Source organism: Typha latifolia, chromosome 6 (assembly GCF_019914945.1).
Source record: "Typha latifolia isolate L0001 chromosome 6, TyphaL0001v2, whole genome shotgun sequence".
In the NCBI taxonomy this organism is placed as follows: Eukaryota; Viridiplantae; Streptophyta; class Magnoliopsida; order Poales; family Typhaceae; genus Typha; species Typha latifolia.
This window is the reverse complement of record NC_133091.1, coordinates 974,234-1,089,660: the sequence shown is the minus strand read 5'-3', so window position 1 is coordinate 1,089,660 and position 115,427 is coordinate 974,234. Positions and strand designations below refer to the sequence as shown.

The 115,427-nt window shown below is 38.4% G+C and overlaps 21 protein-coding genes and 2 non-coding genes across 33 annotated transcripts; 10 read left to right on the top strand and 13 right to left on the bottom strand.

Annotated features, from left to right (window-relative positions):
- Positions 1–1,721: 1,721 nt before the first annotated feature.
- On the top strand, positions 1,722–8,456 carry LOC140790717 (uncharacterized). Of its 3 annotated transcripts, none has more exons than XM_073140922.1 (12): positions 1,722–2,007; positions 2,288–2,375; positions 3,118–3,417; positions 4,394–4,552; positions 5,154–5,294; positions 5,391–5,447; positions 5,906–6,044; positions 6,447–6,551; positions 6,670–6,890; positions 7,744–7,785; positions 7,867–7,936; positions 8,184–8,456. In XM_073140922.1, exons 1-12 carry the CDS (start codon positions 1,889–1,891, stop codon positions 8,201–8,203), a joined length of 1,461 nt encoding a protein of 486 aa, XP_072997023.1. In that variant the 5' UTR covers positions 1,722–1,888; the 3' UTR covers positions 8,204–8,456. The 3 variants fall into 3 exon arrangements, with proteins under 3 accessions (XP_072997023.1, XP_072997022.1, XP_072997021.1); XM_073140921.1 differs by having other exon boundaries at positions 8,018–8,456; XM_073140920.1 differs by having other exon boundaries at positions 7,867–8,456.
- Positions 8,457–9,270: 814 nt separating this feature from the next.
- Positions 9,271–12,184, top strand: LOC140791006 (cinnamoyl-CoA reductase CAD2). Its single transcript, XM_073141348.1, has 6 exons — positions 9,271–9,548; positions 9,703–9,875; positions 10,110–10,295; positions 10,383–10,545; positions 11,465–11,651; positions 11,837–12,184. Exons 1-6 carry the CDS (start codon positions 9,440–9,442, stop codon positions 11,979–11,981), a joined length of 963 nt encoding a protein of 320 aa, XP_072997449.1. The 5' UTR covers positions 9,271–9,439; the 3' UTR covers positions 11,982–12,184.
- A 435-nt stretch (positions 12,185–12,619) lies between these two features.
- Positions 12,620–16,578, bottom strand: LOC140790525 (protein TIC 56, chloroplastic). 2 transcript variants are annotated; one of them, XM_073140642.1, is made up of 6 exons: positions 15,763–16,578; positions 14,843–15,040; positions 14,306–14,588; positions 13,565–13,727; positions 12,963–13,183; positions 12,620–12,871 (listed from the first exon to the last, which is right to left on the bottom strand). In XM_073140642.1, the coding sequence occupies exons 1-5, from the start codon at positions 16,028–16,030 to the stop codon at positions 12,977–12,979; spliced, it is 1,119 nt and encodes a 372-aa protein (XP_072996743.1). In that variant the 5' UTR covers positions 16,031–16,578; the 3' UTR covers positions 12,620–12,871; positions 12,963–12,976. The 2 variants fall into 2 exon arrangements, with proteins under 2 accessions (XP_072996743.1, XP_072996742.1); XM_073140641.1 differs by having other exon boundaries at positions 12,970–13,183.
- Positions 16,579–19,917: 3,339 nt separating this feature from the next.
- Positions 19,918–20,900, bottom strand: LOC140790524 (protein LIGHT-DEPENDENT SHORT HYPOCOTYLS 6-like). The gene has a single exon (XM_073140640.1). The coding sequence runs from the start codon at positions 20,622–20,624 to the stop codon at positions 20,094–20,096; it is 531 nt and encodes a 176-aa protein (XP_072996741.1). The 5' UTR covers positions 20,625–20,900; the 3' UTR covers positions 19,918–20,093.
- Positions 20,901–29,251: 8,351 nt separating this feature from the next.
- TRNAG-UCC (transfer RNA glycine (anticodon UCC)) lies at positions 29,252–29,323 on the top strand. The gene has a single exon. It is a non-coding gene; the product is annotated as a tRNA-Gly (tRNA).
- Positions 29,324–31,316: 1,993 nt separating this feature from the next.
- On the top strand, positions 31,317–36,155 carry LOC140790763 (protein MALE DISCOVERER 2-like). 2 transcript variants are annotated; one of them, XM_073141006.1, is made up of 9 exons: positions 31,317–31,795; positions 31,897–32,032; positions 32,942–33,013; positions 33,965–34,108; positions 34,196–34,315; positions 34,465–34,796; positions 34,875–35,065; positions 35,148–35,280; positions 35,368–36,155. In XM_073141006.1, the coding sequence occupies exons 1-9, from the start codon at positions 31,702–31,704 to the stop codon at positions 35,943–35,945; spliced, it is 1,800 nt and encodes a 599-aa protein (XP_072997107.1). In that variant the 5' UTR covers positions 31,317–31,701; the 3' UTR covers positions 35,946–36,155. The 2 variants fall into 2 exon arrangements, with proteins under 2 accessions (XP_072997107.1, XP_072997108.1); XM_073141007.1 differs by having other exon boundaries at positions 31,430–31,795; positions 34,004–34,108.
- A 438-nt stretch (positions 36,156–36,593) lies between these two features.
- Positions 36,594–39,627, bottom strand: LOC140790762 (uncharacterized). Of its 2 annotated transcripts, none has more exons than XM_073141004.1 (6): positions 39,461–39,627; positions 39,214–39,358; positions 38,982–39,139; positions 38,531–38,615; positions 38,373–38,451; positions 36,594–38,281 (listed from the first exon to the last, which is right to left on the bottom strand). In XM_073141004.1, the coding sequence occupies exons 1-6, from the start codon at positions 39,550–39,552 to the stop codon at positions 37,017–37,019; spliced, it is 1,824 nt and encodes a 607-aa protein (XP_072997105.1). In that variant the 5' UTR covers positions 39,553–39,627; the 3' UTR covers positions 36,594–37,016. The 2 variants fall into 2 exon arrangements, with proteins under 2 accessions (XP_072997105.1, XP_072997106.1); XM_073141005.1 differs by having other exon boundaries at positions 38,373–38,445.
- Positions 39,628–39,784: 157 nt separating this feature from the next.
- LOC140791289 (uncharacterized) lies at positions 39,785–44,741 on the top strand. Its single transcript, XM_073141780.1, has 4 exons — positions 39,785–40,340; positions 41,715–42,200; positions 43,554–44,069; positions 44,166–44,741. Exons 1-4 carry the CDS (start codon positions 39,840–39,842, stop codon positions 44,244–44,246), a joined length of 1,584 nt encoding a protein of 527 aa, XP_072997881.1. The 5' UTR covers positions 39,785–39,839; the 3' UTR covers positions 44,247–44,741.
- A 2,999-nt stretch (positions 44,742–47,740) lies between these two features.
- Positions 47,741–49,750, top strand: LOC140790145 (uncharacterized). Its single transcript, XM_073140087.1, has 5 exons — positions 47,741–48,239; positions 48,324–48,400; positions 48,510–48,546; positions 48,636–48,750; positions 48,874–49,750. Exons 1-5 carry the CDS (start codon positions 47,981–47,983, stop codon positions 49,412–49,414), a joined length of 1,029 nt encoding a protein of 342 aa, XP_072996188.1. The 5' UTR covers positions 47,741–47,980; the 3' UTR covers positions 49,415–49,750.
- A 1,428-nt stretch (positions 49,751–51,178) lies between these two features.
- LOC140790475 (GDSL esterase/lipase At2g40250-like) lies at positions 51,179–52,487 on the bottom strand. Its single transcript, XM_073140589.1, has 3 exons — positions 51,870–52,487; positions 51,447–51,774; positions 51,179–51,372 (listed from the first exon to the last, which is right to left on the bottom strand). Exons 1-3 carry the CDS (start codon positions 52,485–52,487, stop codon positions 51,179–51,181), a joined length of 1,140 nt encoding a protein of 379 aa, XP_072996690.1.
- Positions 52,488–52,865: 378 nt separating this feature from the next.
- LOC140790474 (U-box domain-containing protein 1-like) lies at positions 52,866–54,833 on the bottom strand. Its single transcript, XM_073140588.1, has one exon. The coding sequence runs from the start codon at positions 54,831–54,833 to the stop codon at positions 52,896–52,898; it is 1,938 nt and encodes a 645-aa protein (XP_072996689.1). The 3' UTR covers positions 52,866–52,895.
- Positions 54,834–55,271: 438 nt separating this feature from the next.
- On the bottom strand, positions 55,272–57,342 carry LOC140791365 (uncharacterized). Its single transcript, XM_073141901.1, has 4 exons — positions 57,093–57,342; positions 56,843–56,933; positions 55,678–55,804; positions 55,272–55,578 (listed from the first exon to the last, which is right to left on the bottom strand). The coding sequence occupies exons 1-4, from the start codon at positions 57,335–57,337 to the stop codon at positions 55,424–55,426; spliced, it is 618 nt and encodes a 205-aa protein (XP_072998002.1). The 5' UTR covers positions 57,338–57,342; the 3' UTR covers positions 55,272–55,423.
- Positions 57,343–61,010: 3,668 nt separating this feature from the next.
- Positions 61,011–64,148, top strand: LOC140791135 (ammonium transporter 3 member 2-like). Its single transcript, XM_073141540.1, has 3 exons — positions 61,011–61,813; positions 62,651–62,936; positions 63,202–64,148. Exons 1-3 carry the CDS (start codon positions 61,154–61,156, stop codon positions 63,687–63,689), a joined length of 1,434 nt encoding a protein of 477 aa, XP_072997641.1. The 5' UTR covers positions 61,011–61,153; the 3' UTR covers positions 63,690–64,148.
- Positions 62,442–65,695, bottom strand: LOC140791136 (BAG family molecular chaperone regulator 4-like). 3 transcript variants are annotated; one of them, XR_012109528.1, is made up of 5 exons: positions 65,397–65,695; positions 64,703–64,959; positions 64,436–64,582; positions 63,052–64,052; positions 62,442–62,943 (listed from the first exon to the last, which is right to left on the bottom strand). XR_012109528.1 is itself a non-coding variant. In XM_073141541.1 (4 exons), the coding sequence occupies exons 1-4, from the start codon at positions 65,530–65,532 to the stop codon at positions 63,855–63,857; spliced, it is 738 nt and encodes a 245-aa protein (XP_072997642.1). In that variant the 5' UTR covers positions 65,533–65,695; the 3' UTR covers positions 62,442–63,854. The 3 variants fall into 3 exon arrangements, 1 of the variants encoding a protein (XP_072997642.1); XR_012109529.1 differs by having other exon boundaries at positions 63,186–64,052; XM_073141541.1 differs by having other exon boundaries at positions 62,442–64,052.
- A 2,039-nt stretch (positions 65,696–67,734) lies between these two features.
- Positions 67,735–68,520, top strand: LOC140790473 (probable N-acetyltransferase HLS1-like). Its single transcript, XM_073140587.1, has one exon. The coding sequence runs from the start codon at positions 67,735–67,737 to the stop codon at positions 68,518–68,520; it is 786 nt and encodes a 261-aa protein (XP_072996688.1).
- Positions 68,521–69,122: 602 nt separating this feature from the next.
- On the bottom strand, positions 69,123–72,669 carry LOC140791447 (cytochrome b5 domain-containing protein RLF). Of its 4 annotated transcripts, none has more exons than XR_012109573.1 (7): positions 72,535–72,669; positions 71,793–71,907; positions 70,946–71,126; positions 70,734–70,874; positions 70,307–70,441; positions 69,564–69,643; positions 69,123–69,396 (listed from the first exon to the last, which is right to left on the bottom strand). XR_012109573.1 is itself a non-coding variant. In XM_073142022.1 (7 exons), the coding sequence occupies exons 2-7, from the start codon at positions 71,823–71,825 to the stop codon at positions 69,323–69,325; spliced, it is 615 nt and encodes a 204-aa protein (XP_072998123.1). In that variant the 5' UTR covers positions 71,826–71,907; positions 72,535–72,669; the 3' UTR covers positions 69,123–69,322. The 4 variants fall into 4 exon arrangements, 3 of the variants coding, with proteins under 3 accessions (XP_072998123.1, XP_072998124.1, XP_072998125.1); XM_073142022.1 differs by having other exon boundaries at positions 69,564–69,614; XM_073142023.1 differs by having other exon boundaries at positions 69,564–69,614; positions 70,961–71,126.
- Positions 72,670–72,814: 145 nt separating this feature from the next.
- Positions 72,815–75,212, top strand: LOC140790812 (large ribosomal subunit protein eL31). Its single transcript, XM_073141091.1, has 2 exons — positions 72,815–72,976; positions 74,748–75,212. Exons 1-2 carry the CDS (start codon positions 72,891–72,893, stop codon positions 75,025–75,027), a joined length of 366 nt encoding a protein of 121 aa, XP_072997192.1. The 5' UTR covers positions 72,815–72,890; the 3' UTR covers positions 75,028–75,212.
- A 4,030-nt stretch (positions 75,213–79,242) lies between these two features.
- On the bottom strand, positions 79,243–79,314 carry TRNAH-GUG (transfer RNA histidin (anticodon GUG)). The gene has a single exon. It is a non-coding gene; the product is annotated as a tRNA-His (tRNA).
- A 940-nt stretch (positions 79,315–80,254) lies between these two features.
- On the bottom strand, positions 80,255–93,060 carry LOC140790251 (clathrin heavy chain 2-like). Its single transcript, XM_073140240.1, has 30 exons — positions 92,804–93,060; positions 92,464–92,668; positions 92,233–92,321; positions 92,049–92,127; positions 91,797–91,924; positions 88,851–88,949; positions 88,639–88,747; positions 88,304–88,383; positions 87,992–88,219; positions 87,840–87,905; positions 87,287–87,403; positions 86,521–86,718; positions 86,292–86,408; positions 86,099–86,158; positions 85,777–85,863; positions 85,578–85,661; positions 85,364–85,498; positions 85,220–85,282; positions 85,043–85,147; positions 84,856–84,968; positions 84,515–84,767; positions 84,225–84,361; positions 83,866–84,144; positions 82,758–83,760; positions 82,172–82,657; positions 81,845–82,015; positions 81,582–81,767; positions 81,083–81,205; positions 80,875–80,985; positions 80,255–80,782 (listed from the first exon to the last, which is right to left on the bottom strand). Exons 1-30 carry the CDS (start codon positions 92,846–92,848, stop codon positions 80,615–80,617), a joined length of 5,124 nt encoding a protein of 1,707 aa, XP_072996341.1. The 5' UTR covers positions 92,849–93,060; the 3' UTR covers positions 80,255–80,614.
- A 1,021-nt stretch (positions 93,061–94,081) lies between these two features.
- LOC140790252 (xylan O-acetyltransferase 1-like) lies at positions 94,082–96,494 on the bottom strand. The gene is made up of 5 exons (XM_073140241.1): positions 95,916–96,494; positions 95,656–95,827; positions 95,327–95,526; positions 95,021–95,176; positions 94,082–94,641 (listed from the first exon to the last, which is right to left on the bottom strand). Exons 1-5 carry the CDS (start codon positions 96,386–96,388, stop codon positions 94,290–94,292), a joined length of 1,353 nt encoding a protein of 450 aa, XP_072996342.1. The 5' UTR covers positions 96,389–96,494; the 3' UTR covers positions 94,082–94,289.
- Positions 96,495–100,832: 4,338 nt separating this feature from the next.
- LOC140790052 (uncharacterized) lies at positions 100,833–104,931 on the bottom strand. The gene is made up of 3 exons (XM_073139962.1): positions 104,007–104,931; positions 101,381–101,454; positions 100,833–101,278 (listed from the first exon to the last, which is right to left on the bottom strand). The coding sequence occupies exons 1-3, from the start codon at positions 104,781–104,783 to the stop codon at positions 101,152–101,154; spliced, it is 978 nt and encodes a 325-aa protein (XP_072996063.1). The 5' UTR covers positions 104,784–104,931; the 3' UTR covers positions 100,833–101,151.
- Positions 104,932–105,159: 228 nt separating this feature from the next.
- Positions 105,160–108,618, bottom strand: LOC140790250 (internal alternative NAD(P)H-ubiquinone oxidoreductase A1, mitochondrial-like). The gene is made up of 8 exons (XM_073140239.1): positions 108,054–108,618; positions 107,589–107,808; positions 107,216–107,376; positions 107,020–107,085; positions 106,504–106,667; positions 106,189–106,303; positions 105,558–105,737; positions 105,160–105,480 (listed from the first exon to the last, which is right to left on the bottom strand). Exons 1-8 carry the CDS (start codon positions 108,492–108,494, stop codon positions 105,328–105,330), a joined length of 1,500 nt encoding a protein of 499 aa, XP_072996340.1. The 5' UTR covers positions 108,495–108,618; the 3' UTR covers positions 105,160–105,327.
- A 957-nt stretch (positions 108,619–109,575) lies between these two features.
- Positions 109,576–115,002, top strand: LOC140790249 (uncharacterized). Its single transcript, XM_073140238.1, has 2 exons — positions 109,576–111,927; positions 114,677–115,002. Exons 1-2 carry the CDS (start codon positions 110,386–110,388, stop codon positions 114,893–114,895), a joined length of 1,761 nt encoding a protein of 586 aa, XP_072996339.1. The 5' UTR covers positions 109,576–110,385; the 3' UTR covers positions 114,896–115,002.
- The last annotated feature ends 425 nt before the right edge of the window (positions 115,003–115,427 follow it).

Sequence of the window (115,427 nt, the reverse complement as noted above, 5' to 3'; positions counted from 1 at the left end):
GAAAGAACGGAGAGGAATAATATAATATATTATTTTTTTCCTCTAAATAATTCTTAATTACAGTTTCTTTTTTGGTCTATTTTCTAGGAAAATTCGTAGATATTCATTATGTTTCAAAAAATTGATTACAATTTGATATTTAGAATATGTAAAAGGGAGAAAAGGCAATCACCCTAGTACAAGCCCACACTAGGCAGATACATAACGATAATAAAAAAAATGGTACAAGTACATAACAAAATAAACACTCTGTAAGTACATAACAAAATAAACACTCGGTTATAAAAAAAAATGGAGGAATATTGGAAACAAACCGGATTCTTGGCCAACGTTAGCAGCACTATACAAAAGCATAAAAATAGTCATATAAGAAAGAACGCAAGAATTAGTAGATTGACAACCTACAGCTTCGTTAAACTCACAGATCACAACTACAACTCACATTCACAACGACAAAATAGAGGAAATAAACTCTTTAGCGGTTTGGTCCATGGCGACGGGCAATGAAAAGAGAGGCAGTTAGTGATGTCGCGAGGTAGACAACATATGACGATGAAGATATGAGACGATGATAAGCCAATGAATCAAATGGTAAATTGTACTGTTGGAATGGGTAGGAAACAATATTTGGTTACATATAACAGAGGATAATGAAAGAAGCCAAGTTAGGCTTATGGCAATTCACAACATTGAAGGAAGATTATGGCAATTGGGACCAGCCAAACCAAGCCACAAAAAGACGCAAGGGCAATAGAGCCTAGGCTCCATCTCTGATTTGCCACTCTATGGATCCAACCTCTATCGATGTGGTGGAGGAGGAGAGTGATTGGAGTGATTGGTAGGGCTAGCAGTCGCGACGGTAGCAGCTAAAAAATGATATAAGTAAATGGATGGAGCCAATAGAGATAAAGAAAGGGAGTCGCAACCAGAAGATGGTGGAAAGTGAAGATGGAGAGAAGGAAGAGATTAGATAAAAGATAGAGCAAAATAAGAAGCCTCTCCCATCCCATAGCCTAAGCTAGAGGAGGGAGAATACCATTCACAATATGAAAAAAGAAGCACTCTAAAAAAATAAATCCTAGTAAAGAACTCTACTAGTGCCGGCTGCAAAAGTTATATATTTCTCTAAATTATAGTTGGTTGAATAGCTAGATCTTTTTGATAATGAAATGGTTGTTCAGGTAAAATTGCTAAATTTGATTGTTATAACATCATTAAAAATTTATTTCTCCATATATGATTAATAGCATAACATGAGAACAGATTAAAAAAGAAGCAACAAAAAGGTAAACACCAGCAAGAAGGCATCTGAATCAGAGATTAGAGGGTCACAAATGACGCAAGAAGAATATTTTTCTTTATAATTTTATGACAACTACCTAAGTTCCGAATTTATTGCAAAGAATCTCCTGTCTTTTAACTATTTGCAAATCAGCTCCTTCTATGCAAAATTTTAAAATGTATTGTCTAATTTTATGCAAAGTTTTATTTATTTTTGACGACATAATGACCCTTTAAACTGTGTATAACCTATATTTGGAAGATATTATATAGGTCGAGACTACTATTCTTATTTTAAAGAGAAATAAAAGAGAAAGTTTAAAAATAAGTAATTATTTAAATTCTTTTATTTAAAACCGAGCAAGAGAAATTAGATAGTTGAGATATTAAAGTGTTAAACAAAGTTACAAAATAGCCCATGCCAATATGAACTATATTTCGATGGGTCTATTTGCAAAAAAGCTCGAAGAGAAAAAGAAGGAGAGAGAGCATTTTCAATAGTCTCGGCCACGAGACAAAACCGAACAAAATGTTCTCGCTTTCTTGAGACCATTCACTGGAATCCGTATTCCTCTCTCTCCGTCTCAGAGTTCAGAGAAGCAAAGCAATGGCGATCGCCACCATCTACTCATTCCTCATACTTTTCCTATCCGCTTCTCTCCTTCCTTCGTTTCCTTCGGCTGACGACTCGTTCGATGTGCGGCGGCATCTTTCCACCGTCACAAGGTATTCTTCTACTCTTTACTAATCTCGATCTCGATCGCTTATGTTCGATCTGCTTCGTTCATATAAAGTTTTCGTAGTTTATGAGTTTTATCGTTATGGAGCATATGATTTGTCACTGCAAGTCAGACTCTTTCAACTTTTTAGGTCGGGTTCACTATTGAACATCCAACAAATTGGCAAAAGTTTCAGTCAATTCTACTGTCTGTCTTCTTCTGTTGATTACTAGTATATTTTGATCTATAATATTCGTATATTACTTGTCTTCTCTATTATTGTGCAGATATGATGCTGGTAAAGGTGCTGGGAATGACGCCTTTTTATCTTCTTCTGTACCAAATGGATGTAGGGCGATCCACTTAAATCTTGTGGTAGAATTTCGAGCCAAATTATTCTTTTTTGTTGATTGTTCCACTTTGATATGACTTGCTTAAAATGATTGCTTGTCTCTAAAAATTTGCGGCCCTCTACCTACTGCATAGCTAAAGCTATAAACTATAATTTGAAGGTGAAGAAAAGGGAGTAGATCCCTTAGTGTATCGGAGATCTAAATATGGTGCCCTAGCTTGTTTTTGGTACACTGTTCCCGGTTTTTCTTTGAAATGACATCGTTATCTGCAATTTGTGATCAGCCCAATGACAGTTTTTGGCCTTAGTTTGAGAAGTTTGAGGAATTTTCTCTTGTCCCCTCTTCTTAATGGTGTAATTATTAAGCATGAGAAATCCATTCAATGTAACATTTCTGCTGCTCAGCAAGTTTTGAATCTTTCCTTATGTTATGAACTGAGAATCCTTGAAGGTTCCAAGGTATGAATTCATTTGCATAATGTGTTATTACTAATTCTTCCTATATTTCAGTTCATTTTAGATTTGTCCAGATGCAATTAAGTTCCTATCTGCCTTAAACCAATTATGTATCGATGATGTTCTGCTTGTTTTCTTTTATTTTAAAAGAAAAGCTTTAGTGTTTCTTTAAGCAGATGGAATCCTTATTCTTTTGAGGCATTTTTAATATTATCTTTTAGCATTATCTGTGATGGTTTTATCTTTTAAGTATCTTTTTCTGATTGGAAGTATAATTGTTGAATTTTGATAAGACTCTCTGCATAACAGGCAAGGCATGGAACCCGTTCTCCCACCAAGAAACGCATCAAAGAATTGGATAGGTTGGAAATTCGTTTGGGTGCTCTTTTAAAAGAAGCAAAACAAGAGTCAGATAAAAGTTCTCTGCAGAAAAGTCCACCATGGTTAGAAGGATGGGAGTCACCTTGGAAAGGCAGGGAGAAAGGTGGTGAACTAGTCAGCAAAGGGGAGGATGAGTTATACGATCTTGCTATTAGAGTGAGGGAAAGGTTTCCAGAAATATTTCATGAGGAGTATCACCCTGAAATCTTTACTATAAGGGCGACCCAGGTTAGCATCATCTAGCCTGTTCTCTTGTCCTTTTATTACTCAGTAACTTGATGATGATTCCATGTCTATTTGCATAACTATGGTTTTTTATGGCACACAGCAAATGGAACCTCAAGAATTTAAACAACATTTGTGCTTGATGCAAGTCACTGTATTAATAGAATCGAATGGGACATGTTTTTGGCAGATTTTGAATGATTCCAAAATATTAAATTACTTTAGGTATCTCTATATTTACCTTTTGTCGATAAGTTTCATTGAATGCCTATTCCTGGAAGGCTTTATGTGGTATGGTGTTTTCTGATTTGTGGGGCCTCCTGAATCGCTAAAGGATATTTGATGGATTTAGTCAATTTGGGTATCTTTCCTCCTTTTCCCTTTATCTGTTTATACCTTCCTTGGGAAGTGGACGATGCATGAAAGACTAGCATTTTTTTCCTTTTCCTTTTAGATCTGATATGAATTAATATTTGTGAGGAATTTTCATGTGTATGTTGACATAGAGATATTTATAAATTCAGATATACTAATGGCACAACCGCACAAGTTTGTTGTAGTGTATCTCTGTGCACTTTAAGTTTCAGCAGAAGAGGTGACTAGCAAGAAAGAGTTTATTTTATGTGAATACATATAAAGATAATGGAGTCTTGTTTTGTATTGCAAACACCACTTTCAACTAGTGTTTACCTTCAGTACAGATGTCTACAAGACCAGAGCTATGAGGTGAAGTATAACCTGAAGAGGAATTGTCATTTACCATCCTAGAATATAAACTTAGTTCTAGTCGAATGCTATTGGTTTTTTTGTTCATATCTTACTAGTCATTCATGGTCTCTTTGAAGAGGCGAATTGGTGTGAACTATTGGAGAATTTTTCATTAAATGTCATTGTTACATGATCATGATTCTTGCTTAATTGTTTCTTTTCCTCTGCCTATTGATGATGTGACAGATACCTAATATTTGTGGTTATGCAGGTTCCTCGAGCGTCAGCTAGTGCTGTAGCATTTGGTTTTGGGCTATTTCATGGAAAAGGAAGCCTTGGACCAGGAAAACATCGCGCGTTTTCTGTGATCAGCGAGAGTCGTGCAAGTGATATATGTCTGCGATTTTTTGATACTTGTGCAACATACAAGGTATGATAATTGTTTACAATTCTCTCTAACAATTCATATTTGGAGATTTCTTTTTTTTTTTAAATCGATGAAATGTATAACGTGTGATCTGACTGGTTAATATAGTAAATTTGAAAGGTAATCATCCATTGGGGTAGTTTTCTATCACAGTTGCTAATACAGTAATTAGTAACAGGTTTTTGCACCATTTTGAAGTACGGCCCTTACGTCGGAAGAAGTGCTCGATACACTTTACAGTTTACTACACAGATAGGGATCTGGTCAATAGAAAGAATTAGGCACTTCCTTCCTTAGTTCATGCTCTCTATAATCATTCCTTATATACTCGTAACTGAAGGAGTTCAAGTGTTTATACTGTTTGGCCATTTCAACTTTCAACTAATAATATAGAAATCCAATGAGTTGAGTTGGGATATTTCTGATATTGTCCATATAAGTTGTCTTATAGAATTTATAATATACAATATTTACATGCATGTAAGTCTGACCCTTTACAGTTTCCATGCTTACTAAGATGCCCAATTGCATACCTAACTTCTGTAATTTATATTGAGTTTTAGTACAGAAAGAGTTGTTGCTTATATTTCACATGACCTTTCAGGCATACAGAGAAAGTCAAGAGCCTGCTGTTGATAAACACAAAGAACCAATTTTAGATGAAGTTACCTCTTCACTGATCTCCCGTCACCACCTTAATTTCACAAGGCAGGATGTTGCTTCCCTTTGGTTTCTGTGCAAGCAGGTAATTGCTTGTTCAGTGTAACAATACTTATATTTAACCCACTTTGAGAATGCAAAGAATTTTCTTTCATATGCTAACTATTTTCCTAAAATGTAGGAAGCATCTTTGTTGGATATTACACATCAAGCTTGTGGCCTTTTCAATGAAACTGAGGTATGCGATTTTTAATAAATTTTAGACTATTTGAGATCAATTCTATCTGGCTAACTCAAGGTAGATGGGTTAACTTAGCGTTTTGATTTTGTCGAGATGGCTAAGTGTAGTTAGGCTTCTCTAAGCTGACATGGTGATATTTCCTCTTCTTTATCTACACAACTTTTGCCTCATTAATGAGGAACTAGCTAACCCTGGCATTTACTGTTCCAAACTGGTTGCTTTATGGATTTGCATTGTTCCTGTTATCAGTTTTTATAGCTACAGCTAATAAAAAGGTATTCAATTTCTTGAACTCATGTTCTCTACTACTTGTTTAAGAACTTCTTGAGATAGTTGGCAACATTTATTCTTTTTTATGCTGTTGTTTTAACTATTAACTATTCAAATATCGCAAAGCCGTTCATGACCCAAATCATTCTTGATACTTGTAAATTGTGATTTTTCTTCATGGTCAGGTCTCTTTACTTGAGTGGACCGATGATTTGGAGGTTTTTCTTCTTAAAGGTTATGGTAAAGCAATAAATTACCTCATGGGCATACCACTACTCCAAGATATTGTCCAGGCAATGGAGCAAGCGATCATAGCTAAAGAAGGTACTTTATAGTTTAAAGTTTAAACTCCCTGATGCTGAAATTTTATAAGTTAATTAATCCATAGTGGTTCATGCATGTTACCCTGAAATTAATTTGAGCTAATTGCTAGGAAGCCTAGGGTACCAGTTAATAAGGCTTCCTAGATATAAGTCAGTAATGAATCGTGGATATTTCTGTTTGCATGCTGTTACCATTGTTGTACCTCCCTATAGATACGTCTGCCAGCCTTTTCATGTGGTTGAGAGGAAATGGCAGCTGGCTCCTAGATGGACATGTGATGTAAAAAAAGACACTCTACGCATGAATCCTCCTCCTCTGCAGTTAGCCTCAGAAGTCAGAATGACCTTGTCAGTTTTCATATTGACTTTTGTTTCTGTTATTATGATATTATTGAATTTGCAGAAAATTGGGCCCCTCGAACTTTTGAGAAAGCAAGGCTCCGGTTTGCGCATGCAGAAACAGTTGTGCCTCTCACCTGTCTGCTTGGGCTTTTTCTCGAAGGATCTGGTGACTTTGTTAACATTTCTGATATAGATTAGTGCTACATGTACTTTAGTGTTAACAAATTATCCATGTGGGATCTTACTCTACTCATAGACTTCTAATTACTTTCTGTTGTATTCAGAATTTGAACAGATACAAAGTGAGCAACCACTTCATCTACCTCCAAAGCCACCTCAGAAGAGAAATTGGATGGGCAGTATTGTTGCACCTTTTGCTGGAAATAATATATTGGCTTTGTTTCACTGTCCGTTAGATGGGTCTGATGGTGCCACAATGTCTAGAGGGAAAAATAGCACATACTATGTGCAAGTTCTACACAATGAAATTCCAGTTCCAATGCCAGTAAGATTAATCACTATAACAGATTGCCTTTATATAACTACTTTATTCTATCAATTGTTTTAACTATCTTGCATGCAGTTATCAAATTAACAACACTGTGAGAAGTAGATTTATCTTTGGATATTCTGGATACAGAATCTTGTGTAACATTGATAAATTACAGCTTCCGTTTAATCTCATTCAGCATCCAGTTACCAACCTTTAGGCTGTAGCTGTGTGCAGCTTGTTAATCTAATTATATTATACCATCAATCATGCTTCTTGATTGAGATGTAATGATGTCTTAGCAATAGATGTAAGAAATAAATTGGTATACATAGAAGAATTCTAGATGAAGAGGTTTTATGTGAAGACAATGCTATATAGGACAACTGTTTGTGATTTTCTTATTCCGTTCTTTTTTCTCCTACCATCCAAAGTAAGCTTTCTTATTGTCTGTATGGTGTTGATTTCTCTCACTTATTGTTGACATTCCTTAATGCTCCATATAGTTTTGCCGTTCTGTTTGCAAAACCACAATTTTTGACAGGAAGTCTCATTTATTGCTGTTTGCAACATGCTTTTCTTTTTTGAGAACTATCAAACCTATCTCTGACATTTTTTTAGTTGTGTTTGGCTATGGATGTGGGTATTTCATTAGTGCTATACGCCGTGGTTTGGTGATGGATTGTTGTTATGCCACATGTGATAGTCACCAGATTCTTTTTATGTTGATTGCAATCAAGTGGTTCGATTAGAGGTTCTACTAAACTAGGAGGAAATAATCATTAGAGAATGCAGAATCTTTCTCATTTTTAGTGACGTGGCTTACTCGTTCCTCTGATTGTGAATCTTTATGCGAATTTATCTCCAGGGTTGTGGCGGCAGTGATTTCTGTCCATTTGAGGTTTTCAAGGTACAAACTTATGGATTATTCTTCTCAGATATGCATCACAGAATGTAGCTTTTACTAAAGGAGCCTTCTGAAAATATGCAGGAACAAATTGTTAATCCCCATCTAAAGCATGACTATCATAAAGTGTGCAATGCAAAGCTGGAACTTCCAGGTGCGAATCTAGATGTGCTCAAACCTTGTTCTGTTGCTTGTAAGTTGTTGAATTTATTTCGTGGACTTTTCTTGCAAAAAGGATCCGGTGCACATCCTCAGTACCAGAAGACTGAGTTGTAATCCTACATTATTCATCTGTTTGAACTGCACGAGTATCTCTGCATGAAAGAATTCTCACTTCCTGGAGATTTCCACAACTTCTCTGTTTCCAATTATTCTCACAAGCGATTTCCTGGCTGTTACAGGAAGCATAGAGGCTATCTAACAGCTAGCTATTTTGATTGGCTAGATCGATCAGCTAGAGCTCAAGTTTCTTAAATAGTCTGCAGTTATTTTCTTTTTTTAGGGTGGGAGAAATTTTACAGAGATCATGCTGTGGGAAGTCATTTAAAAGAGGTTTACTATTCCTGCTTACATTTTGTTCCTAGTTGGGGACAATTAACTGGCTACTACTGTGCTTTGTATATACTCTCAGTCTGGGATTCCTGAAATAATTTGACTTTTTTTGAGACTTTCAACTATAGTCTGGACAAAAATAATAATTAAACTTTCTTTATCTTTTGATTTGGAGATAAATTTGATGAGAAAGCAACAGGCTAAATATTATTCAAACGCTTCAAAGTATACATCAAATCGAATGGCAGCAAATTCTTATATTCGGAACATATATGTGAAAATATTCTATTTTGGAACATTATGAGAAAAACATGTACCAATGTCTATTTTATGCTATTATGTTTCTATACTCCATAATTTAAATACACTAAGTAATTCGTCCACAAAATAATTATTATGGTAATATTATAAGTTTGCAATTAATTCTAGATGGAACTCAATAAAGTTTTATTTGGATTGAATTCAATTAATTATATTTAGAAATAAATTCTGCTGTTTGAAAGTAATGAAATTGAAATAAAACCTATCTAAATTATGTTCATTTTAGAAATAATGTAATCGACGTCCCAAAATTTTGTAATCGATGTCGCAAGAAATAATGTAATCGATGTCCCAAAATTTTGTTGAATGCTTATAAGAAGCTGACCAGCTTCCCCCCCTAACTTTCAGTTTGAGAGGAATTTAATTTTGAATTTTATATTAAGAGTACTGAGGTTTCATGATATAATAACGTATTTAGATTATTCCATATTAATATATTCGTTATCGTGGAAAAATACTATAATCCTGATTTGATTAAAATTAATATGGTACACAAAATTGGTTAGTTGAGTGATTCAATATACCAGATAACATATCTTTTGGTGGCTTAATACGATAAAGATAAAAAAAAAATTATGATAATAAAAGGATCTGAGATGACCCTCTCTTGTCTATAAATATAATTTATATATCGTATCAGGTGAAATAGAGGAGAGAAAAGAAGCACAGTAATTCTTAGCTTCGCATTGATCAAAACATCATAATCCATTAACTTCATATACTACGCCAGGCTTAGCTCTGTTCTAGAGAGAGAGAGAGAAGGAGATAAGAGTTTTAGAGAGAGATGGAAAGAAGCGTCTGCGTCACCGGCGGCAGTGGCTTCATCGGATCGTGGCTCGTCAGCCTCCTCCTCGAACGCGGCTACACCGTCCACGCCACCGTCAAGGATCTCGGTATTCCCTCCCACCCGTCCGATCAAAATACAACGGCTGCGCTGCGCTGCGCCGATCTCACCTCCATCTCCGAGCACTCCCTCGCACGGAATTCCCTCTTTACCTGCTTAGATTTAAAGGATATCTTCGTAATTTCGTCTCTCCTCGCTCGCAGGCGACCCGACCGAGACGGAGCACCTGCGAGGGCTCGACGGCGCGGCGAGTCGGCTCCACCTCTTCGCGATCGACCTCCTCGACTACGCCTCGCTCCTCGCCGCGATACGTGGCACCGCCGGCGTCTTCCACCTAGCGTCACCCTGCACCGTCGATGAGGTCCGAGATCCCGTGGTAATTTTCAGATCCGATCCGTCTTTGCAAATTAAGCTTTTTTTTTAATGCTGAAATATCCTTTCTAATTTCCCTTTTCTACTTCGACGTGGAGAACGTTCTTGTAAAAAAGATGGAATATTCCGAGTATTTTTCAAATGAGTAGAAAGGAAGAGTTTGTTCTAATAAGTGTAAAATGTAGGTCTCAAATTTGCAAAATAGCCCTCCCCTCACAATTCTCTGTTACCGGAACAGGGAGAGTTACTGGATCCGGCGGTGAAGGGGACGCTAAACGTGCTCCGCGCGGCGAAGGAGAGCGGGGTGAAGCGGGTGGTGGTGACGTCATCGATCTCGGCCATCATCCCGAGCCGGAGTTGGCCGGCAGACGTGGCGAAAGACGAGAGCTGTTGGACCGACGTGGAGTACTGCAAGCAGCACGGGGTAATAAACCGAAGCTTTTCCCATAATTTTGGAACTCAAGTTGTTGGTTAACTGTGATTGCCGAGGCACTCCTGGTGTTGTTCTTAGGTGTGGTATCCGGCTTCCAAGACCTTGGCGGAGAAGGCGGCGTGGGAGTTTGCCAAGGAGAACGGATTGGATGTGGTGGTGATCAATCCGGGCACGGTTTTGGGTCCGATAATTCCGCCTGCCGTCAACGCCAGCATGGCAATGGTTGTTCATCTTCTTGAAGGTCTGTTAAAATGTCTTCATTTCAAATTTTTAATGTCCTTCTTTATGGTGTGCAGGATTAATCCTTTGTTTATTTCACATTATAAAGTTGTAGACTTTAGAAGATTCGATTAAAACACTGCTGTGCTCGCAAACACTTCACAAACATTCTATAACATGTGATAGATATGCCATCTTATCAACCATTAATATTTTTTTCTCTCAATATAGTAATCGTGGTTATCAATACACAGGATGACTACGGATCATCACTTTTTGTAGAATTTACTCCTTGCTGTATTACTTTATCATATTTAAAGTAGTTTAATTTTCATACCAAGGCAGTCTTTTAGAACACTGACTGCTGTTCATATGATTCTGTGAGTTCGATTCTTTGTAAACTATTTATCTATTCTAATGAAATGCAATAACTGAGAACTAGCCTTCAGTTTTTCTTATTATGAGAACACTAGTTTATCTACTCCATGTGCTTCTTTTATGTCGTAAGAGATAATAGTTTCCTAAAAGCTTCTCAAAAGCATCCTATACATTAATTTGCTTTGCAACTGCTAGTTGATGTTAAACTCGCAGATGTGTCGAGTACTCAAATGTCAAAATCTCTACCGTTTGACGAATAGTAAGCTAGAGGAATTGCTCTTCTTCTGAATTGTTGTCTATGAATAGCCCACTGGCAAACATAGGTGGAGCTACATACTGAATACTAACTATCACTAAACAATATCTGAGGATTCAGTTATCTAGCAATATCATAGTTGGATTTATGTCGTCCTCATTTAACAGTCTATAGAATCATATTTGCCACTATATCTGCTCTCTCCCAGTTATACATTAGGTTCATTGCTAGAAGAAAATGTTGGGGAATCCTTAATTTATTTCAATAGCTATAAGGGTTTTAGACAAATAACATGTCTGGTCTACAGGTAGCACGGAAGAGTACCCGGATTTTTACATGGGAGCAGTCCATGTCAAAGACGTCGCACTGGCTCATATTGTACTATATGAAAACCAGTCAGCATCTGGAAGGCACTTGTGCGTCGAGAGCATCGCTCATTGGAGTGATTTTGCATCCAAAGTAGCAGAACTTTACCCTGGATACAAAGTACCAAGGTATGTATGAGCTGATTCTCTCAAAAACATAATGCCATCAGAAGTTATTGGTTTCTAATAAATACGATGAGAAAACAGCAATTATCTATAGAGTGATTTTCTTATATTAGATCTGTGAATTTTACAGCTTTCCGAGCAATTATCTATAGAGTGATTTTCTTATATTAGATCTGTGAATTTTACAGCTTTCCGAAAGATACCACACCTGGGTTACTGAGAGTCCAAAATGCAGCAAAGAAACTGATTGAACTGGGTGTCGAGTTCAGCCCCGTGGAGAGAATTATCAAGGACGCAGTGGAGAGTCTTAAGAACAAGGGCTACATCTCCTGAAAGGTTTCTGCATGAAGGTGGCATATTGAATCTTTCGTTCACCATAAACTGGATTTCTTTCCTTGTAAGTACATGAGATTTAGTTGCCTCTCACGGATGGTTCTTGTTAGTGTGATGTTTCTGCATGCTGCAGTGCATATACTTTCTGTAGTTGATGAATTATTTTGCCATATATTCTCTTTAGTTGATGAATTATTTTGCCATATATTCTCTTCTGTTGATGAATTATCTTGCCACAGGATAATATAATGTATGTTAAGCTATGTAGCAACTTGCGTCTTGATTCAGAAATATTGAGTTGATAACTGACGGACAGCAAAGATTGGCTTCCCGATAAAAGGGCCTTGTTTTCGCGCATAAGCTCCCTGCTATCCGATTCCTATGCCTCTATTAAGTGATAAAACATCAAAATATTCCCAAAACTTTTTTCATTTTCAAGTTTATTCAGGATAATCATCACCGCTTACGTTATCCATCTAACCAAACAGAGATGATATCATACTCGGCGACAGTAACACCCCTCTTCTTTTAAGAGGGGTCCCAAGTTTTTGGGTTGATAAAGTTTGTTAACATACAGACACAATTGGACTAAAATTGCACCATCACCGTGGCCTTTTATGCTGATCTCAATGGCCAACTTCTTTGCAATAAACTTTGAGCAAAAGTTTCATTAAGAAACGCGATTTTACAAATGGTACTTCTCTGGCTACAAACATTGGTCCAAACATCAATAGGAAGTGCTAAACAAAAAACTCTTAATGAATAGATGAGTGGCAAAGTCATTCTCTATGTAAGACATAAATTTGGCAGATACCAGCTCCATCTAGAGAAGCCACGGTACACTCTTCCTTTCCGTTGTACTATAAACAAGTCTCCACCTCTCCAATCACCTGCATATATACAGATTGGCACATGATATAGATGATAAGAAATTCTAAAAATATAAAGGAGATGAGAGAATCATGATTTATGAGGTTAAACATTGCACCCAGCCATCAGTTTCTGTCGGTTGATGCACGCCGGCCATAAATGGCAGCCTCAGCCTCAGCCCTTTTCTCAGCTTCTCTTTTTTCCTTTCGCCGTGCATCCCTTGCAGACGAATCAGCTCGGACTTTCTGCATCACTGAATTGAAGCCTGGGATTGTCCGATCCAACTTATTGTACACTCTGTAGCTCAGGTTGTAAAAGATTCTAAACATCCTCTGTTCAAAGACAAAAACAGTGAGACCTCAATAAAAAGAGTTCCTCAGTCTTCTTTTGTAAGTAAGGAACTGATCCAGAAAGCTCAAACCAACTTCCTAAAGCCAGGAGCCCCGTCCACTAAACTAAGGCTTCTAGCTTTGACTACTTGAGCAAGGCTAGCATGACTTCTTCAAGATCAATATAAATGCATTTTGAAGTTTTGGTTAATAGCCAACAAAACAGGAACTTGATTTCTTCTAGATTAGCCTTACCAAAATAACATTAAGAAATTTTATGCTGGTTACAAGAACCCTTTTGCTAATAATTGAATAATGAGCATGCATAGGAGATTCATTATAAACATTATTGGATAGTGAACAACTTTTCTGGAATGAAACTACCTTTACATCATTGTTCCAATGTCTAATATATGGTGGACCTGTTGTGTAGGAACCAAGAGGCTCACGGTACCACTCCCCATCATATGTTATTTGATCCATGGCTTGTTCAACGCTTAGGACCTCCCATGGCCTTAAACCCGGAATAATTTTTGCAAGACGATATCTGCCATGAAAGAGCAATATAGTTTATCATCAAATTATAAAAAGCAAATATCTAACTAATGCAAATAGTTGAATTTTAATTTAGTCAAAAATAAAGAAAGGCTAATACTAAGCAGAAAATACCAGCACACATTAGATCAAGCCAAATATCTAAAGGATCTATCAGCTAGAGTATGAACTCATGTGATACTAAGTTTTAGCCACCATTAAGAATAAGGAGCTCTGCACTCACCTTCTACAATAGATAGAAACTATAGTATGATTCTGAACTTGCTTAACTTGGCTTCAAATATTGTGGTTATGATAGTTTATTATGGAGTCAATCCACCAGAAGGTGGTCTCGCAAAGAAAAAGAAGGATAAAGAATTGCAAGAAAATGAAGGCAGGCAAGCATTGCAGACACCAGAATGCACGAAGCCCCTACCTTACAAAATTGTTCCAACACAAAACTACAGCCTCAACCCGTGAACATCAGATTAAGGAACAAGTCAAATCTATATGCTAATAAGCTTACAGCTAGTTAGGCATGTAATGATGCAAAAAGGATGGAAATGCAGAAGTCACAGTTGAACATAAGACCTCAGCTCTTTGGGAACATATTTATTGGGCATGTGGTCTCTTTCCAAAATTGTAGTGAGTTCTGAGCCACTAGCCCACAAAAAGAGTGCATGGCTAGGAGTTTTTACACCAGGCCATATGCCACCATTTGCTTCTAGCACAGCCATGTCACGCCTCTTACTCTCGATAGCTTCTTCTTGTAATTGCTTATAGGATTTCTTCTCAAATCCCTTGAGAGGAATCCAAGGAGGTATCCCCTTCTGTAGTTTGTGAATGAAAGCTGTGGCAGCAGCACCTAATCTGACTGAATGAAAGTAAAGGTTGCATATTAGTTAAAATACAATAGGAATACTTATATTCATGGACTACACAGCAGTCCTGCTGCAGCAAGCTGCTTGAACTCAGTTAGAATTCAGCTCAGGTCAACCTCATGCCATTAAACACGCAGAGAGAAGTTGCCAGGTTGCCGTGCAAACTGAAATAGATCAAACTAACTAACAAACAAAAGCTTCTGCTATATATTTGGAAGGTGTTTGTGAATGCTGACAAGAAACAAACCTTCCCAAGTGGCGATTGCTTTTTCTAAACCATAAACCATTCCAATTGGCGCCCATTCATCCATATCTTCACCCCAAATGAATGTGTTTGTATCAATTATCCCACCAGCCCAAGCTGTTTTAAGAGTTATCAGCTCCAATGGGCCTCTAGTACGTCCCAGTCGGTCCTTGTAGTACCAACCACCACTTCTCATAATAACTAAAGAAATACAATGAGAACTAAACATTAGAAAGATTGATAAGTTACTTGACGAGTAGATTAGTAATTTCATCAGTATGCATATACATCAAACTAGCATTAGATACATCAAGTGAAAGCTCCATCAGAGAAAATAGATAAATATGCATTTAAGAATGAGTCGAACATGAAAGTCTATAGTATTTCATGAAATCTTTAGCTTGGCTTCTAATTGGTTCTAAACCATAGATGAATAATAAATCACAGGAACTAAGCCCTAAAGTCCTCAAATAAAGCAAAATCAGTCTCTGTATACGTAGTTAAATGACAGAAATTCACCTTCAGACTAGGAACAAATCAATGCAAACTTTTCTAATCCTCAAACACCAACTGACAACTTTAGTAATGGCCAATTTCTGATCTAGATTAGGGCCGTAAAAGAAGGGTAAAACCCAAACTCAGACTAGAAACTTTATTCTAACAGAGGCACAACCTCACATTAATTGTTCAACTTTTCACTCCATGTCCTCGTGCATCCTATAAATCATTGCAAATGCCTCACATCAGCCACTCCCTCTTCCAAGATTTCATCCTCTTTGACATCACCTATAATTTGAATAACTACCATAGTAGAACAACTAGAAACCGTTCCATTTTCTACAAATAAATACTTGATAAAAAGCACGCATGGAACTTATAAGTTATAACTACTTCCAGATGAACAAAAGCTCTTCCAAACTCACAATCATAATACCGCTTCTCCAGCCTCTTATACCCAATCGCCTGTGCAACATCGATCGGCCGCCCCGGCGGATACGGTCTCTGCCTAAAACCCCACAGTCCGAAGAAGAACTGCCGCGCAAAGTCCCAAAATTTATCATCCGATTCCCTCTTCGTCCTAATCGCCTTCCTCGGCATCGGCCTCCCGTCGAGCCCCGGCACGTGCGGCAGCGCCTTCCACAGCTTCCTGTCCTCCCACCTGTAAGGATTCTCGTTCTCTTTGAGCTCCATCTCATTTATCTTATCGGCGATGACCTCCGCCCTTTTCAAGAACTGGACCACGGGGCTCTCGTTGAACTCATCCCACCATTTCTTGTTCTCCTCGATCTCCTCGGGAGAAGGGTCCTCTTTCTTCTCGAAGAGGGGGTCGTCGGCGAGGATGGCGTCGACCTCGGGGTTGTGGCGGTAGTCGGGCCGACGCTCGCACTCCCAGAAGAACTGGTCGAGCTTCTGGGAGAGGATTCCGGGAGAGTCGTCGGAGGCGGAGTTCGCATTTTTAGGGTTCTTAGGGTTTTGGGAGCTGGGGAAGGAGATGTTGCGGTTTCCGATGAAGGCGAAGGCGGGGGATCTGGGAGGTCTGGGGGGTTGGGGAACCAGTCGCTGAGGAAGTTGAGGTTGATGGACGCCATGGGATGGGAGCTAGGGTTTATGGTTAGGGTTTTGGTAGGTGGAGGATGGAGATGGAGAGCATTTTGGAGGAGGTAGAGAGGAAGGAAGGAAGGCGATAGGGAGATAGAGTGGATAGTGGAATAATGGGTTAAGACTTTAGGCTTGGTCTTGGCCTTGTGGGCTTTTTTTCTAGTCTTTATTGCAGACTAATTTGGGCCGGTCCAAAATCGTATGCAATATTTTGAAGCTTGAACCGGCTCGCCCAGTCTAATCCCAGTAGTAGTATTTTGTCTCTGCCTGGCTAGGATTAAAAATATCACCTACCTACAAATGGGACAGTTTTACACTCAATCGCTCGAGAAAACTCTTCCCTCCTTTGTCTTTCCCGTGATTGATTATGTGACATGGCACCAGAGCGACACTGAAGTCAAAGATTAAAAATATTTAGAGATCTTGGAGGGACATAGCTAGTTGTGAGACGTCCCACCCTTCTAAAGCTTAGAAGGTTAGCCTCTCATTTTTATCCAGCTCATGTCCAGATTCATTAGTAGGAACAAACTCCAGCGATTAACTCGTTAAAACTTCTTTTCTCTCTCCCTCTCGTGCTAAGAAGAAGAAGAAGAAGAAGAAGAAGAAGAAGAAGAAGAGGTGGTGTTGGTGATGGTGTGTCGTGTCAAATCTAAAAGTAGAACTTAAAGTTGTCATATCCGAGGCAGAGATGACGATAGATCTCGTTGTCGGTGACCGAGTCGACACCGAGTCAAAGGGCAACTCGGGCCCCGCCTCATCGACTCCAATCCCCGTGATTCCCGCCCAGCCTTACCGTTTCCGGTTTCTCCCCTCTCCTCATGATTTTTCTTTCAACAATATAATTATAATTAATTGATCACTAGTCCATTTTCAACATTTCGCCAAGATTTATATTTGTTTTAAGGTAAGGTTTTCACTTCAATTTCCACATTGAAATCGTTTTATTTTCAATGCTTTGATCTGTACACCTTCAAATTATCAGAAATAATATGAAACTCACGAATGTGTTGTGTATTTCACAAGGAGATGTTCATAGTTTTGGGTATCTGAGAAATAATTGTACTGAAAAAAAATGATTAGTTGATAATTTAGTTGCCACTTGTAATAATAAGTTTTTTAACTTGAGTCTTATGCCTTCATAGTTATATAGGCACATTAATTAACCCAATACAAAACTTAATTAGGATTGCTTCATCTCACTGTTTCATAGTGTGTCACAAATCTCGAATATTTGAATATGCAAAATAAAGGCAATAATAGTTCAAAGGCAAGAAAGTTAATGTTTGGTTATATGAATCAAAATTTACAATGTAAAACTTCAAATATTATTCGAGTTTTAGACTGTATACTACATCCAGTGATTCTTTTGTTTTTGTTGCAAAAATCTACAACGTAGAAGGCAAAGATCATGAATTGCATCAGAAATAACTAAAAGATTGCACTGCATATTCTTAAACAATAAACTTGGAAATGGTAATCAAGATTGATCACCATTTTGTGTACTTTTAATGCTTCAATTGTACTTTCTCTGCACCGATATTCTAAGTCGAACATTACTTGCTATTTTAACTCCCTTTAAGCATCGGGTGAGTGATTTTAATTCAGAATATTTAGCATAAATTGCTTGCCTTGTTCTTTATAAACCATCTGGAGCAGAGAAACTATGCACATGTATACATTAATATGACAATGCAACATTTTAAGGAAACAAACTGTGTAAATTTATTATCAAGGTAATCAGTAGAAAGCCTGAATGTTAAATGAATCCGCAAACACTGCTAGATATAACATTCACTTAAAAAGAAATAAATCATATACTGCTGGAAAAACTTTCATTTAAAACTATATATGCTGCATTCTTAATATAAACCCAAAAAAAATTTAAAAAATTAAAAATCAGCCTTGCACTCAACTTCCTTAAAAATGTCCTTACATTACCTAGGTACAATTTGATGAATATAGTTAGATGCATGCAAGCTACACAAATCCTAAAATATTGCAGAAGATGTCGCAATTATAAGCCACTTGCTTTTCATTATTGCATTAGAGATCAAATGAAATGGCAGCAAAACTATCCTTATATCCAAGTTGGTAGTTATCTGCATCACTAGCTACTAGCTAGGCAAAAGAGCACAGTTATAAAAAAAAAAGGTTTCAACTAGAACCCAGAATGCTACTAGACAAGTAGCTATTTCACTTCTTTTAAAAAAGAAAAGAAAAGAAGGAAAGTAGCTATAAGACCTCATATCAAAATAATATCGTACTTGTTTGAACCTTTGGAAGGAATAGAAACCCAAGTCTCCCAATTGATTGGATACGGACATCAGATCCATAGAATCAATCGTAATTTGTACTGAAAATCAAAAGATTAGACAATGTCCTATTCTTCCTTATTTCTATTGCCAGAAGAGAAAGACAGTTGAATCTAGCCAAGATTTGGATTTAATAAAAGGGTAGGAATGTTGTTTGAACACACAACTTAAAGCGAGGGGGGACTATTTATTTCAAAGCGATATTGATGCCTATCATTAGTGCGTACTACATTTTCATTGTTTAAAAGTACGGACCACGTACTTCTTCCTTAAAGAACACAAGAATGCTATTAGATCCACACTAACTACACTAAAGTATACTAACGCAAAGATAAAGTAAAATATATATTTTTTAATATTTTGATTTGAAACGTAAAACAAGTGGTGGATCTCTCAGAATCCAACTTCATATATATCGACACCAAAGGCTTAAATAAAAAAGTCGCACCAACTAAAGCCAAAGAGATGAATATAAATAAATTTCTGTCATGAAACTATGTTCTACGTAATAATTTTGGGGGTGAAGTTTGGAGATTGGACATGACAAGACGTTGCAGAGGAGGGGGAGGGGGCAAGGAGCTCTTCTTCTTGCCATCATAGTAGTCATATATATGCATATATATATATACCCCACAAAGGAAGCTGGAGTACTGTTCGGGATAGAGATCTTGGGGCGGGGGGGAGAAGGCAAGCTAAGTAAAAGGAGGAGATTTGATGCAGCTTTCTCTTTCTCCTGAGCTAACCCTGTTCATTGACTTCACAAGGGATTGGCCCACAAAGGTTTAATTGATCACGCGAGTAGAGTGAGAGAAGGTCTCTAGCTAGAAGAAGGGAAAGAGATTAGATTGCTACTGTTGTTCTTGTGAATCCAGTCACGAGATTGGGAAGGAAAAGAGAGCAGTTTGCTGCTAGCTCGAGAAATGTAGAGAGAGAGAGAGAGAGAGAGAGTGTGTGTGTGTGTGTTGAGAGATTGTAGGGAGGCGTGATGAGTCAGATAATGGAGAAACGCACGTGGGGAAATGTCCTAAATCCGGCAGGGGACCAGCCATCGATGTGTTACTAGTAGCTTCGGTATCTCTCTCGTCGTCATAGTCGTAGTCGAGTCACCGCAATTCAAAGAGTGAGTTTATTCTATGTAGGGGAAGCAAGATGAGAGAAGATGAGAGATAAAACTTACCAAATTTCCTCTGAAGAGAAAAAGATATATAAATAAATAACAAAACCATCACCAATTCAAGCTCTTTGCTACCAGAAATCTTTTATATGCTCTTCCTTATGAATTCTATTTAGAAAGTCGTCAAAGAAGAAATAGGGGAATAGAGAGAGAGAGAGTGAAACTGTACTCAAGAAGAACACGCGGGTCCACTAGATGGCTCGACGGCGGGGGCCGAAGAAGAGGAAGGCGTCTCCGGTAACTTGCGCTTGCGCTTCTTCTTCTCGTAAGGTATTCCCCTCGCCTTCGCCTGCGATTCTCTTACCTCCCTTAGGTATATCCTCACCGCCCTGGCCGCGAATGGGTTCGCGTCCGGCTTGCCGCCGTTCTCCTCGAACGCCGCCCTCAGCCGTCCGATGAGCGCGTCGAGCGATCCCCACGCTTGTTTTAGTGGGCACGGGCAGGGCGAGGGGGGGTTCGGGTGGCCGAAGAAGTTGCAGACGGGCGCGTGGACTTTGGTCTTCCCGAACTGGTCGAGGTACTTGAGGAATTCGATCACGTGCGCGCCGCTGCAGCGGGAGAGGGTGAGCGGCGGCTTGTGGTTGCGGAGGTACTGGAGGAAGGTGTTCCAGTCGCGCCGCTTCTGGGACTCGTAGCGGCTCGGTGGCTGAGGGGGCGCCGGCGGCTCGGAGGCGCCGGAGGAGGAGGGGGCGGAGTCCATGCAGTGCTGGGGGAGTTATTTGGTAGGGAATAAAAAAAGAGGGGGAGGGAATGCGAAGAGGGATGAGACGTTAAAAGAGGGGGAATGGATGGGTGGAGACTGGAGAGGGACGGGGAGAGGAAGGAGAAGTGAATGGGAATTCACGTGGTGGTGGTCCCCAAGGTTAGGGACGGCCATGGTGGCGTAACAAGAGTTTAGAGATTTTTGAGAAACAAAAACGTTTTTTTTTATAAATAATTGCAGCTGTAAACGTTTTAAAAAATTATAGTTGTTATTATATATATTTTAAATATTATAATTGTCACTAAAAATTTTTAACAATTTTTTTTGTGACCGAAAATGAGGCACATATATTAAATAGCTTAAGATGACATAATACATAAATTGATTGGAGAAATACTACGACGATCTTTTATCACACTCTTTACATTTAGCTACAATAAAAAAATATATTACTATTAAAAAAAAAAGATATCGAGCTAGGGCACACATAAATATAACATAAAACACAGCCCTAAAGAATCACACAAGGAAACAACTCAGCTTCCAACCGTCATAGACACATAGCTATACAAATCTCCAAAAGGTTGAAGAAATGAGATTCTCAAATTATAGGTGAAACATAAGAAGAAAGCAAAAATAATGTACAACCCCAAAAAGAGAATTATCAGCTCAAACTCATGAAGGCAACAAACTCAAAACACCTCACAGTCTAAAGCAACCCACGCTTCAAACAGTTTGCACTTCTCGCAATATCACCATGACAAACCCAACTACCATGGCAAAACGAGCTAGAGGCGGAAGATGGGCACTCCTAGACCCACCTGGATCCACTTCGATAGGGGCATAAATTAAAAAAAGTGAGGCAAGCAGTCAAGGACAGAGAGAATGGGAGAGGGAGGGTACAACCTCAACAATGGAGGGAACAAAGGAGGCAACAGAAGCGAGAAACTAGGCAGTGTGACTACGACAACATTATGATAGTTAAAAGGAGAAGGGAGGTAACATAGGGGGAGAGAGGGAGCAATGACCGCATAATTGTGACGTCGGCAACAATGAAAATAGATGCGGGTGCAGGAGAGAAAAGTGTGAGTATGGGGAGATGGGTAAGGATCGGGGAGGAAAGTGAGAGCAAATGGGCGACAAATGCAGCAGAGAAGAGATAGGAATGACATAAAATGTAAGAAGGCAATGAGACATGGACAATGGCGAGAGAGGAACGATGGTTGAGGAGGAAGAAAGGGAGAAGAGAAAGAGAGAGAAAGTGGGAGAAAAGAAAGAGAGACGAAGAGAAAGAAATGGGGAAAAACTCCTATGGAAGGAAAGAGCTCCTCCCCTCCTCCTAGCTACTTGGCTAGGGGATGGGAGAGGGGCCAAGTCGCTTGTGATGGTGAGGAAGACACTTAAGATGGGGGGAGAAAATAACCGAAACCCTAGCAGAAGGGAAACAAATTATCTTTTGACTCTTTCATAATTGTCATTATAATTACTTTTAAACAAAATATTCCTAACATATTATTACTAAAAATTAATAAAAATATGTAAATAACTAAAATACCTTTTTTTTCCTTACAGTTTAGAGAGTGGAACCTTTATTAACGATTTTTTGTCTTACATAAAAGAAAACACTTTTTATGGTACACTATGATATTAGGCAAAAAAGTTGGATTGCTTTGAAAATATTTTAAGCAATTTAGGTAAAAATAGTCCTTTTCAAATCTAAGTTTAGTTTTAATTATAATTTACTATTAGAATGATTTTTTTTTTTTTGTGAAAGAGCCCAACGATTACAGTGGCAATTATGATATTATGAAGAATAAGTAATTATGATATTTTAAAAGTTTTCTATGACAATTATATAAAAATCTAAAAAAATAAGGAATTTATCATAAACACCAAATGTCTTGCTTTTATTATCACTGATATCATGTCATATAGATAGTTACATTTAGACCACTGCATTTTACTTTTAATGTCTCAAAAGCTCGAGCCAGTTTCATCCTAACAATAACTAATACTTTTAAAATTAACTAAAAAATTAAGATATCTAAAATATATAGTTCTCTATTTATTTTTCCTTAAAAGAAAATTCATGCAAGGTTGGTTATTCTTGGGATAGTAATGTTATTTTACAACTACAATAATTGTAACTCAATTATATAGTAACCAATTATTAAGAAAACTAATGACAGAGTACTTTTTGAGGCATTTTTAAGTAATAAATATTTATTTGGTAAGATGTCAATAATATTGAATTCAAAAAATATATATATTTTTTTGACAAATCTCTCCAAAACTTTGTATACATTTGGCTCACTCCAAAGTTAGGAGGTTTCGTTTCAAAATTATTAAAATAATGCAGCAGTTGTGAAGCCGCGTCCTAGGTATTATCTAGTTGCATGGAATGGACTAATTGTATATTTGCATATCTATTTATTTCTATCTATGATGGACTCAGACTGGCATCACACTGTAGGATGCTCATGTTTCACGTCACTTAACTCTAATGCTCACGCATCAATAATAGTAACGTAACGTTAGCCACCCGCTAATCTATATTGCATGTATAATCTCATGAGAGCAGAGAAAGAAAGCAACTAACGATAACATAAATAATTAAGATTTTTATGTAATTGCCACCGGAAATTTTCAAAATATCATAATTGTAGTTGTTGCTGTAGTCTTTAAAATGTTATAATTATCGTCGAAATTATTATGCTCTCTTTTTTAAAAATATTATTACTCTTAGTTAAATCTAACTAATTATAGTTAAAACATAAGTTAGATTAAAAAATTTAAAATAATATAAAATTATTAAATATTATATTGAATATCATAATATAATGAAAAGCGAGACAAAAATTATTGTTAAAAATTTATGTTATAATCTTAAAGAGAGAGAGAGAGAGAGTATTTTAGTCGTACTTTAATATTAATCTATTTTGTTAAAAAATATAATGGCAATTTTAAGATTTAAAAAAAAATGTAATGATAATTATAATATTTTAAAAGTTTTCCATAGTAATAATGTAAAAAACCCTAAATCAACTATTTTGTTCAAGGGTTAGCCGCCACATATATAGTCAAAGAACACATTAACTCTTAGATTCTTAAGAAGACAATTATGGATTCCACAGCAGCCATCGAGACTCATATGGCTCTTAATATCTGAATTTGAAATCTTTCTCATTCTGAAAAATTATTACTCTTACCTCATAGGTCAACCTAAACATAAACAAGGACCCTAATCACTACTCTAATTACTAGAGATATGTTAGAAAGTGTCAGAATGGAAAGAGAGTTAGGCTTCTTCTCCACTTTAAAGTAGCTTATGACGTTTGCATCGTACCATCAATGCTATCATATTGTTTAATTTAATTTCATGATATCATTAGCCATGGTACTCTTTTTCTATAAATTATATTGGGAAAAAAGGAATGAAATGCGAACCCAGATCCATCACACCCACCACCAACAAACAATTCCTTCTACCAACCCTAATAATCCCAACAAGAAACATCTGTTTTCACTTTACTGCTGGAAAAGGAGATTAAGATATCAACTTAGCTGTTAGAATAGAAGGGGCCACAATATATGTATCTATAGCAAGCATTAACAAAAAAAAATCTACAATCTAGGCCCTGGACTTTAGATAGATTCTTTTTTTTTTTCCATATAATTTAGATAAAGAAAGCACTAATATGACCTACCAAACAATAAAGTCTGCCCCTATTACGTACGTTGCAAGCTTCATGTGTCACCATATTCAAATAATCAAACGAAAATAACATCAACATTATGCCATGATAAGGATTTGTGATTAAGACTTGCACTTTTGTTCGATTGCAGGAAAAAAAAAACAATACCAAAGATATAAGAATTATAGCTATCAAACCACAACAATAGTCTTCAAGACTATTGCACAAATTTATAGTCTTCACGTAGAGAGAAGCATCTTGGACAAATTTATAGTCTTCCATGTAAATAAATGGCCCTAAAATATATATTTTTTCGTATATGCGCGTTGATGTCTAATATCCTCTTAATCTTTTTGCCAGATAACTTTTTAACACCCTATTTTGAGGGAGAGAATAAGAGAGAAGAGAAGTGAAAGTAAGAGGAGAGAACATCTTCTCTTATCTGGATAGAAATTCTACAAGAGAATAAAAAGGAGAAATGGAGAGAAAGAGAGACAAAGATAGCCTAAACAGTCATTTTTCCCTATCCAATAGTAGAGAGACAATGAGAGGAAGGAAGAGAACAACTAAATTTTCTCTTCTCTCTCTCTCTCTCTCTATTTTTTTTTTCCTTCTCCCTTTATCTTCTCCTCTCTCCTATTCTCTCCATTCAAACATAGCATAAAATGAAGAAAAGAAAAGGAGAGGAAGTTCTAAGTATCCAATGCAGAAATCCAAATGATACTTATCATTATTTGAGGCACTGCCCCACACAGAATTTTTAGTAGGGGCCTAAGGCATATGAATCCAAATGCCAATGGGGGGCCATGGACCTTCCATCATAGTGAGGTTGCAGAATAGCTGAGCTCCTCAGTCCTCTCTAATTATTCTTGAGCTCTTTTCTCACATGTCACGTTCTAATGTCTTCAGAACTAATTCCAAGTAGGAAGTCCCATATAAACTTCCAAGGCTAGTGTACTTAATGTGACATAGACCCCCCCTTCAAAAGCACCCCCACTCACTTTCTATAGTCACCTAGATTGCCCCATGAGATAGGGACAGATTTCAAATGTCCAAATAAAGCAGAATCAGGTGCATGCATTGATGCACTGAGACCTTTGACCCAATGTTGGGGTGGTGGGGGCACTCTGTATCAAATGGGTACATGTGTGAAATAATTAAGGGCTTTGAATTCATTGTGACGGTGAAAGTTTTAGCTCCATCCACTTTGGAGTAAATGCTTAACTTGCTCCAAGTTGGTGTAAGTTCAAGTGCAAGGAGAAGCATGTTCACTTGTACCAAGTTTTACTCATAGTGTATTACAAAAAAATGAAGTGAATAGATACAGAACTATGTATTCCGAAAGAAAATCGGCATAACAAGTTCATAACGATTTCATACAACTTACCAGTTACTTCTGAAGCTTCTTCCAAGTTTGAGATTGTTTGAAAGGACTTGGTTTTGATGTTGACGACAGAAGTTCTATTCTTGAATCCATTTTGTTTAGAGTATATTGAATTCAAATATTTTGTTTCCCATCTTAGGGGAGGGCCCAGATAACAATGGCAATAGCAACCTTGTATCTGGTTAATGTGCTAGTGTCAGGCTTTGATGCTGTCACAGTGTGTGTTCTAACCACAAGCAGGCATAGGGCTGCATTGTTAGGGGTTCAGGAATTGCCCTCTGCTTGCATCCTGGAGCTGTTGGGGTTCACCTGCAAGAATGACACATGGATTCATCATCTTGTTAGTTGTTGCTACTAACAGTGTAAACATAAAACTAATCGATAAGAATCTAACATTCACATCGCAAATTTGGTAATGGAAGTAAGTATACATGAATCTAGTAAGGCCTGTGACGAATTCGCAGTATGTAATTACATCAGTGATTTTTCAGAAAGAGTTAATTTGAAGGAGAACTGGGATATATGTTATAAAAAAAAATACAACCGACTAGACTTTCTCCTGAGACCAAACATATTTGCTTTGAAAAGATTTGAAGATAAGAAAATAGCACAAGGAAAATGATGTCTAACAGTAAAATAAATGATATCTTTCTGCGATCATAATTCTCTGTTCATTCTGACCATTCATATTCCTTTTGGGGTAATCAAACATCTACATCCCCTAGATATTAGAGAACAAAGCTCCCGAGATCAACATCTTGATAAGAAGGCTAAAAGATAACTCAAGATTAATAAGTGTCTCAGTTGACCACTTCCTGTCTGCCAACAAGCTCGCACACAAACAGAGATTATATTCTGAGTCTTCATGCAGTTCTGAGATATTTCTGAGCCACAGTACGTGGTATGGATTTATACTCAGATATTTCTGCCACAAAATATACTAAAAAGTTAGTCAAGTAGATTGCAGTGCTTAATAGTATTGTGGAAGATGCCAAAAGCTTTAAGGTCTTTCAAAAGGCCCTAATTAAAAATAAATCAAGTACGAATAAATGCAATTCACAAATCATTCAAAAGAAAAGGGATTGAGATAATAGGAGAGCAAATCAACCACTGCTAACTTAACTTAAATAACAGATAAACATTTCTATCCCTAGCCACAGCTAAATCTCATTGGCAGAGCAAAATCTGTCTGTAGAGTAGTATTGCCATTTCATAAACTTCCCTCTGTGCATCAGAGATTCTCTATCTATAACATTACTCAGAAGAAAGAGCTAGAGGCATATGAGGAAAACGACAGAGGTAACGTTAAATAGTAGCCTACCCATGGCTTTCACACTTTAAGTTCTAGATGCAAGTATTACTTTCATCACAAAAGGTGCAATCATATAACAAGTTCTTTATCTAGACTATCGCTTTTGGCATCTCAAAAAATTGAGAACAAAGTAGCAAGCTTTTATAAGCAAACCAGCAGTCCAAATAATGACTTGTTACATATAATCCTTGGTAGTGGATCTTTTAATTGGAAAATTTTCTGCAGTCTCCACATGATTCAATATAATAGACTATTATGCTGCATAAAATTGGAGGGAGGTTCCTTCAAAATTAGTTGTTTCTCATAAGTTTAAACTCTAACAGTGCTTTCTTGTAGATTATCTATCTATTAACCACTCTCCAAGATTTTAATTTGGCAACAGCACTTCCTGGACACTGCCTATCATTTGCTACAGTTCAACGACAAACGCAAGAGCTGTCATGATAGCAACCAAAGATCCTTTATAATTGTCAATTTGACAGCAATTATGACAGTCAAGGAACTAACAGGAACTCAAGAACTCCAGAACAACAACTGCAAGATGATGATCTGTATAGCTGCCTAACTTATCTGCTAAAGCAACACCAAGTATCAAATTGCTACAGATCAAGCAAGATCTGCAAGGTCAATTTATCCTGCAAAGCTCATTTATTGCCCTGATGTCAAATAACAGTCTAAACAAACAGCTATGCCAATCAACGTGTATAACTCGCTTGTCATACAATTCAATCTTCGGATTTTATAGTGATTATTAATATTGTCATGTTTCTTTGGCGATCATCATCCTTACATGGTCACATATGACAAAAGGCATTATAGCAGCCCGGTTGGATTGCATTCCTATCAAGTCAACATAAGAAATAAAACCCGATATGAAAATGGAAAATGATATTTGTCTCTCAAAATTCTAGAACCAGAAATGAAATATTCTGAGAATTTCTTGTGTATGCATCAGATGGAAACATAACTTATATTCTGATAGAGCTTCCAAAATATATGAATGCCAAACTTATATGAGTCTGAACCATTGATCTTACTCTTACTGTTTTCAAATTCTTCAATTCATTTGAATGCTTCCGATCTACAAATCGAATGAATACACTGGATAATCCATTGTCATTGTGTATATCGTAATCATCATGAACTGTATATATATTTAATGTAAATCACTAAAATTCTTTAACTTCTTCCAAGAGATTTAGGCCTCAATCCTCTCAGAAAAGAATATCTCCGCTTATGTCTTTACAAAACTAATAAAGGAGCATCTAAAAAAGGATGTTCAGCACTTACAAGAAAGCAATTGGAATGCAATGATTAGAGAATAGGCATTACAAAGATTATGGCTAGACTTCCAAAGTCCCGAACTCGCAATTCCCAAATGCATAAAACTGATCTAGTTTTGATGTTGTCCATGGTGGTGTCGATATTCTATAATAAAAAATTGACTCCTATGATTGATTGAGTTCAATGGAAAATTGGTTGTTAAGCTTTTCAAATTTTATATACTACAATTTGCAGTTTCAAACTCTGATCAAATTGCTGTAGCAGTCCTCATCCAGTGCATATATGAATCATTTCCAGAGCAAACCATCCACTAATTAAAGACAATGAACACCTTTACCATAGTTGATCATCCTACAATCATCCTTCTCTCACGTAGAAGAAGGCTCACCAAGAGATGCATAGCTGAATAAAAGAATCTTTCTCAAAAAAAAAAATTTGGCTTCTAAGATATATCAAAAGCTACTGCCTACTACATTTAAGTGCAGCAACTTGCAAGTCAATGCATTTATATATGGCAAGAAGACGTCAACTATGAACAACATTTCGTCAAAACGCTTCCCTGTATGTCGACCCAAAAATAAGACAAATCAAGATAGCAGAGACCAAAAAAATCTTTAATCCTTTCTTCTTCTTTTTCCCCTTTGTCCTCAAGAAAATATAAAACTTGTCCGACTTGAAGTACACACAAATTACACTGAAATACTCCAAGAAGCAACCTTTACTTGATCATATAATATCTTTTTCATCCACATTCGAAAAGTTAACAACAAATCACCAATTTCTCCGAAATTATGAAGCAAAATTGTAGGGAATAAAACTTTTCCTAGGAAATTACAAGACGGGAATAAGAATTTCTCTTCGCTTACTGACTAGGGTTCGCTCATACTCGGGAGAAGTCGCCATTGATGTATGCTAAGGTTGAATGCTCTAATACTAGAGTCGCAACGATGCGTTTGTAGTCCAACGGTTAGGATAATTGCCTTCCAAGCAATAGACCCGGGTTCGACTCCCGGCAAACGCATCTACCTAATAAACTTTTTTTTTAATATATGCTTTTGGCTGGGCCGCTTACTTGCAGCTTCTGAAAAGGCCCAGCCCATTTTGGCCTTCTATTGGTCGTCCTTATGAAAATATTAGTTTATATCTGAGCAACTTCCTCAGGAAAAAGAAAGAAGAGGCTAATCCAGCTCTTCTGTTAATTAGAAAGATTAAGATTAAGATTAAGATTAAGATTAAAATTAAAATTAAAATTATGCATGTACTAAGGCTGGGCCGCTTGCAATCGGCCGCACGTGTTTGATGTGTGAGTCGATCCTGGCCAAGTGGGCCCCCATGTTAGTTGATAAGTTGAGCTTCTCCTAGCTGTTTGATTTCTATGACACGTCACCAAGACGGCTGGATAACTTCTCCTATATTATTATAACAATATATGACCTCGTTTCAAAGCACCGATAACTTCAATATCCAAAGAGACGAATATAAAATATATATAAACTAGTGTAACGTATAACGAGTCTCCTACTAAAGTTCCATATAAGAATTATTCTTACGCACGTGAGTACCATGTGAATGAGACTTGGCCTGGCCTCCGACTCCGAGCAACTAGGGGGGGCACCATCACTTTGGATCTACTTAATCAAAGTGATGGTCCCATTCTGCAGCCAATAGCGGAAGTGCACGTCGTCACCTTCCAATGCTGCTGGCTGCAAATGGACACATTCTAAGTATTAACATTTTATTATATTCTATCTTAAGATAAGAGTCCCAGTGAAGGCCGAGTCCCCTCATCGCCATTGCCCATTGCACATCACTCATAAAAGTAGTGGAAATCCAAGGCCGAAATAGTTGACATAGTCAATGTTAGGTAGCCCTGTCAACAATTCATACGTCTTTGTATTTTTCCTCAAGTCTTCCAAAGTAGACCAAGTAAAATAATACGTAAGAGAGTGGGTCTTTAATAAATTTTAATTAGAATACTATGTGAATATAATTTTGTTTTCTTATAATATTAATTCAGTTATCCAAGTTTCATAATTATAAACACAAAAAGTGTATAATGAATGTCAATAATACGATGCTTGTTGTTACAATACTTGGTCTCAAAGGTCATTTCGTCTCTCTATATTGACCGCCTACCTAATAAAAATGGAAGACTATTCCTGATTAGTGTAAAATTCACCTAATATTTCTTCATCCAACTCAAACTATTGGTGACCGAACTTTATATAATTTATTATAGGATGCTCATTTTTTCGATACTGCCACCAAATGTTTAGTCTGCTGTGATAAATAAACCATGAGTAAATTAAATACAAGCAACTCAAATAAGAGAATTTATATGATTTAGCTCGAGGGTGACAAATATCATAATTAGCTTTACTCAGTTGTGATCAAGACCCACTTTTAGTAAGGTGTTCTCCAGGAAATTCAAGTTTAGGCTCTTTATCTACCGTGATGGTATAATGTTCTTTGACTCTAAAAAGAGTTAAAAGGAATGAATACTTTTTATACATAAGAGTGCAGGTCAGAGCAAGTTCATTAGGATGTTTGATCGCGAGAGAAAACTCCAATTGTCTCAAAGTTTGTTTGAACGACATTTGCATGTTCAAATATCATTGATTAGGCACGCCATCCAAATACTAGAAAATTCATTCGAACGCTCTATCAAAAGTCTCAGAGTAGACATCACGTTAAAACCCTACCTCTTTACATGTTAATAATTTGTCTCTTCTTAGATATTTTCTCAATAGTATTATGACAATATATATATATATATACTTTGATGTTTGATATTAGAAAACAACTCTATTTTTTTTATTTGAACTATTTTTCTTAAAGAAAAAGGAGTCATCTAATTAAAGCAATCATTTTATTAAATTCGACTTGGTGTAGCTATCAAACAAACCCTAAACGGAGAATAAGTAGATCAAGATGTAGGTGGTGAAATGAAAAATACCAATAATTTTTTTCTTGTCGAGTGATCCCAATAATTGAGGTGGGGTCAAAGTTACAGTAAGCGAACCAATACGAAAGGACTGTAGAAAGCCAGCAGCAGCTTTCCAAGAAGGAGAGGAGACAAAGCCGCAAGCAAAGGTTCATATTTGGAATCAAACTCCACGAACTTCCAGAATGCGACTTAACGCGATATCCTTTTTCTGAACATTTCACATCGCAAACACAGTCATTGCTCCGTGTTTTTTCTAGTCAATCTGAAGAGCCCAAAATCCGACCCTTTCTTCGAATCTTTTGCTCCTTGCACTTGCAATTTTCAGCTAATTTTTTCTTTCTTCCGGTTTTCCTTTGATTGTTTGCACCGCCTCGAAAGATTGCAGTTGGGTTCTTTTTTGAAGAGAACAAGAGGGGAAAGAGGAGTTCTTGCGCGTTTAAAAAAAAAAAAAAATGGAGAGGTGGAAGCTTATGATGGTCTGCTTCTTCTTGTGCTCGTGTCTTGTGCATGGAAACTTTGAGCTTTGCGCTTCTCTCAATGATGAAGGTAGGACTTTTGACGGTGAAATGGCTTCTCGGATGGGTTTCTTGGTATGGGTTCTTATCCAATCTTGTTTATTTTCTTTTTCCTGGCTGTTTGCAATATAGGGAGGGCCCTTCTGAGATTTAAAAAGGGTATCGAAATCGACCCAAATGGCGCTCTTTGGAATTGGGTGGAAGAGTCTCTTTGCCCATGCTTGTGGTTTGGAGTTGAATGCTCAGATGATGGAAGAGTTGTGGCTCTGTAAGATCAACCAACTTTTCCTGAAGCATTAGCCTTCTTCTTCTTCAGTAGTCTTTTCTTTTTTGCCTAAATAACTGTGATTATTATTTTGACTTCAGTTGAGATAAGGACCGTCTTTCTCGCAAGAACTACAAATCTTGTTGATCTTAATTCACAAGTCTTAGATTTGTTTGCTTTACAGCAGTGCGTAATGGATGGCAATAACCATCTATCCATTTCCTATCAAATTGCAAATTTTCTATGAACGCAGGCTCTTAATTCCTAGCTAGGGTTTCTGCACTGCCCCCCTAATTTAATGAGATAATGGGCATATTTTCCTAAGTTGAGGAAATGGATAGAATACTTTCAGCTTCTGTGTATTCTAAAGATGCCAATTTTCAGATCCAAACACAAGTGGGCAAAATTACCAAAATGAATATTTACATAGAAAGAAAGAAAAGAAGAAAGAAAAATGCGTGGCCTAAAATGGAAAGAAATAGGGACTGCAATAGTTTGATATTTCAACAATAGACCACGGCTAAAGAAGTAACGAACAGAAAAAGGCCTTGTAATAGCTTGAATTTGCTCTCCATGTCCACTTCACTTGAATAAATAAGGTCGCATCTGTTGAAAACTAAATCTGCATTTCTCCAAGATCCAACTGCTCCTTTGAACAGAGGTAACCCATGTTATGAGGGAGAAGATTGCAACGCTTAGGTGTTTAACTAGATCTAGATTTTAAGATCAAGCAAAGAATCATTGTTGTGTATGTTGAAGGTGCATATTGCTATGGGTCATCCAAAATGATGCATCTGAAGAAAGCGCCTAATTAGCGTGGCTTCCTCATTTCCTACTGTTCTAATTTGACAGAAAAAATATGTTTTCTTTTTTTCTAGCTTCAGTTTCTAAATTGAAACTTTATTCTGTTAGGAATTTGAAAGATCTTGGTCTCAAGGGTATACTGGCACCTGTTCTTGGCAGGCTTATCCACATGAGGACTCTGTAAGCACATCTAAACTTTTTCCTCAATAATAAGGTTGTGCATTTCATATTTTTATGTTCCACGGATCTATTTTGTATTTTTCCAACTTAATTAATTGTCATTAGTACACTTCTCTGAGTGATTTTAACTACATCTTGGCTTTCAAATGGAAAATGCGGAAGTATGCTGATTTTATGATCCATCTGGAATTTTTGCTTATTTTATTCGTACAGGCTTCTTATTTTGCCTATAAAAGTATAACTATGCGATCCTTTTTATATACATAAGAACCTTAATAGTGATCTCACCAACAACTAGCAAGAAAATAATGAAGCTTATGATGGACATTAGAATTTCTCTTTCTGCTCATTCCATGCCATTGCTGCTTAAGGGACTTTCCTTCTTAGGCTCTCGTCAAATTATCTTGGCTTAGTTGAACCTTCTTTTAGGGCTAGAAGGAGGAGGGTAAAATTGATACCGGATTATATAGGCCTATAGGGTAATTGAGTTGTAGAAGGAATAGATTGGAAGAAGGGAGTTCTGAAAGCCTGAGATTGGGACCGCACAGCTGGTGTCAGAAGGATCATGTGGAGATATGAAGGTTGGAAATGAGGTCTTTGTTCCATAGCAAGAGAAGAATCTTCGCCTGACAAGAAGGAAAGTGTGAAATGGTCGTAGCATCAGATGTAGGTAAAAGCTTTATGATGATAATATTGAATGATATAGTCTAACATTAGGTGGCTCCATCAGATTGTCCACCTATGTGGATTGATAGCCAGGGAGATTTTATTGGAGGATGATGTTCCCATCAAGCATCTGAATTTTTTATTTTACTGCTTAATTTATATGGTACCTCTGCTAGTATATCATATAAACCTAACATGTTTGATTCCTAACATATGCTCTAGCATCTAAGAATGATGTTTTCTATGCTTCTAGTGCTCTTCTTATTTTTTTCTCCTATCATGCAGCAATTTGAACAATAATTCCCTTTACGGTATCATTCCTAGAGATATTGGAGACTTGAAGAAACTGGAGGTTTTGGACTTGGGAAATAACAAATTTAGCGGACCATTTCCATCTGAACTTGGAAGCATTTTTTCCCTAGAAGTCCTGTGAGTAGAAGCCTCTTCAGTACGCTAATTACTAGATCCATGATTGCAACTAGAACATAATGCTCTATATCATGATAAATATTACAGGTCACTTGGAGGCAACATATTTTCTGATGACATACCACCAGAACTCTATGAGCTCATTAGACTCTCTGAGATTAAAGCTAATGAAAATCTTGTGTTGCCAACCAGGGGATCAGTTACAAGGTTAGGCTCTTCATTTATGTTTTAATCAGATTCCTCTGTTATACTGAATTGAAAAACTGTCATCCAATAGTATAACTTAGTTTAGACATCTGAAAATTGTACTTATGATAACTAAAACTGATTACCTGGAAATGCCTCTATCTGTATAGGAAAGTTGGGAATGCCACTATAAGGAGACTTCTGAAGATCCCTAACAGAACACCAGATCATAGACACGCAAAAGAGACACCACCCTTAACACCTCCAGCCCCATCTCCCTCATTAGTTACTGTTGAATCCCCTCCTCCACAACTTCCATCCACCGACCAAGAAAAGAAGCATGTAACTTCCTGGATAATTTATGGGTCAGTTGGAGGAGTGCTTTTTTCCCTGGTTGCCTTATCAGCCGTGTACTTGCTCTGTATCCGAGCCAACAAGATCGGTAAGGTCTTGCCCTGGGCTACAGGTTTGAGCGGGCAACTGCAGAAAGCACTTGTGACAGGTCAGTTCCTGCTCTCATGGATTTCCAATGTTCTTGCCATTTTATTTCTCACTCTTGACTATGTGTCTCCCACTGCAGGTGTACCTTCATTAGCACGCGTAGAACTTCAATCAGCTTGTGAAGATTTCAGCAATGTTATTGGTTCTCTATCGGATGTTACATTGTACAAAGGAACACTCTCAGGTGGAGTTGAAATAGCAGTGGCATCTACTTTGTCGACATCTGGGGCGCAGTGGTCAGATCAATCTGAGGATCAGTTTAGGAAGAAGGTAATCATTTAACTACCCATCTATTTCTTCAAATATTTATTTTACTTGATTTTTTTCTAAGCTCAACTTGTTCTTGGTCCAGATCTCTGTATTGTCCAAAGTAAACCATAAAAACTTTATGAACCTTCTGGGTTACTGTGAAGACGAAGAGCCATTCACCAGGATGATGGTGTTCGAATATGCTCCAAATGGAACACTTTTTGAGCATTTGCACAGTGAGTATCTGCCTATCCATCTTAACACTATCAAAAGATTCCTAAATTTGTTAGCGCTGACTTCTGACAAAGTTGTGTTATCTTCAGTTAAAGAAGCAGAACAATTGGATTGGGCTGCCCGTCTTCGTATAGTCATGGGAACAATCTACTGTCTAGAGCACATGCACCAGCTTGGCCCTCCTGTGATCCTCAGAAATCTAAACTCATCATCCATCTACCTGACTGAAGATTATGCCGCAAAGATTTCAGATATCGGATTCTGGAATGAGGAGAAAGAAGCTGGAGCTGGAGCGGATCCTGAGAGCTCAGACCAAGAGAGCATTGTGTACAAGTTTGGGATCCTACTGCTTGAGATAATCTCTGGAAGACTTCCATTTGAGGAGGATGATGGCCTGCTTGTGCTCTGGGCTTCGAGTTATCTCACTGGAAAGAGGCCACTTAACGATATGGTTGACCCGACACTCTCGGTCCCCGAGGATGATATCTCTGCACTGTGTGAGGTGATAAGGTCCTGTATAAATCCACAGATGACAGAGAGACCAACAGTGGCAGAGGTTGCCAGCCGGATGAGACTCATTACATCAATAGCACCAGATGGAGCAACTCCAAGATTATCTCCATTGTGGTGGGCCGAGCTTGAAATTATGTCAGCTGAGGCTACTTAGTAACAAAATAGGCGAAGCCTGATTGGCAAATGATTGATTGCCCGTTTCTTTCCCCTCCTATTGTTTTTAGTTATCTGTTTGATACCTTTGCACCTACTCTTTGCCACTATGTTCATAGTAACTTAAGAAGGAAAAGTGTACAGTCTGAATAGAGCTTTGGATACAGTATACACGAAGCCTAGCACTTTCTTGGGGCTTTTCAGTTTTTAAGTCCTCTTTTATTTTATTTTTCCGATACTAAAAGCTTGCACAGCAGCAGCCACCATCCTGAATATAATGATGTTCAGATCTTTGCAGAGCTCTTACATATAACATTTCCTGTTTCTCATAAGGAATAATTGGTGGCACAGAGCGAAGGCATTTTTTGAACAAGAACATTCATTTCCATTTGATTGATGGAAAGTAGACCTGATTCCTTCTGTTTCATATTTTAGTCTTCTGTATTACGCAATGGTTAAATCATCAGTATGGGCTTATTTGTTGTGTGATCACCACTCTTTTTTGGATAAGAATAGTACCAGCAATGATCAGTTCAGACGTATTACCATTTTCAGAGGCCCATCTTTATGCTCTAGTTTATGATTCAGTTATCGGGATAAATGCTATATCATGGCATCATTCTTCCCTGCACCGTGATGTCCTTCCATATAAAAAAAGGTCCTCACCAATTTCATAGGTAATTAAAAGAAAGGATACAGAGAGGCATGAACTCGAGATGTATTACAACCAACTAGTTGGGTTGCAATCCCCTTACATTCTTTAGTATGTACAACCGGAAAAAGTTAGCACTCAACACATTCTGCTAAGACCAGCAACACCAAGTGATACTACACCACTACATGTTGAACAGTTGAAGACTTTATCTGCCTCTGAGACTGCTCGCAAGCTAGCCAATCTATCATTGTGAGATCTCACCATACTGAGTGTACAGTAAAAACTTCAACTAATACCTAAACAACAGACATGTATCAGGGCAGAGAATTCTGTTCACAAAATCAGGAGACCAAAGACAAATGCTTCCAATCATCTGGCTTTTGTTGAAGGATTTAGACACCTTACGGCCTATCTATTTTAAAAGTCCAACGGCTTTCCAAACATATCATTAATATCAGCCATTGCCTCCCTAGTAAAAATAGTTGGCTCAAATAGATCACTTTCTCCTGCATTGTTGCAGAGTGTGCTTGATGAAGGTAGGTCGATTGAATTTTCTTCTACATCGTCATCAGCCAAAATAGAGAATCCACACGTAGCTAATATTGGATTTGATGATGGATTAGTTTGCTTTCTCTTCGGTTTCTCATCCTTGAAAAAGTTTAATGGCTTTCCAAACATGCTGTTTATGTCATCCATAGCCTCTTTCAGGTTGATAGTTGGATCCACTAAACCATGGTGGCATGCATTCTCCACTTTCGGTTCACCAAAGACGGCAGATCCAACAAATCTTTGAATAACTGTATCCTCTTTCAGTCCAGAACTAGTCATGTTCATATCATCACAACAGTTAAGATTCCAATCATCTGGTTTTGCACAGCAGAAACCATTCAGGTCATGAGCAGGCTGCCTGCATCCTTCTGAATGCCTATCAATTCTTTCGTCATATTTTTCACAATACTCATCTTCCTCATCATCAGCTAGTATTTTAAATTCTCCAACAAATGGTTTCTGTAACATTGTTTTCGTCTGCTTGTTTGATGCATCCCTTCCATGCTCGAGGAGCTGCAGTTTGGCAGGATGCTTAACATCATTTTTGTTATTCTTGGGATTTTGTGTGCATAGGTTTGGCCCATCTTCATCAATAAAGATCTCAAACCCATTGGTCTTTTGGTTTATCTTTGGTTGGTTTTGATGTGATCTTCTCCTAACCATTGGTTCTGGCTCCAATGGCTCCTGAAACATGCTATTGATGGCACTCATGGCCTCCTTCATGTTTATAGTTGGGTCCACTAGACCATGATGGCAAGCATCTTCCGCTTCAGACTTGCCAACAAAAGCAGAACCTACAAACTTCACGACAAAAGTGTCATCACTGGCACTACAACTCAAATTTTCACTATCCATATTAGTGCTTCCTCGGGGTTGTAAACCACTTTGTTTGGATCCTAGATCTTCATCAGCATAATGCTTTGGATGACAATTGCTTCCTGATTTTTCCATGGTACCACCTTTTAATTCCATAGAGTTCATGTAGACACCCTCAATAGATCCCGGACGTCCTCCGGTGATATTCATGTTCCTAAACATGTCCTTAGAATGTGCAATATCCGAATTCTCAGTAATCCCCTCTCGGAATATCTCACAATCCTTGTGGATCAGATTATCGGTTTTCTTGGAGGCCCCTGTATGAGTTATTGTTACTTGCATATTTTCTTGCAAATTTAACTGAAAAAATTATATGATGAAAACACTGATGAAGCTAGGAAGGCAAACCTTCATCCTCAGTTGCATGGCCACCTTGACTAATACTCTGCGAAGTTGATTTCTTTCCTCTAGACATAGCTTCCTGCAGCTGGAATGCATATATGAGCACCTAATGGAAACAGTATTTGCAGGAGTTAACTAGATGTGATCAGAGAACAGATCGATACTTTAGCTTTCCTTTTCTTGTACAGCTCCATCCGATGAAGAAATTGCTCGTATGCTTTCTGTAACTCACCAACAGGCTCTGCGAGACTATTAAACAATTCAATGTGAATGTAAGCTTCAGTTAACATTTTGATTAGCCATAATAAATATATCACTATGAAGATATAACAATGATTGCATTACAATAACATTTTACAAACTAACAATGATTGCATTACAATAACATTTTACAAACCTGCCATACTTTCACTTTTCCAGGTCATGTTAAGGTTCAATTCTTGTTGATGGACCGAATGACCAATTGTTAATAAAAGCTGTCGAAAGTAACTTACAGAGAATACCTAATTCACACCAGAATCAAGAACACAAGAAAGCTCTACACTTGATATAAAGCACAGCTAGTATATCCAAAATTTCTAATTCTACTGCAGTACGAAAAGAAATAGGACTTACTTCTGAACCCCCAAATGGTACATCTTCTCCGCCTTCTCAAATTTCTTCTTCTTCTCATAGTACAAAGCATACGCCAAATAAAAAGATGCCCTTTTTAACCCAATCTGATTCCTCTCCATCTTTCTCAAAATCACCTTCGCATCATCCACATGATCCATCTATAAAGAATAAAGATTAGATCACAGGTGCCCAAAAGATAGAGCAAACGGGATTTGGGTAAATAATACATCACCAGTTCGATCCAAACTCGGAGGAATCGAGAGTCATTTCGATATCTACGGTCGGATTCGAAGGTCTGCGCGCATTTCTGGAGGAACCGAGGGAGATTGGATTTGAGGATTTGGGGAGGTAGGGATTCCTTCATCTTTCGGATTCCACTGCAGGAGGAATTATTAGTTGGGCGATTGGATTAGAATAAATACGGAAGAAGTTAAAAAACAATGATATTTTTTCCGTAGGGTTGGGTTGGGTTGGCTTACTGGATCCATGGACGAAGAGGGTCTCTGCCGGAGTAGTTCTTGATGTCGGAGATGAGTGAGGAGAGGAGCTCCTTTTGGTAGTCGGCCGCCATTGATGAGAGAGAGAGAGAGAGAGAGAGAGAGAGAGTTCAATTTGAAATGGCGCCGCTGTTTGGGCCTTGGGTACGGAGATGAGTGATGGGAGGAGCTCTTTAACTTCAACTATTTTCATTATTAATTCTCTATTACTATTCATCAATCTCATGGGCCATGGACTGGCCCATCTAAGCTATCCAGCCCATTGCCCTGTTTGTTCTCGCTCCCCTCACCCAGTCCAAAAAAAGCCACTTCCATTCCTCAGATCCTCTAAAGCAAAGAAGCATCAAACCCTTCTCCTCCCATGGCTTCCCACTCAAGCAACGATCCGAACCCTAACCCTACCTCACAAGAGCCAAAGCCCTCCGAAGACAACCCCGATGGAGTCGGCGAAGAAGAAGACGAAGAGGAAGAGGAGGAGGAGTACGAAGAAGAAGAGGAGGAGCAACAGTTGGACGGTGCCGCCGAGAGAGAGCGGATGAAATCGGTGTTCCACCGGCTCTCCACTGAGCCGGTGAGGCTCCGAGTCCATGACGTGGTGATCAAGGGCAATTCGAAGACGAAGGACTCTGTGATCGAGGCCGAGGTCCTCGACGCCTTCCGGCGAGCCTCCACGATGCAGGAGCTCCTACAGGCTGCCGGATTCGCGAATGCGCGGCTGAGGAGACTGGAGATGTTCGATTCGGTCAGCATCACCCTTGACGCGGGCCCGGCGGAGCTCCCCGGCACGACTAATGTCGTTATTGAGGTAGTTGAGGCGGCAAATCCCCTCACTGGTAACATCGGCGTGTACTCGAAGCCGGAGGTGAGATCTGCTTCACTCGTTTGTAGCAAGTATTCATGGCTTATGATTCTATTTCTAGATCACTGAATTGATTCTATTTTGACATCATAGTTCCCAAATAAAGTTTGTGGAGTCTAGATCGGAAATTATATCAAGGGGTTCTGAAGGATATTATGAAGTGATTGCACATAATTAGCTTTTGATATTGGCGCCATTGTTTCTTGAAGTCGCATCAATAAATTGAAAGATAGTCCAGGCCAAAATATTCCGGTCTGAAGCTGATTTTTTTTAATCTTCTGATCAGCTATTGATTGATCGTTGGACTCCAATTTGGTGTTTTGGTCATGAATTGCCATGTCCATTTTGATAACTCACTAACTACTCAAAAAATTTATATTGTTAATTAACGATGATCTTTATATTCTATATGCTAACACTCCCCCTCGCATCTCAGGTTGAGACATTTTTTGATAGGCCCAATAAGTAGACTTGAATTAATTACGGTGAGGTTTTATATTTTAACCAACATATGTTAACCCCTGCTTTGATACATGTTAACTTACTAACTACATTTAAAAATTTAAACTGTTAGATAATGATGGTCTTTATATTTTATATTCTAATTTTTTCTTTTTTTATGGCCTTATTATTATTTACTAAGTTGTTGGTTTGTTAGGTAGTTCAACAAGTCTTTACATAGTTGGCTTTCCTCAGGTTAATTCGGTTTCCCAAAGAAGGCTAACATGGATAAATTGTGCTATTGAGGATTCTTTTTCTAGCTGTCTGCAATATACACCCAAAATATCTAGGGTTTCAATGAACAGCTCTCTTGATGGATCTGCAGACACTCATTAGTTTATATAGGCCCAATCACCATGGAATCTGAACATTTCCTTTTCTCTGGTTTGATTTAAGTAAGAAGCCCAGTTCAAGCTCTTTCTGCAGATTATTCAATGCGCCTGACTAGATGGTTCTCTTAGGTGGTCTTGAATATGCTACAAATTTGGTTATGCAGGAAAAGAGGGAATACATAAATCATAATTCTTAACATAGTACCAGCGTTTTATCAAACTTACAGAAATATTAACAGATGGGCAAAAAGCAACATGCTTGATTCCAAATGAAGCTTTTTTTTTCTGTGAAATCTGGAATAACTACTACAACATTAGAACATGCTGGATGTATTATCAACATGATAGTCCTCACTGAAGCTTTGGTATTCTCTTATGGATCATGTCTTGCATGATTGCTTATATAGCGTCCCATACTTTACGTGTTTTAACACGAACTTAATATCCTGAAAAAGTTAACACAGATTAGCTGGTGATGCTAGTTATTCTGATTATATCGAGATTGTTTTTGGTGTGTTGCTTAAAGATTTTTCATCCTTTGCAGTCTCGAGCTTGGACACTAGAAGGATCACTCAAGTTGAAAAACTTATTGGGCTATGCTGACATCTGGGATGCTTCTGGAGCTTATGGGTGGGATCAAGCATCAGAGATAAGCGCTGGCATATCCCTGCCAAGATTCAAAGCAATACCAACTCCTTTAATGGCTCGAGTGTCATTGCTTTCTCAGGACTGGTTGAAGTTCTCGTCCTATAAAGAAAGTCTGATGGGCCTTTCTTTTGGTTTGCTTTCGACCACGCACCATGACTTAATATATAATCTTACGTGGCGCACCTTAACTGATCCATCTCGCATGTCATCCAAGTCTATAAGGAGGCAGTTAGGACACAACCTTCTGTCATCAATAAAATATACATATAAAATTGATCGGAGGGATTCACATCTTAGACCAACTCGTGGATATGCTTTTCTATCTTCTTCTCATGTTGGTGGTCTAGGACCAGATAGCAGGAGCTTGCGGTTTTTTCGGCAGGTATATTTTCTGTCTTTCTTGGTCTTTTATTATGGCAGATTCTCAATAAACTTAATTTGCTTAGTTATACATTCTCCATTGTTCTATCAGCATAGATAAACACTAAATGGTAAAGTTTCATCATATCTATTGTATTGAGAGTTAAAGAGCAGTTTTCTTATTCTAAGCTTAGCTTTTTCTGGAATATATCTTCTGTATCAAAATTTTGTCTCATACTACCTACTCCTCTTTAAAGGGTATTTTGTATGTACCTCTGCTAATTCACTTAGAGGTTCTTGATTTATGGATCTTCATGCATATTGTTTCTGGTTGTTGCTGAAGCTGAAGTTTTCTTTGTCCCTACTGCCTTTTGGTTTGAAAGAGGGCATCTCAATGCCCTTAGAGTAGAGTTTTTGAAGGCTATTCCTCTGTACAGTCATGATAGCAGTGATTGTATTTCTGTTACATGATTGTTAATCTGATTTGTTGTTTCCTTGTTCAAGAAGCAGTTTCTTGCTTTAAAGTGAGAGTTGGAAATTAGGTCCTTAAGATTGATTGGTTTGCAGCTTCTGGTTATGTTACTTTGGTAGATAATGTTATCTATTATCAATTTTTCTCCATCCTGTTACATAATTTTCCATTTACTTGCCTTCAGGGGGAGCTTTCTACTATCTCTTTCTAATTGAGGTTCTCTTTCTTTACGATAGGTGTTAGTTTCAACTCCAGATGGAGAAACTAGTAGTAGCTCAGGAAAATCTTTATCAATCTTGAGTTACAACAATTTTAGATGAATAAAATGTGGCTTTAACTTCTCAGAGATGAGATGGACAGTGATATGGATAGGAACAATGCGAGCAGATTGCTCAATGTTAATAATAGACTATTTGGATATGTGATGAAGGGTTATTTTAATTCCAGAAAAGATAGGTATTGTAAATGGACTATATTTAACAATATATCTAAATTTATTTTCATGATAAGTGTCATCAGACAAGTAGAGGTGTCCAATTAAAGAGAAATAAAGGGCTTATTGTAGAATACTATTTGATGGATTGGAATGAAAAAAAGAACAGATTGAGACCACACTGCAGCTGAGAAATTCTGTTAGTTTACTACTTAAAGTTTTAACTTGAATTATTTGATTCTGTTTTTATGGAACTGTTAGCATCTGCTTCTTTTTTTTTCTTGATTGATGGAAAGTTATTTACTGATGCTGGTAGCCATGGTGTTCTTTACCTGATATTTTTCCAATTTCCTGATGTTGAATTTCATCTCATGAATGGTTGTAACTTGATAGCTGCTCAAAATTAAACTTAGATGCTGCTTTTCTCAGAGGACTACATTTTTAATATTGTTTGCAAAACCTTGTAACAGGAGTTTGATCTTCGAGGTGCTTTGCCTTTGGGATTCTTTAATGCTGCTCTTAATGTTGGAGTAGCAGCAGGCGTCATTATGCCATGGGGGGCAGGATTCAAGGACTTAGTCTCACCACTGCCTGAGAGATTCTACTTGGGTGGTCAGTCTTCTCCGGTTTGCAGCTTGAGTGGGCCGTCCACATTGTTGGGTTTCAAAACAAGAGGATTGGGCCCTACAGACTCACGAAGGTTTATTCCCAGTAGATCAGGTAAAGATGAAGCACCTGCTTCTCCAGGAAGAGATGTCCTGGGAGGCGATGCAGCAGTCACAGCCTTTGCCGATCTATCATTTGATCTACCTCTAAAGTTATTCAGAGAGTCTGGTATACATGGCCACGCATTTGTTTGTGCTGGGAATCTTGCTAAGTTGACAGAGAATGAGCTTAAGAATTTTTCCTTCCAAAAATTTCTTTACTCATTTAGAAGTTCTGCCGGGTTTGGCATAATCTTGCCTACCAAATTGTTCCGCCTAGAGGTTTGTTCTTATGAATTTATGATGTCTTTTAGAATTTCCCTAAAAGAGGTAGCATGGGTTTTCTCCTGCTAACATGATTGTTTTCTTTTCTTCCAGATAAACTACTGCTACATACTGAAGCAGTTTGAGCATGACCATGGGAAGACGGGAATACAGTTCAACTTCTCCTCACCCTAGTAGGAATGTTTCGATGAAGATTTTCTTATCTTATTGCAGCCTGCGAGGCACGTGGCCATCAGAATATGTAATCACAATTGTTTTGTTTACTGAGTCAATTGTGAAACAGCAGGAAACTTCTTGAGCCAAAAACTTTTCTATTTACGATTTTGGTTTGCAGCATGAAAGACAGAGAAGCCAATCAACCGTGGAGAAAATGATTTATTTCCACTCACATGCTTCTGGGTTGTCAGACCTTGTACTTTGATTCGCAAATGGCAATTTATATCTTGCTCTTTGGCATGGCAATAAGGCAACAACCTGGGTACTCTTTAATGCAATCATCTGTTGTCAAGCTGATTCTTTCTTCTTCTTCTTCTTTTTTAAACTCTATTGGCTCTTAATTTTTTCTGTTTCCGACTATAACTTCTGGTGATATATTTTGCTTGTTGATCTCATTCCACTGTAATAAACTTATGGGGCAATATTTCCTTTTAAAAATTGGTGATTATTTCATAGAGCTAGAATGCCTTGGATTTCAACCACTTGTCTCGTCCAGTTTGGATTTAGCTTAATAATGGTCTATGGATCATCCATCTCATGTCAGCAAGCATACATGACATGTGGCCATATATGCAGACGATGATGTGGGAGAATGTGGCATACAATGCAACCCATGGATGCATGGTGGAGTATAGCAACAGACATCCTTCCTCACTCACGGTATTCGTGTGTGATGCTCTCATATCATAAAATATTGCATTGTAATATAGAATATACTCATAGAAAAGTATTAATGAGTTGACCTTTCCAGGTTGGGTGTGCAAGTGAATCTTTTTTTTTTCTCACCAAACCCATATTTAAAACTATCACAGGAGCAGTAGTAGCTATATACTTTTCAATTCCAACTCACTCACCTTGGAATATTATTTTCCTCTTTCCCCCTAGATGTATTTAATTGCAAAGCTCACTTGGTATAAATCTTAGCCAAACGAAGCTACAAAAATCCACTTTCCCATGGTCTTGTCCCAAACCAATTACTTTCCCATAAATCTCTAAAAGTTGCAATTCCATTGATGAGTCCAAATTGAATTCTTTAATAAAGTCTTTTCTGAGAATTTTTTTTTAATTTTGTTTTTTAATTGATGCTTTCGATCAGAAACAAAACGAGCATATCCAAACATGTTTCCGTCTTGGATTCCTTATTTTTGGATAAATATTAAGAGAAGGGAATAGGTTGTGATGCTATACACTAATTGACGTATTGACAAAGAGATGTGTTTTGGGCCTTTGGCTGTCTTGTGGAATATAACCATCAAAAGGTTGAAAGGTTTTGTATCATCTTCCAAATATCACATGGTTTTGGTGCTTCAAATGTTCCAAATAAATAAAGTTTAAGAAATAATTTGCATGCATTCGCGACATGATTAATTTGTTCAATTATTTTAGTGTAGTACGTAATGTCCTGCTAAAGTTACTAGGTCTAGCAATCAAAGAAACTTTTTCCAATCATTCAAATAATTTATAGACCAATTCATCCATTAGCTGCTATATTTGACACTCGGTAAAGGTGGTGGGCGATTACACTTCCGTGATCCTGTCACGTATATATTAGAAATTAGTTGTTACGGCTCCATATCGATATCGAATTAATTAAGGAAATTAGAATAAATAAAATAGGGCAAATTTTAAATTACTCTCTTGTTGTGGTGTCTAAAATTAAATTAATCCTTAAACTTAGTATTTGTATCATAATGCTCCAATATGATTTAGACTAATGTGAAACTGTTGACTTATTTTACCCCAACTAACAAGAAATATTCTTTTAAATTATGATAGTTTAGATAATAACTAAGTTTAACGCTTGCAATCTTATATTGAAAAAAAAGAAGAAGAGGTTGAAATATTTTAAATTTAGAGAATAAGATAAAATAAATCAGTTAATTAGAACGACAAAGGTAATCTTTGAAAATTTCCTTCAATTAATTTTTAAAAATTAATAATTTACATTATTAAAAATTATATGAGAATAAAATGATATAAAAATATTAACAACTTTTAATTCAAGGCAAAACCACTTAGACCAATTTATAATATAAGCACAAACTTGCAAGATAATGCATAGTTATTATTTCATTTCCAAAAATTATCCCAAGACATTGCCAATCAATTGTCCTATCAATATTGACACATGCCCAACTAGGCGGGGTCATTCAAAGTCACAAACTTTTGAAGTTTTCTATCAGGGTAATCAAGTTGCCATCTATTCAAGGGACCCAAGAGTTTGTCATGGGATTCCAACAAGGACCAAGTTGTCCAACAACCCAAGTTGTTTCTTGCAGCTCTAATGATCAAATTAAAGTCCTCTTTTTGTACTTGTCTTGCATCGCTTGACCATTAATAATGTCCATTCTTTGGAATTTAACCAAAAAAAACATGTCTATTTAGCTCTCAATGAACGGTGTCTAGATCATTTGAGACCATTCGAACTCGAACACAAACACAAACACGAACCGAAAAAATGATTGAACTAGAGATGAATGATTGGTCTCCCTAACCGATACTGAGTCTTTTTTATCCGATCCATTGAAGGGAGAATATTTACTGATCGAGTCTATGGGATTCTCTCTAGGTTAGGTTTGAATAACATCAGCATGGTTGCAAGGTCAAGCCGATAAAAACGAAGCTACACAACAAGTCTGGTCCAAATCAGGTCATTCTTATGTTATGTTATGCCCACATAAAGTAATAAATAAATGGTTATATCCAATACATATATATATATATATATATATATATATATATATATATATATGCCATGGTTTCCGCTTGTATTAGGCAAATGAAGCTTATATATCTTGTGTACATGTTAAATTATAGAAATTAAGAAAAGAAATGAAATCCATCTATTAATTTTGGAAGTACTTTTTATCATTTTAAAATTTTAATCTCGAGTGGTATGTTCACATGCATGATAAAACCTAATCCTGTCACGTCCATTTATTGATAACACTAGTTGCATCTAGCTTGCATGTTTGACGATGATATATATATATATATATATATATATATACAAAATTAAGCGGTCGATTTGTAATAAGACTAAAATGTAGGGGGGTGATAGGCAAAAAGTTGACGGAAATCGGCGGGCCTGCTGAGGAATAAAAGAAATTATGAGGCGCTCATCTGCAAAAGAAGAGATGGGTCCTCATCAATTTTCGTGACGAACTTCGGTATCGTTCCGTGATTCCCGAGGTACGTGATTGGGTTGGGAGAAATATTTATCCCGGTTTGGGTCGGCATCACCGACAGCTCGCATCAAAGGAGTCAGTATTAACGTGACCCATCCCCACCGCTTAATCTTGCCCTTTTTCCCCACCTTCTCGCGCTCTTTCTTGCATGTTTCCCTCTCGATCACCACATCCCATGCATGGCATGGCATGGCATGGCATGGCATGACATGCATGCATGCATGGGATCCTCTTGGACTTTTTGGACAAAGTTAGAGTGAGAAAGAGAGAGAGAGAGAGAGAGGGAGACTTGTTGTCTGGTAGTGTTAGCTAGGGTTAGGGTTCTTGCAGCTTCTCAATTTGTTTGTTTCTATCTATCCCCTACCAGTTTATGTCAGAGAAGGAGAGCAGAATGGTAGGCTGATAACCTCACTCCATCTGTCTAGATAGAATTATGGCAACTTAATGAGGTTGTAGGAGTTCGCTTGCAAATTGCAATAGGAGGAGGTGGTGGTGGTGGAGGGGATGGAAAGCACAAGTGATTCTGAGAAGAAACCGTCTGATATTAGTAGAGATGAGAGTGAGGAAGACGGCGACGACAACCGGAGGAACGGCGGGAGCTCCAGCAATAGCACAGTGGAGGAGAACGACCGCAAGGAGCGGTCCGAGTCAGGTTTGGGATCGGTGCGGCAGTACGTCCGGTCCAAGAACCCTAGGCTCCGGTGGACGCCGGATCTCCACCTCGCCTTCATCCACGCCGTCGAGAGGCTAGGCGGCCAAGAACGTAAGTCGAATTAATTAATTCTTCTTCTTTAAGTTTCTTACCAATAATATATCCGGCCGGCTTCATTTTTGATCATATATGCAGGAGCAACGCCTAAGTTGGTGCTCCAGTTGATGAATGTTAAGGGGCTTAGCATAGCGCATGTCAAGAGTCATCTACAAGTACCTCAATTGAACCTTAATTAGCCTTTAATATTGAATCTATTATATATTTTGTTTTGTTTGAATGAAATCCTTAATTTTTGGATTTTGCTTGGTATATATATATTAGATGTATAGGAGCAAGAAGATTGACGATTCCGGTCGAGGTATGCTAGCTTCAAAACTGGCTCCAATTATGGTTTACAATTAATTTTCCTATCCAATTAATGGATCTTTATTTTCCCTTCGTTGATAGTTATACATAGTTCAAAGAGTGCGGTGCAAGGTGGAGATCAGCATCATATGTACAGCCTAAGCCACCTCCCCATGCTACATGATTTTCATCATAGGTCTATTAATGCCTTTTCAAGGTAGTTAATTGAAGCTTTTGACATGAAGTCATGCTGTTGTTTTTCTTTTTCTTTCTTTTTTGCCAATTTGGCTCACCATTTAATGATGATTTTGTTCCTTTTTTTTTTTTTTTCTTTTGTCAGGTTTGATGATCCATCATTCAATGGTAATGGATACTGGATGCACAATCACTTAGTTGGAAGAACCCAAAGTACAATTAGAAGGTTAACTGATATGGAGAGAAGCAATCCAATTCTCTATTCAGGTTGCTCATCCTTAAATGATCAAGCTACTTGCAAACTTGGTACTAAATGCAGCAATTCCTTCCAATTCTTCCATGATAAAAATTTCGGAGGTGCCCATTCGCAACATGGAGTGGAACAAACAAGTTGTTGCAGTAGCTCGCTAGTCAAAGAGATCAAGCACACAAGTCCACTGATGAGTTTGGAAATGCAAAGGTTGGTGCAAACGAAGAACAAGGATCAGGGACTCGATCTTAGTCTATCACTTGATGTCGGATCGAGGAAGGAGAAGAGAAAATGGGAAGGCGAAAAGGTCGATAGTAGCTTATCCCTCTCCTTATTCTCTCCTTCAATGCTAGAAAGAAGCACCAAGTTGAAGGAAGTTGCCAATGATAGTAGAGAGCATGCAAGAGTGACAAGTACTCTAGATCTCACCATATGAATGAAATGTGGTGAGATGTTGTAGTACTTGTCCAAATGAAGGGAAGGTAATGACCAACACCTGTTCTTTTTTTTTTTGCCCTTCACTTCCTAGTTTGTACTTGTTTGTAGAGGTTTTAGACTACCCTATAATAGTGGCATTGTGGCATTGTGTGTGCCTTCTTGTATGCCTTTCATAATCTAACTCAGGAAACCACATAGAAGGATGGAAGTTAAAAAAGGGTTTAGTTGCACATGCTGTTTGACTCGAAGCCAACAACTTGGTTGTGGCTTTTCTTCCTGTGTGACTGAATTATGTATTATGAATGTTGAAAAAGGTTAGGTATCATTGACTTAATTATTGCTATTTGGTACTTATATTCCATATGCCTCAGGTTGATCTCAACAATTGGAACAGGATCCTATCCCTTTTCACTTGTGAATTTTAATTTCCCTTATGTTTCACTCCAGAAAGTCATAAATTAAGGCTAGATTAATATAGGGGCAAATTTCCTAATTACAAAGACCGATCGTTGAGTAATTTAATCTCTTTCAAGGTTTCTCTAATAGTTCAAGTTTTAAGTAGTAAATTAGTTTCTATGCATATTGTTCTGGTAATGGACAGTTTTGCTTGGAATGCATACAATTTACATCATAATAATTAAGTGCCAGCTTCTTCTCCGTTTGCACCTTAGTTGAATTTATGTTAAAATTGTCCGTAGCTTAGCATATGTATGAGGCCAACTTTTGCTGATTATAATGAGTGGTCTTTCTTATAGATATGATCAGTGGACAGAAAGTAAACCTTATTATTCGTATATCTGTCCTTCATAAGATAAATACTTATAGGTATTTTGGCCAACCAAAATTGTAAATGTACATAATCTTTTATGATTCATGCTTTACTAATGGCCCTGATATCTTAAGTTTTGCTAAATGAAACAGATGGTTTTGACTGCCATGTTGCTAATTAAATACAATATCATTCATGTCTACAAACTTTTAATATTGTTAACACACTTATTGTTCTAAAAGAACGCATTTCACATCTGTTCATATTGAATCTTATTTGATATAGCAACTATCTGCTTTATATCCTTAATATCAGGTAACAAGATACATGATAGAAGCTGCTTATATGAATGATGGATGTGAATTACTATCTAGAGAAACGAGAAATTTATTTCAAAATTTGTTGGCAGCACATTGTTATATAAGGTTCACAAATGATCATATATCATGAGCAAATTTAGTTCTATACTTAGGTCTGCCTATCTGATAATTACTAGCAAGCTTTTATAGCATAATAATTTGTTGATGATGATGATGATGATGACGACGACATTAAATTAGTGTTACCGAGTACTAACATTTGAAGGTTCATAATTCTTTCTCAATTTTAACGACAATTTTTTTTACCAATTAATTGAATGGTTCATTCATTCAGATCAAACTCTGTCTGGAAAATAAAAATAAAAATTTGACACACATTGAAATATGTGTTTAACTTTTGACTTTCTGGTAAAACAGTTGAATATAAATTTAACCACATTCTCAAATCTTGCAAACAAAAGCTAGATGTCTATAACCAAGAAGCAAAATAACCTAAGGAGATCCACACCTTCAAAGTGAAGTTATAGTTGACAAAATTGAACCAACAATTGTTTAATCTGTGCATGATGAACTAAGCTAAAAGCTATAACCAAGATCTTAATCCCTAAAATCCTATATAAAAATATTATACATTAATCTAAAAAAATCTATTATAGTCGTAATATATGCATAACTAGTTTATGAACTGTGCAAGCCCAGTTCGCATGAAGTGATCCGCGAGAGCTTTGTATGTTGCTTGCGATGGATGAACCGAATCCCAGAACATAAATTTCGAGGGAGATGGACACGTCAGACTCCGAGAGTTGCACAGTGGCCCCATCTCGAACAACCCACTCCCGCAGCAGCCACGTGTCGTCTCAACAAAACCTGAAACATATGAAATACGCATCAAACTTGAATATCCATAGAATACACAAGATATACTCGTAGTCCTTAATTACCGTATTTCGTAGGGTTGTTGATCATATCCATCAACGGCTCATATATGTCCACGTATGCGATCTTGGCCTTCATCGACGAATCTCGAGGTGGCCAACGGAACCAACCCGACCCAAGAGAAGCTTGTAGCCTCTCAATGGCGACCTTGAGTTCGGCGTTGTAAATTACGGCAGCCTCGTTTTGATGTTCGATGCACGTACGATGGAATAAACGAGTCGGGTTCGGATCCGAACCCGGTTGCATGAACTGCAGGGTCATTTGGAGGGGAATGCATCCAATTGGTGGAAGCCCTGAGACCGCGAATTTTCGTGCACCCATGTCGTATAGTTGCTGCATATGATCATCACCAAATCGAAAGTTACACGTACTTCAAGAAATTAATTTAATTCTGAAGTTAAATTGACGAGAAATTAAACGAACACTACCTTAATAAGAGATTGAAGTTTTCCCAGGAGAAAGCTATGGTACTCATGAAGTGTATACGTCTTACTCCTTAATTGAATCAGATAATAGTTTACCATTAGGTCATTAGACCCAGCTCCAATGACAAACATTGCATCTTGCACAATCTTCTTCACCTTCTCCTCCCCTAACAACTCTTTCATCTCCTCGACGTACGCCTTAAAGTTCTCCACCTGCACTCCAATGGTCTCTACGTTCGATAACTCAGCGGTTAAGTCGTCGAACCCGGACCCGGCCGACGCGAAGCTAACTCCGGTGGCGAGATCGACGCTGGTCGAGTTACGAGCATTATATGGGGGAAGGAAATCCTTGAGTCCTAATGAGGAGACGAGGAAGTCGGTGATGAGTTTGCCGTCGGAGAACCGCCCAGTCGCGACGTGGTTGGGGAAGTCTACGCCGTAAGGCGGGTGGTTCGCCTTGACGAAGGTCGAAAGGTGGTTGTTGTTGCCGGCGTCTAACGTGGAGTCCCCGAAGGCGAAGACGGCAGAGATGTTATGCTGCGCGGAGCCTTCTGAAAGAGAGACGATGGTGGAGATCAAGAGGACGAGGAAGAAGAAGGTGGTTAGCTTCATCTTCTGCATACCTAATAACTTTTGGTGTACAACGTTTACATACCTACATATAGAGGAGAGTAGGATGTATCAGAGTTAATTTGGGATTAGGCATCGATTATAATTCGGATTCGGTTAGTGGACAGACCTTAACGGGAAATAATTCCTGGTGGAACGGGGAAAAATAAGAACGAATCGGGTTAGCCGATTAGGTAAGCTTGTCATCAAGAATCGTGCTGGGCCTATTTGGTTGTGTACTGGATCTGGCCCAATACTGTTAGCATATTTATTTCATAGAAAAGAAAACAAAATACCAATATCAACTATATTATTATAACAAAGTCAATCCCCAAGAGAGAGTTGACTAAGTACACGAGATCGAAACAAACAAATTAGACCATTATTGAATCGCATTCTTTGACTGAGAACGTACACCATCTACCGAGTAATCAATCTTACAACAGCATCAGCCTTCCTCCTCGCCTTTGCACTCCCAGTTGCCACCAAGCTCTGAAGAGAAGGAACACCACGTGGATTCATCAACAAACACTTGCCCATTTCCTCTCCCCCAATATCCCTGCATAATTTTAAGAGCACACATATAGAATTTTCCTTCCCTTTCTCTGACCCAAATCTTATCAAGTCCACTAGTATGCGCACCACCACCATCTTGTTCTCCCCTATCGCCTTCACCCCCTCCGCGCATCCACATACCATCGCAAGCACGGAGAGCGCGTCGTCCGTCACGCCGGCCTTGTCGTCCATCAACAACCCCACCAGCAATGGCACGGCCCCCGCCGACACTATCGACGCCTTACTGCCGGCATATGTCGCAAGGTTATAGAGTGCCGTGCAGGCGTCCCTCTTGCCGGTTGCTGTGCCGTCCCGAAGCAACCCTACTAGCCCCGCGATCGCCTCGAGCCGTGAACCAATGGCAACCTTACATTCATGAATCGCGGAGAGGCTGAAAAGGGTCGCCGCGGCGTTCTCCCTAGCCTCCATCTCGATTCCGTCTCTGAGCACCTTGACGATGGCGTCGATCGCGCCGGCCGACATGATTAACTTCTTGTTGTTTTCGTAGATGGAAAGATTGAGCAACGCGGTCACTGCATTTTCTTGGGTCCGAGCGTCGCTGGAGCTTAACAGGGCAACCAGGAACGGAATGGCGCCGGCCTCGGCAATAATTTGCCGGTGATCCATCCCAGTCTTCGCGAGCAGCCGCACCTCGTATGTCGCTTGCCGCTGGGCATCCGGCGAGCCAGTCGCCAATTTCCCCGCCAAGAACTCCGCTGTCATCCTAACGGCATCCACCGCAGTCTTCACCACCGAAATATGATCAACGGCATGCGCGGCAGCGGCGGCGATAATAGAATCCTCATCTTGATCCCTGAAGCATAGCGGAACGTTGTTCTCTTTGCACCATTGATCAATTAAGCTCTTTAGAGCATAATTCGGTATCAACGCCATATGAATGAGATTCTTCCCGCTCTTCGGACATGCGCGGTGCCCGGAATCGATCCACCGTTTGATCGAGCCCCGCTCGTAGGTCTGCCCGGACGCGACGATCACTGGGTCTCGCATCAAATCGAGGCTTATCGGGCACCGGAACTCGTCGGGAAAATTAAACACAATAGATGCCGCCTTCGCCAGCTCCGGCGCGGTGATCATCTCATTTGGTTCGCTACTGCATCGGAATATCACCGACATCGAGAAGGTAACTACGACAATGAGCCTATCAATATTCGAAACGGCGATGATGCCGCCGGTGCCGGCTTGTTTCGGGATCTCGGCCTCGAGCCGCCTTACCTCTTCTTGGTAATCCGCCATGCTCTGCAAATTTAGCCTGCACATGATCTCCTCCACCTTCTTGCAATCAGAGCTACCACCCATGACTTTAATTAGCTCCTCCCGTAGCCCTACTTCTTGGGGGTCAACGAATAAACTGGCGCGCTTCGCCTGCCGGTGGACTAGCTCGACTTGCTCGAGCGCGTCGCCGGAAAGTTGTAATAGACTCACCGGTAGGATGTCGAGGGCTCGGCCGAGCTCCTTGCTACATGCGTACAATTTTTGGGAGAATAATTCGGCATATAAGAGAGTCCAGAGCGCGCTGCCGGAGGAGATCTCCTCGACGATGGACTTAGTCCGGCGGACAACGGAGAATAACTCTGTGAGGCAGAGGATAGAGGAGGTGGGCAGAGGAGTCTTGGATTCCCGGATATCCTCGAAAAGCACGGATAAGAGAGTCATCATCCGGGCGGCTGACGAGATGTTACGCGATTGGAGGAACCGCGCATCGCCGGCGGCCGACCCCACCTCGGCCGACGCGCGGAGTAATGACTCAAGAAGACAAGCAGAGGGGGGGAATCCGGAGAGCATTGGAAGAGGGATAAATTTGGTCAATTCCACAAAAGGATTTGGAATAGGGACGCACGGGGTGAATAAGATACATTCGGATTAAAGAGGGAGGGAATTTGGCCGTTATTATTTGTTTGTGTAGTAGATGGTGAAATAAGGAATAGTCAAAGAATGCGGGAGTGTGCCACGTGGAGAGAAGGGAAGGCTTAGGGGAGTTGGTTATAATTGGCGCCTATTTTTATTTATTTTCTTCGAGGTCTGGATAGCCAACGGCCAACGGCCAACCGCCTCCGTTTCGGGACGTAGACTTGGAAACCAAAGCAAATCGATCCTAGACGAAATATACGACTCTAATTTCTGAGAAATAAATTCTATAAGTACGTAACAGCAAGAAGTACTAGTACGATAAAGTTCACGATAATTAATAATGCAAATTAACTAACACATCATCCAACATAGGCAGTATATACTACTCCCCCATAGTTTCCTCTCCACTCCTCCATCAAGGGATAGAAAAGAAAAAATTATTGTTGGGATTCATAAACTAGCCATGGCGGTCTAGCATAGATCATCACATTACGAGATCGAAATCTCCAGAATAATTCGAAGCCTCAGTAGTTGTTGAAGGAGAAGTGATCAGCAAAGTTTCCTTGGTTTTGATGGATGACATTTCGCTTTTGCTGATACCACGGCTGCTGAATGTTCAACTGAGAAATATGGAGCATCCTCAAATAGTGCAACTCATTGTTAACATTTGCTGTTTTAGCTACAAAAAATTCCACCAAAAAATAAATATAAATCACCAGTATATAAAAGACAAGTGATTAATTCTAAAGTTATATTTTGTTTTCATAATTTTGCTTACCTTGTTTGTAAGATAACTCTCGTCTCCTATTGGCTATGTTCTCCTTTAGTTCATCATTCTCTTTCTTCAGTTGAATCCGTTTGTCAGAATAATGCTCCATCACAGTAGGAAGCCTTTGCAACTCTAACTGCGAATATATAAAGATAAATATAACAGAAGTTTAGTTCATATGTGCAAAACTTTAACTCTTTTAAGTGCTACGTATATGGTGGTGTGAATATTAATTGTAGTCTACGTATAGAACCTGGATAGGCACTGTGAGCATAAGACTGTAGTTAATGAACACCATTATCACATTGTTTGACTAGTTATGCGTCCATTTATGAATATACGAACTCTTTTAGAGAGGGTATGGATGACTACATCTTTCCGGTTTTATACATATTTTGCCATTGAAAAGTTTCAAATGAACATCTATCTCATAGTTCTTCCAAAAATAACATTTGCCCTAGAAACTTAATTAGAAAACTTAGAAATCTATATCATTGTCACTCCAAATATTATAAAGTAACACGCTGATATCATAGAAATCCATGAAAAGTTCAGGAATAATCTATATCATAAAAAGTTTTGACGAATATGGTGACATGGATCATATTAAAAACTCTCGACCAGTAGATATATAAAACATCCTATAAGATTTTTTTATTGTGTTACTGATTAGTGCTGCAATAGATCATATGTAATGGTTAACCAACATTCCTCGCTCAATAAATTTTTTCTTAAAAAGATAAGATTTTGAAATATTATGTTTGCTTTTCAGAAAAAAAAAATAGAGAAGAAAACCATTAGATGCTTAGTTTGTACTTATTGTTCTATTTATTGTCTGCCAAAAGAAAACTTACTAGTTCTAATTTATTTAAGAAACCCTCTTGCATCATCAAAAAAATGAATTCCATTTCTGGTGGTAAATCACAATCCCTAATTTCAACCATTATATCTAGTGCCCTGTGAAATCTAATTATATATATCCGACAGATCGATTATCTAGTGATAGATATACTGCTCAAATACGATAATTATTGTTTTGTCGTACGCATCTCGTTGCATGTAGAGCAAACTATTCCCATTATTGCTGCAAAAATTACTCAAGTCTCTAAACTTTACTACATAAACATGCAAGTTAATTTATGTGCATGATGTAGCTAACTTTTGATGTGTTTACCGACAAATTGTTGCATTTTTCCTCGAGTTCTAATTGCTTTAGCTCCTTCTTGGTCTGGCAACGCCGACTGGATAATCTATTTCTCTCGAGCCTGCCATTACCATATTGAAAATTAACGAATTAACAAATATATCAATCTAAATTCTTCATCTTCTCATAAAAAGTGTTTATAAATTTTGATGAATAAAGATCAAAATCACAACAAAAGAAGTTATACCAATGTGAAAGTCTATAATTTAGGTCAAGTCACCTTCTAAGCCTTCTAGGATCGAGAGGATGCTCCTCAGATGATCGACGAGTGACATTGTTGGGGCTTATGTCAGCCTCAAGCCCTATATTGCCTAGTGAGCTCACCAACTGTGATGTCGACCTATTCCTTTCAGCCGATTGGCCCATGAGACTCGTCGTGACTTGCTCTGTTATTATCTCTTTTCCCTTTTCATTGCTTGGAACCATAGTCGAGCTTGCCTCCGCCTTCTCCTTCATCTCCATCATCTCCAACATAAAGTTCCTAAAACCATATTTGCATTAGTTTTTGACAAAAAAGAATAGTGCATCAGTATGGCATACTATGCAAATATTACATCTCAGGAGAGAACAAAGACATCTAAATAAACAAATAGAAAGTAAGAGAAGAAGAAGAAGAAGAAGAAGAAGAAGAAGAAGAAGAAGAAGAAGAAGAAGATTACTCACATGACTTCAAATTATAAGGCTCTCTTCTCTCTCAAAAGTGACTCCCATGTGAGGGACTATATAGGCTGAGGAGAGAAAAACACTTACGAACTTAATTATTGCGCTACTAGTATCTTCCTAGGAGTTAGAATTACTGCAAGTTTGGACAATATCTGACACAAGCTTTTATTCCAGGCACCAAAATAGAGACCATTGACTTCGAAATCATCACGCTATATATATATATATATATATATATATATAAGAATAGGTCACACAATCACTTCATTTTTGCGGTTAGAACTTGCACATATGTACCTGTCAATTAATTAATATGGGTTCTCCCGCGTGTACATTATATTCTCATACATTAATTTGCAACTCTACGTTATATTCTCATACACTAACGAGACAGCTGTTATATTTATTTAGTAGGTTTTATTGCAATTATCTTGTAAGGTGAAACATCGACAAGTTTGAGAGGGAAAGAATCTTTCATTAAATGTCTCTCTATACAGTTGTGACCATTTAGTAACGGCTATTTCAACTTGCCCGTATTTGTCACTAGATACGACATAGTTCATGAAGTAGAGCTAGAGAAAATTAATTTCAAAGCTTGCTAAAAAAGCACTAAGCAATTATTCTCTTTCCTTAAGTTTTCATTGTACCCTTGTTAAACATCATTGTTTCTCTCTCACCCAATCCCTTTCCCATAGTGTCATCTGCTCAACTATTTAATGGTATATTGTTTGAATGGATCACTAGAGTCAACGGTATATTGTTTGTGTAGCATTGGCAATATTTCAAGTTTTATTCCCGTTAAGCATGGAATACAAATGTTAATTAGTTTCACCCATTAATCATAATTCTAACATTCAAATTACATATTCATATTACTTCAAAGAGCTCGTCCAAATTAGCAAATTTGAATTGGATGGTGAACTCAATATATATATATATATATTGGTTATACAAGGACTTTATATATACAATGTATATATTCTTGCAATCGACTTCTCTATTTTGGTGCATCCTAAGGCCATTGCATTTTAGGCCTGTTTGCATTAACTGGCCCAGAAGAGCAGTAATTTTGTCGACCATAGAGGCCTGCAGGTATTTCCAGCAATGGGATACTTGGCCTGCTACGATAGTTTGCAAATACATCAAAAAGAATAGCCTTTCTGCAATAATTAGGGCCAAATGTACGTGGTAATACGCAAAACATTCCATTGTAAAAATGTTCATCTATCTAATATCATCTTATATATTTTACGCCGTTGTCTAGTATTGATCTCTGGAACTTCTTTTCTCATATGTATTAGTATATATTGCAGCCACCCGAGAGAAGGTCTTGGTAGTAGAAGAATAGCCAATTAGTAATCCGAGTACTTAGTAATTATTTGACTATTTTCTTTTTTCTTTGACTCTGAACTTAAATTGGAATTCAAATTAAATGATCAATTTAGCTTTTTGCATTGTAGGAAACCTTAATTACGACAATCGAATTGTGTGCCCATATATACATTCATATAGCTCTAAGCTCAAGAACTCTACTAACTCCCCTTCTTCCATATGTGGCTCTAAGCTCAAGAACTCAAGCTAACTGTAAACAAATAAAACTTTCTCGAGCCCTGCTCACTTAACCTCATGCATCACTGAGCCAGCCGAAGCTTTCCCTTTGAATCCGACCACACTTTGTTCTACCATTTGCGTGCTAATTTGATCCACCTCCTCTCGTTGAAGTCTTCGAATTCGCCTCAAATAGAGGCAGAGGAATAGAAAAGAGAGGAAGAGGGCAAAGAGAATTATTAGAATCAGCAGCATAATCTCTCCATGCACCATATAGCTTCTGTCTTCAGTTAAGTACTTCACCTGAGTCACTGGAGCCATGCGTGAAACTCGACCACTTCCCTTTAGTTCTTCTATTTAAGTGGATAGGTGAGAGATCGAGAGAGGGAGAGCCTAAACGAAGGATGAGTTGAGTGAGGACTTAGAACTTCTCTTTCAGCTATCAGTAATTATGTGAAAGAGAAGAGATGTGATCTATATAGGAAGCGTGTGGATCAAATCAATCTTTGTTACATTATACCTCACTTATTATTTAACGTAAATATGGGGAAGAGTTTACACAGGAAAACGTGACTTAGTCACTTAGATCAGCTCCATGTTTCACATGTGTGGTTGGATCTGTCAGCTTTAGTGAATTGTTGTGACTCACTACCTTTCAGTATGTCCAGGGGGACCGAAGAAAAAAAATACCATACCGACTGATTAGTTAGTCATTAGGAAGTCAATTTTTTACACTGTAATAGATGTCAGCTTAACTATTTTTAGAATAGTCGGTGAGTTAACATGATACAACAATCAATGCTCAGAGAATTTGATTGAAGTCCAATTGGGTTTGGATGCGTAGCCATTAGCGAATAAGTGTACTGGGACCACTGGTGATAAGGTTATCAATTATTTCATGAGATGAGAAAGACTATGAATCTGGTACGACAAACCACATGTTGTATGCTGCCATGGGGTAGGACTACTCATGCTCTAAACTAACTTCATATTTTGCCTCATCAAGTACAAGCAATAGATGCCTAATATACAAATTACAAAGACAAGCATCCAAACTCTGATGTTAATGTCTGAACCGGGATTGGAATCTTACTTAGTATGTAAGATTGTAAGTGACATTTCACAGTGAAATTTTATTCTTCTTTTTTCCGGAGTCTAGGAGAGTCAATTTGAGTACCTACCCTACAAATGTAAAATTATTAGTAGAAAAACTTAAGATTCTTAGTAGTAGATTTATACATTTCAATATAGGATAGGATAATTTTTATTTTACCTCTAAACTGTCACCTTTTTTCACAGTGATCTTCTGAGAGATTACCAGAAATATTTCATTTGACCATTTCTATTATAGATATATAATGTACTAAAAAAAGTTTACCCCTTTAAATAATAATTACCATCTTAATAATGGCTTGGTGGTCTTGACTAAAATGCAATAGCTATAATTTTTCAATATATTTGATTAAATTAAAAGCTGAATTTGTATATTCTAATTAAATTTTTTTAAAAAAAAAAAGACAACTGTTTTCAACTTTAAACAGATTCCTTTGTCATCTAGTTCCCAAAGATTCCTTCCAGCCCATCTGACGGTCGAGATCAACCGTGAACGCCTCTTTCGTCCCTTTCTCCTCCCATTTCCACATTGACTTCGACTCCTGCACAAACTTCAAGAAGCGTCGTTAGAAAGAGAGCCGAAGGCCAAAAAGCATGAAAAGGAAGGGTCTTTTTCATATGGCCACTCGCATTTAGAATTTATTGCTAAGAAACCCCCGCATCAACTTCAGCCATATTTACAAAAACGTACCTCTACTCTGTTTCGGAGGTTAAAGTTGTAAATCTGATTGAAGAACGAAGGAGAGAGAGAGAGAGAGAGAGAGAGAGAGATTTGTTAGTATATATAAAAGAGAGTAACTTTTTGTAGGTGGCAATCTGCAAAAAGACCCCCGAAATGAAAGGAGACCACAAGAGAGAACTCTTTTTCCACCCTTTCTATTTGAAAACTCTTAAACGAGCTGAGAATTCGGAAACCAATCTAAGAGGAGGAGGGGAGGGGAAGGGAAGCTTCGAGCCATGGCCTCCGCCTCCGTAGTCCCAGTGGCCTACCAGAACAGCAACACATCAACGGTGATCCCGAGCTGGCTCAACAAGGGAGACAACACGTGGCAGATGATCTCGGCCACTCTCGTGGGCCTCCAAGGCTTCCCCGGCCTCGCCCTCTTCTACAGTGGCCTCGCCAAGAAGAAATGGGCCTTGAACTCATCCTTCATGGCCCTTTACGCCTTCGCCGCCGCCATGCCATGTTGGGCCTTGTGGGCTCACAAGATGGCATTCGGATCCCACTTCCTACCCTTCATGGGCCGGCCTGGTTTGGCCCTGGCCCAAGATTATATAACCTCCCAGGCCCTCTTGCCATCCACCGTCCATTACAGATCGGACGGCGAGATCGAGACGGCGGCGGTGGAGCCGTTCTATCCGACGGCAAGCATGGTTTTGTTCCAGTGGGCGTTCGCCGGGGTCACGGCGGCGCTGGTGGCGGGAGCCGTTTTGGGAAGGATGAGTGTTAAGGCTTGGATGGCGTTCGTCCCGATGTGGTTAACTTTCTCATATAGCGTTGGGGCGTATAGTATTTGGGGTGGGGGTTTCTTATTCCACTGGGGAATAATGGATTATTCGGGTGGATATGTTGTTCATCTCGCCGCTGGCATATCTGGATTCACGGCCGCTTACTGGGTATGTAAGGCTATACTTCCCTTGTTTATTAAATCCGAAACCCGAAATGTTGTCGATTTCAAAATTTTATTATAACTTTTCTTTTTCATTTTTTATATGTATACCCTTAAATACTTGCAAAATTAATATTTACATATACATGCCTTAAAGATAAGTTTATATATATACACACCCTTTAAAATCATTATTTTTTACCTTTAGAGTTAACTAATAATTAAAATTCAAAATATTTAGATATAAAATAGACAAAATGTTTTTATTCTGATTTTCATGCATGTCTCTTAGTTAATAGTTATTTTTATTCTTTTTTCTATTAAATTATTAAGACAGCTTTATATTTATTGAAAAGTATATAAATTTTGATGTGAACGACAACTTTAGAAGAGTATATTAGTAAAGAAGGGATTTTTTTTTGGGTAAGGGTATGCATATTAAAGAAAAAAAAACCAATTTTATTATTATATGAGTAGGGTTAAAATCGTAATTATGAAAAATATGGTTGGTATTAGTACATAAAAGTATGTTTAACTCTATTGATTGGTAGACTATGTTCTGTTTAATTGATCCATTTGATTCATCCTGATTCAATCAGAATCAGACATCCAAAAAAGTCCCCAAGCAAACCTGAGAAACCACAAGGTTCCTTACGTAGATATGAACCAATAAGCAATATATCCCAGAAAAGATCCACGAACTAAGATATTCATGGTCATCAGAACGAAGCGTAAAACTGGAAACAGTAACAACAATTTGAGTTTATGAGACTGGTGTGAAACGCAGCAAACGGTGCATAAGATGCCTCAATCTCTAAAGACAACACCTTGAATTTTCTGACAGGTTGGGCCGAGGCTGAAGGAGGACCGAGAAGACTTTCATCCGAACAATCTCCCACTCATGCTGGCCGGCGCAGGAATAATCTGGCTTGGCTGGACTGGCTTCAATGGTGGAGATCCATTCTCTGCAAATGTGGACTCATCGGTTGCCGTCCTCAATACACACATTTGTGCAGCCACCAGCCTTCTTGTATGGACTTGCATGGATACTGCCGTTTTCGGCAAACCATCTCTAGTAGGAGCAGTTCAGGGCATGATCGCTGGCCTTGTCTGCATTACTCCAGCAGCAGGTGAGTCCTGAAACATAAAACACATCCACAGATCAATATTAACAACAGTGTATGTTATTTTATTTCAAAAGAAATGGTCAAAACTGATCCTGTTCCATTAGAAACATAAAAAAACCTTTGCTACTAAACAAGTTTAGCACCAGAAGGAAAATTTTTGTCACTCCACCCTGCTTAGATAATTCAGAAAACAGCAGAAGGGAAGCTCCTATCCCCTAATAAGCATGTATGTTAACAGAAACATTAATGTACATATAAATTCCTCCAGGACTAGTTCAGGGATGGGCTGCAATGGTGATGGGAGCAGTGTCTGGGATTGTGCCCTGGTACACCCTAATGTTTCTGAACAACAAATCAACTTTGCTGCAGAAGGTGGATGACACCCTTGGTATACTGCACACCCATGCAATCTCTGGCATCTTAGGTGGAACTTTGACGGGCCTCTTTGCCCACCCTGACCTCTGCAACATGTTCCTTCCAGTCACCAATTCGAGAGGGGCATTCTACGGTGGCTCTGGCGGTGTTCAGTTCTTGAAGCAATTTGTGGGGGCTTTCTTCGTGATAGGCTGGAATGTCATGATTACATCCATCATCTTGCTTGCTATCAGAGTTTTTGTACCATTGAGGATGTCCGACAAGCAGCTGCTGGTGGGAGATGAAGCTGTTCATGGAGAAGAGGCATACAGTATGATAGAGCATTCCAAAACTGTAACAAATGGCACGACGCAAGACGATATTGAGAGCCAGACCCCTTAAAAGGGGTTCAGTATTAACTTACAAAAATCTTACACCTGTAGTGATGCAGCTTAGTACAAAATCTATACAAGAAATTATGCTTTGAAATGAAGAGCTTAAACCTCTCAAGACAAGGCATTGGTAATATGGAACAAACAGAGAGGAAGAGGTTCTTATAATGTATGATTAGTTGAAGAGTTCCCAGTCATCAGTTATTTTTGTGGATGGTGAGGTTTGGTGAGGTGCACTCTGGCTCCCCAACGGAGACTCAAATGCCTCCCATTCTGTTGTTATTGAGATAGCTTTGCTGCTGTTGCTGAACGGATTGGCATTTCTGGCCTTCAGCATGTCAAGTTTCTCCATAGTGCTCTGTATACGGTGCACCTGAGAAAGAAATTTTGAGATGGCAATGCATTTCTGATAGTTATTTTATAAACAGTTAGATAATCAATATATGAGCTTCTGTATTGTCTGGCTTTACTTTGTCACTGTTGACCATTTTTATTCCTTCTTTGCAAGCAAAAAAGTTAACTTTGATAAATATTAGAACACTCTAATAAGTGATACAGGACTTTGTTCATGAAGAACATGAGAGAGTAGCTCAAGTGACAAGTGATTTCCATACAGGACACAACTATGTCGATAAGTGATTTCATACAGGCACACTGCTAGCAGTAAGTTAACTAGCAAGATCATGCCAATGAAATAGTTGAGAAGCAGCAGAAATATCAGGAATCTTTGAATACAAGATAACTAGGCATGGGTACCTCTGTCCTCCTATGCACTTTGCCCTCTCCCTCCACCTCAATGCCATCCAATTTCAGCAACTGCACCATGAGTAATTCGGTTAAGACAATAAATTCTTTCTCCTCAACCTTTTTGCCTCCAAGCACCGCAGATTCCAGAGCAGAAACCTATAAATAGTAAATACAAATATAACATCTTTCAAATGAGAAGAAATAAAGGAAATGCTACACATGTCACCAAACAAGTAGCAATCCTTGGTTATCTTGGACAAAAGAGAGCCAATCCACCTTCTCTGAAAGCTTATCAACCTCAGCCCTAACGAGGGCAATAGCTTCACATGACCTTGCTATCCCCTGATCCTTCTTTATCTGCTCAATTTTCTGATCTCTGCTTGCAGGATCCTCTAGTACGACCACCTTTGCCATGTCCTTCACACCCGCGATGTGCAAGCATTCATCATTGTCCTTCTCTTTTCCTCTAAACAACATCCTCTGTTTATGAGGTTCTAATCCAATCTCCTGGGCGAGAACCCCCTTCAATTCACCTTCATACCAAACAGCAAAGCAAAAGAAAACAAAAGAATAACTTAAATAGTCAGAATCAGCTTTCCCTCGAGCAACATATGCATAATTGCATAAAACTACTTGGTTCTCACCTAGACGACCACTCGTAGATGATTTTAGAAAGAATATAAGGAAAACAAACATAACCAACCAATCAGACATTTCATCAAACAATTGTCAGGCGATGTCCACAACCCAGAGAACGATACTATGAAGCAAACAAGTATTAGCTCCTCATATTTTCTAAGGAAAAGGATGAAATGTAAACAAACCCACCAAACAGACATTTCATCAAACAATGGCATTCATTACCCTGAAACCACCAACAAACATCGAATTCGAGTAGACTAATAAATAAGGCAACATCAAACTAAAATTGGACACGGAATAGAAGAAATAAAGAGGAATTAGAGATTACCAAAGGTGGATTGTGCGGGCACTGCGACCTCATATTGGTTGGTGGCATGATAAACCTTGATCCTAATCATGGTTCCCATGGATTCTTCGCTGTTTCCATTCTCCGAGATCACTGGGTTTGAGATCGATGTGCTCATCGTCACCCGCAACACCAGAGAAAAGATAAGGGGTTAAGCGAATCGGCGAAAGGCTTCCTTTGGCGGAAGGAGAAGGAGAAGGAGAAGGAGAAGAAGGAGAATAGAACGAGGCTCGAGAAAGCGGTGGAAAGAAGGATACGACTTTTTTACATAAAAACTCCTCACCTTACCATATTTTACACACCTACAGATCTACTTCGCAAAAATCACCTTAATTTTCTTTTTCTTTTTTAGTAAAACCTTAATTTTGTTTACAAAACTATTACTATCATTATGTCTTTATTATGTTAACAAAAATTGAGACTAATGCCTCTATTCACATAAAACCATTAAACAGAATTTGTTTTGAGATGTTGTATTAACAATCGGGCTTAATTTATATATATGTACTAAGAAAAAAGAGTCAAATACTCCAGTGCCAAGTGATAACCTTTGGATATGAATTGATCCCCAGAATTATATATTTATGCATGTAGGTAAGTACTTAAGGGATGTATATAATAATGTGAGGAGTGGCTGGAAAAATTGAATGCTAATTTGTCATGTTAGACATGTTAAGAGGCTTCTTTTTCTTATTTCTAGTTGTCTATATGTTGGTATACTTGAGGTGTCACACTAGATTGTTCATTATTGGGCCCAAATGCTTGAAGGCGATGGAGAGAAATACTTATCATGATTCATAAAAGAGCATACATGTCGTACAAGAGTTGGTAACTTAATATTGTAGGATTTTCAAACCTTGGGCTCGGATAGCTAAGACTGAGAGACAAATTCTCAAAGTCAGAAGAAAAATCCTTTTCATTAAGGTAACATTCACCAAAGAACAAAATCTAAGATGTGACTCCATTAACTTACTCCAAATTAATCATCATCTTATACATAACCAGGAATAGACCAACTTGGAGAAAATAAATCAAAAGCAAACAGATGCTTATTGTTCGGTTATAAAAGAGCACAACTCTAATACATAATAATGACATACTTTGGAGAGCCTATGACATTAGTGTTCTGTAGAACATTACAACTTTTGGCCATCTCCATTAACCCATAGTTATGCCCACAAGCATGGATTAGCAATCCATTAATGACCCCAGCACACGTGTGCATCCGGGAGTGCTTGGGCAACAAATAGTGTGAGAGATTGGTGCAAGTTAGTTGAGTCGAGAGATATGGATGAACACTTTTAACTGAATAAAGAGGGAGAGGTATTTTTATTATCTTAGTCTTTGCTTATATTAAGCTCAAAAGCTATGTTTAATGGATGAGCATTCTATGGCCCTAAGGAATCCTAGAAAGTACAAGCAGAAAGCAATACCATGATATGCATGCAATAGTGAAGATGGCTTAGATAATTAGCCAAAAGTTAAGCTCCAAGAATTCATAGATGACCACTACTCATGATGGAGGATGATACCAAAACTTATCACATTTAATTTCTTAAGCTGAAGGAATAATTCATGATGTGTTGATCGTATCATCTGCCCACTGTGCACTAAACAAAACAATTATTAGAGGGATTAATTAATCTATTCATGGTGAAGTGTCATCATCTTGTAATAATATATCAACATGGAGTCATGGTTAGTTAGTCAGTTTATTAATTGTAGTAGTCCTTTGAGGGGTATATATTGGCATGCAGTTGGGTGTGATCAACAAGTTCCAACTAACTTTCTTCTGATCGTGATCATGTCTTGTGTTGATTTGAGAATTCGAAGCTTTGAAATGGCGAGAGACCATCAAAGAGTAGTGGAGCTAGAAAAAAGGTGTGAGATTGCAACGAACAAGAGACCATTTTTGATCACTGATACCTTAGGTGATCCCCTCTCTAGGATTCGCAACACTCCACTGTATAATATGCTGGTGAAGTACTACTAATTAAAGCCCCTTCTTTTGCTTGATCTCTATCTTAATCAGTACTCATTATATACTTATAAATATATATATATATATATATATATATATATATATATATATATATATATATACACTCTCCTTCAGGTTGCTGAATTAGAGAACGAGTTGGTGGGAATTATTTGTGGGTCGATCAAGATTGCGACGACCACCGGAGGCTCGCGGCCATCCAGCTTAGGATATATACTTGGCCTTCGAGTCTCACCTCTCCATCAAAGGAGAGGAATTGGCTCAAGCTTGGTGCTTGGATTGGAACAATGGTTCCATGACAATCTTGTAGACTATGTATACATGGCCACTGAGAAGAGCAACGAAGCCTCGCTGAAGCTCTTCACTTACAAGCTAGGATTCGTTGCGTTCAGGACGCCGGCGATACTTGTGAATCCGGTGGGCAATCATCTGATTCCGATAAGCTCAAGTGTGGAGATCAAGAAGGTAGAGATCTCACAAGCTGAGTGCCTTTACAGAAAGTATATGAGCTCAACTGAGTTCTTCCCTCAAGATATAGATAGTGTACTAAGAAACAAGTTGAGCTTTGGCACATGGTTGGCATACCCTCGCGGCGAAAACTGGAACTTATCGTCGTCGTCAGCGATGAGCGATTCACCGACGCCGAGAAGCTGGGCGATGCTAAGTGTGTGGAACTGCACCATGGTTTACAAGGTAAAGGTTGTGAAAGCTCCTTGGACTTGTGTTGCAATGAGGAAACTCTCAAACTGGATAGATAAATTCTTTCCATGGCTTAGAGTCCCAGTTGTGCCAAATGTTTTCTCTACCTTCGGGTATTATTTCATGTATGGCATGCAAGCGGAGGGCCCACAAGCAGAGCTCCTCATGAGCTCTTTGTGCCTCTATGTGCATAATATGGCAAGGAAGAGCAACGACTGTGAGGTTATTGTAGCTGAAGTTGGAGGTGGAGATGTCATCAGAAGTTACATCCCACACTGGAAAAGTTTTTCTTTTTCAGAAGATATTTGGTGCATAAAACCTCTGCAGATTGAAAAAGAAAAAGCTTTCTTGGATTGGACTACGTCGCCGCCGCCCCCAACCATCTTCTTTGACCCAAGAGATCTATAGCTCGAGAGGTTGACTCAGCTGCTGTTGTTCATGTGGAAGTTGGAATTTGGAATGCAACCATTCTTCTGTGTGCCATGAACTTCTCCATCCACTTTCAGCTTTGTCATAAATTTCTAAACGAATTAATGACTTTATTTATTATCTCCATCAAATAAATAAATAAAGATATATGCACAATTTTATTTTCTTTTAGGATTTAATGAGAACAAAAGTTTGAAGGACTTAATGGTTGACATGTCAGCTTCCATAGTCTATTGGCTAATCCATCAACTCACAAAAGAAAGGAGCACATAGAGTACTCCATAGAGAGAGAGAAAAAAAAGGCAAGGTTTACATGGAATTCATCTGCCTGCATGGGGGTTAAAGAGCTGGTTTACTCTTTACACTTGTTTCGTTCACATTAGACCTCCATTAATAGTCTACTAGAGCTCAAGTTCAACTTCCATTAGTAGTCTTAAGCAATGAACACGTGGTGACAAATACGCACAGAATGCTCTATCATGTTTGTGAGATTATGACAGTCTAACAAAAGTAGTTTGCGAAAGCAAAGCCCATCATTTGTTATTAATTAGTCAAGCAAGCACCCTCTTCAGCATCCACTCTTATTAATAAAGCTAGAATAGTATTTGATCATTTGATGCACTTGTACAAAAAGAATGTTTTAATATCAATTCTTGGTACTTTCAAAGTATGGTGCCTTGTATACAAGTGGAGGCAATAATCATGTCATAAGGTCACCTAATGGAGCACAACACTCGCGGTGAGGAAAAAAATATTTCCAGCAGAAGGTGCTTCAAGTTCTTTAGTTAACATCTAAAACACCAACAAGGCACTTCTCCAGCAGGAATTCGGCATTCACCCAAGCATGATATTTATCTAGGAAGTAATTAAGGAAAATGAATCTGTCACAAATAATGATGTTCACGAACTTTAGACCCTATTCAGCAAGAATTAGGTGCCTTGAGATCTGTTTTACTTCTTCATTAACCATCATTTGTCTATTTAAGCATCATAAAATAAGTTGTGAAGACTTAAAAGGATACTGAATAAAGCAGTGCAATCTTTCCCAGCAGCCTTCATAAGCATATCAACACCTGCAAATTTAGTCATTTAAGGAGCTTCCCTGTGAGTAAGCATAAATTAAATGACACTACTGAGATAATAAATGAAGAAGAGACCTAATAAATGTGTTTTTCATGAAAATATGAAAAAAGAATCAATTGCTAAGTAAATCCCATTTTAGCACGATATAATGTCCTATGTCTCCTCATTAAGTCTGTAGAGAAGTAGAATACTATCCCGCTAAGGGTATTTTTTAAAAAAAATCAAAATCAAAATGCTAAAAACAGCATTGCGCTAGTCTGCAGAGAAGTAGAATACTATACTGATCAGGGTACTCTCCTTCTTAAAGAAAAATCAAAATGCTAAAAACAGCATGACCGATTGTGCTGGCCAACTGGATATGAGCAACATTCCAGAGGTAATAGAGAAGGATATCTCATCAGTTAATCGATAAAACTAGAGATATATTCAACCATAGAAATTAGAAGAAAATAACAGATTGATCAAATGACCAAGATCTCTGGCCTAGCAATTGTTATAAGCTCTTGCACAACTATTCCAGAAGCAAAAGGCAAAGTTGTTGTCTTGAACATCAGATACAAAATCAATATCAGTGGCAAAGGAGATAGAAATATTTCTGCAAACACAAAGTGCTTAAAAAGCAGGATAAGACCAGCATGGCACATGATAGGAAGTCAGAATCAAGATTTAGCATTACGCATACCTCCAGGATGAAATTTCATGTATGGAGAAATATTATAGACGCGACCTTTCAGAACTGTCCAGACAGAACCTTCAGTCTTATGTTGTTTAACTTCATCTATAGAAATCAACCTTCGATTTGACCTCCCCTTAAGCTCTGTCAAAAAAAATGTAAAAATGGTATGATGCATGCCAGGATATTATTTTGATGCTTATTGCTAACTAACAGACACATAATTAGATGCTGACTAAAGGAGATAAAAACTGCATAACTAATGAATGACCAGTCCATGAAAAGAAAAAAGAAAAAAAAGATGAATCCTCATCTAGATTTACCATTGCACTAGCATATGATGTAGTTGCTTTCTGCTATCATCATCACTGTCCATCTTAAAACTAACTACTGTTAAATATCAAGCACTAGCATTTTTGAAGAAATAATAAACTACCTGCAAGGTCAGGATTAGTATTAGTGAGCTTTATCCAGTCCATCTGGCTATACCCTTTTTCGAAGGGAACCTTCGCTCGCACTACAGACTTCTTCATTAGAGGCTTCTGCCGAGATGGCCCAGCAACTGTTTGTGAAGTTTCTGCAACGAACTTGGTGTCATTGATATACTTAGTTTAGAATCCAGTGGCAGGATATTGCTGAAATTTTTACTTAGCAAACTTGAACCTTCATCTTTTACTTCTGCATTTCTGGGGGGATTATTATCTCCATTCACATTCTCAGTCTTACCAAGACCAACTCCATCTGTTTGTTTGTCTTCGAGTGTCATACTTTTAATTGCGGGGATAGCTTTAGGAGACTCCAAATAATCATCATCCACTTGTGCACTAACCTACAGATGATTATACTTAAAACTATTAGGAAAATAGGTAACCTAACAGAAAGCAATAATAGACTTGGATTTCTTGTTAGATTCAGACCACGGAACACACAAATGTTAATGTACAAGTTTTCTATATAAGCTAATATAAAACACTACAGTGCAGAACCATTTATTTAGAATGTGCATTATGTCAACCACTTGGATTCCATGGTGCAATTGGGAGATTCATAGAGATCAGTTGGCTAATTGATATATGCTGGCCATTTTTCGGGCATTGAAAGTTTGAAACTCATTACTTCAGTACCATTTAGTTCATTTTAATATAAAAAACAAAGGAGAGTAATTTTAATTTACATATTTCACAACAAGTACAGTTCCTTCCAAATTGGCCAAGTAAGTTTGAACAAGTTCTCCGGTGATGATATGTAGAAGTCTAGAGGGTGGGTTGAGTTTCAACATACAGTTAACAATCACAGGAGATGAGCTTAAACAAGAAGCATATTCCTCTTCAACATTCAGATTAGGATAAATTTAGATCAAATTAACATGACTTAAACTTAAGCAAGTTACATCTAAACAATGTTTAATTAATCTATCGATTAACAGCACTGTAAAACATTAAGTACAATAGATCAATTTAACAAGCCTTTTATGATGAAAGAGAATTCATCATGCCTTGCAAAAGGTGAAATCAGATGAATCTTCCATCTGCAACCTCGTTAATGCCTTCTCCTACAAATGTTGATATTGACCGACCAAATCTGGCTTTATGTGAAATCCTGTAGAAAACCTGCATTTTATCAAAAGAAGAAAACTAAAATCAGCTATAAGAAGTTAGAAGGTAACGACCACTGGATTAGTCTTACATATGATTTGCTAACTAATTATATCCAATAGTGCCATCACAAAATCTTTGAAGCTCACTAGCTACCAACAAGTTGCAGAAATGAAGACCAACATGCACATAAAAGGAGAGCATATAGGACAAAAGAAGCATCAAGTTTTACATGCTCTCTTCCTTATTATGTTACAAATAAAACAAGATCTTTTCTTTCTCAATTATATAATATATAGGGCACTCTGTCTAGCCCAAAAGAATCTCCCTCCCCTCTTTAATTTTTTTTCTTTTATGAATTGAATCATACCACTAGGAGTATATTTCCCTAGAAGACTCAATTAGGATTATTTCAACAAAATTAAAACAAACTAAACAAGGCCATCCATTCGAACTTCTATAACTATAACTTTATTTAGTTCAACAGAATCTACTACTGCAATCCTTTTAGATCTGTCGATGGATTGAATCGTGCACGACGAATTTGGTGGCCCAAGAAAAGGGCAATTAGGAATCTGCGAATTCCCAAATGACCCAAATGAATTAACTCTAGAATATAACAAATAAAATAAAATTACCAACCGTGGAGGCGATCGTGGAGATTGATGTTGTAATCTACTGTTATCTCCTCCTCCTCCCTTCCTGTCTCTCTTCTCCAAAGAAAAGTAGTCGAGAAAGAAGCATCACGACTCACGAGGTTAGAGTGGAAACTCTAATAATGGGGGTAATCCATTTTGCAGAAAAGTCCGTCATGACTTCATTATATCCGTCTAGTACCAGTCAAAGACTGACACATAATTATATTTATTATAAGGATGCTTTCGCAAATTTGGTCCCGTAATACCTATATATTCTTCTTTTCCCACCATTAGGGTTTCCTCCTCTAGGCTGCTGCTACTTAGGGTTTTCTTTGGGAGAGAAGAAGGCGGGCGGCAACCATGGCGGATAAGGGAAGCAAAGGGAGGAAAGAGGAGGTTGTCACGAGGGAGTACACCATCAATCTCCACAAGCGTCTCCATGGCTGGTACTTTTTCCTCGTTATTTCCCCTATTTTGAAGATTTATTTCTTTGGATCCAGCATCCATCTCCATTTTGTTCGGGTAGAGAATTCTATGGTTCCTTATGGTCATTATTTTCTTGAGCAATTTCTATTGTGGATGCGTATGGTTGGTTAGATCTTGTTGTGTACTCATTAGAATTCCTGTGAAGCTATAAGTGGTGATATAGTTATAGCAGTTGAAAACAAGAAGATGAGTAATATCACTTCTCAAATATATACAGATCTCGGTATAGATCTCCAAGTTGTTAGGTAGTTTTTTGGCTTCTTTGAAGTACTCGTGGAGTTGCCTTTCATATTATTCTGATGACATGATCGTAAATATTAGTTGCTATTGTGTATCATTAGACTATAGTCTTCTTAAGACAGGGAACTAAGGATTGACTAGACTACTTGGACCCTCAATATCAAGTATCATACTGTTATGTAGCTTGCATTGATATTTATTTTCACTATAACAAGAAAATATACTATCTAGCCGATGCTTTCGCATGAAGTAAGGAAAAATGTTCTGTCTCATTTCATTTGATTGATGTATAAGTTGCCCGTATTAATTGGGGTCTGGCATTTTTCTGTTAAAGTTAAAGCTATATTTGGTGTGTGTAAATTTTTACAGGCTATTCATGTGCAGAAAGCCTAGGATTGTCTTCTCATAAATTTATGAACTGACATGTAGTATGTGATGTGCCTCCTGGAACCGAGATTTGATTCATCTAGCTGTTTTGCAACTGTCTATGCAAAAGATAAATTTAGCTCAGTGTGAGTTAGATTTGAAATTCTGCATACGACAATTTTATTGTATAGGTTTGTGTAGTATCTTATGACCCCCTATCTCATTTTTTATCTGTGCAATTTTTCATCATATTTTATGTTATCTTTTGACTGAAGCATTGGTTAGTCATGCTTTATGGTTCGGATTTACTCGCCAAAGATTATCTGACCCAGCTATTATGTTTATTTTAGTTTTAGGACCAGAGGGTGAGCTAGGAGTTTGTTCACCTGTTAGCTTCTGTTCCTTAGTTATTTGCCTTTAGCTTCCTCTTCCTTCTGCTATGTTGTCTTCTGCAATTCAGTTTTATTTGCCTCTATCAAGCCACTTGTTAGTGGAGTGAGATTTCTAGTGTGGAGATAGAGAAGAAAGTTGGGTCTTACAAGTGAAAGGTCTGTAGGTATGAGAGGACCCTAGTAGATGGCATTATGACAGAAGTCAAGGGGATGTCCTATTGGGATGATGGTGTGGTGGCTAAGGTTGAATTCTAAGTCTGCAAGGCTCTGTTAGAGGATGCAGATGTTGGAATTATAGGAAGTATATATTGGGAATGCTTGATTGATTTCTCTGGTTGACCCTACTTTGCATGGATATTTGATAGAATTTCCTCTGGTTGATTCTGACTTTGTGTTATGGAGGACACAACAATGTTCATCTGAGCCAACCTGTTAAAAGCTTGACCTTGGTGGCAGTTAAGGTTGGGTGATCCTGTTTACCCAGTTCTAATTTTGCTTAGGTACCTTCCTAGCTCCCTCTTGTTGGGAGATTTGCATGCTTCATCAAAATAGGATGCCATTATTTGGTGGGTACCTGAGCAATTCTAATTTGATTGGGAGATGTGAATAGTGTTGCTTTACAGCCTTATGTAGTTGTAACTGAAAGCTAAATCTGATATGGAAAAAGGATACCTCTTTTGTTCTATCATAATCTAGATATTATGAGTAATACTCATCTTGTCATTTTGAGTAGCACATTCAAGAAGAAGGCCCCCAAAGCCATAAAGGAGATCAGGAAGTTCGCACAGAAGTCTATGGGTACAACTGATGTCAGAGTCGACGTAAAGCTGAACGAGCTCATCTGGAGCCATGGTGTCCGCGGCGTGCCAAGGCGTGTTCGTGTGCGAATCGCCAGGAAAAGGAACGACGAGGAGGACGCCAAAGAAGAGCTATACTCATTGGTCACGGTTGCAGAGGTTCCTGCAGAGGGTCTTAAAGGATTAGGAACCAAGGTTGTTGACGAAGCAGAGTAAACTCAGATAAATCTGTTTCCAGTTGATGTAGTCTGGTTGATAAGAGGGAGGGTTTAGTGAAATACTTAATCCGGAACTTTTTGTTTCTTCTATTTTTGTGGAGAACTTGATGATGCTATCCTTGTTTGCTAGTTTATGTTGACAAATTTAGCTTTATTTATGGATACTTGGTGTTTCTGTTATCATATTTTAGTTTCTATGTTCACAAAAGCATTTATTACTGCTCATCATTTTCGATGTTTAATCGAATTGTTAGGCTTTGCTTAACTCATTGAGCTAGTAGTCTATCAATACCACAGTTCGCTGCCTCTTGAGAACAATAATTATCTAAGACAATTTTCTAAAGAAGACTGCTTACTTTTCTTTTCATTTTTAATAAAAGACCCTGAGGCTTAGCTTCATTACCAAACACTTTTCTTGGAAACAAACACCTTTGCTCTATCATCAGATAGCAGTAAATACAAAGAAGTAACACAGTAAACTACCATCTAAACAGATAGGCAATAATAAATATACTAAAACAACCAAGACTGCTTATTTAGTCGTTTGTTAGGAACAACGGGGGAGTGGGGGTTGGAAATATTCATATAATGTCTTTCTTTTTTACCATAATTTATTGTAATGGCATCTCTATGATATAAGCATTTTCAGTCTAAGAGCCTAAAGATTTGATATGGACTGGACTAAGAGTCAATCCTCTTTTATATAAAGAAACTAAGCTATTATCAAGTGTTTTTTTTGTGTGCTAATATACTAAGCCACCTAATTTAGAATTCAAGTCATGTGCGTCGTTAAATTATTGTTTCGAACTAAATATCGTAAAGACATTGCTCCAAGTTATTATACTGCTGAGTTACTCCTCCAAATCAATCGCACTGCCGAGCCAAGCCGTCACCACCGACTACCAAATATATTTTCTCATAATAATTATTTAAAGTTAGAACATATCTCATGAACTCACAGGTGAACGGCAAAATACTTACAAACTCTCGGTAAAGTCTTTTGCTTCAATTGTCGATTGTCAAGTGAGTGGTTGGTTGCAGGATAATTCCTGCACGCTTAGACTGCAGGTAAGTAATCCGTCTGGTACATAGATAGATGCACGTGTGCGTGACCCAACACGAGTGTGAGTGTGAGTGTGAGTGTGAGTGTGAGTGTGAGTGTGAGTGTGAGTGTGATCTGAAATGAAATGAAATGAAATGGCAAGTGGCAACAACCCAACTACTCTTAATACATTATATATATATATATATATATATGCACTAAAACTAAAACTAAAACTAAAACTAAAGGAAGACAGCAGCAGAGCAGCAGCAGCAGCAGCAGCAGCATCACACCAGAAGCCAAATCCAATCAATGCGTTACATCCATCACACATCACTCTTTTCTCTCCTCACTGCTCCCTCTTTTAATTTCGTGATCTCTGTCCGTCCCTTTTACTATCCTTCCTAGCTTTCAGTCCTAACTCTGATAATATTAAATTAATTTGAATATGTAGCAAAGATTTTTTTTTTCCATATACCCTCCTACATTTTAATCATATTATATATATAAAAAGGAAAAGGCCACCTTCTTTTAAACAATTTTAAAGTCAACTCCTCCTTTTTTTCTTTCTTTTTCCTGACAAAAAGTTCTCTCATTTTTCCCCCTTAATTTTCACACATTAATGAAATGAAAAGCATAGAGAACACTCTGAATTATACCTATGATCGAGGATAGATTTTTCAATTTGCGAATAGTTTTTGTTTTCATAATAAAAACCTATAAAAACGAGTAGGAGGTTATTTGTTTACAAAAAATAAAGGGTAAAAATAAAAAAAAAGAGTTTATAAAAAAGGAAGAGGAACTGGTGTCTGGTGGTGTGGTTCAATCTTTCTATGAGTTGACGGGGGGGTTTTCAATCTTTCTAACATTCTTTTGTTTGGAAAAGGAGGACAATCTTTCTGTGTGACGACTCACTCTCCCTCTTCGCTTGCTGAATCCCGAGGCAATAGAGAAGACTTGCCGTACGTTCTAATTTTCTTCCTTCCTTTCTTGCTCCGGATCGATAAGCTCTTTAATCTTCCGTACGAGTTCTTCAGTCGTAGTCGTACAAAATACTACGGTATTTTGTTAAAAGAAGAGGTATTTAATTTTAACAGTTTATCTACCACTGCCGCGGTATGGTCTACTACTACATAGATTTTTGGAGCTAAAATTGTAAGTTTAGTCGTCTTCTTATGATTGATTTAGTGTTAGTTTTATTAAAATTATAATATACATCCTTGATCCATTGCATAATAATTTCAAAAAAAAAAATTATTCAATCAACTTGTTATATATATTCATCCGATTATAACTAACAAGTTTTGAAATAATATTTTTTCATTAATAAAAATTAGGTAAATTTGTATGGAAGTCTTTTAGTTAGTTATGGTACCGATAGTTTTAAGCTTCTTAAAATTTTAAATTATATTTTCGGAAGTATGATTTTAATTTAACTAAGGTATGTATCTAAATTTAAGTAAAAAAAAATAGTATATATTATTTATGTAAATTATAGGTAAAGAGAGTATATAAATATAGACTTTCAATAATAATCAGATAAGTAAGTAAAAAAAAATCCAAATTTAGTATTTGAAGATTAAAAGGCACAAATGAGCAAATATTATAACAAGAGAGTTTTTTTTGGTGCAAATGGCCCACAATAAAATTGCATGATTTGTGAAAGATAAGACGAGACCTAAGCTTCTATTCTCTGTGTAGCCTTCACATTTGTGGCTGTGGGTTCGTCGGCCGTACATATGAATGAAAACTCGAGCCCTGGATATCAAATCATATCACACTTCATATCACTATTAAGTTTTTAATAAGAAACTAAAGATAATTTTATATATATATATAATATATAACACTACAACAACTCGTACGTCTCCTTCCTCCTACTCCCTCCTCCCCTAACCCTAACCCTAACCCTAAAAACCCCCCCACCCATCCTCTCCCAAAGAAACCCAAAGAAAGGACTCTCATCTTTACGACTTTTTCCTCACCTTTCCTCTATATAAGGCCAAGTCTATATGCTCCACTATACCCATGAACCCATTTGGAGACCAACACAGTATTGGGCTCATGGACTACTCCTACAACAACTTCCAATACCACCAAAATGCTCCATCTCCTCCTCTCCCTCTTCCTCTTCCGCCCTCGTCGCCTCCGGAGAAGAGGAGGGGTGGGAAGAGGGGGACGCGTGTGAAGCTCTCGACTGACCCGCAGAGCGTGGCGGCGCGGCAGCGGCGGCACCGGATCAGTGATCGTTTCAGGATCTTGAAGAGTTTGGTTCCTGGGGGGAGTAAAATGGACACAGTCTCAATGCTAGAGGAGGCCATCCACTATGTGAAGTTCCTTAAGACGCAGATATGGCTGCACCAAGCTGCATTGATGCTCCCCATGGATGACCCATGCCATGCCTCATCATACGGCCATCCAAGCACTGCATGTGGTTATCACGGTAGTGGCACTAGTGGCAGTGGTAGTAGCTTTGCTTCTTCTCAGATGTTTGTTCCTCCTCCTCAGCCTCACCCTCAGGAGATGGTGAGCTATTCGATGCCACTTACACCACCACACCCTCTTCCTCCTTTGCCTTGTTACTACCACCAAGATGAGGAGATGCTGCCAAATCTTGCTTAATTATTAGATGTTATACGTATGTGCTAGATATTATTGTGATCATGATATAGATGTTTTCTAGCATCATTACCCATATATGGAGATCTAATTAATGGTGGGGTTGGAGGGGTGGGGGAAGAAAAAAAGTGGTAGCTTGATTTTGGTGTATCAAGTGTAAGTTGCTACTTCTTCCATGGATATATACCAGTGTGTCTGTGATTGCTTGTTTATGTTAACATTGCATCTCAAGAAACAATACTCGATTGTTACGTACTTTTCGTGATAACGCATGATCAGCTTAATGGAACATAATTAATTAATTAACATCTTGGTATCGTACTAAAGTTGTCTGAGCTACATGTCAATATACGATTAGTATCATCATTGTCAGTTCTTATAGCTGCCTAGCTACTCACTTCCTGCTCACAAAGCAGCACACGAGGGATAAGAACTTCTCGTTTTAAGTAGAGTAGCAAATGAGTTTTATTAGTCTACCTACCATTCGGAATATTAAGGCAAGCTGTAGAATATCACCTGAATAGACCAAAAAAACAAAAGGGAAAAAAGGAGTGTGGCTGCTGGGATTCGAGCCCAGGTCTCCACGGCCACAACGTGGAATTCTAACCACTAAACTACAGCCACTTTTGGTTTCGATAAATAAATCATATTTCTATATAGTAATTTTTTAGCTAATCTCCCCTGTTTATTTGTGGAATATAAATAGTCTTTTTTTTTTCCTGTTTATTTCTGGAATAGAAATAGCTTCTTTTAAAGTAACTAAACAAATTTCTTCTGATATATTAATACATTCTTTCCCCTCTTATTTTATACATCTTTTTAAAAAAAAAAGAATAACAATTCATAATTACTATTATGTTCCTAGATTAGACAATAGCTAATTACTACTCCTATTTTACATCTAATCAATAGTATTTTTGTTATTTAATTTAAAATATCACCAATTCCCAATACAAATTCACTACTTTTCATTACTTTAATATCAATTTTGTCACAATAAATTTAATTTGTTACTCTCTACACTAATAATCAACTAAATAATAGAATAATTCATATTAGTATTAACTATTTTCAACTGGAATTAAAAATTAGAATACTTCTTCTAAAATTGGATCTTATTCTACAAATTAACGAATTAGGGTACAAATATACCAACTCCGCATACAACTATAGCCCCTAATATACGGTCAGAATTACGCAAAACAAAGTATGATTTTGAAGCATAAATTTATCCAGATCACCATCCTGAACAGCTGTTATGTCACGAACTCATGAATGCTTTCCTCCTCTTTCGCGTAAATTAGTTCAATTCGCTAGAATGAAACATCTAGTTACATCTGAAAACCCACAGCACATACCTAAGTAAACGGCTAAACATCATTCCCAGCAGGCAGATATTTCTGTGATGGTACAATGAGTTGGCAGCACTCCATCTGAACGTGACTGACCCAAGCTAGCAATTGTCTAACATCATTGATTGAACATAACCAAGATTTCGACCTTCAATATAAAGGATCTTTTTAAAAACATTCCAGGCAATTATGCTTCCAATATTCTATGGTAGTAGAACAATACAATAATAGAATATTGATATAAAATCAAGCTCTCCAATACACAAACTCAAGAACGCAGATATGCAGCACCGCATATCATGAGATCCTATACAAATGGCATCAGGCCGCAGTTCATAAAACGCCTAGTTAAACCATAACCTTCCTCTAATCATTTGAAAAATACAGTCAGAATACACCGTCAGCTCAGCCTTGATATATGGTAGACAAAAATGGCCTGCTACCAAGTGAACAACTGATAAACCTATATGCTGAGATGAACTCGAGGTTACTACCCCTTCACAGCACAGAACACATGAAGTAATCAAATACCATGGACTCTAGTTAAATGCTAGCAAAACATGAAAATAGCCTCAGTAGGTCCCCATAGGAGGCATTCCATACGGTGGCATTGGAGGCATCCCCATCCCCGGCATCGGAGGCGGAGCTGCATATGGCCCACCCATACCCGGTGGTGGTCCTCCCATACCAGGCATTGGTGGAGCTGGCAAAGCCAGAGGCAGCAATTGTGCATACATATTCTGCAAAAACAAGCCCAATTATTACTGTGCATACCACAGGACGCATGACATGCCATCGAAATCTGAAGCAACTCAATAAAAAGTCGAAGTACCTGCTGCGCAACCATGTCCTTCTCTTCTTTCTCTTTGGCTTTCACTTCAATTTGTGCTTCAATCTTATCCTTAACAAGTTCGTCTACTTTGCTAGTGTACTCCCGAATAAACTGAAAGGACACCAGATGTTCAGCATGATGAGTGATACAGGTCACTGGATAAAGAGGTCTCAATGTAAATAAGATGAAAACAACAGTAAAATTTCACCTGCAAGAGGTATGGGAAAGCAAAGTCGATCATGTTGTTCATCCAAGCAAGCTCCAGCGCAACATCAGGCCGGATCAAGTCATAACAAATAAAGAGGCAAGAAGCAAAACATTCTTTCTTTCCCTGCAATACAATATCAGGAAATTGTCAGATCCAGTTGGAATTCCAAAATGCTGTCTAAGAGAAGGGCACCTTGACAACTTCCTCATATAATATGCACAACTAAACAACAGTTTCTTTATCAACTTTAATAAATGATTGCTAATTCGTACTGACGCTGCAAAAGGCTAGACTTCGCCTTTAAAAAAATTATGAGCTCTTAAGATCCCAACATTGCACCATATAATTATTGCTCAACTCAACATCATTACTAAGCTACTCTCTGTATCTAACAACCAACTAAATAATGAGACAGCAAGTATAATTATTATAATGGACCAAATTGATCCAAACATAGCGCACAAGTGCAATAGTTGGAAGATGAGAGTTAAGAATGTACCTGTTCAATGAAATAAACAAGCAAGTCCTCAGACAGTTCACGGTCACCGGACTGGGAGCATGTCTCCATGGCATCTTTATATAAGTTGTCTTTCTTGGACAATGCAATTGATTGCTTCCATCTACCAGCTTTCTTGTAAATATATGCAGCAATCCGCCTCATCTCAAGGAGCTCATGCTTTTCAATCTGAACATGGGTAATGCAATTGTAAGGAGAATAAAAAATGTACATGCAACTTAAATTTAAAGATGCAAAACTTTTACCTTCTGTGCAAGGCCTATCTGATCAAAGTTATCATGCATATCAACTGATTCCCGTAGCCTATCATAGTCCTCCTCCTCGACATAAATTTCGTTTAATGCTTCATTAACAGCAGCCACATTGTTACTTTGAACTGCAACCATGTATGGCTTCACCAGATGCAAGTGACCAGCCTGAAACAAGAAACAAAGAGCTTGTAAAAGAGAGCGATAACAGAATTAGAGATGTAATTTTCAGGATGCAAAGAAATTAAAAACTTGTTCCCAGTCATTTTCCCAAGTAAGACACCTAAAAGGACCCAAGAGGTGAAACCTAAAAGAAATGCAAACCTTGCGCATTATGTCTACAACACGTGTATGGTCCACACGAAGGGCAAGCACATTAAGAAGATCATTAATGAGATCTGGATGTTCCTGTAGGTAGAAATGCACTGCCTTGTAATAAAGCTCAACATTTGCAACTTTGACGGCAACATCTTTGAACTGCATGTGATCCCATGCATCTGGAGAATGGTTCATGATAGTAGTGGCCGCATTGTCAAACTCGTCATACTGTATGTAAAGATAAGTAAGCTCCTTCCAGTGCTGTTGCTCATCGCAAACACGGATAAGCTTAGGAATGTTGAGACGGGTTGAGAAAAGTTTGATGTGCTCCATAAGTTTCTCCGGTCGATATCTAGCATATAGTACTCCCAACTCTGTAAAGATGCCCATATGTGCACGTTCCAACCCAAGGCCACTCTCCATGAGAGAAATCAGCTCATTAAAGCATCCTCTGTTCTGATAATAGTCGCTGACCTCTTCTAAGTCATCCACCTAAAACATATATATGTACATATTCAGACAGCTTTTTTGGTGAAGGTTCCTTAGAAGCAATATTTCAAAGATAATCTGTATAGAAGCTAAAAGTGTTTACCTGTATTATAATATTCAAACCACATATCTGAGCCAGACGGAATTCCTCAGCGTCGACACAAGCAAAACAAACCTCTTTCCATGTCTTTGAGCTGTTTGCTTTGCGAGCCGCATCCACTGCACCTTGGAACTGTCTCAGCTTAACCAAAGTACAAGCCAGCTTAGCCCAATTAGATATGAAAGCAAATATGATCTTGGCAGCTTCATAAAGAGCATCATCAAACAACCGGTCACCAACACTTTGGAGATTAGCAACATTTGGCATAAGAATGAATTCTTCTATTTCACCGAGTCTATCAATTTTTGCATATGCATAAATGAGTTCACCATCCACCTTTGGCTCTTTAGCCTTCTGCCTCACCATCAATAAATATTTTACTAAATCGTGATAAACATTTGCATCCTCAGCAGCCCGAATAACATCAAGGAATTGTGTTGCATCATCTGCACGAATGAAGGACTCAATGGCATCACTGACTAGCCCTTCACGTAACTGAGCCTTACCAACCTGACTCCAAACAGCCTCTTCTTCAACACGGAATGCAAATTCTACAGCTCTCTCTATGCTTTGGAGGTTATCTAAAAGGACATTAACTGCCTGCACGTTTAGGTTGAACTTCTTAAATATGGCAAAAGCTTCCTCATACAACTGTGCTTCAACTGCCACTTCTCCAACAGCAGGCCCATCAAAGTTGTCCAATCTGTTGATGTAATCCATGACTCTAGATGGATCTGCCTTAATGGCTGTCAAGATAAGCAGGTTCTGCAGATTAAAGTTTCCACTGAAGGCAGAATTCTGAAGCACAATCTTTTCAAGAAGTTCAATCAGTTCATGTGGAAGATCAGCAGTCATGAAAGCTTTAACAGCTGCAGAAACTTGCTCAGGGCTCTTGCTTTCAGGTAATGCAGTAGAAACAACTTGATCAATCAGCTGTCTTCTATATTCGTTATCAGGAAGAAGAACTTTTTCCCACAGATCACCATCCATTCTTTCCACAACATATCTGACATTAGAGAATAAAATCATTAATCACTATTCGACATATATCTGACAAAAGGAGAGAAAGATGCATCATCAAGTATATTTATTACAAAAATAATCAACATACCGAGCTTGCAATTTGAACAAGGAATTTTTATTTGTGACATTTATAAGCTCATCATCACATTGCCCACGTCTATATGCAACAACAGCAAGGGTAGGATCCCGCTTTTCACAATATTTACCCACAACACGTGAATCATAATAAGGATTAGTAGTGAGAAAATGTTCAGGATTGTTGTTGCTCTCTATGATGATCTTCCCCAAAGCATTGTGAACATGCACATCCTGGCTTCCTTCGCTCACAAGATGCTCCAAAAATTGTGTGAGCAACCGCAGTCGATTCCTGATTCACACAAGGAACCGCAATAAAGATATTAGGCAAAAAGAGTTGTTTGAGAAAGTGTAAGTTGAGATGTCACAAACCTTTTCTCACATTCATCCACAAGTGGCTCAACCGGAAGGAGGGAACGAACAGAAAGAATAAGGCCCTTTATGAAATCTTCAGGACACTCATCATCTAGTAGTTGTCCTACGACCAAAGGAGCATTGCCAGGGTTCACCTAGAGTAAACCAAGTTAACTTCATAATCTTACTGAAAGTAGTAAATTAATTCTCAAGCAATTAAGAGCAATCTCACTCTGTTGCATTTCGCATTAATAAATATCAGTCAATTACGCTCTTCATAAAAATTATGTCACTTCAGGATTTCTTACCTTTTGAACATAGCCTTCAATGTACCGAAGCATGCTATTGACATACAAATAGTGAGTCAAATCTGGAACAAAACCAAAACGGTCACAGACATTAATCAAGGGCCGTGCATCTGGAAGCTTTGCTTCCATGAGGAAGTTCTTTGTTTTCTCGGGATCATAGAAATTAGATTCTCTTGTTACACGTTCAACTTCTTTAATTTGTCCAGTTTTTGCTGCAGCCTCAATGTATTTGAAATGAATATCTGGATCTTCACTGTTTCACATAAAATGAAAGCAAAACATCAGAGGAAACACCAGTAGAAAACCTGCTTCTCAAAATACTTAAATCTCAAAATAAGTACCTGGAGCTCAAGTATGAACCCAAGAAGAAGTAGAGACCTTCATATGACTTAAATTGCTCAAATAGTTTTATGCATGCATCTACACCTAACTGCTCACAATATTCTTTGGCAGCCTGCAAATGTATTATTGTTTAAAAACATCCAAAAATAAATCAGATCACCAAAGTACCAAAACGAATAAGGTTACCTGAACAATTATCTGAAGATTTCCTCTCAGATTAACCACTAAAAGGTCCTTCATGCACTCTAATGCCCATTCTCTTGAAAGGGTACCAAAGAACTCCACTAATGCCTAGAAAGGGCATTATATCATACTCAGTAAGAACATATAACAAGAACAAGAATGCATCACAAGATAACAAACCTGTGGTTCAATTGCATGAGTATTCACAATAACACGTTTAATATCAGGCAACTCGGTATAGTGCTGCAAAATGAAGAGGATTAAGTAAATAGGCCATTAAAGGAGAAAATTTTAGCTGCACATAATCTGTGAAAAACATATAACCTGAAGGGCTCGCATAAACAATCCAGCTTTTTCACATAGCTGAGCTATTCGAGGGCGGTCATAATGGCTGAACATCCCATTAGCTAAAATAGCATCTGCAACATTTGGATAAGTCACCAAATTGATCTCCAAGACCTACAATGTCAACAAAGGAGAAATCCTATAAGTAGAGACACAAAAGAATACTGAACAACCTTGTGCCGAGGAATATTACCTTGGTTTGAAGAAAAGCGTGCTCAGGTAAATTTGGCTTCAAAACATCTAAGAGGAAGGCTGTCGCCTCTCGGATCATGTTTCTCTGTAATAAACAAAGATCCAAAATGCAAAAGTTCATTTAACAAGTGAGAAGTAACCAACAGGCAAACATGATTATTAAGGTCCTACGCATTAATAGGGCATCCAACAGAGCTGACCTGGAGGAAGAGATCAGTGATTGTATTGTAATCCACTGGACAACCACCCTCCATTTGTGACATCATAAGAGCGAAGTTAACTGCTCCCTGTCATATAATCTATTGTTAAGCAGAAATCAAAATGAAGACAAAAACCCTAGTCAAGGAAATGTGTGAAACTTCAAAGACAAACAATCTATGTTCCCACTATAATATTTTAGCAAAGAAATGAAAAACCAATCAAAATTAGAAAGCTCAGAGCAGTGCAATATTTGAAAAGTTCTCGTGAGCACATTAAACAAATGCATATAGCACACCTCATATTTCCAAGACAAGATTTTACCTGTGGATCTGACCTTAGAATAGTCTGCAGAAGGAAAAGATAATCTGGAGTATAGCCAACCTGCAACAAAGAACAAGAATTTCAGAAACAACTTTTTGTCAAATCTAAGAACCTGCCTTTTGTCCAGAAAACAAATACAATACTAAACAGTGAAAAAGGGAAAATTGGAAATTATCTTATATTGCAACACTACCTGCTTGGAGTAAATAAGAATCTTGTCAAATTCCCTTCGTTCAGCAAAAGCAGCGACAACTTTTGGAGTAGCCCTTGCTTTTATATAGATTTTGAGTGCAAGATCATTGTCAACGGTCTGTACAGAAAGAAGGATCAAGGAGCCAACAATAAAATTTAAGTAAATTTGGCCTAAAAATAAGGATACACAAAAAGATTGATAATAACTTGCGATGAAGTAAAAGTACTACCTTGACAAGATCCCCAAGTTCTTCACTGCACTCAAGCTTATCCTCAGCTAACCAATTTTCCAGTAGATTCTTTTTGTTCTGATTTACAACAAGACGAGATAATTCTAAAGACTCAAAAGCATTGAGCTTCCCTCGTGTTAACAATGTTCCAAAGTACTGCAATAGTGGCGGTGTTTGCCCAGCTTGCACAGGAACACTCTGCAGACCATTAGTATTGTCAGATCCTACTTTGACAAACAAAGAGTGGCATCTTTTATGAAAAGTATAAATACTGCAATCAATTAAAAAGTCAATAAGAAAGCTACCATTATGCATATAAGCAATAAAACTAACCAATAAGAATGGGATTGTGTTATACTTTATTTGATTAGCTAATTGCACCCTAAGTAGATCAAACTAAAATCACTCTCTTTCGTCCACACTTTCCAAATCAATACAAACTTTCGGGGTATGCTCCTTGATTGCATAACAGAATTTATGTAACCTACAATAGGTGATTCCAATAACCTACCAAATGATCTTCCTCCTCCATCCCATGGCATTACCATTTTGGCCTAAATTTCCATAAGTTGAAGTTCAGCACAGAAATAATTGAAGTCATGTAAGTTCTATCTCAACCTTTTTTTTAATCCCCCAACAAGTTTGTATCATTTAGAAATGGACTTGGATAACAAAGTAAGACTAATAACTAACACAATTAAAAATAAGGCTACAATCTGTAAGCATGCTATAAACAAAACAGATCACAAATGGGAAGGATTTTTACTTGGAATTTGGCAACAGTATCAGGAGTTCTAAGGATGCCTTGTGGAGATTCTGCAGCTAGTTCAGCAGCTTCCTTGTATTTTGTCTGCGAGAATAGTTCCTGGAATCTCTGCACAACCTGCTCACCAAAAGCACAGGAAATAATGTGTAAAAGTTCTGTATAGATCTTTCTGCAGATTAGATGCCAAAGATTCTGTATATCACCAGTAAGAAACGTTCACACAATTAATAAAACTAGGTCCAACAGAATATGCATGTACAATTAGTGGAAGCACAAAAGTGCAATGCTAGTGTATCCCATCTATGGTTGAGAACTCCTTGGCTGTGATCCACATGTATGAGGAAAAACTCGGGAGAAGACAATCAAGAAGGTTGACTAGAGACTGAAGATATTTAGAGATGGTAGTTTCTGCATCCTACATGAGAAAGGTCACCACAATCCCCATGCAGTCTCAACACCAGATAGGCACACTAAGCTTTGGAATCTACTGTGACCAACTAAATGATAAGTGATAAGCTGAATGAAAAAAAAAAAATCTCAAAATATAACATACCAAGTTCTCTGCACCAGGAAGATTTGCTCGTTTAGCAAGATTTACAGCAAGCTCCAGATTGTTCAACTGAAAAGAGTTACCAAATTGTAACTGTAAAATACCTAAAATTGTAAATCAACATTGCATTCAAAAGAAAATTCTGATAAACATACTTGTCCACTGATGAAGGGCACAATAGTTGCATCATTGACTGTGGCGAGCAGAACCTGTCCCTTCCTATTAACTGCGTAAAAGCCACCATTCGCTGAAGCCTCTGTTGTAAGAAATATAGGATCTGGACTAATTCGATTTCTGTAGACTGCCGTGGCTGTCTCCAAATCATACACAAATAAAAGACCAAGCTTCGTGATCACATATATCAAACTATACTTCTGTGAAATCTGCAGGAAGAAATTCATTTGATCAAAGTGTGATGTGAGGATATGTTTCTTTCGTAATAAAGCAAAAGACCCTAGACATCTTACCTGCATTGCCACAGGGAAATCATCACCAAAATCTGGTGGGAAGAACAGATCTGCTTGTTTCTTTGAAAAAGCAGGCTTTCCTGCAAAGACATTTATCCTTGAGAATAAGAACAAAAAGGGACAAAAATCTAACCAGAAGATTAAATTGACCACCTTAATGATTACTCATAAGATAAAACAGAATCATAAAGAATAAAGAAATCAAGTGATTTCAATTTTGAATCCACCCTTATTGTAACATCGAAATAATAAAAGAGGAAGAAGAAAACATCCAATATAAACAAGCTAATGCACAAAGTATGATTCAAGCACACGAAAGGATCTGTCAGTACAACCTGACTGTGCACCAAGTTCAATGACATGCAACTTGGAAGTAATTTGTCCAGCATTAGTGGTCTTTGAGGCAAAACAAATAAGTATAGAAGGGTTTTCATTGCCAGAAACCTGGATAGGCAGTCAAAACAGGCAGTCATTAAAACACAACAAGATAAATACTTAAACTGCAAAATGAAGCATCAAATCACATGTAGAAGGCAAAATGACTCACCTTAAATGTTGCGAAAGATGCGGCATGTGCTTCAAGTGCCTGACTACGTTGTTGGTCCACAGAAAAAAGCTGCATATTTCCTTTTACCAGTTGTGGTCTCTATGATCAAGAACAGATCAAATAAATTACAAAGCCATGAGTTTCCACTAAATATCTACAAGACAGACTGTCACTAGCTACTCTGATCATACAAACTTTAAGAAATGCTCAATGGAGAACAAAACCAAGGAAAATGGATGACAAATAAAGACAAGGATGCGCACTTGTTTAGCTCTTCATCAGGCTTTGAAAGATGAAGAACGCATAAGGATTCTGATATACCTCTTTAAAACTGCATGTTCCATGGTTGTTTTACCTCACTTACAAAATTCTCAGCCATACTGTTGTAGTTTCTTGTTCAACTCAATCTCAATTTGCTGGACAATTTACTGAATAATATGGCGGAGGTTAAGATAGCCGCAATCATTGAGGATTGCATTGGACATAGAGGATAAAATGAATTCAACTCAAACCGCCATTTTATCTCATCAAGTAATTCAATGCCCATGATGTCATTCATTATCCATATGTTTGTGAAATATGTCTAAGAAAGTCAGTGGTCAATGGTAAGTGGTGATTCATCTATTCTTTAGATTACTTTCAATCGCCAAAAATCTCAGGTTCCAGCATAAAATTACAATGTGTGACATCATGAGATCATAACTACCTCTACATTTTATCAACCCAATTAACATTTACGGAGAAATCAAGTCATGAATCATTCATCTTTTCATTTTCCTTATGTCCACTAGGACAACAATAAGTTGTTTCAAAATCAGTATCACTCTTTGATCTCAATTTCATTTTCTATTTCCACCAAAGTTGCATTTAGACATCCATTTATTAACTCTTATGCTGCCACCTCCCGCACATTACTTAGCAACTCATTCTTAATCTTTAAACTTCTTATAAATCAAACCATATCCTCTACAATTAGGTTTGCAAAAAGTTTCCTTCCTAATGAACTATAATGTTAAACTTTTGTTCAATATTTTTAAAGGCGGTCACAGGTTGCGAGTGAGCACCCCACCGCATTGCGCCAAGGCAAAAGGTGAGCACCAAGGTGGACGCCAAGACAGCCTAGCATTTCTAATATATAAAAATACAAAATAATTATATATATAATATATACGAATATAGCATATATAAAAAGTTTAATAGTGCAATTCACCATCACAACAACAAAATATCATAATTTACAAATATGTATGTGTGTGTAGATATGTGTGTGTGCATATTTTATTAATGCATCTAAAATAATAAATTGCTCAAAGGGCATATACATATTTTATTACTACACATGATGGAACGTGACCCTAGTCTTTTTTTATGGAAGATCTGGCCTTTATTGTTACTAAACAAAAGTCATGTTGGTGTCCCTTGGTAGTTTGGGAGTCTACAATTACTGTTCTGTGTTCTTGACCCTTTTCAACCATATGTCTTTGCGTGTTGCATGGCTATAAAAGTATAAATCAACCATTCATGCCATATCTCATGAATGCATCTAGGGTCTTTCCCACCCTAACCCATCTCCACTCCTACCACCTCTCTTGGATCCCAAAGCACCCAAGCCTATCACATCTCAATCGCCTTCGTTTGCAACCACCCAACGCATGACTACTCCGCCCTCTCCACCTTCACGAATGCATCTAGGGTCTTTCCCACCCTAACCCATCTCCACTCCTACCACCTCTCTTGGATCCCAAAGCACCCAAGCCTATCACATCTCAATCGCCTTCGTTTGCAACCACCCAACGCATGACTACTCCGCCCTCTCCTCCTTCACCTCTGCCTTGTCCTAGTTCTATCCCCCCACAGTCTCTCAATTCGACAACCCCCTCGTCAACTGCGACAATTCCAACCCAACTTCATTAAGGCTGAATCTGATGTCCACTTATCCTGATTCCTCCTCCCCAACCCCAACATGGAGGAGATTAAGTCCCTTCTCCCGTGCGACATCACATTCTACAAGAGCAACCCCCATGTACTCCTCTATGTCCAAGTCACACGCTTTGCATGCGATAGCATGGCGGTGGGTGCGTGCGTGCTACACAAGGTCGCTTTCGACTTGAGATCCATCTTTGCATTCCTCAAAGAGTGGTAGGAGGAACTATCCACCAAAATGGACCGCTCGGCCCGCCAAGGCTGCCTTGTCAGCCCAATAGCCAAACCACTGTCGCATATTTCCTAAGCGGGCAGCCAATGCTCTGCCCCGCCAAGGCAACCGCCTTGGCCGCTTTTCAACTACTTCCCTTATTATATATGTGTTGCTTTCATATCTCAATATATAAGACATAATACAAAAACGAGTTGCCCTTACTAAAATCATCATCTTCCAGTGTTGACACTTTATAAAACAATTTATATCCAAGTCCAAGTCAGGCTAGGATAGTAGCAGATGGAATGTTTGAGGCTTTAGTTAACAAAGAAATTCATTATTCTTGACAACTATTTTCATTCTTAATAATTAGCTGACAAGAGAATCTAGCGGGTACCAGACAAAGAGGATAAGATATGCAAGAAACCATTAGGCGTGTTCAAAGAAGGCCACATATGAACTAGTTCGAAGTAAATTACCTGAGGTATAAAGTGCTTGAAATCAAAACTGACGCTGAAAACAATAGTAAGGAAGACATGATAGTGCTCGAGTAACCAAAGACTATTACATCAAATGATTAAACAGAACTGGATGAAAGAAAAGGGCATACACCGAAGGGCATATATAAAGTCACATTGTAAATTGAAAGGGCATATATACAGTACACTCTAAATCTGCAACGGCCCTAAGAATGTTCTCCTTACTCAAGTAGAGAATTGATTATGAAAATGCTACTAGCCGAGGATTGATGAAATCAATGAGAGAAATCTAGGACACATTCAGCTTGAGCATCTTTAAGATCAGCGTACCTCTGGAGAACCAGGTGCAATTCCAATCAGAACTAGCCACTTCTCTGTAGGGTCACACCTGTAGTTAATGATCTGATTATTTGCCAAATTAGCTGTCCTATCAAACATTTTAACGGGTTCCGAGTCGCCTGTATTTCAATTACAATGGCATATTCTTAGTCAAATTTCTTCAACAAATAGCAGACTATATAGCACAGACTTGAAGTGATACTAGAGATAAACATAGGCAGTGTATTCTAACTCATAAACTACCTTCTATTGACCAATGGTACACCGAAGATTGTGTAACAAGACCCAACATCTTCGGGGTGATCCATTTCCAAAAGACAACCTACAAATGTTGCAAGCACATCTAAGAATGCAGTCCCCAGACAACTAAACAATGAGGCATTTAAACATATAAGAGTAACAATAGATTTTGCTTTAGCATGTCTACCTGCTCAGGCATCTGATGCGATTTCATTTTGGCCTTCATTTCAATATTAAAAATTTGTAGGTGATCCTGAGTAGTACCCGGTATTTGAGCTACATAATTCAGATACCAAATTCATGATTAAAGATCTACTGATCAAAACTATATCAAAGTTTATAATAAGAAAACAGAAAAAGTTTTTACAACTTCAACAAAAGGACAGATCGAGGTAAGCAAAACGAGATCGATTGAAACCTTTAAGAGCGAGAATCCTGCTATTAGGATTCATCAGAGCCGAATCCGCCGTAATCGGCCTCCTCAACGGCTGCATCGGCATACTCATATCAATGATGACCACGCTATTCTGCGGCGAGGTCTCCCTGACGCAGATATACTTCTCCGATTCCATCGTGACATGCGTGAACGTGATAAATTGGGAATTTATCCCGAGACTCGTCAGCTGAAAAAAAAAAACCACCAAATCACCAGATCCGATTGGATCAGACCTCCCTTCCAAGAATTCGAAACCCTAGCTCTATCTCTAACCTCGAAGCGGATCGAAATTTAGATCAAATAAGCGGATCGAATAACTCACCGTGAGGGCCTCTCTCATGGTGATCGGAGCGTTCGCCGCCGCCATGGCGACCGGATCGGAAGTCCGCTAGGGTTCTCGGATTAGGGTTCCGGCAAGAAATGGGAGGGATGTACGGATGAACACGTAGATCTGGAACCCTTCGAGTTCTTGCGGAGGGGGGGGGAGGGAGAGGGAGGAGGAAATGAATCGGGATCTGAGGAGAAAATATACAAGAGAGAGAGAGAATAAGAGAAGTGGCTGCTTTACTTTTATTCGTCGTCTCGGTGGTTGCCTTGGTCGCCAGACAAGGAGCGCGACATTGGCTTGATCCAGACCGTCAGATGGACTCCAAGATTCGGGATACGTAGGCTTGTTCTAGTTAGTTGTTGCGGTACACGGGATCGGGTGGGGCTGGGAGTTCATATGTATGCTTATAATGTGATGCTGACTGGGGAGCACGTCCTTAGTTTGGATCCCGTACGTGCATTCTGGCTCGACAAGGCTTCGATTGAATCTAGTCTAGTCTAGTCCAGCCCAGCCCAGCCCAGCCCAGCCCAATTCAAACATTCACTAGATTAACTCACGACTATATGTGCGGGCTGCCGCAGGAGCTGCTTTCGTCGGAGTCTTTTCGACGGTTAGATTGATCAGCATTGCCATTCAAAATTTTGACTCTAAATTTGTCCAGAGCCGCTGTTATGATTAGATCCGTCTCCTATCTACCGTGAAGCTTGGGTCATCTTGATGGGATTGAGAAAAACTCAGGACAAGTGAGATCGGATTATAATTGAGATTGATGTTATTTCTTTGGTCAAAGTATTCAGGAACAAAAGTCCTGCCATGGTCTTCAGGGTATTATGGCTAATGCTTGCTCAATTTTGTCTTCCTTTTTCAAGTATTAGATAGCTACTTCGAGAGAAAAACTTCTCGAGGTATGCGTTGGTGGAGGGATGCTCCAATATCTCCGAAGTTAGAATCCCTATTTATTCTGGACTCAACCGGTCGTAGCTCGGACAGAGTTGTAAGCCTTAGTTGATTTTCTCACAGCTCTTTATACAAAGAAAAATTAAAAAGGACTCAGGCCTACTTAGAGAGGCCCATTAAGAATTTATTCAGATCAAATTGGGCCTGGTTCGGCCCAACTAGCCCAATAGTCCAAACACAGTAGTACGTAGACCTTTATTAAAGTAACAACTAGTAGTACTTTGAGGTCTTGGAAGACATAGTTTATATATCAGAATCTCTTTCTTCTTCTTTTTTTTCTTTTTTTTTCTCATTCTGCTCATCAAAAGATGCAGATGATACTAATGGAGCTATCAATATACAATTCAATCAAAGTAAGTTACAACTCATATGTAGTGCCAACCCATCTGTCAACAACTCTAAAGCTTCCTGCCTTCTTTTTCTACCTACCTACCTGCTCACATTGTTCCCAAAATTATCCCATTTAATATCAAAAAGATTATAAAAAAAAAAAAAAACTAATCTCCAAAAAAAAAACAAATAATTATGGCTTGGAGAGAATCCTAGAATACAAAAAGAGGTTCCACGTGTCCGGCAGGCCAGGAAGGCACCAGTGGATGCAATCGGCGTACTTGGCCGGATCGGCCTTCTGCTCCGGCGTCAGCAGCTTCCCCTGCCGGATCGTGTACACCGACGTGTGCGCGTCCTTCCGGTACTCCGACACCTTCGTGATGTCAATAAAGGTCACAGGAACACCCGACATCGATCGTGTCACGTTGGCGGCCAGGTTGAACATTCTTTTATCCGTCCAGAGCTCTAGCGGATCTTTGTAGTCCAACACCGGAAGCGTCTCCTTAGCGCATTTGATCCCTTCATGGTTACCCCAAGCCTCCGGGCTGTTTAATTGAGAAATTAATGTTAATTAAAACACAGATTAAATTTAGCAAGCCTATAATTAATTCACATTGGATGCTCCAAATCAAGCCATTACAGTGCTCCCACGTGAGTACGACTAATTAAATCAATCCCTATTTTTTTATCTATTTCAAATCGGAAACGAATGGGGCCCAAGAGAGAGAGGTGGATACGAACAAAGGCAAAGAACCGGAAGTTTCGGACATATAACATACAAAGCTTACTCTATCGATACGATTATTATAACTAGTTAATTACCGTTCTTAACGTTAATAACAGCATTAATTTCATTGCTTCTAAATGATATTATGACCCGACATGAAAGCTACAGTGTGGTAATTGATGCCATTGTTTGCTTACTTGATATGAAGAGGAGAAATGCTCATGAAGAACACTGACGTCTTCATCGGATCAACATTCTCACCGATCCAATTAGACCATGTTCGCAGAACTCTCTCATAAGCCTCTATTCTGATGATCTCGTCGTACTCCGACCAATCCTTGGCCGTCGGCCTCCTGCAAAAATTCAAACATAGAGTAAATATTATTCTCTAATTCATTGAGTAAAAAAAGAAAAACTTTTATTATAACTATATATATATATATATATATATATATATATATATATATATATATATATATATATATATATATATGTATACGAACCTAACTCTCATTTTGGCGGTGTTCATCCACCAGATGTAGGTATTAAACACCAAAAAGTCCACCCCTTTCCAGTGTACGGCATGCCCCGTGATGGACTCGGGCTTGATGATCCGATGCAAGATGGTGTGTATCTCCGGGTCGTCCGAGTTGGATTCCACCAGGAACGGCGCCCAGTAGAACTCCAGCGTAGCCCTGTACTCCTTTGACAAGACAAAGTGATCGCCAGAATAAGCACGAATATTGACGCAAACTTATCCTCCCCTCCGTCGATCCTAAGTTGTTATAGAGATGTGTAATAATTAATAATTAATTGAGTAATAAATTAGTACCTCGGCGTGGAAGATAACTCTATTCCCTTCTTTAGTTATCCTCTTCTTCCTCCGAGATAACTCGGATTGAAGCATGCACACCATCGATTCCCATTGGTTCCGATTCAAGGAGTCGCCGACGAACATGAACCGCTTCCCTCGTAGCCTCTCGAGAAACAATCTCGCATCGAACCTTTAAAACATTTAAGCAATCTTTCTTTTAAGTACCAAAGCAAAGATCTAACTCATTCTATATATTAATTTATCCAGATCTTGCCTACTTTGGTAGCGCGCAATCCTTAGGCTGCCATCTCCATTTCTGGTACATGTCATCGGCCCTGCCGTTCTTCTGGCAGGTCACCTGAGACGTTAAGAACTCGCACTCCCTCTCGCGGTAGAGCGGATTGCTGACGTTGTCGAAGACCCAGGCGCCCTGCGACAGATCGCACGACGCCGGCACGTCGACGAACATGACATCCTTCTTCCTCTTCTCGATCTCCTCCTCATTTGAAAGCTCAACCTGCGAGGAGTTAGTAGAGTTGGGGCTGGGGTTGGAGAGGTCACGGGAGAAGAGATCGTTGGATTTTAATCTAACGAAGGAGAGCTCGGCGAGAGACTTGATGTCTTCGCTGTAGATTATGACGGCGAAGAGGAAGGCGCAGAGGACGACGGCGACGATGGGTAGTTTGCCGGCTTGCTTGGCTGCCAGCAGATCGGCGAGGCCGAAGGGGATTTTCCGGCGAGGAGGATTCATTGCTTTGCGAGGAAAGAAACCAAGGGTGGGGGGAGAAAGGAGTTGTGGAATGGAGGAGAGGTAATGGCGTGTGGGACCTTTTGATGTAGTAAATGGAGAAGAGTTCGGTCCATAGGTTTGGTGGGAGATAGAGATATTATACTACGTCTTTATTTTGTTTTCATTTAACTACCTATTTACCCGTATTCTACTGCTCTTAAAAAAATTAATTAAAAGCGTATAATTTGACTCATTAACCATTTAAACATGAGAATTTTGTGATTTAATTGTATTTTACTTTTAGATTTATAATAATAGACTCCGAGTGTGTACTAATATATGTAAATTATACGTACTCTATAATAATAAAAATATGTATCATTTTATTAGCGTCAGTTTAAAGATGTTAGGTTTCACATCTTATTATAAATAGAGTAAAAAGTAAATCGTACGTTTTTACTTTTTGGGGATGAAAGAATCTTTCTTTCCTACTTTTGTCTGGGTGTAGGAATTCTCTGCAGTTTGGGGTACTTGGCAGATCGTGATTGGATGCAGAGGGATCTTGGTACTGTGTTGGTTGGATCCATGGGATGGGGAAGACCGGAAGACTGATATGATGGGTGGAATTAACAAAACTCTTTGTAAAGTTTTGGAAAATAACTCCCCTGCATACAAAGGAGATTGTAAGGTGAATTCCTATCGTACATGGTTGGTAGGAAAATAATTATTTTGCGGTTTGGTAATTTGATGCTAAATGACTCGACTCGATTAATAATTTAACAGTACGGCGATTTAAAAGAGCTATTTAATAGCACGATAATTTGGAGCGATGTCTCAATAATATTTATTTTCAAAGTAATAACTCGATAATGCACACGACGACTCAGTATATTAGCTAGAGCTTTGTAAGATTTAAATGACTTTGCATCTAAGAAATATGGCAAGCCCGTGATAAAATTAGCACACTTATTTCCTTATCAAAACAAATATGAATTTATTCTTCACGTTTTATACACCAACAAAACCTGGCATAATTGCATAATTAAGTGTCCCAAGAATAAGAACAACAATGAGATAATCTTTATAAGAATTCAGAGATAGTATTCTCATGAGAATACTATGCCCACCTTTGAATTCAATGCTGATTGAGATCATAAGAAGCCCATCCCTATTACCTACCTTTGAATTTAATGCTGATTGAAATAATGAACCAATCCAGCCAAAAATTATCATTTGTGATTGAGGCCAAAACAGTACGGATTATATTATATGAAGACCAAGTATATATATATATTTTGTATTAATACACCGACTAGATTCAAGATTTTTGGAACAGGAGCTAACATTTATTTCTTGCAGAGCTCCAATTAAAGTCATGTGAGTTGTTTCCCACCCACATACATAGCACCAGGAATTATTTATTTATTTTTCTAATTGATGAGGTAGTATAATAGCTCACTAATGGGTTGGTTTTATTCAGTACTTAACTATAATATTTTCTTTTTCTCCCTATGAATTGCTTTTATTCAACATAATATCTAATTGTTAAATTTTTATCGGTACTGATACTTGGGCTAATAATTTCTACCACAAGCAAGTTTGCTAATTGACCATAAATTAGACTTTAAATTTTTTATAGGAATAATTAGATTTTTCATCCAAAATTAATATTACAAATATTAAATTAAAATTTCTTAGGAATAATTAAGTGAACCATCCAAAAAGTTAAGTGTTTAAGTTTAAAATATATAAAGATAAATTAAAATGGAGCTGTGAAATGTAAATTACCCCCTACCTGAGGACAGAAAAGAATTCAAATTAGATGATTATTAGTTGATATTGTTTGAATATAAGCTTCTTAATAAATTTGTTAACGAAGATTATAAATTAACATTACGTCTAGAAAGTTCTACTCTTCTACACCCTCCCAAGTCCCAAAGGGTAAGGCTTTATGAGATTCCCATCATCTGACAACGTGACACCATCAAATTGTTTTCATAATAAACCCTTCTTTTTATTATATTAGCCTCAAAAGGCTTCTCGTGTGTATAAATATAATAATGCCCATGAAATCTTATATTTATTATTTTAAACAGTCTCTTGACGTGGATTGTAATATTTGCTCCTAATAGAAAAGAAAAGGGCTTTTTTGCAAAATTGACCACATAGTTTCCAAATTTATTTACGGAGCGTCTCTTCTTGTTTTTCATATTTAATTATAAACGGAGGACCACAGCGGTATTAATATTTTGAAAATACTCTTAAGATGATACAGTGAGAAAGAAGAGAAGGAATTGATTTGTTAATATACGTAAAGGGGGTGGTTTTCACAATAAGATCAAAACGTAGGTGGTTATTTGAAAAAAAAAAGGCCCCCCCTCAGAAGTTTACACCCCACCCCGCCGATAATAATTGATAACTTTACGTTTTAATCAAAATTTAGGAAACAAACAAGTACACGTCTGTATGATCTAATAATCCGATAAATAATTGAGAAGGAAAAGTGACACAAATCTCTCACCTGGGTTATAATAATAGACAATATTATAACTAGAAAAATTGAAATAAAAAAGCCCGAGCACGCACAATTAATATAATAAAAGACTTACCAGCCCTAGCACCAACTACAAATTATTATCGTCCATTACAACGACATTCGTTGATTGTCTCGATATGGGCTTAGAGACGGCAAGCGAGGGCATCTATTTGATCACTCCAAAGGAGGTGTAGGTGGAGCAAAGTGAAACGACTAAGATGAGCATAGAGAAGTCGAGAAGAGAGAGAGAGAGAGAGAGAGAGAGAGAGAGAGAGACGGATAGGACAACCTCCAGTTTTCTGAAAGGGAAGAGAGAAAAGCATCATTGAGCATTGAGAGGGGAAAACCTCTCCTCTTAATCTAGGCCAAGGAACTATCAGCTATGTGAGAGGAGAGGGAGGAAGTAAGTAGGTCGGCGATGGCGCGGCACTTTGTTCTAATACCTGTGGTTTTAATTTAATATGAGTTAATTGATAATTATACATCTTATTTTATCTATTCATTTATGTTAATAATAAAAACTTCATAGATAATAATCTCTTTTTTTCTATAAGAGAGTTTACTTTCTTCGGATTATCATATCAGATATCAATCTATGTGTATAAGTTATTATGAATTTATATATAAAGAGTAGTAGTATAAGTGAAGATAGAAACGAACACGCGATTAAAATGGCACTACCGACAACAGCGCTGTATTCAAATTCAATGCTGACGCTGAACAAAGATGAATGTAAGAAAAAGTCACAAATGTCCAAAGATAATGGCACTAGTGACTAGTGACCTGACCTGACCTGGCCTGGGTGATCACGTGAATGTTGCAGTTCCTTTTTATCATTTCAAATTTGATCCAAGAAAGAGAAGATGTCAGAAATTATTAAATACTATAATATGGTCCTATTGCTCCATTGAATGAATGCCACATTTGCACTAGTTGTAACTCCGATCGCACCACTCTCGTGCAACCAATTGGTTAATGCATTAGCTTACTTCTTCTTTTTTTTAAATATTCGATTACGCTTTTAGGATTTTTACTTTTGCAACTATGGGTTGCTTTTGTTTATTTTGCAACCTTAGACCAGTTTTTAAACTGAAGTGCGCCTCTCGCTCTAGTGCATATGTAATTAACGAAAGATGCTCCCCTAACTACGAATGATATTTACTTTTTAGCCACATTTGGGTAATGCTGTGTATGCATAGGAATTTTACGTGAAGGTTAGTAGTTGTCTACAGAGCGATTTTTTTTATAGAAAAAAATGAAAAGAAAATACTTTGAATCTAAAAGAAATAAAAGATGGACAGAAGATGTTTCTAATTTAAAAATCAGTTCCTAAAAATAAGTGTTATAAAGCACAGAAGATGGACATTAATGAGAACATATTTATAATTTCAATGGCCGCATCATTGGTATAAACAGTAGTTTTGCATGCACCACCCTCTCTTTCTATTCCTTTTTCTCTGCTAACTTTTCCTTGTACACTTCCCTTTCTCTCTTAACCCTCCTTAATATTCGGTACATCGGTACCCTTTTGTCCTCTTACCCATAGCCATAGATGATAGATCCACTTCCCCCTGCTCCCATGGCAGATATCTCACATCTCAAGAATATAACAATTATTATTTATCCCTCACCCATTTCGGCATCTCACATCTCCATATGCAGTCATAACTCTGACCACATCCGACCCAACACCAAGCTAAACACAAGATGACTGACAGGGTCTAAAAGCTTTGAAGTTTTGCATAAGCAAGCATGTTATGTAAGACAGGTGAGTGACAGAATGATGCAGAATGCTAAGCACACTTACCAACATAACACAGCAGACTACTACTGACTGAGATTCGGTTTGGCTCATCATCCCCGGTATCAAATTCTCCAGCGTGGCGGAATGTAGAACTCTGCAAACCCTTCAAAAGACTTGGTAGCTCATGGATAAATAAATGGATTTCAATTGATTGAACTGATGCAAAAAAACAAGAATACAAGCACACATAGACCTTTGGCAGCCTATGTAATGTCTTCACTTTTGTGATATCAGATGCTTACCTTTCCTTTGTCAATGGGAACAGATGTGCTCCCCATGCCTTTGAGACATGACATAAATATCAAAATGTGAACAACCTTACTTTGTCATCATTCATTCTAGACAGATTTGAAATCTTGGAACTCCAAAACCTAAGATAAATCGTTCCCAAGGCTTTTCAATTTCCAGCAATTGAATTGTGACTGCACAAAACTATTCATGGCCTCATCTTCCTTTAAGAGAGCCTTTGGGGAAGGATATCCCCTTTTTCCTGCCCTTTGTAATAACTTGCAAACGGAGAATAGAAGAGTTCTTAACAGCTGGTATACGTGGTGATCTGGAGAATTTTGGCCTGCAAAGCATCAAGAAGCATTAAAGCAAGTTCTTTTAGTGTGAAGAAATTACTTAAAGAAATATGTACAGACTTCAGAAGATGAATGTTAACTGCAGTTACCTTCTCACAGGGATTTGGATTTCATCGGCAGCAGAGTCTTTAAAAGCATCTTCTTCAGCAGCAGGACTGTTTTCCTGATAGGAAAAGCACAGATATTATACAAGGCCTCGGGTAAGATGCACTTCTGAGTAATTACTACAGGAGCTTGCAACCATGAAAATAAGCAGATTTGGCAAATACCAGATCTTTTGTGACGTTAGATCTCATGAATAATGTGATCGAAATAAGCATCATATAAATGTTTAGTGGAGAAGAAGGATCTATAGCCAGTCCAAATAGTCAGGACATAATTCTACATATACAATATATAAGAAAACAACTTATGATGGTTTCCTTGGTAGTGGCAAACACATTCACCAGAGTAATCAAGTTCACTGTTAGGGAACACGATGGGTGCTGAGGCACATATTTGAAAACAATGGTTTATCTTCTATGAGAAAATAATATATCAGTTTCTTTTCATTGGTTGAAGTTGCACAAGTTAGAAGGCCTGAATGGAAACTTCGAAGGGGTGATCCAAGGTAACATGTAGTACTTCTATTATCAAGACAACTCTCAATGTACATAATCAACGAAATTCAATATAAGCAGAATAAAGCATGCATTTATATCATCACCTTACCATTTCCACTACACAACACCAACATAATTTTCATACTGTCATCAAATTCATTTTAACCATTTCATGTAATCTTTGTAATTTCTGTTGGTTTGGACTAAGACAAGCATACTGCATTACCTAGTCCATCATTATGATAGCATAGTTTTACCATCTTCTGAACAGGCATAACACATGATTTAAGCACTAAGACATAAGGGCCAATGGGGCCTTCAAAGTCAAACTATGTCACTCTTGCATACCATGCAAACAAGAACACTTTTCAATTAATGCAGTGCGAAAATTTTTAACTGTTGAAATGGATCAAAGCTCATGGATCTTCTGTCTACAGTTTTATATCATACACAACGCAAATGCACATCTTCTTGCACACAAGAGAAGTAGAGGAACTGCAATACCTAAAGGGGCTGTAGTGACTAGGGAAAATGTCACAGGAAAGAAGATACTGAAACATGATACCAATCTGCATAAGCCAATAGGATGGTCCATACACGGCATACTAGGAAATCCAAAATCCTTTACTTATGTATATTATGAATTACTATAACTACTAACTTCAATGGACATGTCCTCCAAAATGGAAAATGAATAAGAAAATTGGATAACGAGAACTACGTCTCCATCAAGTTTAGTTATCCACCACATTTGTGCACCAGATATGAAAATACTGAGAACCTTCAGGTGTACTAAGTACTGAGGAAGACCTATTTGACCATCAAGAATCTCTCGATTTAAAGAAACCTTGTTAGTTATTACCATTCTTACCAACTGTACAATCACAAAGAAAGAAAATGCGCCAAATAATGGTTCTTCTATTTGCCCATATTCAACTTGACTTAAATGCACAACTTGCTAGGTGACAACCCAGTGGGTTAAGGTGAAGGGGCTGTTGTCAGCAATTTTATGCTCGATCCCATGTGTTCAAACTTCAAAGAGCCCATCCCATCACAACTTTGAATAGAAAATAGAATAAACAACACTGCCAATTCTAAAGGATGACATAGCTGGAAGAAGTTTACAGGTTAACAACTAATGGATCACTTGACCTCTATTCTGTTCGCTCCTTCTACATGCCAATAGAAAGAAAATCTTTTAACAAATTCGTTTTTATTCAGTGAAATGAGCAACTCATTCTGCAATCCCACTTCACTTTTTTCTTAAAGGGGTAATGGAACTATCACTCAATTTCCTAGTTCCTGCGCTCTTATTTGAGCATCTCATCAGGCTTTGATCTAATCTATTTTCTCTCCTGTAGATACATCAATGGTACACATTCGCTCAGTCATGAATCTCATTGAAGTTACCTAAAGGTCCTACACAGTACATCAACTCCACTACTATGCATTCCAAATTATCAGTATGAAGCTAGAGAGCTGGGGGATCTCTAGCCCATGTTTCACGAACTCGGTATAAAAGCAAAAAGTGTGCGATACTATTATTCATCTAGTAAATGTAACCTTTTAAATTTTAACATGCAAAATCCAAAGATTCATTTTCATGAAAATGAAGTTATTTTAAGCAAGAATAGTGCACTAGGATGTTTCTAATAAACTTTTTAAGAGGTTGAAGAGGATCAGATGATCAGATCTCCGAAAGAATTCTAGAGCAACAACTACAGAAGTGCAACTTCAACAAATGTTAATCTGCCACCAACGAAGCCGCATGTAATGACAGTAAGATCATAAAAACAAGATAACTGCGTTGGCACAAGTGACATTCTAGTTCTACGCAGACAGTTTTATGATGTATCCCTTCATAACTCCAACTATATGAACCTTGCACGGTATCTTGGTGTAAATATACTAGCTAAATTTCTTCATATTACCCTTTTCCTTTTTCCTTTTCCTTAAAACTAGAAGAGAGAAACACTTTTAGTAGTGTTCGCATCTCTTGGTCTCTCTTCTTAGTGTATCCTCGTATGAAGCTAATTCAGCAAAGCATACACTATAACAGCAGATTTATAACATCATAATGGAAAATATAGCAAAAGAATCAAGAAATCCTTACTTCATCCAATGATACTGAATTCTCTGCAACAGTCGGCACTTCCAATTCTACAGCAGCTTGTTTGTTTCCTTTCTCACTGACCAACTTCTCCACCAGACCCAGCTTCCTCTTCTTCCTGCTTGCATTCCATACCTTCTTATCCCTAACCTTCCACACCATCCCCTTCCTAAATATGAGCTTTTGCGACTTCCAAACCGGCGCGCTCGTGTCGATCACTGTCACTTCCGTCTTCGAACACAGCAAACGCCGATCCGAATCCACCGTTACCGCCGCCCCAATCGCCGGCCCTCTCTTCCTCCTCCCCTTCCCCTGCCCCTTCTTCGCCTCCGCCACACTATTGTCCGCGCTCGACGGCGATGCCGCCGGAGGAACGCCGCCTCCTCCTCCGCCGTTGGCGCTAGCCGACGCCGAGTTGATGCAAACCCTAGGGTTCGCCTGCTTCCGTGAGCTCTTCCTCTTACCCTCACTTAAGGTTCCGTCTCCCATGACGAAGAGCTCGGCCAAGACGCTGCTCATCAGATCGAAGAGGTGGGACTTTTTGTCTCCGATTCTGGCAGCGGAGGAATCCGGCGGCACCCCCTTCCTCCGCCGCCGAACGGAGGAAGAATCGACCTCATTCTTAGAATTAGGGTTAGGGTTGGGGTTATGATTAGAATTGGGAGTAGAGGTGAGGAAATGGTCGAGATCGAGGTCTGTGGGGATGGAGAAGCCTTTGGAGGTGTGAAGGCGATCGAGCCAATTCGAGCTCGAGCTTGCAGTGGAGATCGAACACTGCATTTTTGCTCGGTGTTCGATCTTTTAGCTCTTCAAACTCAATGGGGGATTGGGGGGAGGAGGAGGGAGATGGAGACGAGAGAGAGAGAGAGAGAGAGAGAGAGAGAGGGAGAGGCAAAAGAGATGAGAAGAACGCATCTACGCCGTCAATGAAGAGGTAAGACTGATGATGGAGAGCATAGAGATGCGTGCTCTGAGTACACGAGGACCACGACAAAGCGTGTTAGGTGGTTTAATATTTTCTCATTTCGCACCCTATATTATCCTATATTATGTCCTTTCACAGGTCCACTATCTTTAGTTAGATTTATGCATTGTTACTAAAAAAAGAAAAAACTTTACAATATATTCTCATCCGCTTGCAAGCCGACAAACGATCTAAGAAAGATAAATGCCACTTTTCTTTTTCAATATTATCAGAAATTACAAAAATAATGTGCCTTTTGCATTTCTGAAGATGAGAGTTACAAACCAGAAGAAGAAAGGAGAAGAGAAAGATAGTTGCTCGTTCGTTTTGTATAAGATTTCTATACATTACTAGTTGCCTCTAAATTCGGCTTATATCACGACCAAACACCAATGTGGTAAGCCAGTTAATTGCCACGTAGAATCTATTCCTCCAACTAATTACACGAGTTAGATACGCCGATCGCCAGATGAACCAACTGACAAATCCTGCAAAAGAAATCCCTTTTGCCTCCTGAGGAAGGAGAGCTACATTAAGTCCATGTCAGATTCTAACGAGAAATAAAATAGAAGAGATGGTCAATCACATACCTTGCTCTGCCTAAGATCTACAAGAGCTTTGTATCTTCCAACCGTCGCCATGCTCCCTAGATGCTTGTATACAAAAGGATCTCCTAGTTCCACATTTGCCGCAGAGTTTGCATGCCCTCCGCTAGCTTTGCCGATACGGTTTAATAGGTCAACCAGGTATTTCCCTTGCCGCTCTGCAACCTGATTTGTTCGTAAGAACACAACATCTACGTGAAATCAAGAAACAGATATAGAATATAGATGTTATTGAAGACACACAATTCCTTAGGTTTGAGAGGATGGAGTATTTTGATCGCCTTAATCTATGACAGATGGAAGACTGGGTAGATCATCTAAATGAAAGTAGCGATAAAAGATCTGATATCTTTCAGAATGAAGGGATGAACTGTATGAGTGCATCTTACACGATGTACTCTCACTCATTGAGATATCAAGAACTGCAGTATATTTTCAACTTTTAAGTATGATGTCTGTTTTGAGGGTTTTCATCAGTTCCAGATGGAAGGTTCTTCAGATAGAAAGCTTGTAACAGATATCGTCTAGTTTTGAACTCATATATATGTATATGACTTACATCTCTGTCAACTAATAAAAAATATTTCGAAAACAAACAAGTACTCAACTAAATTACCTGCGCTAATGCTGGAAGTGTCGCTTGCCCTGTACTTTCAAGAAATCCACTGCAATCACCAATAGCGAAGACATCCTGTACAGAGGGAATGCGCAGCCATTCATCAACGCCAATCCTGTGGAGAAATTTTAGAGATCCTTAGATACCAGTCATTCTTGCATGTCGAAATACTGGTGTTCATATTATGGGAATTTATACTTGCAACGCGTGCAACTAAATGAACGTCTTTTTGTGCTTCAAAAGCAAAAATTGATTAGATGAATATAGAAGGAAGAAATAAAATGGAATAAAAAATATCTTTGCTCAAGATGATACCTTCCACCTGGTGATTTTGGAAACGGCAAGGAACCAATGAATGGTGAAGGACCAACTCCGGTAGACCAAACAAGAAGACCGTATGGAACCTCTTCTCCATTGTTCAGAATTATTTTTTCAGGCTGAACATCTTTTACAACTCCTCGCACAAGGCGAACACCTGACTGTATTAACAGAGTACAAGAAAAAAGAAAAAAAAAAAAGGACATCAGATCCTTATTGCATGCCCGTGCCCAAGTATGCAGAAAAATTAATGAAATATAACAAGAAAATTTAGCAACTAGTAAATTAGTAAATAACCAGTAACTGATGACATGCCAAAACCAACTATGGAGAAGTCAAGACGCCCTAAGAAATTTAACTAATCCATCAAATTATTCAATTATAGTCCTCTAGATTGAGGAACTATCAACAAGATTCTTAAAATAATTTAGGACTATTAGGAGACAAAAAAAAAAAAAAACTGAACTTGAGCAGAGAAAGATTGCATGCTATTGTTAGTTTAGATAACCTCACCTTAGTTAGTTGATTTGTAGCATACTGTCTGAGGCGAACGTCAAATGATGACAATATTTCATTTGCCTGATAGAAGGAAAAGGTCAAATATCACCCCCTCCAGCAATTCACTCTTACAAAAGTGAATAGATCACTGATATATAATTATGCATATTAGTGGACAATGGTAAAAGACTAAATTATTCTGCAATCAAACCTCAATTAGGGTCACGCGGATATGATCTTTAATATGCGAGTACCGTTCGTGAACATCTCTAACAATGAAATCACTTAATTCACCACTGAACTCAACACCTGTTGGGCCACCTCCAACAACAACGCAATGCAACAGTCTGCTCTTTTCTTCCTGAGATATGCCTGTCGTTGAACACATGCAGCACTAAATCAAGTAATAAACACATTCGGCCAAAAAAAAAAAAAACTTCTCAGAAGAAATAGTATCTCTAATCAATCCTGGCATTTGGGATGTCCTCCAGAGGAATAAAAGGCGAAAGCCCAATTTCTATCCACAAACAGTACAAGTATAAACATAGCATTCACAATTAACCCCGATTATCGCAATAACATACCCGGCACATCAGATAGCATTAGATTGAGGAGGAGTTTTCTGCGAATTTCTTGAGCATGGTGTACTTCACGAAGGAAGGTTGCATGTTCTCTGACGCCATTTATACCGAAAGTGGAAGCCTCGGCTCCGCAGGCGACGACCAACTTGTCATATGAAACTTTGAACTTCCAAGGCTCCAAAGCATCTTTAGCACCTCCCCCAGTGATTGTTTCACAATGCACCTTATTATCAGAATAGAGAAGATTACAAAAAATAATAATACTAATTCTAAAATTGGCAATTAAACAAATAGTTAGCTGCTTCCACCCTTTTCTCATTCTACACTTTTCTACTAACAAATCATTTCCAACCGATCCAAAGCAAAGATCTACCTACTTTAACATCCTAAACCCAAAAAATCGCATTTTTCCTCCCTATCGCACTACTCCAACCTTTACCAGCACAAGAACCAAATCAAGCGACTCACCGTGTGGGCCTCGGGATCCACCCCGATGCATTTGGCGAGAAAGAAGTAAGACCCCGGCGCGCTCGAGATTGCGGGCTGGATTCTCCCGATCGGTTCGGCGACGGAGCGGAACTCGAGGGTTCCGACGCAGGTGGAGGCGAGGAGAGGGGTGAAGACCATGTGGTTGCGCGGGGAGACGCAGACCACGTCGTAGAGACGCGTGTCGATGCCCTTCATGAGGCGGCTTCCGGCCCATCCGGTCCCCAGCACCACCACCCGAGGCTTCTCCCGCCCCGGCGACGTGGGACCCAGCCCCGCGAATCCCGAGGCAGGGGAGGAGGATGCGGCGGCGGCGGACGCGGAGGAGAAGGGGAATGAGAGGGGAAAGGAGGGTTTCGTGGGGTTAGGGAGGGAGGAGAGAGAGGACCGAGAGAAGCGAGAGAGGGTTCGGAGCCATGCCATGGGAATTAGATGAGAGAGAGACACGAGCGAGAGTAGCTCTAGGAGTTTGGAGAGTATATACGAGAGAGAGAGAGAGAGGGGGAGGGAGGGGGACGCAGCTACGCATAAGAACGTCCCATAGTTGCTGTTGATGCGCTGGTGTCCGGCGTGGAGGGTTTTATCCAAAAGTTCGAAGGTTTTTCACATCGGAATCCGACGTGGCGGAGTAGAGAACATTGAGGCAGCTGCTATAGGAGGCTGCGCATCCGAATTACGTGGCAAGAATTTTAACTCGTAATCATGCAAAAACCAACGTGGGCCCAACGCTCGTGCGCCAATCCCATCCATTGGTGATTAAATCAAATGACCGGTATCAAACGAGCATTCCCGATCTCTACCTGCGGATCGGACTTACCCATTCCTCTGCCAAGTCCTACGCGCCACCTGGCATCACCACAGTTTCAGTTCCACCACAGAATGTTTTTTATATCACAAAACAGTCCCTCCTAAATCCACTAATGGTATGGGGCGGCAAAAGTTCACCCCTGCAAACGATAAAGGATATTATGAGTTTACTTTAATCAGTTGATGTTATGCATAGGTCAACTCATACAGTAAATAAGGAAAGTAACGAAGTTCAGCTTTATCAATTTTGTTGCAAATTAAATTACCATACATGCATAATTATATAGGGGTTAATGTTAGTGCTGAGTCATGAACCTTGGATAATTAGAGTCTTGGAGCATAATTGTTGTTTGTGTTCAAATTATTTAAAATTTGTAATAGATTATGAACTTCAAACTATGTTATATTTATGACAGGGTTATGGTTATGATTAGATTTAAAAGTTGAAACTATGACTTGTTTAAGCTAATTGTTTAAATGGTGGTGGCTAGTGCCTTTAAAATTGGCATAATATCTACTAAATTCTTTGTTATTTTGCATGGAGCGTTATTTTTATGAATTTAAGTCTTATGACTCTTTTCATCTATAAGTTAAGCCGAACACGTATAGAGATCCTCTATAGTAGCTATAGTAGACCATTATAGCAAATCCATTAGCTAATAGGGTGGCTTGCTCTTGGCCGTAGGGGCATATCCATAGCTTGGGCACTGGTCGCAGTGCTAGGAAGTCGATGAGGAGGCAACACTACCAGAATAAAGTGGGTGGTTGTTTGTTGTCGCTGGTTATGTTTTAAGACAAACCCAAGGAGCTAATGTCCACCATAGTTAGGAGAAGTAGAAGAGGCGAAGAAGAGAGTGGCCAAAAGCACTAGCTAAGAGGGGGACGGAGTCAAGGGGCAAGGTGCAACTAATTGTGATGACCAAGAAGGTGACCAATTGGGCAAGTGGCAATGAAGCCGAGAGGAAAGAGGAGGCAAGATCTACCTCTTTGATGAAGGCAAATGTGGATGTGGGGGAGGTAAAGCAAGATCTACTTCTTCTTCTTCTTCTTCTTTTTTCTCTTTGACCTTGTTGGCTCAATCTCCATTACCCAAACACTCGTCCGCGTAAGGGAACTGGCGAGCCATCAACAAAGGGAAAAGGAAGTGGGAAAGGGCAAAGAGAAGTTAAAAAAAAAAGAGGAAAAGAGAAAACCTCAAGGAAAGAAGAAACCTCTCCCCTCCCTAAGTGCCCAGCCGAGGAGAAGAGGATGGGAGGGAGCAACACTAAGAAAAACCCCTCACAAGAGGGGAGGAAGATGGTGGCCTAACCCTAGTAGAGCTAGGACGGTGCTAAGGAAAAAAAATCTCATTTGTTAGAATCTCTAGATCCATAACTATGTCACTGGATAATGTTTACGCCAATAAACGGCTGCCACGAATCCAAATTGCAAGTATTTCTGAAAATTGGACAAGTTGAAGGAGCAAATTGCGAAACCTCTTGCCAAGTATCCAAAATTGCAAAAACTCATGCGGTGTCCACAAATTTCGCTCCTCGTAGAACCGGACAAAACAGCCATTTTATACCCACCCTATCTCGCCACGTGTCTCTTGGTTCTCTCGCCACACGCCTCTCTTCTATCTCCCCATCTCCTCCTCCTCAGGTCTCCTCGTCACCATCGCCCCATGGCTTCCTCCTCTTCCTCTTTCCTCTCTTCCTACTCCATTACCTTCCTCCAAAACCCTAACCCTAGCCGAACCCCTTTTCTAGGGTTGGGATTTCCTCTCAACCAAACTCCGATCCCTACTCGAAGAAGAAGACACCTTCCTGTGATCCGGGCTGTCCAAACCCTAGACGACGACCCAATCCAACGCCTTCTCAAGCGGGAATACAAGTATGGCTTTGTCTCCGACTTCGAGTCCTTCTCCATCCCCAAAGGTCTCGATGAATCCACGATCCGCTCGATCTCTGTTCTCAAAGAGGAACCCGACTGGATGCTCGACTTCCGCCTCAAAGCGTACCGTGTTTTCCTCTCAAAGGCGCCGCCTTTATGGTCGGATAACCGATACCCACCTATAGATTTCCAATCTATTTGTTACTACTCGGCGCCCAAGAAGAAGCCGAAGCTTGGGAGCCTCGATGAAGTCGACCCGAAGCTTCTCGATACCTTCGACCGCCTTGGAATTCCCCTCAACGAACAGAAGCGCCTCACTAATGTCGCGGTGGACGCCGTAATCGACTCCACCTCCATCGCCACCACCCACCGCGCCGCCCTCTTGGAGAAAGGTGTCATCTTTTGCTCAATTTCCGAGGCGATACGCGAATACCCCGACCTTGTAAGGCGGTACCTTGGGCGCGTAGTCCCGCCCGGCGATAACTACTATGCCGCTCTCAATTCCGCAGTGTTCAGCGATGGATCCTTCTGCTATGTGCCCAAGGATACAGTTTCCCCTATGGAAATCTCAACTTACTTTAGGATAAATGATAAGGAGACTGGGCAATTCGAACGGACGCTGATCGTGGCCGATGAGCGGAGCTTTGTTAGTTACTTGGAAGGCTGCACGGCACCATCTTACGACAAGAACCAACTCCATGCCGCTGTTGTGGAGCTATACTGTCACGAAGATGCGGAGATTAAGTATTCCACTGTGCAGAATTGGTATGCTGGGGATGAAGAGGGAAAGGGTGGGATTTACAACTTTGTGACAAAGAGAGGAAGATGTGCGGGGAACCGATCAAAGATATCTTGGACCCAGGTGGAAACTGGGTCTGCTATAACATGGAAATACCCGAGTGTGGAGCTGGTGGGGAATGATACAGTTGGGGAGTTCTACTCAGTGGCGTTGACCAAGGATTATCAGCAGGCGGACACTGGAACAAAGATGATCCATAAGGGGAAGAATTCAAAGAGCCGGATTGTGTCCAAGGGCATCTCAGCTGGGAAGTCGAGGAATTGCTATCGTGGACTTGTTCAGATAAATTCCAGTGCAGAGAATGCTCGCAACTTTTCGCAGTGTGATTCTATGCTTATTGGCGATATGGCTGCCGCCAACACTTATCCTACCATACAGGTATATGCCTTTGTTCACAATTAGCTTTTGCATATATTGTTTACTATATACAAGAATGAATTATCATGGTGAGTTTTCATTTTGCCCTTTGCCTCTATTTGTTATTCATGTATTGAAAGCTTAATTTATATCGATACTTATCTTTTATCCTGCAAGCCAGTGTATTTTTCGTAGGTGGATATGGTAGGGGTGTAATTGAGCCCGATTCTGATCAAGCTTGAATTAAAATTAATTTGAAGCCTATATATGTGATCAAACTTGAATTGAAATCATTTCAATTTGAGCCAATTTTGAACTAATTTTGAGCTTGAGCCGAGCTCGAGTCTAAACAAGCTGACCAATAAACAATTTCAAGCCTTAATTTATTAAGTCAAATTTCGAGCATGATCAAGCTTGAATTAAATTAAGCTTGATTTAGGCTTGAATTAAGATTAAAATAAGGCCTAATTTAAGAATATAAACTAATAGAATCAAAATTTAGAACTAAACTATATAAGATCAGAAAACTTAACATTATACTTAAGTAAATCTTAGAATATAATAGAATTATAGTATAGTATAGAAAATAATACTCATATTATATATATATATATATATAATTTCGAGCCTTATTGAGCTTATTTGATCGAGCAGGCTCATGATTAAGCTTGGCTTGAAATTATTTTCGTTTTTATCTTAAAGATCAAGCTCAGTTCAAGTCATTTTCGAGCCAAGTCTTATTGAACCGAACTCGAGCCGGCTTGATTATTTTGACAGCCCTAGGATATGGTGAACTTGAGGATCTTAGGCTTTTGTGGTATTTGACTGCATCATTCATGTAGAATGTCTTTTTTTGGGTCTATATCACCAGATTTATTGTGCTTGTTGGATAATTTGCTAGCTCATAATTGTTATATGCTTGAGTGATATGGAAGGGTTTTTTTTCCTGTTTATGTTAACTATCTGTTATTGATTATGATTGTCAATTATGTTTATGCTACCCTTCAAAGAGTAGAATTTATCAGCCTATTAGTTGTGGTTTGGTATTTGAGGGTTCATCATGTATAGCTAGCATATTAATCCCCTAGTTGGATCATTTCGATTCAACACTCTGTATTTTTCTTTCCAATATTCCATTTCTACTTCAACAAATGTGCTAATTGGTTATCAAGAGCTATTGTCGAAGGTATTCAATTGTGCAATGGCAGGGGCATTTGTAGTGAAGGATGGCCGTGCCGGTGGTGACTATTGCTTTATCTTTAATAAAATATGTTATTTATAAAAATAATTTAAAGATAAAACTCTATAATGTAAGTTTTAATACATTTAAATTAAAACTAAATATTGACATGCCAAAGATCTAAAAATATCGCTAAATATTTTAAATTTTTTATTAAAAATATGTTAAATGCATACTATTGGCACGCCCCCTTTTGATAGTGGCACGGCATGTGACACTGACACGACTATCGTTGTTTGCGGTAGTGATTGGATTTAGCTTTTAAGATACATAATTTGTATCCTTCAAGAAGCATTTGGTATTCTGTGTTCCTAAAAGATATGTTGAAAATAGGTGAGTAGAAGGAGCACACCCCACCCCACCTCTCCTCTATCTCTTTAGATCCATAACTAAATAATATTTTGTATAGAGATAAATTGGAAAAAAATAATCTTGTTGGTAGCTAGGTAATTGATTAAAGCAGCTGTTTGTGGGTAGGTTGTGTCTGTGTATTATTGGGTTTGTCCGTTTTCTTTTTGCTTGAGAGATATGGACTCCTACATTATTATCTGAGCTCTATGGTTCTTGAGTTTAAGAACCACGGGTAGCCAAGGTTACAGAATTTTACACGTCACAACCTAGGTGTGCGCCACTCAAATGGTAAACTGTGCTCTAGTGAATTGCAGCCATATCATTGGAGACCTGGCTATAGTTCCTATGACTGCTTCAGTGAACTACTTAATGTACATAATTAGCCAATCCTGGCTAAGAAGTGAACTTATGATAAGGTAGGTTGAACTTTTGAGTTTATAAATGTTTATCTTGCTTATTATTCTAATATTTGGCTATAGTGAGGTTAAGTGTTTATGCATCTTCATGCAGCATGTATATATGTCTACAAAGTTATGTTCTAGAGTACGAAAAAGGCATGAATAAAGTGCATTAAACTCAAGATACTAAATATTACAGACCTTACGTCAAGATCTAACTGGAGTATTCAACTCAAGCCTCTAATTTATACCAAAATTCCTATTAGGAATAAAGTGCATTAAACTCAAGACACCAAACATTACAGACCTTTCATCAAGATTTAACTTCTGTGTATTCAGCTCAAGCCTCTAAGTTATACCAAAATCCCTATTAGGCACTTGCACTCTGAATTTACTTTTTAAACAAACAGCTTGTGAGTAGTTTAGATTCTATTTGAGGAGGTCTGAGCTTGAGCCTGGATGTTAGGCTTGCGCTTTAAGGAGCTTAGCTCAGGGTACTCTGAATTAGTTATTTGAATCTTTTCTCTTGTGCTTGGGTTTGTTGTATTGCGCCCTATGCAAGTTTCACTGCCTATTTTACATCATGCTGCCGACTTTCTCATTTACTCAAAGGAACCTTCAGATGTAGGACTGAACAAAGATACATCCATCTTTTCTGGACCAACATATACGACAAAATTCTCATTTTTCTTCATTTTTTTTTACTGAACTTCACAGTATTCTGGTAGTAGCATATCTATGCACAATTAATTATTGGCCTCTCATTTAATGCATGAAACAGGTATCCGGACCTACACCCTGCTTGGAGCATGAGGCAAGCACTTCAAAGATCGGGGAAGATCAACTCTTCTATTTCCAGCAGAGGGGAATTGGTCACGAGAAGGCTGTCGCCACCATGATCGGTGGATTTTGCAAGGATGTTTTTGAGAAGCTGCCATTAGAATTTGCCTCCGAGGTGAATGCCCTCATGAATCTAAAGCTGGAGGGCTCAGTGGGTTAAATGTGGACATGCTCAGATTGTACTATAGACTGCCTAAAGGTTAATGTGTATACAACTGCATCCGAGGGAGAATAAAATTCCCAGTAAAATGTCTGGATTTAATGTTATTACAGCTTTGTTTCCTTTTCAGTTTCATTTCGGACTCTTGTTGTTTTTGTTGTAGATGAGTATTACTTTCTTAGCGAGTTAAACGATTAAATGGTTATCTACTATATATGGTACAGCATAAACTAGAGACTTCAGTACTGGTGTTGACTTTTTGAGATTAATCTATCACAGTGTTGGTGATAGTAATCAGCTTGTCGTTGCGTTTAAATCTGGTTAGCTATGTTTTTTTTTTTCTTAAATTTGAGTAAGATAATTTAAATCAGTCTAGGAAAAAAAAAGTTTGGTTGTTAACCGGTTTAGTTGTATTAGGATTACACTCGATGAGATATAAATTTCAAATTGGAGCGATCTTTAATAGTGAAATTGTACTGAGAATTCATAAAATATATGTCAAGATTTACATAATACTATTTAAATTATTTTT

Bases quoted from the DNA above. Each gene is read 5' to 3' on its own strand.
- LOC140790473 (XM_073140587.1), top strand. From the start codon at position 67,735: ATGGCCACTGAGAAGAGCAACGAAGCCTCGCTGAAGCTCTTCACTTAC.
- LOC140790251 (XM_073140240.1), bottom strand. From the start codon at position 92,848: ATGGCGGCGGCGAACGCTCCGATCACCATGAGAGAGGCCCTCACG. The intron at 87,404-87,839 runs GTATGTTATATT...TTTGGTGAGCAG, and splicing joins TTCCTGGTGCAGAGAACTTG to GTTGTGCAGAGATTCCAGGA. The intron at 85,662-85,776 runs GTCAGCTCTGTT...TGTTTATTACAG, and splicing joins TCACTGATCTCTTCCTCCAG to AGAAACATGATCCGAGAGGC.
- LOC140790052 (XM_073139962.1), bottom strand. From the start codon at position 104,783: ATGCAGTGTTCGATCTCCACTGCAAGCTCGAGCTCGAATTGGCTCGAT. The intron at 101,455-104,006 runs GTAAGGATTTCT...TTTTCCTATCAG, and splicing joins ATTCAGTATCATTGGATGAA to GAAAACAGTCCTGCTGCTGA. The intron at 101,279-101,380 runs GTAACTGCAGTT...GATGCTTTGCAG, and splicing joins ATCCAAATCCCTGTGAGAAG to GCCAAAATTCTCCAGATCAC.
- LOC140790250 (XM_073140239.1), bottom strand. From the start codon at position 108,494: ATGGCATGGCTCCGAACCCTCTCTCGCTTCTCTCGGTCCTCTCTCTCC. The intron at 107,809-108,053 runs GTGAGTCGCTTG...TCTGATAATAAG, and splicing joins TGGATCCCGAGGCCCACACG to GTGCATTGTGAAACAATCAC. The intron at 105,481-105,557 runs GTATGTGATTGA...CTCCTTCCTCAG, and splicing joins TAGATCTTAGGCAGAGCAAG to GAGGCAAAAGGGATTTCTTT.
- LOC140791447 (XM_073142022.1), bottom strand. From the start codon at position 71,825: ATGGAAGATTCATCTGATTTCACCTTTTGCAAG. The intron at 70,442-70,733 runs GTAGTTTATTAT...TTTTTTTGACAG, and splicing joins TACTAATCCTGACCTTGCAG to AGCTTAAGGGGAGGTCAAAT. The intron at 69,397-69,563 runs GTATCCTTTTAA...ATTACTTCCTAG, and splicing joins AGATTGCACTGCTTTATTCA to ATAAATATCATGCTTGGGTG.
- LOC140790763 (XM_073141006.1), top strand. From the start codon at position 31,702: ATGGAGAGGTGGAAGCTTATGATGGTCTGCTTCTTCTTGTGCTCGTGT. The intron at 34,797-34,874 runs GTCAGTTCCTGC...CTCCCACTGCAG, and splicing joins GCAGAAAGCACTTGTGACAG to GTGTACCTTCATTAGCACGC. The intron at 35,281-35,367 runs GTGAGTATCTGC...TGTTATCTTCAG, and splicing joins ACTTTTTGAGCATTTGCACA to TTAAAGAAGCAGAACAATTG.
- LOC140790525 (XM_073140642.1), bottom strand. From the start codon at position 16,030: ATGGAGCTCAAAGAGAACGAGAATCCTTACAGGTGGGAGGACAGGAAG. The intron at 13,728-14,305 runs GTCTTATGTTCA...CTTTCATGGCAG, and splicing joins TATGTTCCCAAAGAGCTGAG to ATATCGTCTTGCAAAAATTA. The intron at 13,184-13,564 runs GTAGTTTCATTC...GTCTTTGAACAG, and splicing joins ATTGGAACAATGATGTAAAG to AGGATGTTTAGAATCTTTTA.
- LOC140791006 (XM_073141348.1), top strand. From the start codon at position 9,440: ATGGAAAGAAGCGTCTGCGTCACCGGCGGCAGTGGCTTCATCGGATCG. The intron at 9,876-10,109 runs GTAATTTTCAGA...TTACCGGAACAG, and splicing joins ATGAGGTCCGAGATCCCGTG to GGAGAGTTACTGGATCCGGC. The intron at 10,296-10,382 runs GTAATAAACCGA...TGTTGTTCTTAG, and splicing joins AGTACTGCAAGCAGCACGGG to GTGTGGTATCCGGCTTCCAA.
- LOC140790475 (XM_073140589.1), bottom strand. From the start codon at position 52,487: ATGCAGAAGATGAAGCTAACCACCTTCTTCTTCCTCGTCCTCTTGATC. The intron at 51,775-51,869 runs GTAGTGTTCGTT...GATCATATGCAG, and splicing joins AACTTCAATCTCTTATTAAG to CAACTATACGACATGGGTGC. The intron at 51,373-51,446 runs GTAATTAAGGAC...CATATGTTTCAG, and splicing joins CAACAACCCTACGAAATACG to GTTTTGTTGAGACGACACGT.
- LOC140790249 (XM_073140238.1), top strand. From the start codon at position 110,386: ATGCGGTGTCCACAAATTTCGCTCCTCGTAGAACCGGACAAAACAGCC. The intron at 111,928-114,676 runs GTATATGCCTTT...TGCATGAAACAG, and splicing joins ACACTTATCCTACCATACAG to GTATCCGGACCTACACCCTG.
- LOC140790145 (XM_073140087.1), top strand. From the start codon at position 47,981: ATGGAAAGCACAAGTGATTCTGAGAAGAAACCGTCTGATATTAGTAGA. The intron at 48,240-48,323 runs GTAAGTCGAATT...TCATATATGCAG, and splicing joins GAGGCTAGGCGGCCAAGAAC to GAGCAACGCCTAAGTTGGTG. The intron at 48,401-48,509 runs GTACCTCAATTG...TATATATATTAG, and splicing joins ATGTCAAGAGTCATCTACAA to ATGTATAGGAGCAAGAAGAT.
- LOC140791289 (XM_073141780.1), top strand. From the start codon at position 39,840: ATGGCTTCCCACTCAAGCAACGATCCGAACCCTAACCCTACCTCACAA. The intron at 40,341-41,714 runs GTGAGATCTGCT...CATCCTTTGCAG, and splicing joins GCGTGTACTCGAAGCCGGAG to TCTCGAGCTTGGACACTAGA. The intron at 44,070-44,165 runs GTTTGTTCTTAT...CTTTTCTTCCAG, and splicing joins CCAAATTGTTCCGCCTAGAG to ATAAACTACTGCTACATACT.
- LOC140791365 (XM_073141901.1), bottom strand. From the start codon at position 57,337: ATGATGGAGATGAAGGAGAAGGCGGAGGCAAGCTCGACTATGGTTCCA. The intron at 56,934-57,092 runs GTGACTTGACCT...TGGTAATGGCAG, and splicing joins GATCCTAGAAGGCTTAGAAG to GCTCGAGAGAAATAGATTAT. The intron at 55,579-55,677 runs GTAAGCAAAATT...AATTTTTTGTAG, and splicing joins AGAGTTATCTTACAAACAAG to CTAAAACAGCAAATGTTAAC.
- LOC140790812 (XM_073141091.1), top strand. From the start codon at position 72,891: ATGGCGGATAAGGGAAGCAAAGGGAGGAAAGAGGAGGTTGTCACGAGG. The intron at 72,977-74,747 runs GTACTTTTTCCT...CATTTTGAGTAG, and splicing joins CACAAGCGTCTCCATGGCTG to CACATTCAAGAAGAAGGCCC.
- LOC140791136 (XM_073141541.1), bottom strand. From the start codon at position 65,532: ATGAGCACATCGATCTCAAACCCAGTGATCTCGGAGAATGGAAACAGC. The intron at 64,960-65,396 runs GTAATCTCTAAT...TTTGGTATGAAG, and splicing joins GCCCGCACAATCCACCTTTG to GTGAATTGAAGGGGGTTCTC. The intron at 64,583-64,702 runs GTGGATTGGCTC...TACTATTTATAG, and splicing joins TTGATAAGCTTTCAGAGAAG to GTTTCTGCTCTGGAATCTGC.
- LOC140791135 (XM_073141540.1), top strand. From the start codon at position 61,154: ATGGCCTCCGCCTCCGTAGTCCCAGTGGCCTACCAGAACAGCAACACA. The intron at 61,814-62,650 runs GTATGTAAGGCT...ATTTTCTGACAG, and splicing joins GATTCACGGCCGCTTACTGG to GTTGGGCCGAGGCTGAAGGA. The intron at 62,937-63,201 runs GTGAGTCCTGAA...AAATTCCTCCAG, and splicing joins CTGCATTACTCCAGCAGCAG to GACTAGTTCAGGGATGGGCT.
- LOC140790717 (XM_073140920.1), top strand. From the start codon at position 1,889: ATGGCGATCGCCACCATCTACTCATTCCTCATACTTTTCCTATCCGCT. The intron at 2,008-2,287 runs GTATTCTTCTAC...ATTATTGTGCAG, and splicing joins CATCTTTCCACCGTCACAAG to ATATGATGCTGGTAAAGGTG. The intron at 3,418-4,393 runs GTTAGCATCATC...GTGGTTATGCAG, and splicing joins TTACTATAAGGGCGACCCAG to GTTCCTCGAGCGTCAGCTAG.
- LOC140790762 (XM_073141004.1), bottom strand. From the start codon at position 39,552: ATGGCGGCCGACTACCAAAAGGAGCTCCTCTCCTCACTCATCTCCGAC. The intron at 39,359-39,460 runs GTAAGCCAACCC...TTCCTCCTGCAG, and splicing joins CCTCTTCGTCCATGGATCCA to TGGAATCCGAAAGATGAAGG. The intron at 39,140-39,213 runs GTGATGTATTAT...TATTCTTTATAG, and splicing joins TCCGAGTTTGGATCGAACTG to ATGGATCATGTGGATGATGC.
- LOC140790474 (XM_073140588.1), bottom strand. From the start codon at position 54,833: ATGCTCTCCGGATTCCCCCCCTCTGCTTGTCTTCTTGAGTCATTACTC.
- LOC140790524 (XM_073140640.1), bottom strand. From the start codon at position 20,624: ATGGACTCCGCCCCCTCCTCCTCCGGCGCCTCCGAGCCGCCGGCGCCC.
- LOC140790252 (XM_073140241.1), bottom strand. From the start codon at position 96,388: ATGAATCCTCCTCGCCGGAAAATCCCCTTCGGCCTCGCCGATCTGCTG. The intron at 95,527-95,655 runs GTACTAATTTAT...GTCTTGTCAAAG, and splicing joins GAGTTATCTTCCACGCCGAG to GAGTACAGGGCTACGCTGGA. The intron at 95,177-95,326 runs GTTCGTATACAT...GAATTTTTGCAG, and splicing joins ACCGCCAAAATGAGAGTTAG to GAGGCCGACGGCCAAGGATT.